The sequence below is a fragment of the Amborella trichopoda genome, chromosome 9, assembly GCF_054954075.1.
Source record: "Amborella trichopoda isolate Santa Cruz 75 chromosome 9, AtrichopodaSantaCruz75HAP2 v2.0, whole genome shotgun sequence".
Lineage (NCBI taxonomy): Eukaryota > Viridiplantae > Streptophyta > Magnoliopsida > Amborellales > Amborellaceae > Amborella > Amborella trichopoda.
In genome coordinates this window covers 48406189-48550367 of record NC_142344.1, presented here as the reverse complement: position 1 = coordinate 48550367, position 144179 = coordinate 48406189, and the positions used below count along the sequence as shown (strand labels likewise).

Genomic DNA, 144179 nt, shown 5'->3' with positions numbered 1-144179 from the left:
ATAGCATGTAGCTCTACCTGACCAAGGGAAGCATCATAGATGACCAAAATTTCTTCCACAATGGTGCGTCAGTTCTATGCATTCTAGTCCCCTCTTGAGGAACAACTGCATACGTCGTGTTAAAAATGAAATGAATAGAAGCTTTAGAAACAAAGGCACTAGAAGTGAAAGAGGCGATCGTCTTGCCTTGAACCTCTAGAATTGTTGAAGAATCCTTCAAGGGACCCATTCCCCGTAACTAGGAAAAAAATAATGCAGACCTCCTAAAGCCCCCCATCCAGCTTATCATGTGGTCTTAGAACTACCAACTGTTATGTTTGCAATCCTTTTCCTTATAAACCTTGCTTAGATCTACCTCCTTAATCAATATCTAGCTGAAATTTTGGACTGCCAAATTTCCCCAAATACCGCATGTTTTCCCTCCATGATATCCCTTTCATCTCATTTTGTAATTAGATTGTTGTCTCATGCTATGGAGAACTCCACACCCCCGCCTTCTCTGAAGGAATTTCAAACTGCACGGGCCATCCTTTTTAGTTTCTATTATTGTTGGCACATGTGGCCATGAAGCACAATTATTGGATTAAAACCACATCTAGTCTATTCTTCCTGGCAAAGTCTTCGAGCAACAATTTCCTCTTTGTATTCTCACAATCAAAACCATCTCTATTTTGTTCTAAATGTGCCTATGATGTTTCTCTTGGACATGGAGTCCTAGGTGTCTAAGATGTTCCTCATCAAGTGCATTTCAGGAAATAAGCTAGATGTCCTAACTGCCTTCTTAGCCTTATACTAATGTACTGAAAAGCGCCACCTGGTGCCTAGGTAGTTAGGTGGCCTTCCCGTTAGGCCTCTTAAAGTTTAGGAGGTCAGAGATGTTTTAGGATATTGGAATTGAAAGAAGCTTTGAAGAGGATGAAGATAGAAAAGGCTTTGGGATGAACTTTGAAAGTGCATGGGGGAGATCGGCATTGACTGGCTGATTGAGTTGTTGAACAAGGTGTTGAGAACGAATAAAATGCCAAATGAATGGAGGAAAAGTATTGTAGTACCCATTTACAAGAACAAAAGAGACAAAATTGTACGAACTATCGAGGGATCAAACTTATGAGCCACACTATGAAGTTGTGGGAGAGAGTGATTGAGCAATGACTAAGGCTTAAAATGAGTGTATCAAAAAACCAATTCTTACTTAGGCAACTGACTGAGAAGTTTAGAGCAAAGGGAGAAGACCTCCACATCGTCTTATTGATATAGAGAAAGCTTATGATAGAGTACCTCGAGATTTAATTTGGTGGGTGTTAGAAAAGAAAGGAGTATCCAGATGTTATAACAACTTCGTGAGAGATATGTACGAAGAAGTGCGAACTAGTGTGCAAACAACTAGTAGAGAGACGAGTGAGTTTTCAGTGACAATAAGTCTACATCAGGGGTCAGCGTTGAGCCCATACCTCTCTATCTTAGTTATGGACGACTTAACTAGGGACTAACAAGATGAGGTACTGTGGTGTATGTTGTTCTTGAACAACATGGTTTTGATCAATGAGACCCAAAGCAGTGTCAACACAAAGTTAAACGTTTGGAGGGATGCTTTAAAATCTAAAGGTTTTAAAATTAGCTAGACAAAGACAAAGTATTGAATACAAGTTTAGTAATAATAGGAGAAAAGACGAGGAAGTAGTTAAGATTGACAGTCAAGAAATACCAAAGAGAGCGCACTTGCGATATCTTGGGTTTGATAATCCATAAAAATGGAGAGATTGAGGAAGATGTCGTACATAAGATTAGAGCTAGGTGGGAAGCGGAGGTGTGCAATCAGAGTTTTATGTGATTGCCGCATACCAATAAAGCTGATGGAGAAGTTCTATAGGACAACTATGAGACTAGTGTAGCTGAGATGAGGATGTTGAGATAGATGAGTGGCTAGACAAGAAGGAATAGAACTCGAAATGAATATATTCGGGATAACTTAAGTATAGGTCTAATAGGCAATAAGCTGAGAGAAATTAGACTTAGGTGGACTGGGCATGTGCAGCGCAAACCTAGTACAACACATGTTAGGAGGCGCGAGTTGGTTCAAGTAGAAGACTCAGAAAGGGCAAGAGGTAGCCCCAAAAGGATATGGTTGGAAGTAGTGAAAAAAGATATGGGGACTTATGGCCTCACTAAGGACATAACCCTTGATATAGCAGAATGGAGGATCAGGTTTTATGTAGCCGACCCAAAATAGTTGGGAGAAGGTTATGATTATAATGATGATGATTTTGCGATAAGCCTGACCTCTTAGATTTCCTGGCTTTAAAAAATAAAAAATAAGTTTTTTTAACCTCAGTGATTCAAGATTGAGGCGGAGGCTTGTCTTCGTAGATCATTCCCTTCCCCTATCCCCTAGACTTGCCTACATTTTGTAGTTCAGGATTATTAATTTTTGGTTTCCATGAAATTTTGTTGGCATAAAACATATGACGTAATACATGATATATAATTAGAAAATGTTAATTATACATAATGCTTTATACCAAAATTCTTCACGAAAAAATAATCTCGTTAGGAATTTTGTATCTTATCTGATTTATAAATATATTGTCACCATTTTCAAAAGGTAAGAAAATGTTATTTATATTATATGCACATTATACATAATAATATATATTACACAATGTGAAAAGATTTCATGCTCCCATGGGAGCATATTGTCCATTTGTTTCCTCAGGAAAATCTCATTGGAGTATTTTTAGGACCCCCAAATTTTGCGGATTTATTGTCTTCAACTTAACGAGCAATTTTCCTCAAAAGGGGAAAAAAAAAGATAAAAGAAAAAAATCCAAATCTATTCTGTATGAGCCTGAAAATCGATGCTTTTTTTTTCTTGAAATAATCATATGGTGATTCTGTGTGGATCCCAAATTTTTAGATTTGAAAAATCCTCGTAGGTATCTTTTTCGCCTGTGGGAGTAAGTGGAGGGTATGCTTCCACAGGAGCTTAGTACAAGCACTCGTACACAAATACAGTTATACATGCCTATTATGTGGTTATCTTGTAATATACAATATACAATTAAATATATTGTCAGAGCCTTTCTTTATTTTAAAATTTTTGAGAAAAGTTCATTTTTTTTATTTTTTTTGTAGAAACAGTTAATGACCTTCAATTTGATATTTAAGGCAGGTCATATGAGCCGTAGAGGGATGCCAAGTTGGCTTTCAACACAGGCTCAAATATAAGGAATTAAGGGTATGTGCACCTTTGATTTGGGGTGCCACTGATACAAAATTATCCTCTTTTTATTCACCATGCTAAATGAATGCTCCGAGTTGATACCCCTTTATGTGTGAGTGTATTTTATGTCTATGTTTCACAAGACACAACCTACCTTACTCCGTATCTTTACAGATCAACTTTTTATTTAAATGATGATGAGAGGTACTGCATTCTCCTTTCCTTATGCATGTTCCCTATTAATGTCTAGCAGCTGTCTTCCCCAAGGCTTAAGAAGTGGCATTATGACACGAACAGTGGCTCACTGTTATAATCTTTGTAACTTTTTTTTTTTATATAATTATGTAGCCTATATATTAGGCTGGTAACAGGCCGGGGGAGTAGTAAAGCCCAGGCCATTATATCCAGCCTGCTGGCCTAGCCCATGCCTGAAGTTCCAATCTCAGATTTTTATCAAGCTGGGCAGTCCGTGGCTCAGCCTGGCTACATATACCAGAAAAGCCCCGGCCTGGCCTGCTCCAATCTTGCCAACAGGCCATGCTTCTTGGCTTCAGGGCTGGGCGGGCAATTGCCAGTTCTACCTATGTGACTTGCCCATGCTTATCCATGGTTAATGGCACATGTCAATGTGCCAATCACACGACACATGTCCCATGCTTTGAAACTCCAAAACTTTTGTGTGGCCCTATGTCTCTTAAAGAGTTAGCTAATAAAGCACCTTAAGTTTGCTTAAAACCTCCCGCTTATCCAACCTTCTCTGAGTGACCTATACACATAAAGGGTACACATAAAATCTATAGACATAAGCAAATGATAGACATAAGAAAATCACGAAATCCAAAAATAGACTTTCTATTATAAATTGAAGAATTTATATGAAATTAAAGAGAATTTTAGGTCAAAAATTATTCTGCATGAAAATCTTAATAATTTAAAATCAAGAAATAGATTTTAGGAAACTTTGAAGTGAGATACAATAAATGCATGAAATGAAATGAAAGGCATAAAGGGCATTATGAAATCCAAGAAAACACTTTCTGATAGAAACAAAAGTTTTTAAATGAAAATTAAGAGAATAAATAAATCAGTAAAAAATGCCATTAATTTTTTAAAAAAAATTAAAGATATAAAGGGCATTACAAAATCCAAGAAAAGATGCTCTACTATAAAAAAAAAAATAGAAGTCTTTAAATAAAAATTAAGAGAATAACTAAGTCAATGAAAAATGTCATTATTTTCATACAATTTCAAATAACATATAAAAAAAAAATGTCAACTGAGTTCACACTTTTGAAAGTTAGAAAAGACATTTTGTGTAAAAAAAAATATAATGTACCAAAATATTCAAGGAAAATATTTTAGAGGATCTTTGAAGTAGGATACAATAAATGTATAAAATGATACAAAGGGCATTACGAAATCCAATAAATTTTTTTTATTATAAACTACAGATTTTAAACAAGATCATCATCATCATAGCCTTTTCCCAATTAATTGGGGTCGGCTGTACGGTCCACCATTCTGCTCTATTTAAGGCCATACCCTCGGAGTGAGGTCATAAGTCCCCAAATCTTTTCGAACTACTTCCAACCTCATCCTGTTGGGCCTACCCTTTGCCCTTTTCAATCCTTCCACTTGAACTAACTCGCACCTCCTAACAGGTATTGTACTGGGTAGACGCCACACATGGCCTGCCCACCTAAATCTACTCTCTCTTATCTTATCACTTATTGGTGCCACACCCACACTTTCTCGAATGGATTTATTTCAGATTCTATCCCTTCTTGCCTTGCCACTCATCGATCTCAACATCCTGATTTCCTCTAAACTCATTTTATAGGTATATTGTTTTTGGTCCACGCAACATTCCTCTTCATAAAGCAAAGTTGGTCTCACAGCTGTCCTATAGAACTTATCTTTCAGCTTCAGTGGTATGTAGCGATCACATAAAATTTCAATTGCACATCTCTTCGCCCACCCAACTCTAATTCTATGTGCGACATCTTCCTTAATCTCTCTATTTTCCTGGATTATTGACCCAAAGTATCAAAAGTGTAGCCTTTTTTATTATTCCTGGCCATCAATCTTAACTAGTTCCTGATTTACTCCTATTATTACTAAAATTGCATTGCATATACTTTGTCTTAGTCCGGTTAATTTTAAAATTCTAGAGCATCCCTCAAAAGTTCTAACTTTGTGTTGACGTCGTTTTGGGTCTCATCGGTCAAAACTGTCATTTGTGAATAACATGCACTACGAAATCTCATCCTGTAGGTGCCTAATTAAGTCATCTATAACTAAGACAAAGAGGTATGGACTCAATGCTTACCCTTGATATAGACTTATTGTCATTGAAAACTCACTCGTCTCTCCACTAGTTGTTCGCACACTAGTTAGCACTCCATCGTACTTATCTCTCACCAAGTTGATGTAGTGTCCGGAGACTCCTTTCTTTCTCAACACCCTCCAAATCAAATCTCGAGATATAAGCCTTCTCTAAGTCAATAAAGACCATGTGGAGGTCTTTTCCCTTTGCCTTAAACTTCTCAATCAGTTGTCTAAGTAGGAAAATAGTCTCGATTGTTGACCTTCTTGGCATAAAACCAATATTTTTTTTAGATACTCTCGTTTCATGCCTTAGTCATTGCTCAATCACTCTCTCCAAGAGCTTCATAGTATAACTCATAAGCTTGATTTCTCGATAGTTCGCATAATTCCGTATCAGTGTTTTAAAATGCGGGATGCGGCCAAAAGCAGTGGGGGGGCTGATGCGGCGATGCGGCCCGGATGTGGGTGCAACACGACGATGCGGTCAACAAATATAAAACAATTCTAAAAAAATAGGTTAATGCATAGAAAAAAATATGGAGGTGATATATGTGATAGTAGGTATTTTAGTTTAATGATTACCTTCAAAATTATTAGCTGTCGGAGATTATGTATCCAGTTATCCACTATCCCCTGATAGAAACTAGAAACTTGAAACTAGCTTCATAAAACATTCAACAATCAAAGACCGTAAGCACAAATTTGCACCATAAGCACAAAAGCACAACCATCAATAACCATAAGCACAACCATAAGCACAATCATAAGCACAAAATTAATACAATGATCCATTTTGAGAGTCAATTTTGAAATTTGAAGTCAAATTTTGCCCCCCGATTTCTTATCACAAATTCACCCTAACATCCCCAAATTAACAATCAAAAGCATCGAATCAACATCAAAGTATCAAATAACCGCCAAATCAAAGATTTGAATGAAAAATAAACTTTCGCCAAATTTTTTTTTCCCTTGATTTGATGCAAAACAAGCCACAAAAGTGGCTGGAAATCATTGTTCAGGGGGTTTAATACCCCCTCAAACAGTTTCCCCCATTTTTTGATGGTCAAAAAGACCATTTTGCCCCTCCTTGAGGGGCAAAATCGAAAAAAAATTGGCGACAGGGGATGCAGTGCGATGCGGTACGATGAGGCCTGATGCGGTGCATATGCGGCCACATAGGTCAAAAGCGCATATGCAATCAGTTCTGATGCAGAGCCCACCGCATACCGCATGATGCGGCCGCATTTTGAAACACTGTTCTGTATGTCTCATTTGTTCATGTAAATAGTTACCACAATACTTTTCCTCTATTCATCTGGCATTTTCTTTGTTTTCAGCACCTTCTTGAACAACTTCGTCGACCAGTCAATGCCAATCTCCCCCATGCACTTCCAAACATCTATCGGGATACCATCTGATCCTAAAGCCTTTTCTATTTTCATCATTTTCAAAGCTTCTTTCACTTTTGACATCCTAATCCTACGAATGTACTATGACCTCCGCCCTCATTTATACCAACAGTTCCTTCTATCGCTATGTTCCCATTTTGTTCGTCATTTAATAAGTTTTTAAAATAAACTCTCCATCTTTTGTTGACCTCGTCATCCTTTATTAAGACCTTTTAATCTTCATTCTTAATGCATTTAATATGGTTTAGATCCCTACATTTTTTTCCTCTTATTTTTGCTAATTTGAAGACATCTTTTTCACTTATCTTGTTCCCAGTTTATTTTATAAATTATCATATGCCTTAAGTTTCGCTGTACTTACTATTTGTTTAGTGTTTTTTTTAGCATTTTTACATTCTTCTAAGTTTTGATAAATTATCATATGCCTTAAATTATCATCTTTTTCACCTTCACCAAGTTTTTTTATCGGAATTTCTTTTTCCTCTAATTCTCCTAAAACTTCTTTTGCCACTTTCTCGATACAGTCAGCCATCTCATTCCATATTACATTGACATCATGTTCAGAGCGCTATCCTTCTTCAACTAATTTATTTTGAAATGGTCTAGTTTCCCATTTTTTAAGTTCCACCACCTAGTTCTTGGACACCTACTACTACTTTTACCCCTTCTCTTCCATGTCTTTATGCAGTTGTCTATAACCACGAGCTTATGTTGGGTAATCAAACTCTCGCTTGAGATAACTTTGTAGTCTTTACATAAGGGTTGATCTACTTTCTTAACTAGGAAGAAGTCCATTTGGCTTTTATGTGATTCAATTTTATAGGTTGTTAAATGTTCACCCCTCTTTTTAAAGTAAGTATTTGTTATTGCTAGGTCGTAGGCCGTTGCAAAATCTAGAATAGTCTCACCCATCTCATTTCTTTCCCCAAACCTGTATCCCCTATGTACCTGTTCATATCCTCTACTGTCCTTCCCTACAGATTTTAAACAAAAATTAAGAGAAAAAAACAAATATATGAAATAATTCCATCATTATAATACACTTTAGAATAATATATAACAATAAAAATCATCAATTTAGTGAACAATTTCGAGGACTGGATCGAGATCCTTAGCAGTCAAGGATCTAGATCCCTTTAAGTTAGGAACCGAGTTCCCAATAGGTAGGGTTTGGGATCCCTTGATGGGAGGAAGTGAGTATCATTCGGGCTTTAGCTCTGGGATCACCCGATCGAGATTCCGAGAGGGGATCACCACCCCTTGACCAAGATCCCCGCAACCATGGCAGGATTAGTAGTATGCGTGAAACATAAATAAATTAAACATAGTGCCATAACTTTTAAAGAGTTCAGTAGGAGTTCCAGATTGGCCTTGATTAGGAAAGCTGTAGATTCCCAAAGTTTGATGGTCCCACGCATGTGTATAGTGCTTATAGTTACAAACTGACGCGAATTTCAAAGTATTGAATCACAAAAGTAGCTTGCAGATGTTAAATCTTTTCATTGAGCAATTGGAGGACTCTCTCTAAGGCCCTAGAGATTGACAGATAAGGCTCTAAAGCTAGGATTTTCCTGGCTATATAATACCATGATAGAGGAACTGATTTGCATGCCCTATCTTACTTTATTAGAAGAGTGAAGGATTGACACAGTTTACCTCAACTGACACCTATACAAGTGTCCAAGTTCACTATTTAGGTGTGTCTTGTGATAGAGACGCATATTGCAGCCATTTAAATGAAAAGGGATTACAGATAAGAGTCTAGAGCTAAGATTTTCTCGGCTATAATACCACGTCTGAAGAACTGATTCACATAAACCTCATTTCCCTTATTAGACAAGAGTTTACCCATTGTATGCTAAAAAGAGACATAATATGCTCAAATAGAATCATGTATCAGCTCTTTGTGCTTGAAACATTGAAATGCCACCTTGTCCAATCTATGGGCCACCTGCATATTATAAGTTATGTGTGCACTTAAAATAAACTGTCACACTTGAAAATGTTGGAGAAGTCGCTAGGCGGCACCTCGGCAATGAGGGGCCTAGGTGCCCGCTTAGGCAGGCGCCCAGATTCAAGGGAAGCCCTAGAGTGTGGGGTGGGGGGGTGGGAGAGACAGAGAGAAGAGAGAGAGAAGAGCCATGTAGAAATGAAGAGAGAGAGAAAGCATTGTTCTTATTTGTTCTATTAATTTTAAATTGCCACTTGTATTGTCAATATATTAATAGTTTAATAATTTTGTCTTATAGTTACTTGTATTATATATATTATATTAATATGTTTGTCTGATAGGCGATAAGATGCGAGAAAGTAGATTTAGGTGAGTTGGCCATGTGTAGCGCAGATCCAATACAATAGCTGTTAGGAGGTGCGAGTTATTTCAGGTGGAAGGCTCAAAAAGGGCAAGGGGTAGGTGTAAAAGGATATGGTTGGAAGTAGTGAAAAATGATATTGGGGGGGACTTATGGCCTCGCTAAGGGTATGACCCTTGATAGAGCAGAATGATGGACTAGGATTCGCATAGCGGACCCCAAATAGTTGAGAAAAGGCTATGATGGTGAAACCAATAACTTTTGCTCTCTAGTATTGATAGTCAACAATATTTAATGTATTTGTACTATTGTATCGATATTATATTACTTTTTACTGAGACATGATTCACCCATTTATTAATGGCATGTGACATTGACAACATTTATTAATATATTTGTACTATAATATGAATAGTATATTTTTTTTAAGAAACATCATTAACACATGTTGACATTGACGCATTTATCAATAATATATTAATTTATCGGTATTATGGTTCCATGTCTATATATAATGTTATATAGTAGTATTAGATAAAATTTTGGAGGACCCCCCCATAGTCTTTAAAAAAAGAGAAAAGGGGCAAAAAGAGTGAAAATGCCCCTACCCGACCCCTCTCACTGTCATTTGTCTTGGTGCTTGGGCAGGCACCCCAAGGCAGCGAGCACCTTTGTCAAGTCTAATAGACATAGAGTTTACCCTATATATGCTGAAAAAAAATATAATATGCTCAAATAGAATCGTGTATCTCTTTGGGCTTGAAACATTTAAATGTCACCTTGTCCAAACAATGGGCCCCCGGCATAGTATAAGTTATATGTGCACTTGAAATAGACTGTGTGACACTTGAAATAGATTATACAATTAAATATTATAAGCTTTAATATGAAAGATTCTTTTGGACTTGTGTTTATCTTGCTTGATAGAAAATTCTGAAGCCTTGTATGCTATTGAAAGCTGCTCAGCTTTTTTACATTTGCTAGCATAATTTGAACGACCATTTATAAAAACTTTGCGTCTCACTCTATATGGAAGAAGCGAAACTCAGTTCTTGCTAACCATATGATAACTGCAAGTTACTCATAATGAGTTGGTTCTTTTTCTGCTTTGAGTGGTGTTTACCCTATGATGTTTTAAACAAATCTGAACTGCTTTTACATGAATTCTTTTGATACTTATGGAAAGCTTTTAAAGCGAAACTCAGTTCTTTTTTTTTTTTTTTGGGGTAAGTACCTTTTAAGGAGTTAATGATTTATAGATTGGTGCAGTTGGCATACGGATGCATTCGTAGCTGTAGAGTTAAGGTGCACCTTCAAATTTTATCATGGTATATATTTTGATGTAAAATGTTCTTAGGATTATCTCAAAATCTATTTTTATATCTAATTATAAAATTTTAAATTTAAAAAATGGTTAAAATTAAGTAGATCTATAAACATATGAAAATCTTGAAAATGGACGGTGTAGATAATATATTGTAAAATGCACTATTTCTGAGACTTGAAATCTGTTTATTTTTTATGGTCATACATCTCGATGTCGAGATGATCAATCAAAGGGTTTTTCAATATTAAAACTACATTTTCTGATGGATTTTAGAGGTGCATCCATAGTTCCACATTCTAAGGTTGCATCCTTGTATCAACTTTTTCCTTTATAGATTAATTTGTTGTTACAGGAAACATTGCAACATATCGGATGATGTGATGGTCATAGTCTGTTTGGGTCTTAACCATCCAATGAACTGATGTGTGATGATGGAGAGAGATCAGGACCCACCAGAATATATGACCCATTCTAGTGGTGGGATATACCCTCACTTCCCTGATTGTCCATCATTTCATAGGACAGTGAAGACTCATGTTTAATATGGTTTACATAGTTCATTGGATTATAGTGTAATTTCCCTGAGAACAAATTCCAAAATGATCACTACTTGATTTCTTCTCAGGTTGATGGAGAGGGGATTATTGCCAGAAGAGGTAGCAGAGAAGGTATATGCAAAAAAGCTGAGAGGGAACCAACAAAAATTAAGTTCACCCTTCAAAGCCGTCTCTGTAAAGAAAACATCTCAGCTGACACAAAAGAGCTCGCCCATCAAAGCTGTCTCTGTAAAGAAAACATCTCAGGTCACACAAAAGAGCAGCTCAGTTAAAAAGGACGCTACAAAGACATCAAAGAAACGAAAGATTGAAGAGTCGGACAGTGACGATGATCTGATCTTGCCCAAGAAGATTAGGAAGTTCAATGTCAGTTGACTTGCAACACAAAATCTGTAACTTCGTTGTTTTTTATGGTTTCCCCTTTGAAATTCTGCAAATGGGGGTTTTTTCCAACAATGATTTTCTTCAACTTCTCTTTTTTCCTGAATCTTTTAGGAAAATTTATTCCACTGAAATACAATATATTTGGGACTTCATCCATCAATTTGAAAGTTATGTGAATGTGCACAGTTTGCCTTGATAATCCTCTGGTTCCGTTATATGGAGGGCATATTTGCTTTTGTAAAATCTGAACCATCCAGTGGAAGATAATCTTCTCCATAATGGATAGTGTGGGTGATTGGGATTCTATCTGTTTCAAGGGATATGGACTTTTCGGGTCATAGTTTGAAATGGCCTGTTCAATTTATTAAGGCAGGTGGGGAAGGGGCTATTTAGTCTTTGTGAAGGTCCCCATTTACTCCATCCCTCTTCATTATATAGAAACTCAAAAGCGAGAGAGGGATTTTATTGGGTTTTTTCCAACAGGAACAGAAAATCACTTCATATCTACATGAAATTGAAAGAATGTTGAAATTTTTTCTATGCTATGAGTTATTTACTAGTGTTTGCATGTTTACATTCAGTATGCTGCATGTACTCTTTTAGTAGGGAAGAGAAGGCTTTAAAAATAGGTTGTAGTTTATATAAGGTGTCAACTTTAAACAATCCAATTAAGGCACACCTCCAAAAATTTATCAAAAGATGTAATTTTGTTGTCGGAAATTTTAATGATGATTTCAAGGATTACTTCAAATCTAATTATGAAATTTAAAACTTTAAAAATGGTATGGATTGAGTATGTCTATAATACATGACAATCTTGAGAATGAAATGTTTAGATAATGTATTACATGATGTACTATTTTTAATACTTTAAAATCTTTTTTTTTTTTTTTAATGACATCTGTACATCTTGAGGCCAAGATGACTAAATGGATGGTTTTTCACCGATAAAACCAAACCTTTTTCGATGGATTTTTGAGGCGTGCCTTTTTCCTACATATGTATAGATTTTTCCTTAAAAATATGAAGCGAGTGGACCAAACTCCTGCTTTTCCTAACAAAATTCAAAGGCAAGATGTATTTGAAACGGTTGTCTAAACTGCAGTCATAAAGATTAAATCGGACTTCAATTTAAATGCGAGTCATGCCTTGGCCGGAACATATTACGTAGACGCTCACTCACCAAAGACGGCCCCACATATTTTATTTTCGAACCGGAACCCATACCACATTAACTGTTGGACCGAGGCATCATAGTGCCAGACTGACAAAACTGCTGGACCGCATTTACAAGTGCTGGACGGAGGTTCATAACTGCTAGACTACAGCAACAATATGTTGAATCACATTTAAAAGTGCCGGACTGACGAACCGGAACTCATACCACATTAACTGTTGGATCGAGGCATCATAGTGCCAGACTGACGAAACTGTTGGACCACATTTACAGGTGCTGGACGGAGGTTCATAACTGCTAGACTGCAGCAACAATATGCCGAATCACATTTAAAAGGCCGGGCCGACGGCATTCAATGACCAAGGGAAAGGCATTTTGGTAAAAAGAACTGTGACTTTTTAACTTAGGTGAATATTTGCTATAAAAGTTAGTTTTGAACGATAAAAAAAATTGGTTGAGAGAGGTTATAAAGAAAGTTAAGTCAATAGAGATTTTTGTAATTTTCCATTTTTGTAGATTTGACCGAGTTTTTGACATACTCAAACTCGGCCAGTGCTTAGTGCTGTAACAATTTCTAATTTTCACCAAAAAGGTTAGGAAGGCCATCATTAGTTGATTTAGAAATACCAAATGTGCCATTTCCTTTTTAATGTTTCCCCTTTGAAGTTTCACGAATGCAGTTTAGATACAACATTTCTATTGGCCTTTTCTCTTCTTCTTCTTCTCTCTCTTTTTTTTTTTTTGTCCTGAATCTTGTAGAAAACTGATGCCACTATATACAACAGGATGTGGTTTGTTTAATGTTTCTACATTAAACAATCCAATTAAAGCGCCTCCAAATTTTATGATAACATGTAATTTTGGTGTAAATAATTATTAAGATTATCTGAAAATCTATTTTCATATCTAATTATAAAATTTTAAACTCAAAAAATAATTAAAATCAACTAGATATATAAACATATGAAAATCTTGAAAATAGACAGTCTAGATAATGCGTTGCAATATGCATTATTTTTTAGACTCATAATTTTTTTTATTTTTTTATTTTTTCCATTCATATATCTTAATGTCGAGATGATCAATTAGAGGGTTATTCAACATTAAAATAACATTTTCCAATGGATTTTTGAGGTGCATCTTTAATTCTAAATTTTAAGGTTGCAACCTTATATAAACTTTTTCCGATTGCATTGAAAAACATTGTTTTTGTTAGTTTCATTTTTTTTCCCCTTGGAAAACCGAACTATGGACTTAAAACAAGTTAAGGCATGCTCTTTTATTGATGAGTTTCTAAGTAATAATTCGTTATGTCTCTAATATGAATGCGTTTTAGCCCGAAATAATCAAGTGATTTAAAAGTCCTCAATCCAAATCTGGATCACCAATTTGGATAGGAATTGTTAAGTACTTGGAAATCAGCTTGGTTTAGTGTGATTCATCCGGTAGTTCAAATGTTGGCACATATGACTATGAGGCTTTACGTGTCTTAGCCTACATTTGTGGGAATTCAATATATCCAACGGTCATATGGTCCAACGTCCATACGAACGTAATCCCTCGTTTTTCTCAGAGACCCGTTGGAGATTAGGGAACCCATTCGTTTTTTCAAAGACTCGCTGGAAAAATACAACGGTTACCTCTTCATCTCCCTATAAAATGGGAAGCCAGAGAGATGATGTGAACAGCAAGAAAAATGTGTACTCTCTCTCTAAAAAGTGAATAGATAAAAAATCCGAGCTATGCGATCACCAGTTTCATGGCACCCCTTTTCTGATATCGGGTGTAGTCTCTTCCACGCTTCATCAAGCTTTATTATCATTTGTATCAGAGCACGGTTGCTATAATGATCTTGGTGTTGTTGTAATTTTCATGATCTCAAATCTGTGCCTTTTTTTTGCTGTCCCGTGTGCCTAAGCCCACTCTCTGTATATTATTGACCATATAATAAATAATTCTGGTGGCCTGTTTAGCTTTTTAAGAATTTAGAAAGTATTAGGTTGTTCACACATAACTTAGCAAATTGCCAATATAATTCTAATGGCTGAACTTTTTAGAGTTGAAAAATTGAAGGGAAACAATTTTGGCATGTGAAAGAGAAAGATGGAATATGTCCTCATCAAAGATAGAATAATATATGTACTAAGAGAAGATCCACCAGTGGTTGGTGATAAACCAACTAAAGAATAAAAGAAAAAGTTAGAAAATTTTTTAGAAGATGACTTTATAGCAAAAACTTCTATGTTAACTTTTATGCAAGATGACTTTATTACTGTTTTCGAGCATCATGAAACATCAAAGAGCATGCTGGTGGCAATAAAAACTAAATATGACTCAACCTCTAAAACACACCCCCAATTGCTATTAGAGCAATATAATTCATTTAAGATGAAGAAGGGTAATAAGAGAGTAGAACATGTAAACAAAATGCTTGTTATGGTTAAGGACTTAGCCATTGCTTGGAATGAAATCCCTGAGTATAGGCAAGTTTTCACAATCTTAAATAGCCTTCCAGCTTCATAGAGGATGATAACAATTGCACTTAGGTTGAATGCAAAATCTTTTACTTTAGAAGACTTACCTACGCAACTAGCCTTAGAGCAAGAGCACATGAACAAAGATAAAAGGAGTGAGCTCATGCTTGCTCAAGGACCTTCCATTTTTAGTCAATTCATGCCTAACAACAAAAAATTTCAAGGGAAGTTTAATAAAAGAAACAATAAGTTCAAAAACAGAGGAACTAAGCCCTATAACCAATAATCTAAACTAGGACCACCAAAATGCTTCTTATGTGGTTAGCCAGGTCACTTCATGAACCGCTGCTGAAGCAGTTTGGGATGAGATTAGACATCTTCTGAATTAAGAAGAACCAAAAAAGGTTGAAAATAAGCCTTGTTTTATTGAAGTATCTTCTCCAAGTTTTAGTCGGACTGGTGATCCAGGTTGGAACTATGGTATAACCCGAATCCAAGTGATAAAAATCGTCTTTCTACTATCTCTTGATAACCCTTGTTTGGTTACTTGTCTATGAAAACCGGAAAAAACTCGGGGTAGAGCTCACGCAAAGCGAGATTGAAAGGGGAGAGAGATTGTGAAGTTAAAAAATAAAAAAGAGATTGAGGGGAGTTTTGCATTTCTCAATTTTCTAGAGAAATGAGTTGCACAACGGTTTTTTATAAAAATGGGGAAAAACATGAAAATACAGAAAAATGCGGGGACTCTGCATTTCCAAGCGCTGTTCCCCATTCCCAAACAAGAGAAAATGAGGTTTTCTCATGTGGTAATTGACAAAAAAATTTAGACATATTCAATGTTGTTTTCTCATGTTTTAGACATATTCAATATCCAGGAATTCTTAGCAAGCACCCTAAGAAATCCTTTGCTGCCAAATCCAAAAACAATGCGTCAAAAAATGTCAAAATAAGTAAATACTATCGGTATATACTTTTCCATAAGTAAATACTATTGCTACTAGGAAAAGCCAGGGCTTAATTAGTTTGCGCTTGATGATTAGGGGCCTTTTCCCCACTGGCTCACCTCAACAAAAAAAAAAAAAAAACTATTGCTCCTCTTCTTTAATTAGACATTCATCATTTCTTTGGACGGTGATAACACTAGGGATTAAGGTATTTTCCCCTTGTTATTGGAGTTATACCTTGAGAGCTTACTGCAAATTCGGGATCCAATCACAATTCACACTTAAAATATCCATCTCTTTTTTTTTCTTTTTTCTTTTTCCGAATCATTAACGGTTTTTCTCATTAAAATCAGCTTCCAAAGTACATTAAGATGCATGTATAGAACCCCTCCTTTACGTGGAGGGCTACTACAGAAGGGAAAAAAACAAAAACTTGGCCAAAATTCAATACACCCAATCAAAAAAAAAAAAAAAAATGTAAATGGCCTAAATACACATTTTGAAAGCTATTGGCAATTCTCCTTGCTCCACTAAAACGTAATTCCCCTCCTTGTGTCCATGAGGTATTCTGTCTTAAATAAAATTTCTATTATCTTCCATGGATCCAATCTACCTTGGTGTATTGGTGGGGATTTTAATATGATTCGTTGGCCTCATGAATCATCTTCTATTACTAGATTTAATTAATATCCATAAACATGAATTAATTGATATTCTTTTAATGGGTGCACAATACTTGGTTGAATCAAATGTCAAGAATTGATATATTCCTCATTTCAACTTCAGGGGAAAATTCCTTCCCCATAATTGTCTTGAAAGCTTTGGTCAAATTAGCATCTAATCATTCACCTATTTTAAAGGAGTGATATATGGCCCTATCACTTTTAGGTTGGAGATGATATGGATCTCTAATAAGGTTTTTTATGGATCTTGTTATAAATTTCTGGTCTGCCACTTAGGTTCTGAATGGAAGAGAAAAAATAAAAACACTAAATCTCCTTCAAAGAGAAATTGAAGAGTTGGAAGAGAGATAATTAGGGTAATCTGTGATCCAAAATTGGGGAACTTACTAGACAAATTCAAGTTTTGGATTCCATAGAAATGGAGTCACAAAACCACAAAAACATGACAGGGTCTCAGTTCAATCCTCTCTTCATGATTTCCTGAGTTTGGTAGCAATCTATTGCCATCAGAGATTTAACTATGAATACTAAATTTTTTTATTTTATTACTAACTCTAGGAGAAGGGGAAATAATATTCAAAATATTAATGTGCAATGTGGATAACAATAATCAATGCACTTATTGCACAACAAAGACTCAATTTCTCATTAAATAATGTCCCTTTTATGAGATTACCTGAGGATAAAGCCATTTGGATAAAAAGGCACTTTGAGATGGATGAAATTATAGAAGTTGTTTCTGGCTTAGGGGGTGATAGGGGACTTATGGTTTTCCAATTATTTTCTTCCAAAGATTTTGGGATCTTTTGAAAGACCTTTTTGGCTTGTTTGAAGAGTTTTAGTGGACAAGCAAGGTAAATTCAGCTATGAATATTAGTTTCATAGGGGAAAAAAAAAAACTATAGAAAGCCTCTCAAACATTAGGCCCACCAGCCTTTTGGGTAGTCTCTATAAATTTATAACAAAGGTTTCTGCTGTCTTATAAAAGTCCTGGACTTGGTGACTGTGGGCCCTCAATCGGCTTTTGTTAAAAACAAAAAGATTATGGATAGCATCCTTGTAGCATATGAATGCATTCACTCAAGGATTTTGCCACAAAAAAAAGGAAATATTTTGTAAAATGGATCTTGAGAAGGCCTGTGAAAAAGTTGATAAGGGGTTTCATCATGATATACTAGGTTTAATGGGCTTCTAAAGAGGGCATGAATTCTTGGATGTTTATTTAGTGCACATTTTTCAGTTTAGGCCAAAGGGAAGGCCATTGGTTTATTCAAGGCCTCTCAAGGTATTCGACAAGGAGATTCTCTCTCGCCTTTATTGTATACTATTGTGGCTGAATCCTTTATTATAATTCTTTCATTAGTGGTCATTAGAGGATTTATTTCTAGTTGTAATGCTAGAGAGGATTACAACTAAATATTTACAGGGAAGCACATCAATTCCAAGTTTCATAAATCTGCTCGATCTACACTATTTTTGAAGCTTTAAATTTTATAATTTGAGATGAAAATATATTTTAAGGCTATCACAAAGATTTCTAATATTGAAACCAGATTTCTCGACACTATTTGAAAGTGGGTTGTACTGTGATTGTTTAGAGCCTCGGCTCTATACAAACCGCACCCTTTTATGTAATGCTAATGAGAGGAAGATAAAATACCTATGGCTTTTTCTAAAGGGAAAAGTTTATAGAGAGCCGAGGCTCTAAACAATCAAATTTGAGCTTACTTCAAAAATTTCACTTAGAAGATGTCGTTTTGATGCCTAAATATCTTCAAATTGATCATCTCGACATCAACATGCATGAACATGAGAAAAAATTGGATTTCAAGTTCTGGAAATAGTGTAATTTGTAACGCATTTTTGGACTGTCAATTTTCAAGTTTTCATAGACCTGTCTATCTATACTATTTTTAAAGCTTTAAACTTTACAAATAAATATGAATATATGTTTTAAGGCTATCACAAAGATTTCCAATAGTGAAACCACATTTCTCGACACTATTTTGAAGGTAGGCTCTAATTTGATTGTTTAGAGCCTAGGCTCTATACAAACCGCACCTTTTTCTAAAAGGCTTCGAATGTATAACTGGATTGAGGGTGAATATCGGAAAGACTTAATTGGTGCAGGATGCCAAGAAAGTCGTGGTTGTATCAGTTGACATATTGGGTGTGGAATTGATGTGCTTCCCTGTAAATATTTAGGTCACCGATTATTACCAAATCATCTTCCAAGATCTATTTCGAATCATGTAGTGAAAATATTTTAAAAGAATTTAGATATGTGGAAATCTAGATATCTTTCTTAGAGAGGATGAATAAGATTAAGCAAGTCAGCTCTTGAATCTCTATGCTTACGTTATGTCTTCGTTTCATATGCCTCGCCGAGTCACTAAAATGTTGTAACCTATGCTGAAAAATTTTCTGTGGGGCAATAATAACAAGGTAAAGAAGATTAACTTGGTAAACTAGGAAAAGGTGCGTGCTCTGAAAATAGGAAGAGGTTTAGGGATAAGGAAATTAAAGCTTAGATGTAAATGTTTTGTACTTTAGATAATCAGATCTGATGTGAGGTGTTGAAGGGAATATATGAGGTGGATGCAAGAACTACTTTGGTTAAGAGCCCAAGATCTCTTACCTTCATTTGGAGGAATATACATTAATGCCAAAGTTTGTATACAAGGTATAGCAGGAAGGTTATTGGTAGAGAGAATAAAACTAGTTGTTGGTTTGATATGTGGACTGCTAACTACTCCTTGAATCCTATGTTCCCTTTAGTTTATTTTGAAGTCATGAATATTTGAGAGAAGAGTGTCTGATAGATTGATTGGCAGTTTAGTATTCTGTGCAAGTCTTCTTTAAGGTACATTTTGTGCTCCATCGAAGTATGATAAGAAAATTTGCGATCTGACCTTTACAAGTGTTTTTTTCGTTACTTCCCTTTATAGATTGTTATTCACTGATAGAAAGAGGGTATTTAATCCTACATTACAAAAGGTATGGATTTTACCTATGCCTCATATGGTCCAAGCTTTTGTGTGGGTTATTTAAGGGCTAGCAAATGTGGAAAATTTGAGGAAAGGTTTTATTTTACAAATGTCGTTTAATATGCAAAGGAGATAGATAATCTTGTAATCACTTGGTGATCAATTGTCCAGTTACTGAGGAGTTGTGGGCAAGGGCTAGACAGAGGTTAGACCTGCATATTCACATACCACAGTCAATTTCTCATCTTATTGAGCAGTGGCTATCTCATAGCTTATCTAAGGTCAAATTAATTTTTATGGGGGTCAATCATAGTAGGGATATTTGGAGAAATAGAAATCAAAGGCACTTTGAATGTGGGGGGATGAACATTTTAGAACTTAAAAAAATACTATAGCAACTATTGCTAAAACGACAATAAATCATAAGCATTGTTTAGGACTGGCTACACGGCAAAAAACTAACTTCAGGAACTTGCCCAGATTCATGTCGTGAACAAAAACAAAATGGTCTTCTGGGTGCCATCACCTCAAGGTTGCATTAAACCGAATTCCAATGGAAGTCGCAGAGGTAATCCAGGAGTTGCAGGTATTATAGGCCTTGTAAGCGATCATAGCAGGAAGGCGTTACTCACAAATTCGGGGCTAGGTGGTGAAGTAACAGGTAATGAAGCGTTATTACAAGGCCTTAGATTTTTATCTTCATTGCTTAGCCCCAAGATAGTTAATGGAGATTCCTTAAATGCTATATACTAATACAACAATAGTCTTGGAGCTCTGTGGAGGTTTCTTATGTACATGAATTGATATTTGTAGGGGGGAATTCAGATATTGCATTGTTTTCGGGGGTAAATGTGTTAGCAAAGAATAGTGCTTCACAAAATTCTATGGTGGTTAGTCACTTTAATAATGTGATTTTTAATCTTTTTTGTGTATGCTTTATTAATGAATAGGAACATGTGAATATTCACTAAAAAAAAAAAAAAAAACTATACACTTTATAAGGACTTATAGCCCTTGGACAAAAAATATTCAAAACAATGGATTAAAATCTATCTACTAACACATTATCTAGACCATCTATTTTCTAAGTGTTCATAATCAACTAGACTTGCAACATATTTGGAGCTTTAAGTTTCGTAACTAGAGAGGAAAACAGATTTCGATATCACCATGAGGGCTTTTGACGTTGAAATTGCATTTCTTTGACTGGATTGTGCATGTGGCTCTGTTTTTTATGTGAACCCAAGCAGAGCGTTAATCGCACCATATTAATTGGAAAATTTGTTGCTAATATCCCCTATAATTTGTCATATTTTACAAATGTGCCACATGTTATTTTACGTTCATGTCCTTTCATTTCATATTTTTTATTTCCCCTGCAATACCCTCTATTCAAAACTCCAAGTTCCAAACCGCTTTTTTTTTTTTTTTTGGAATAATAGATTGCAATTCCAAACCAATGTTTTTGTAAACAAACTGATTCTGAAGTGGTTTTCACTCCGGAAACATACAAGTCTGTTGGTTAGGAACACCAAGTTCTAAACCAGCCAACTTGTCTTTTTCTTTTTCATTTTTTATTTTTTTTAATGAGCAACGCCACACCTTAACTCTAAAAAAGTATACAAGTGAGCCTGGACGGAACTTGAACTTCTAAACTAACTTATTTGTCTATTATTTTATAAATGGATAGTTCGGAACTTGAGCAATTTTAAGTCCCAAACAAGCTCATTTGCATAATAAAATAAAATAAAATAAATGTTGGTTTAGAAATTGAACTGCACAACTGGGAGAGTTCTGAATTGGAGGAATTTTGGAAAAATAAACAACAAAAGAAAAAACATAACTATAAAATATAAAATTAGATACATTCTTGAATACCGCTAATCATAAGTGATATTAGCAAAAATTTCCCTAAATAAATTTTCCTTTTTTATGTAAGTCTTCCAAAGTTGCAAGGGTAGGTGCCAAAGTCATCCTTCATGAATAGTGACCAGGTAGATGAGACATCAACAACTACTTTACTTCCCTATCAAAAAAAATCATACACAACCCTCCTCTACTCCTTTTAAATTATTTTTTGGAATAAAAGCCAAATTTAAAGAGAGATTGATTGAGACAAAAGTCCAAAGAGGGGGAAAGATAACAGTCTGTCTACTGCTACTCCAATATACGCGTGGTCGTCGATCAAATTTTGTTTTAAAACAGGGAAAGGAAACAACATGGACACTACTTAGCAATCATGGTTGCCACTAAAAGAGACTAATAAAAAACAACCTTACTTTTGATTCTAATGACAGTCCTATCCTTATTACCCTTTCTATCCAAATGGCGAAAGCGATTGTATATTACGATACTATTTCTCTTTATTATAAGAAGGTCATAATTACTTTAAGCCATTAGATATCAAATTGGATGGTTTGGGTTTTGGAATATCAATGAACCCGTCCAGATCCAGGACCCGACGAGTAGACCCGACCTCGGGTCTGGATTTGGCTCCAATAGGAGCCGACCCCTACCGGTAGTCATAATGTATATGATGGCAATAATGTATCTTTAGGCGCACTTTAGGTATTTATATTGTCACAATATTGGTAACATTCACAGTATTATTGGCAAAAAAAAAAAAAAAAACTCATAGTCATATGGTATATGATGGTAAAATTAAAAAGTAAAAAAAAAAACTCATAGTTATAGGGTGGCAATGGATCCAACTAGACCTGAGACCCCAAGGGTCTGATATGGGTCCAAATTTTGAACCCGAATACTATTCAGATCTGGGTCCGGGTTAACCCGTTGCCACCCCTACTTGGGTGTATCACAGAGTTATAGAATTTTTATTTATTTATTTTTAACTTTTGGGTCTAGATACATTCAAAAACATATGATTTGAAATTTGATAGAGAAGAGTAGTTATGACCTCATTATATTAAAAATAAGTGGTCTCTTTTGTATGCGTGCTACTCGCAGTTCGCTAGCGACCGAAACGTCCCACAGTTACCGAACGTATTATGGCCGCAAGATCAAAAGTTACGCTAGAAAGATGAGACTAGAAATATCAACGGAGTGTGTTCCTCAGGAGCATACTATATATCTACTCTTTCAGGTAACAATTCTCTCAATCTGAACTTTGGAATCTAGTTTGAAATTGGATTTTAAGTTCCTAAACACTGTGATTTGATCATCTATTAATTAGTGGATTTTTTTATCAATTTTAAGGTTTAATCATTTTAGGTATATGCAGTGAATGTCTTTTTCTTTTTTTTGTGACATTGATTTATTTTTTATTTTTGCCGAGATTAATTTCTATATTTGGGGCATTATATCCCCGTATGTAGTGCATGAAACTCATCAAATGCCCGGTTCTACCCCAGGGAATGACTCTAGGATATATAATCTATTGACTTCGCACTTTGATCTTGCCATATGTAGATGATATTTCACAATTTCTATGGCGGAACAACCTTTACAAGTTTATTGGAATTTTTGCCTTAAATAAAACAACAAAAACAAAACATATAAAAGGCCTAATTTTTTAAAATAAAATCTTAAAATAATAAAAATGAATAAAGCCAATATTTTTTATAAAAAATCTCAAAATGGTGCAAATTATTCTTCAAAGACAAACATGTTCTCAGCTTCTCAAATGTCCCTCAATCTATAGCTGGCTGATTTTAAAACATTAATAACTATTGAAAATTTTTATATAAGCTGCCAACTTATGCTACTATAGGAATTGAGCTTCGGCTTGAGTGGTTTGCAATTAATATTCGGGAGCAATGCATCTCAATCCTGATTCCTATTGCTGTGTTACGAAAAAGAACAGAACATCAAAAAAAATTTAAGTATTTATAGATATGCTCGATCTGCATCATTTTTTTAAATTTAAGGCTCATAATTACAGGGTGCAATTGGCATACGAATGCATCCGTAGCTGTAGAGGTAAGGTGCACCTTCAAATTTTATCATGGTAAATAATTTTGATGTAAAATGTTCTTAGGATTATCTCAAAATCCATTTTTATATCTAATTATAAAATTTTAAATTTAAAAAAGGGTACGGTGTATATAGAGCCTAGGCTCTAAACAATTAAATTACCTTCAAATAGTGTCGAGAAATATGGTTTCAATACTGGAAAGTTTTGTGATAGCCTTAAGAAATATTTTCATATTTATTTATAAAATTGAAATATTAAAAAATAGTATAGATCGAGAGATTTATGAAAACTTGAAAATCTTGAAAATTAACGATTAAAAAATAAGTTGTAAAATATACTATTTCCAAAGCTTGAAATCCAATTTTTTTTTCTCATGTCCCTGTATCATATGATCAATTTGAGGATATTTGGTCCTCAAAACAACCTCTTGTATTGAATTTTTGAGGTAGGCTCTGATTTGATTGTTTAGAGCCTCGGCTCTATATAAATGTTTTCCTTAAAAAATGGTTAAAATCAAGTAGATCTATAAACATATCGAAATCTTGAAAATGGATTGTATAAATAATATATTGTAAAATACACTATTTTTTAGATTTAAAATCTTTTTATTTTTCACGATCGTACATCTAGATGTTGAAATGATCATTCAAATGGTTTTTCAACATTAAAATCACCTTTTTTTCTTATGGATTTTTTTTCGGTGCATCCGTAGTATGCATCCTTTTATAAACTTTTCCATAATTACAAGTAGTATTGGATTTCATATTCTGCGGGACGGTAGAGTAGGATTGATGGTGAGTGGAGGCTGGAAGGGGCATTTTCGTCAATCATAAAGGTAAGTTCTGAAAGAAAAGCAAGTAGAGAAGCACGCGACGCATGTGTATGTGTGTTTAATAAGGAAGGAAGGAAGGAAGGAAGGAAGGGTCAGTCTTTGGTGACTAGGTCAACGCGTACATCGCAACATACGCTTGCCTCCTCATTTCCCTCTAACCAACCAACCACATGAAATTGACACCCTTTTAGAGAGAGAAAGAGAGGATATTCGAAATCCTTTACTTTCTTTCTCCAACTTTTTCTATTAATCCTTGTCTATTTTTACTCTCTTTATTTTTATTCTCTTGCTCTTTTCTTTGAATCTCTATCTCCAATTTTGCATTTTCCTTTGATTATTTCTCAGTGTTTATTTTTTTTTATTCTTGGTCTCTTGCTTTTTTTTCTGAATCTCTATCTCCAATTTTGCATTTTCTTTTGATTATTTCTCAATGTTTATTTTTATTTATTTTTTTGGATTCTCTCTTTTATGCAAAGAGAGAATAAAACCAGAAAATTAACCATAAAAAAAAAAAAAAAAGTTGAGAGAAAAATACCCTCTCAAAAGTATGAGAGGGAATCCACCCCCAAAACAATCTTTTTCAAGAGACTAATTTTTTAAATAAACTAAAATAATCTCTCATGTTACTAAAATAATCTCTCATATTCATGGGCTTCTAGCTTCTAGATAACCACGTTTCACTCTTATGTTTTATCAAAAATAAAATAAAAAAACCTCCTAAGTTGGTTATTGTTGATAAAGATAAACTCTCTTCTAAATTTACTCTTATCTTAATTATATCCCTCAAACTAATTAATCTAATTGATATAACATAAGCACAATCTAAATTTATGTCCTCCTCCTAATTATCCCTGTGTACTCTCTATTCTTATCAAAAGAACAAAGATTAAAATAATCTTCTTAAAAATCTCCAAAATATAACCCTAAATTAAAATAAGAATAAAAATTAAAATAATCCTTAATAATCTTTTTAAAAATCTCTAAAATATAATTCTGAATTAAAGTATATAAAAAAATCCAAATTAGGTCATTATATGACTGTATCAATCTTCTCTGGTTGGAAAAAACTCGAGGTCTGGTTAGAAAAAACTCGTAAGAGAAAACTCGTATTCAAGTTTTGAAGAAGATTAAGATGAGATCTACATCAAACTCGTATCTTTCTTTTGCCTGGTTGTGATAGTTCACATAATAAATCAAAATATGAAGAAAAAGGGATTAATGCAAATATTTCGAACTCAACCATCATTTCATCATTTATGGGCTTATGATTGATATTGTTATCATTTATAGGCTTGTGATTGACATTGTCCTCAGCATCCCATGTTTTTTTTGAGATAGGATTTTCCACATGATCCAACGCATTCTCTTCTTCAAGATAGGATTTTCTACATGATTTTTGACTCATGGACATGAAACTTGATCTCAAGAATATCATTTTTGATAGGAAAAAATGATCTCAGAAATATCGTTGTTGATAGAAACAAGATGAAAGTCACATCTTTCACCTTCATTGCCTTGATTTTCAACATTACTCTCCAAATTCCATTTACACTGAAGCTGAGCAAACTTCTACGTGAACTCTTCTACTCTATTAGCTAAAAGCATGAGTTTTTCTACTTTATCCACTAGAACTTTCTGAGTCAACAACTACAACTCTAATCTTTCTTTCAAAGGATCTTTCGAGAGTCAACAACTACAACTCTAATCTTTCTTTCGAGGGATCTTTCGAGAGATGCTTCTATGGTAACTTATTGATATAGGGAGAGAATAAAACCAAAAAATTGACAATAAAAAAAAAAAAGTTGAGAAGGTTGAGATAGAAATACCCTATCTCAAAGATGTAAAAGTAGGTTGAGAATGTTGATCTGGAAGGGAATCCACCTCCCAAAACACCCCATCTCAAAGATGTGAAGGTAGGACCTCCCAAAACACCCCATCTCAAAGATGTGAAGGTAAGTTGAGAAGGTTTAGAGAAAAATACTCTCTCTTAAATATCTGTAAGGGAATCCACCCCCAAAACAATATCTTTCAATAGACCAATTTTTATTCAATTCATAGATTGAGTTACGGTGAAAGGAGATGTCCTTTAAAATAAACTAAAATAAAATAACTAATAAAAAACTTATCGCTACCTTATCCCTAAATCTTTTTAAAAATCCCCAAAAATATATCCCTCAATTAAAAAACGTATATCCCTCAATTAAAATAAGTGAAACGTAAAAAATGTAAATTAGGTGATTCCATGGATGAATCAGATTTCCTTTTGTTTCATTGTGTTTTTCAGTTATTACTTTTTGCTTTCTTCTTGTTTTTACACATGCTACCCTAACAAAGACGAGTTCAAGAGGAAAAAAAGAAAATCTCGTACTCCCCAAACTCGATACTTTGACTATCTTCTTCTTAGATTCATTTTTCCTTCACATTATTTTTAATTTTCTAATATCTGTGCTTCACCACTACTTCCAACCCCTTTCTGCTGAACTTCCTTCCCCCCCCCCCCCCACAAAACCCACTTTTTATTGAAGGCCTTCCCCCTCTGTATCCTCGTCCCATTCTTCATCAGCAAAAACCTATATATTGCTTATTGGGTTTCCTCCTAATTTAGTAAATTTTCGTTTGATCCCACTCCCAAGAAAACCCACCTTTTGTTTATGGTATTTGGGATTCTATTTTGATCCCACCTCAAAGAAACCCATCATTTTTTTTATGGTTTCCCTGCAAATTTAGCAGGGAATTGGCAGCACCATGGGAGCTTGTCTTTGTTCCAGTAAGGTGAGTGGCGCTTCAAGCAACAACAACAACAGAGAAAGCAAGCATAATAATCAAAATCAACAAACCCGACATCAAAATCAAAATCAAAGTCATCAACAACTGCCACAACCAAAGGACAAAGGTCCTTCCAAGAGGCCATCATGCTTGATACCTTGTGGGAAAAGAACCAATTTTGGCTATGAGAGAGATTTTGATAAGAAGTATACAATTGGCAAACTGTTGGGTCATGGGCAATTTGGGTACACATTTGTTGCTACTAATAAGGCAAATGGTGATCGGGTCGCTGTTAAGAGGATCGAGAAGAACAAGGTATTTCCTGGCTTCCAGTTCTGCAATTTTTTTATCATTGATTTTGTTCTTTTTATTTGTGGAGATTAAATTGATGGATTTTGGTTGTTTGATACATCAAGGGAAAAAAAAGGAAATGTTTTCATTGCGTCTTTCTGGGTGGAATTAATTGATACTTTTTGGGATATTCATTGGTTTTGATTTGGTTCAGTTTTGGGATCGTCAACTCATCAAGTGGTTTGGGATCTCTTTTCTCTTCTTCTATTGTTCTGGATAATTGCAGTTTTATGGTTGATTGGTGGGTTGGGGGCATTTAGTTGCCGATTTCTGCACATTGATTTGATTGGATCTAAATTGCATCCAACCAATCTTGATTCCAATTGGAATTATTTAACCATAGTGTTTCCAATTTTGAATTGCCACTTTGTTTTTTGTGCATATGCTATGTGAATGCGGCTTATGCTTTTTGGGTTATTTTGCTCTCGAGATAATTTTGTGGTCTAATTCAAGTCTTGGAATAGGTTGACTGTATTGAACAGAAAATGAGTACAGAATGTGAGAGGAGAGGAGGGCAGGATACCCACAAATGGGTTCCACCCAAAAAATAAGCAACCTACAAATGGGCACTCTGTACAAAACCAATACAAAAACATACAAAAAACCAAGGTGTATCAAAAAAGCTTTACAATCCGTGATAGGGAGTCGAGCAAAGGTTCCCTAAGGGTTGCTCAAGAGGTAGCAGCTGTCTTTGCTATGGAATCAGCCTCACCATTTGCTTCTCTCCAAACTCTCCAAACGTGATTCGACAAGATTTAGATTCCTTGTGAGTTGACAGATTTCTTCGAATATGTTGTCAAGCCTATGATGTCAAGCCTCCTAGGGCAGGAGGGCAGAGGCCTCCCTCCGCAATTGTTGAATCAGAGACACCAATGGGAATAAGAAAGTAGCAAAGGGTAATGCTGTTGTGGTCACCGTAGAATGAGCCACCTATGCCTACATGGCCTGGGTTTCCGAGAGAACACGCATCAAAGTTAAGCTTGATGTGGCCTTCTACGGGTGGTCTCTCAGTCTAGATTGTCCAAAAGTTCATGACTTCGTGTTAATCTCATACCATTTTTAGCTTTTTTATTGTCCTGGTCGTAGGAATCAGGAGTTTTGGTAATATGATGAACCGTTCAAAAGTTCATGACTTCGTGCTAATCTCAGACCATTTTTAGCTTTTTTATTGTCCTGGTCTTAGGAATCAGGAGTTTAGGTGCTACTGTCATCAGTATAGATCGTTACACATACTAATAGATTGAATAGGCAGAGATAGATAGATAGATAGATAGATATACCTGCCAATTTTTCAGTGATATCACTGGGTGTTTTTGGGTGCCATGCCTACAATTAAATTAGCAAAAAGAATTAAATGAATTGAGAAAAGTGACATTGCTCTAAAAAACGTGGAGTAGATTTATACTTAATAAGAAACTGTTGGGGAATGAGTTTCAAGTCCAATGAGATAAGTGACATTGCTCTAGAAAACATGGAGTAGATTTATACATAATAACAAACTATTGGGGAATGAGTTTCAAGTCCAACTAATAAAATATTTGGAGAAATATCACAGTATGATCGTTGGCAACTTGTAATAGTTGGAAAGGTTTGAATGTTCGAGTTTGATTTGTGAAAAGGTTTTGTGGGTTGCTCTTGATCCTAGCTTGGAAGCAATGTGGGCCCCTTTGTTGTTTTATTTGAAGTATTGGTAAGGAGGTCCTCAAGAATTGTCATATGGGACCCATAAGTGAAAACACAGTCAATGTAGGTGTCCTTTTACTTGTGGATGGGGATGTTTTAGAGTAGAGAAGGATGATTGATTAATGCTGATACTGGTGGTTGGATCATTGGTTTTGAGGGTGCCAAGCTAAGATGTCCATATGTGAATACTGGCATTGAGAGTGACGATATGACTTGGCATTTCCTAAAATTCCAGGCATGGATACTGATAGGAGTATCCTATCTGGCACATTGTTACATATATCCAGTAGCTTGTATAATACATATGTATTTTCATCCTGCAAATTTGTATTTGTTAATGAATAATACATTGCTCATATGTATACATGATATCTTATGCACAATTTTGCATTATTGATATTAATATCAATATGTATATTTTACAAATATCCTAGGAGTACCTGTTGTATTATATTGACACCAAAACGTTAAGAGTAGACAAGTATCCATGCAGCATAGTTTCCAAGGTCCAGATTGCACATCTTTGATGGATCCATAACTCTAATTTAGGAGTACAATTCTAGTTTCCTAAAGAGGGGTTTTCGCTCCGGTGGCTGAATGTTGCATTTGAGATTAGGTGGGCAAATGGGTTTTGATTTTTTAATAGGAAGCTGTGAGGGTTGAGAATACGAGAACAGATGACAAGACCACTGGGTACTGAAGAAAGTTTTATGTTTTAAAAATTATCAAAATTTTGCAGATGAGGGTTGCATGTGGGTGGCCAAGAGATGACACGCAGTTCCTTTTTTTATTTTTTATTTTTTATTTTTTTCATCTTTTATGTTCTTAAGAACACCAAGAGAAATTTGGGAACAACGGGCTTTAGAAGAGTATAAGGGGAAAGTTCCACTTGAGAGATGGTAGAAGGCCTTTTGTGACCTATATAACAATGAATTATACCTTAATATTCAAAGTGGAGAAAGGCTGCTATTGTGTTATAGGTATAATTATATTGGGGTTTGAATTCATTATTTTCATATTTACCATTGAATTTTGTGGATGGATGGCATATGCATTCTTTATCAATTGGGCATGCAAAACCTTCTTAAATTTTTATGATTCTGTTGCTATGATTGTCAATGCAGCCTAAAGTCTGTATTCCTACTAAAGAAGACACTGCCTTCTGTTGCAGATGATCCTTCCTATTGCAGTTGAAGATGTCAAGCGGGAGGTCAAGATACTACAAGCTTTAACTGGCCATGAAAATGTTGTTCAATTCTACAATGCGTTTGAGGATGACTCTTATGTTTATATAGTAATGGAGTAAGTTTGCAATTGAAGACATATATATGAATATCTCATTTCCAAGGTTTCTTTTTTGCAGTTTCTTTTCCTTTGACCACCTAGCTTATTCTGCTGTTGGGTTGCAACTCTTTTTTCAGTGGGCTACTTTGGACTATTTTCACTGTAAAATTGTTTGGATAGCACGCGTGTTCCATTTGGTGACTTACATCTATGTCTTAAAGAGTCTGGAAATAATGATAATTTTGAAAAGGAGACGGCGTACGATGCTTTTTTTTGTTTTTTTTGGTGCTTTTTCGAATGAAAATTCATAAATATTTCTATTGGTGCTTTCCCAAATGAAACCTTATATTACCAGTGCATCATTTGCGATGGCATTAGCCAGACTTTGAGTGAAATTCTAGAAGCACTAGGTTGTGTTGATATGGTGAAAACGTTTAGTTGGATATCAAATTGTTTTGCAACTGACTTTAAGAGGGTTCACATTTAACTGTAACCTTGAGTTCAATGAATAGCTTTAGTCATTTCGTTGTGAATACTAAATAGTGTGTTTGCATAATTTGCTATTTAGCTCACTAAGTTGAGTTTAGTGATTTGTTACTTTTGATTACTAATGTTGGTTTTTGTCATATGCATTGCAGGTTATGTGAGGGTGGTGAACTACTTGATCGGATATTGTCCAAGTAAGATCATAGCACTAATTATTGACCTCTTTTATGCTGTATGATTTAGTCATACTCGGATGTTGACAGAATTGGCTTAAATTATTACAGATTGACAGCCTCAAAATGCAATAGGGATTTTAAATGTTTTGAAGTGAATTTTAAATAAAAATTTCGGTCGGATTACACTTAGCCCACTTGTTACACTTCTTATCTCTGGCCTTCAAAATTTCCAACGTTCTTTTTATGAACATGTTCTTGTTGATCAAATTGTGATTTGGAATTTTTTTGTTCTTGTTTATGAAATTTATGTTTGATACTGGAATCTTTGTTTACAACTCTCTGGTTTCTACTGTTATAAAATCTTGATATTATTTTCGTCATTTTGGTTTATCCTCTTCTAGGAAGGATAGCCGTTACACTGAAAAAGATGCGGCAATTGTTGTGCGACAAATGCTGAAAGTTGCGGCAGAATGCCATTTACATGGTTTGGTTCATCGAGATATGAAACCAGAGGTATGTTGAGGTCTCACCTTTATATTTTTGGGAGCATATGCCATAATTAAAATAGAATGGAAATAATCATACTTTAGTGGGGTCATCATTGCTCAATAGAATGATGGGCATTGATGGAGCAAGAGTGGGACTAACCAGAACAGGTCATGATACCAATGGTGGATCTCTTGTGCGCCAGTGTTATATGGATAGCGACGCATGTGTCAATATTTAGTACGTATTAGATTGTCTAGTACCCAAGGCCAAAATGCTAGTACTTCCCGTCTGTACATCCAATACTTTGAATAATATAAGCTGATATATAAATGTCCTACATAACTGTTACATCTAGTGCTTATCGTCTTTGTGGTAGCATGGGTACTTTGCTGGAATAGGGTCTCATGGGAGGTCACGTGATCAAACCTCACTGTCCTCCTTGTTGACTTCTTAATTAATATAGTATATAATCTTGTGTTATATATAAAATAGTGTTTACCTAGTGCAAAAACATCCAAGCGACTTTGTGGTACCGTGTGATCCAATGCACAAGCCATCCCTAGTTCAAACTGCAGAGTGGTGATAGTTTTTTATTTTGATAATATAAAAAGCTCAAAAACACAAAAAAAAAACTTCATTGACAGGAATCAAACTTGCAAGCACACAAGTCTCAATTGTTGCTCTATCAAAATGTGTTTAGAAAAGACTTCTATAAAATGCATTAATACGTTCTCAGAAAATGATGACATCATTAGCCACATACGGTGAATTGTCAATGGCATGTCTACAACTGTCGACACATGTCGATACATGATACCTGATATTTTTGAAGTGTCCAAGTAACACTGGATAAATAAAATAAAATCATCTTCCATTCCTCATATGCAACCGTTGTTCATTCATCATAAAATGATGAAGTCTGAAGACTGGCCATAGTGTGCTTTGCACCTTTTCCTATGTGTGCTGACATTGGTGGGTGAATTATAGCGAAGCATGTATGCAGGTTCTTTCTTCTCTTATTATTGGGAATGCATATGTATGTTTAATCCATTTTCAATTTTTTCCTTACAGAATTTTTTGTTCAAATCAACGAAAGAAGATTCACCCCTGAAAGCAACAGATTTTGGGTTATCAGATTTCATTAAGCCAGGTCAGAATTACGCTGTTCTCATAAAAATTTGGTGTGGTACTTATAGACATTCCCGATTCCTTGATTTGTTGAAGCCTTAATTTAGATTTTCTTTTTTTTTTGTTTTTCTTTTTTTTTTCCTCCTATCTTGGGAACATCTTGTTCTTTGCTTTTTGTTCATATAAACTGAACTTGAATTGGGGAAGTGCAGGGAAGAGATTCCAAGACATCGTTGGAAGTGCCTATTATGTTGCACCAGAGGTCCTAAAACGCAAGTCTGGGCCTGAATCCGATGTTTGGAGTATTGGAGTCATTACATACATTTTGCTTTGTGGAAGACGCCCCTTCTGGGATAAGACAGAGGATGGAATATTCAAAGAGGTAGCCATTCCTATGTCCTTTCCTTGGTTTGTGCCACATTTTTCTTAATTAATGGCCAAAAACTGACAATGACCAAAATTTCATGACATTAGTTAATATAATAAAAAAATGAATGGCAATTTTTCATTAATCAGTGTAGTAAATTATGATTGAAATAAGCATGAAGTTCTCTGTTAAAGCAGTTCTCCGTAGGCTGATTATATTGAGCTAAAGAGATGATGGATCTTCTATGTTATGAACATTTGAGATGCCTTTTATGTGTAATTCTTTTATCTCATATCCTCAAATACCACTGTCACTGATTGTCATAAACAGGTGTTACGAAACAAGCCTGACTTTCGCCGGAAGCCATGGCCAAGCATAAGTACCAGTGCTAAAGATTTTGTTAAGAAGTTATTAGTCAAAGATCCTCGTGCAAGACTCACTGCTGCCCAAGCCCTCTGTATGTATGGTTGAATGTTTTTCTCTTATATATATATATATATATATATATATATATATATATATATATATATATATATGTATATATATATATATGGAAAACACTACGCAACGCCTATAGGCGAAATTGAACAGTGATTTTGCCTACTCCCATTACCGTCCAAAATTCATCGCGCGGTCACGATTGTTCGGTAGTGTTTTATTTTTCATTTTTTTTTTATAAATTGGAATGATATGAAATTTGGAGCATGTATTCATCAAAAATAGGGGGATCTACGAAAAATAAAAAAAAAATATTTTACATGAAAAAATTTGACCAAAATACCGCCGAAACGTTTTAGGGTATTTTGGTCGATTTTTTTTCCTGGATAAATTTTTTATATTTTTATTAGATGCGCCTCAGTAAGATGTACATACCCTTCAAATTTCAGGTCATTCCGATTTATAGAAAAAAAAATGAAAAATAAAACACTACCGGACAATCATGACCGCCAATGAAACTTGGACGGTGATGAGGGTAGGCGAAATCACTATTCATTTTCGCCTATAGGCATTAGGAAGACTTTTTCGAGGATTAGCCCACTAGCTCATATGAACATATGAGCCCAATGTCCCAAATTGATTCTGGGGGATCTGACGATCACAGATGTCCGGTAGTGCGTGAATTTTAGCTTTTTTTTCTACAAATCGAAATCACTTGAAATTTTAGGCGTGTGTTCATCAAAAATAGGTGAATCTTCGAAAAATATCAAAAAACTATTTTACATGAAATAAATTGACCAAAATTCCCCCCGATGTTTTTGGGGGTATTTTGGTCATTTTGTTTTTTTCGAATAATTTTTTTTATGTTTTTTTTAGGTGCGTCTTGATGAGAAGAACACACAAATTTGGATATGTAGAAAAAAAAAAAAATTCAAGCACTATCGGACATCCGTGATCGTCAGATTGGCCCAGATTCAATTTGGGCCATTGGGCTCATATGTTCATATGAGCTAGTGGGCTAATCCCATCTTTTCCCATATATATATATATATATATATATATATATATATATATATATATATATATATATATATATATATATATATATATATATATATATATATCTATGGGAAAGGCTGAGGTTAGCCCACTAACTAATGCTACAGTGTTAGCCTAATGGCCCAGATTGAATCTGGGTCGATCCAATGGTCATGATTGCATTTCATATTTGAATTTTAATTTTTTTTACTTCATAAACAATTTAAATTTTTTTTCTACAAATCCAAATCATTTGAAATTTTGAGCATACATTATTTTAAAATAGGAGAATCTAATAAAAATAATTCTTATAAAATAAATTGATCAAAATGCCTTCAAAACTTTTTAGGGGTATTTTGATATATTTATATTTTGCGAATTATTTTTTAATATTTTTATTAGGTGCGCTTTAATGAGAAGAATGGACGCCTAAAATTTCATGTGATTTGGATTTGTAGAAAAAATATTAAAATTATATTACGAAATGAGGTCATGACCATCAGATTAGCCCAGATTCAATTTAGGCCGTCGGACTAACATTGTAGCTTAGTGAGCTAACTTCAGCTTTTTCCTATATATATCTATATACATGAGTAATGATCCTATGAGACCATCCCACACCCATGTGTGTATGACCCCAAAAGATCACCATTACATTTGGCACAGATATCTAGAAAAGTTATCACATGTGTGTGAGACTTTATTTTTTTAGAGATCTGTGTCAAATTTAATGGTGTGATTATTTGGGGTCCTATACACATGGGTGTGGGAGGGTCTCATAGGATCATTACTCTATATATATATATATATATATTATCAAGGGGATTTTGTTAATTGTTGTGATCTAACTCTTGCTTCATTCAATCTATGTCCAAAAAACCAAAGTCAAGTCATAAGTCAGATACAGCAAAGTTTGAAACCAGCAACTCAAATTGATTAAACTTTTCATCTTTTCTTATATATTTTGTAGAATCCCAAAATCTCTGAAATACTAATAGAAGGATTTTGAAATCGATTTCCTGGTCTTTTATATTGGGGAATAACTTCTATTATTGAATAGGCTTATAGCTAAAGTATAACCAAGCTCCGAAACACATAATTAGAGGGTTTCTTTGGGCTGAAATTTTGCACACTTTTGATTTAACAGTTTCAAAAAGATAATTTGAGTTCTTGAAGGTTTATATCCATCATCCAACCAATGGATGGCCTCTGTTTCTCAGAAATGGACTCATTTTCCCCCTTTTTTGTGCAAATTCGTTTTTTTCCTGAATCACCAAGATGAGATCTACATGCATACAAAATTTGGATCCAAGGGTCCTCTACTTTTCAAAGTGGCTTCTGCAACAGTGTAAGCCTATTAGCTTATATGATCTTTTAAACGATATGAAAGCATAGTTGAAGGACTGCAGTAGCAAAAAACTAATAATAATAAAAAAGTCGTGCCCCTGCCGTCAAGTTCCTACCTCTTCATCTGTGTCAAAGTAGGGCAACTCGAATTTGAGTTTTTAAAAAAGAAAAATCAAAATTGTTCATGCAATCATGTCTGCTTTTATTTGCTAGTTCATTTTTTGTTCTTTAAAAAATCTGTTTTGAATTCTTTTTTATTTCATTTTTCTATGGAAAAAGTTTATATAAGTGGGAGGCTCTAAACAATCAAATTAGGGCGCACCTCAAAAATTTCACTAAAACAGATTGTTTTGATGCCCAAATATCCTCAAATTGATCATCTCAACCTCAAGATGCATGGACATGAGAAAAAAATGGATTTCAAGTTTTGGAAATAGTGCATCTTGTAATACATTTTTGGACTGTCAATTTTCAAGATTTTCAAGTTTTCTTAGATCGGCTCGATTTGCACTATTTTTGAAGCTTTAAATTTTATAATTAGATGTGAAAATATATTTTAAAGCTATCACAAAGATTTCCAGTATTGAAACCACATTTCGCGGCATTATTTGAAGATTGTTTAGATCCTCAGCTTTATACAAACCGCACCCTTTTTCTATTGACCCTCTATTTATGCATTCTAAGATGCAAATTCCTTTCAAAACAAGGAAACAGTCAACTTCTAAGTGGTCTCATGAGTAATTCTTCTATATATTGCAGCACATCCATGGGTTAGGGAAGGGGGAGATGCATCAGAAATCCCTGTGGATATATCAGTTCTTAACAATATGCGCCAGTTTGTGAGATACAGCCGTTTAAAGCAGTTTGCCCTTAGGGTATGCTTCAATTCTTCCGAAGTACCTACCTGAAAAGAGATTATTTGAGGGAAGTGTATTAATATTATCAAGGTTTAGGAATGGAGTGGTGGTCTGGATTTTCCATCTGGAAAACTGGTCCTGTTTGGCAGATTGGCGGCCCTGATTGGCGAACTGGCCAAGTGAACTGGCCAATAAAAAATTAGAGAAATTAATGAACAAAAAAATTGAAAAAAATGAAAAATAAGATGGGGCCGGTTCTGGCTGGATCCTAGAGGTAACTGGCGGTTCCTGATATTTTGGTGTAACCAGGCTACCTCTCCAGTTCCCAATCCAGATCAGCTGGTTCCGATCCAGATGGTCATTTTTTTAAACCATGACTGTCATCAATTGAACTATCGTAAACCATAAGCGGATGTGGTCACAACTGTCAAACAAAATGATAAAAATGGAGAGAGAGTTGGACTCTCCAGAACTGGACATGACCCCATTGATTTTCTCGGTCTATTTCACTGACAGTGATGACCCTATTGTACTATAGTTTTCCATTGTCCATGGGATTATAGTATACTTTTCCTTCATCTATGTAACTTGTTCTTTCAAGAAACCTGTGTTCCCCATAAACCTAAAGAGGAAGATCTTCATTCTTTTTGGGAACTACATGATGATCACTAGGTTGCACTATGGCTTTTTTCGCAGTGATTATCTTCCATTCGATTAATTTGGAAGTTGAAGATTAAACTGGTGAAGACAATGTATGTGGTCTATTGCATTGTCTGGTCTAACCATATGGATGAGCTCTCTATGTCTAATCTTCCCGGTCCAAAATTGGTTGACTGGAGGATGTTTGGTTGCTCACTAGGGAGCATTCTACAATATGCGAGGACTAGTGATTGCTGAATCAACAGCTCACTCCCATTCATTTTTTATATTAATAAATTATTAAGACCATGAATCTGAATTTTTTGTATTGGCCTGCAGGCCTTGGCAAGTACGCTTAATGAAAATGAACTGGCTGATATTCGTGATCAGTTTGACGCAATTGACATGGATAGAAATGGTTCTATTAGCCTTGAGGAAATGAGACAGGTATGAGTGATTGAAATTTCTAGTTGATATCACTCTTCTGCTTTCTTAATAATCATGGAATTGGAAACTTGCATATTTGGCATGCTTGAACTCCACAGTGAAATTTCTAGTTGATATCATTTATTTACTGGGAGTTTTGTGTCATCTTTTCTTTTGTTTTTTAGTACTATGGCAAGTTGTGGCTATTAATGTACATTCATTTATTAATTTTTTATTTTATTTGCAGGCCCTTGCTAAAGATCTTCCTTTTAGATCAAGAGAACCACGCGTCCTGGATATACTTCAAGCAGTAAGCTGTTTACATTTGAAGTTCCCCTCAGTTGAACTTTGTCTCCTTGGATTTTATTCTTCAGCTTTTCTTTTTTGTTGGAAATGTGACTCAGAAGGTTTTCGCTTTAGGTTTCTGACGACTAGGTTTTAGTGATAACTTCTACAATGTCTGAATATAAATACTTATTGAACTTAAAGGGTAAACTGGATTAATATTAAATTGATTTTTAACTAGAAAACTGTGGAAATTACTGAAGTACTGGTCCCATCTCTTATAAAGTTAGCATCATTCATTACATGTAACTTTCTTTACATTAATAGAATAGAACAGTAAACAGCTTCAAAAACAAAAAAATAAAAATAAAGGTCTACCATCAATTATTCATTTTATTTCATCGTAAGGATGTATCCTCTTGACTAAATTTCTGGTTTGGTAGCACATTGTGTGCTAGACAAAATCCACTAGCTATATTTATTTTATTGGACTTTTTCATTGAAAATTGAATGTTGCCTTTATTTGTCTTCTTCTCTACAAAATCCCACAAGGCAAGATTGCCTAAAGAATAAACACAGGCAGATTTTCTACCACTTCTTTTTCACGATGTTCTTATTTGGAATTTTGGATTAGACATGGTAAGAATTTCCATCTGTTAATTTTTTTTTCTTCTGATGAGTGAAAAGTAGACAGTTTAAATTGGTAGAGAAATAAGTTTTCAGAAAAAGCTTTGACATAAGTATTTACCGGTTACAAATGAGAATAGCTCTATATACAATATTTTCCCTGCATACTTTGGGTAATCATGCTCAAAGTCATGCATCTTGAGTTGTATTAAACCTTCCCAGACATAGTGTTACCTGCCTAATCTCAATTTATAACTTTCAGTCTACCTTTCCTTTTTGACTAAGAACAAACGTTGTACTTGCATTAGAACGTTTGAGAAAAGTGACCCAAATGAGAGGAAAACCATAATTTAACTCCCTTTAGATTGTTAGATTCGCTGGCAACGTATCTTGTCCTTTCCTATCTTGCTTAATGCAATGTTGATCAAAATTGAGTTTAGGCATGAAACCATTTGAAAGAAGGCATTTGATCTTTAGCCATGGATTTGTTCTCATAAGGTTTCGCCTTCTTTCCTTTATGTGATACAGATAGACAGCAACACTGATGGGCTTGTTGACTTCTCTGAATTTGTGGCGGCCACATTACATGTGCGTCAATTAGAGGAACACGACTCGGAGAAGTGGCAACAGCGATCTCAAGCTGCTTTCGAGAAATTTGATGTGGATAAAGATGGATATATCACACCTGAAGAACTACAAATGGTTTCCTTTTAAACCTTAGCTATCTATATATAAAAATAATAATAATCCAAACTAATCATGGGGAAGTATAATTATGTCCATTGGACAATTTAGAAAGGAAAAAAAAATGCTCAATTGAGTATGAAAACCCATAGACCATTGGGGTCGTCACCATTCAATCATTCGATAGATAGCAAAGAAGAGAGGGTGGGACCAGCATTTGGGTGATGCCCTTTTCTTGACCATCCATCACTCATCGGCTGGTTCTGACCCTTATAGACTATGGTTTTCATGAACTTCTGTTTTCCATAGTTTATTGGGTTATAGTTACTTTCCCATTTTTCTTTATTGTGGATGGGTGTATTCATTTATTTGCTTAAAAGAATGGGTAAATATATCTGTCATTTTTATATGGTAGCGGTTTGTATAGAGCCTAGGCTCTAAACAATCAAATTAGAGCCTACCTTCAAATAGTGTCTAGAAATGTGGTTCCAATATTGGAAATCTTTGTGAGAGCTTTAAAATATATTTTTATATTTATTTATAAAGTTTAAAACTTCAAAAATAGTGTAGATCGACAGATCTATGAAAACTTGAAATTTTTTAAAATTGACAGTCCTAAAATGCATTACAAAATACACTATTTCCAAAACTTAAAATCCATTTTTTTCTCATGCCCATGCATGATGTTGAGATGATCAATTTGAGGATATTTGGGCATCAAAACAACCTCTTCTAGTGAAAGTTTTGAGGTAGGCTCTAATTTGATTGCTTGGAGCCTCGGCTCTATATAAATTTTTCCCTTTTTATATTGCATGAAATGAGATTCATATGTTTTTACATGAACTTGTTTAAAAATGCAGCACTCTGGGTTGAGGGGCTCCATCAACCCATTCCTTGAAGAGGCAGACATCGACAAGGATGGGAAGATAAGCTTAGCAGAGTTCCGCAGGCTGTTGAGAACAGCAAGCATGAGTTCACGCAATGTCCCAAGCCCTTCTGGTCATAGAAACCCACGAAAGATTTAGTTTCCTCAACATGGGAATGGAAATGTGTTGCTCTTCTTATTTGAAGATCACACAAGTGCTTCAAGACGCATTTGAACTCCATTTACGATTGGAACTTTGACAAGATTTTCAAGTGTGCAATCTTCAGCCGCATCAAGACTGCCCTAGTTCGACGTATTATAAAGAAAGCTCCAACATGGATTAGTGAGCCTTATATGTATGGGATCTGAAAGGCAGAATGGATGGAGTCTTTTTATGCTCCTATTCATCCTTCATTTGACGCTTGCCATCATCAGTGAAATTGTAATGTATGCATGCGTTCAAATGATACAGGAATATATATATATATATATGCAGGTGTACGTATGGGATGGGGTGTGTCAAGGCTCTTGATGTTTGATGTAGCCGTTCTTTTTTCAAGCTTCATGTTGGGGCACAAGAAGAACCATAGTTGTGGGACTTGGGCAGTCTTTGGGTGGGTGCCATGGGGTTTTGGTTTGAGCTGCTTTGTTGATCCACAAGTTTCAAGCATACTAGTAAAATTGGGTGCAAACATTATTTCCATTCTTGCTATGTAATGCATGTCTATATGCACACAGATCTCTCTCTCTCTCTCTCTCTCTCTCTCTCTCAGGGTCAGTGCTGAAATTCTGCTGGCAATTTCCGCTGTTGCTTTCCTCACCGTGGCAACTCATTGCACCAAAACTGAGAGATTGCCCAGAAGACAAAATGCAATGTACCAGGTGGAGTCTGCTGCGACTAGCCTGCTACTCCGTTGGGCTCGGCTCCCTGCCTAGCCCATAACCTGCTCCTCCTTCCACAGATGATACCCCGCTGCCTGCCCTCCAAACTCATGTGGTATATAGCAAGATATAGTACTGGAGTGAGTTACTGTGGCAACTGCCCTATACCAGGCGAGTTTTCCATGTACTCGGTGGGATGGACGGCAGGAATTTCATTCTGTTTGTCTTCTCTAATAAAGAGCATACTCATCTAAGGCCCTGAATTTTGTTCATAGAATCCATTTTCCGTGATCTACTCACTATATAGATCCAGATCTAAGCAAGCATAATCAAATTTGAGAGACTTGTGTGGATGAACAAAATCAAAATTTCCAAAAATGCTGTCTCGTAATAATTTTATTTTTGAGAATATTCACATATATTTCAGTAAAATGGAGCTTATAAAATTTTGGCACCTACAATTGGTGATCTTTACAAAAACCCCGAACGGCGAGGAAAATGCTTTACAGCTCAAGTGTTTAAACCAGAGAAAAGTTTATGGGTAGCTTAGTGCTTAGGGGTCTGGGTTGGATTGGGCGCCATCCTTTGCGAGGTCTGCTGCAGAGTTAGCTTCCCTGAAAATGTGTTTACAGGATACTCTCAGAGTCCCCTACTAAGATGAAAAATCTCTTTGAAGATGTCAAAGAGGCGTTGTAGGCGGGAGCTGACTTTGGACGCCCAGGCTATAGTGTTTTTAGAATCCCCTTCCACCAAGAGGTGAAGACTCCAGCTCGAGTTGAAATTGTGAAGACCCTCCAACAAGCAAGGGTCTCAAAAAGAGTTAGAGTCTGCCAGCCTGATAGGTCGAGAGAAGACTAGCATGCCGCCATCATATGGCCCAGGGTTGCCTAGCGTGCAACCATCAAAATTAACCTTGACATGACTAGGGTCAGGAGGTCTCCAAGACCGTGAGATTCTAGGTGGGGCAAGGGACAAGAGGAGCTTATCATCTTAGTAATAATTGATTGATCTTAGATGAAGTTTGCTTCCTAATCCTATTCCTGGGTTCTTACTGACCCTACTATTGGGTTCTTCATCAAGTTTTTCATAAAAGATATCCTAAGAATACCCATTTTGAAGATGCCTTTCTCACATGTTTAAAAAACACTTGACATGTGAAACAACATAACTATTGCATCTATAGATAATCATGTAAAAACATAACCATTGCATTTATAGATAATCATGTGTGCATACGCATATATAAACTTTCCAAATAGAAGCTAAAGATTTTCACAAATATAACAGCTTTAGGGAAAAACATATTATTCAATCTTTCTGTTCACCCACCTTCTTTGGGTTACAAAGAAGTGACAAAGCGATATGACTTAGAAGCAACAAACCCCAGAAAACCAGCAAGCAGTGAGCCTCCTGAAAGGAGTTTTTAAGTAGCTGTCCTCAATTGGGGGTAAAAATTAAATGTATATATATAATCCAGTGGAACATGGAAAACTATCGTCCCTAGGGTCAATACCGTCCATTGAATGTAAGGTGATGGAGAGTGAGAATTACCATCGTTAACCAATGGACTAAGGTTTCCCCATGGTTAATTGGATTATTCATTAAACTTAACAGTTAACCAGTAGAGTCTAAACATGAAATTGGTCACATGCCATCCACTTCAGAAAAGAAACAAGAACACGCAGCAGAAAGTGTAATACAACTTAGAATTTTACGACAGATCAAAGCTTCCGAAGGACAATCAGATTATTTTCTTGACTTATTGGGGTGAAGGTCCACAAGTAAGTTCTGATTCTTTTCATCTCTTTTACATGGGATGTCAAAAATGGATAACTTAACTAAGACAATTTGCTATTAAACAGTCACTCATGAACTACACATCTCATTGACACAGGATGACCTCTGGATATATATTTTCTCAAGGTGTTGGGTGGGTGTGGACCTCCTAGTGATTGCTTCAAGCTACCACCTTCTTTGAAGTCACTGAATTGACAATGACTGCAAATTCTGGACCCTACAAGGCAATGGAAACAAAGAATAAATGAAAACATGAACTTCAGTACAGTATAGAAAAGAACTAATGGAGATCAAATTTAAACTTAAATTGTGATTTCTTTTTATCTTGTATGGATTGCCTTCTTATTTCTTTACAAAAGGAAGGGAAATAACTAAAAGATTAAAAACTACTTATTTCTTACAAAAGGTAGTGAAATAACTAAAAGATTAAAAACTACTCCTAAAATGGCAATACGGCATGTATTACTTTCAAAGAAGCACCACCAACAAGAAAGCCATCAATATCCTCTTGCTTAGCAAGCTCAGCGCAGTTGCTCCCATTCACCGAACCTGCCCAAAAACATGGAGTCAGTATTTGAGGACCAATGGAAAATGCAATACATTTAGGGAAGGGACATATTACACTGGACAAGATTGCTAGTTAGGCATTCAAATTTTAAAAATATATCAATATACCCTAAACCTCATAAAAAAAAATACTGGTACAAAATAGAATTCATAAAATTTGCAGACCTCCATAGATAATGCGTGTTTTGGAAGCAACTTCGGCTGAGACATTTTTCTTAAGCCAATCACGAACAGCCATATGGACATCCTGAGCTTGTTGAGGAGTTGCTACTTTACCAGTGCCAATTGCCCAAACAGGCTCATATGCAATGACCACATCGTCCCAGCTGGGAATATTATCTGCACCCCAAAATTTGATGTCAAACATTATATATCTTTAACAGTCCAAAATACATACAAAAACCTCCAAAGTCGATTAAAAAAATATATATGCATGACAGACAATTGGAATCATATTTGCCTGTCCACATATGAACCCTACCTGCAAAAGCCTTCATCTGTTGGAAACAAACATCAAATGTTTTCCCAGCTTCTCTTTCTTCTAGCTTCTCTCCGATGCATGCAATTACCTTGAGGTTCTCGCTTAAGGCATAAGCAGCTTTCTTCCCAATAAACTGAAAAATTGGAAGCTTTCAGAGTATTTGTGAGCATCAAAGAATGAATAACTCATCATGCCCCTATTATATCCAAGAAATTTATAAATTAAGAAAAATGAACTGCAACTTTAACCTGGTCATCTTCACCAATAACATGTCTCCGTTCAGAATGGCCAAGAATAACCCACTTGCAGCCAATATCTTTTAGTTGCTCCACACTGGAAAAAAAAAACATAAAAGAAGTTTTAATATGACTTCACAATAAGGAATACAACTAGGGAAAATTATCAAACCACATCCAAGCGATCCATTTTTTAACACTTCACCCACTTCTTTTGTCCTACTTCCAAAAGAAAACCAAGGTACAATAAGGACTTAAAAATTCATGGGCGAGGCAATTTCAAATTTTTCCCTCCAGAATGAAAGTGGTTTTTAGAAAAACCATCTATTTGAGATATTGGTATTTCAGGAACACCAATATCCCTCTCCCATGTATTTAGAAAAAACTCCTAGGGTTTCGTCGAAGGGAGTAAAAATGTATGCTTTGCTCCAGCGGAATCATACACTCTTTACAAAAATTACTACGGTTTTGACGGAGGGGACAGATAGGAAGTTGCCCCTCTAACAAAATTCTAACCCATTACTGACCACACAAGTCGCTTGAAGTTGAAGGCTTTTCGAAATACAAAAGAAGGGGTAATGTTAAATGGTACATCTCTTGGGGATGGTCTGACAGATTTCCCTCAAATTATATGTTGAATTTCAAAAGTAGATTCTTTTAATAGCCAGACATAACAAATAAATTGCGTGAGTTATCTGAACACAAAATTCTTAAGAATAATGTCTTCATGACAAATTATGAATTTCAACTTAAGTTACAATTCATGGCTTGCACCACACGTGAGAACATGTAATCATTAAGTCACAGAAAAGAAAGAACAGGTCTAGACTTCTTCCTACAAACTCTAGGTACTATGACATGAAGGTCTATGTGGTGCTCATAAAACTAGAGATTCACTGAATAAATTGTATAGCACGTTAACAAGGGAGGCATAATCACTCCTAAATAAAGTAATAAACCTTTTAGAATGCACGTGTGCAACAAAGTAGTAAAGAGGAAAACAGAAGGGTTATATACCTTACCTCAATCTCTTTAGAATAAATTCATCGGTTATGAAAAGTTTAGACATCGTTTCATGGACTATATAATTGTCATGCATTGACTGCAGAAATAGTTTACGTATTTAGTAGAAATGAGCAGTTGAGGACAATGCAATGAGGTAAAGGCACAAAATAGTCCAAAATCTACTAAGAGATGTTGCAACTTGGTATGGCTTCCATCTTAAGCCGCAGTGCCTCAACAACTCCAGTTGAGCTCTATTCTAGTGAAAAATACAAAATATTAATGATAAGGATAATCCAATGAAAGAAATGAAATTAATATTTCTGAACTTAAAAATAGCAACTTGCTTCTGAAGGAGATTCTTTCCAATTAGGAGCCAACCCATCCCCAAAACAGGAAGCAACCAGATCGCAGTAGAATAAGCCCCTGTTTCGATGGACAACTAAATGGGAATTGTATTAATTGTGTGAGAAAATTTCTACCAGTTTTTCTCCATTCAATTTTGAACCCTGCTTGAGTTTAAAACTTTAAATGCTGCCAGCCCAATGATAATGGATAAATGATCATAGCCATCGAAAAGAAAAAATGCTTGTTTTTACTGTATTCTAGAATTGTACTAGAATGAATATCCCAAGGGCAGCCATCCAAAGTGGCACAAAAAGTTTCATTTTCAGTAAAAAACACAAATATTCCTTGCAGTCATCAGATATCATGTTTCCCAACCTCCCCCGCCCACAAAAAAAGATAAAAAATAAAAAATAAAAGAAATGCTAAATGCAAAGTTTCCGTGGTGCAATTATTCTTTGGAGTTTTTAAACTCTTGGAATACATGCAGCAACCAATGTTCAAAAAGGCGTAGGCGCCTGCCTAGGTGTTTTGGGGGCCTGGCAACCTAAGAGGCCGGGCAGCTGCTGGAACAAGGACAGGTGGAGTATTAATTAAGTTGAAAGTTGTATTACAATTATTATTTATTAATTAATATCCATAAGATTTGGTTTTGGATATCAAATATTAACAAAATATCAATTTCATCCAAAGTTTATGACTATTCACAAAAGCCCAATGTCATCGTCCAAAGGAGGAAAAATTCAATCTTTCAACTCAAACATGTAAATATATCATAAAAGAAAAAACAAATGATTCATAACATAATACGTTATAGTAAAATCAAATCAAAACCCTAATTCAAATATGATAATGCTTTAAAAATATCAAAATTAAAACGATGTCAGTGCAAACCTTGTCTATAGATCGCCAAAAGTCCTCAAAATTGACTACTAGAAGCTCCAAAAACATCCATGAACTATTATTGCCTTTGTTTTGGGAAGAAATCGAAAATTTATTGATCTTGCGATAAATCACAAAAGAGAGGTTTTTGGGGAGTTTTTCTCTATCTAAAATGCACGGTTTTGGTTTTGGGGTTTAGAATATCCCCCAAAATAAAAAATAGCAAATTTGGCCCTCACCAAGGGTTTTTCCACTGTTTGACAAATTGTCACAAGGCGATGCCTAGGCAGCCACCTAGACTGTAGCGCCCAGAGGGCACCTTGCCTGCTTAGGCGGCCGCCTAGACAAAGGACGCCTAATAGTCCCGCATAACTAGCGCCTAGGCATTTTTACAATTTTTCCGCCTAAGCGGCTGGGAAGGCAAATTTTCAAACATTGGCAGCAACTATGTTTTAGTTCTAATCACAAATGAGAATATCAAATGCATCGGATGTAATAGAACGATTCATCCCATACGCAGCATAGACAATGTTTATGGATCACTTAAAACCCTAGGCTCCATGCAGGAAAAAAGACATGCATAGCATATGAATGACATATGAAGTATTTAGTTTAATGGATGCCAAATCTCTGAAGGGCATTACCTAATTTCACCCGTGAAAGCTCCACCCTTACCAACCCAAGAGTTCTGAGCAGATACCTCAATGCGATCAGTCAATGAGGTTTTTACCTGATCGATATATACAAATGGAGGTGCAACAACAACATCTGCAAAATCAACAAGCACTTAAGAGACTTCTAAAACAAAACCTTCAAAAGCATAAGGGGCAAAAAACTACTAATATATAACAACGAAAAGGAAACAGGTTGAAAAAAAACTATTACATAAGAGAGAAGGATGCATAAGTACATTTGAGATAATATTTAAATGACAGTTATTCAAATTCGCAAGCAAGAGAGCATCCATCAATTAAACTTGAAGCACATAGAGAAACTTCAACGAGTTTGCATTTGGAAGGACCCTACCATGGGGCATAAATTTCAACTGGTAAAAATGGGAGAAGAGCATTTATCTAAGCAGTTAGAGAATAGGGGGGGTTCATACGAAGGCCAGTTGTAGTGAACAAAGCTCCTTTGGATAAGTATTATGGGAGATTTGGGATGAAGATACAAGGACTTCTAGAGAAGACTTGTCAGGGACAAAAAACAACATCACCATTTTTACGTAGCTTTTACACAATAGAAATGTCAATATCCAATAGGCAATTCTGTTTGCATCTTTGGGTAGGAACTAGGTTTAGAGATGGAAGAGTCCAGTTCCATTTTTAGTAATTGCACCCAAGGTCAGGTTTCCAGGCTTAGTCCCTAATCGGGGTCCCATACAAAAGAGCTAGGGACTGTTTCGAGAGTTGAGGAAGAATATGTTGTGGTATTTACACTTTAAGTGGAAAACTAGGGATAAGACTGTTGATTGGCCTTATTTTGAGGAGGTTTGTTTCATCCCTGAGGTAGAGTTAGTGAAGGTAGCAAAACATTACATTCAAAAGGAACCCCTAAATTATCTAGAACATCAAGCAAGAGGAGAAGAATATTGGAATGACATTCTAAAGAAGTAAGAAGTGATACTGATACTTCCAGAAAAAATCTGAAGTCTGCAACTCGAGTAGCAGTTCAAAATCAAGAATGCAATTTGGTTCAAGCTAAGTACCACATGCAAAGACAAACAAAATTGAGAAGAGAATTACCAACATCTTGCTCAAGTTCTGCATTGTTTAAGTCAGAAACAAGCTTGCTAATACTCTCTTTTGTCCCATTCTGCAGCAACGAAGTTGAAACGTATAATGTTTAAAAGCACCAAAAGCATTAAAGTGAAAATCTCCACTGAAGGCAAATGTAGCTTGAAATACATGAACAACAAAGAAAAAAGGCAATATATAATAAACGAAAAAAACCAGCATATCCTTTTTTCAATCAAGCAATGACAAAAGTAGTAGTGAAGAAAATTATCAACGGCCACCGCATCCTACAGGCTGTACCTACAGGAACTATTACTCTTTTTATTGAATGCATGAAACTGTATTGGAACTTCTAAAGCAAAAATACATTGCGTTGCTTTGAAAACAAAAGACTCCTTGAAATTTGAGGCTATATACGATTTGTATAAAATGGCTGTAAGAACTAGGGAGGGTCGAGAATTATCAGGAATAACAACTGCCATATATGTTGATATTTAAGCTGACTTTTTGAAAGCTCTGCTTTTGGTATTTAATGGAATAATAGACTGTGTGCTCATCCCTCAGGACAAAGACCCACTTAGGAGGGTTTTCTTCATTAGAAATTTCCACTTTAGAATCACCAGATGCGTATTTAAATAAATAAATAAAACATAGGATTTTGAGTTCCTGAACACCTATATTTGACTGCCAAAAATTGGACGGCCTCTTGTCAACCAGGACTAAAATTTTCCCTGGCAAACCCAAGGTGCATTTTTATTTTATTTTCTTTTAGTTTATTTTATTTTTTATTTTTTTTATTGTAACTTAAGTTGGTCAGTGGGTTGAGAAGTTACATCCCTAGAATTTGGCATCCCAAATATGCTCCTTGATGGGATTTTGCCCAAGTAAAAAGGAATGAGAGAAACAAGCAATTCAGTAATTTAAATGGAAAGCAACTTCCAATTCATAACTTGAATGACTAACAATATTGAAATGAGATAGCAGCCACTTACTTATAGTCAATTGTTAAACTTAAGATGTCAAATTGTACAAGTGAGGAAGCTCACACTGTTAACAGCAAAATCGCTATGATGAAGATTGGCTTCTGACAACTATGAAAAGATTGTTCAGTACATAAATTCCTTAACTCAGACTCCTTGATATTCTCCAACTTCAGCAAACAATTTGTCCAGCAATATTAATGAGCAGTTTTAACTCATCACTACTAATGGCAATTTATTTTCAAGTAGTTCACCATTAAAAATCCAAAAGTGGAACTTAAAACTCAAAACTGAACCTATTTTCCTTGCCAGGTAATAGGAAGTAAACATTGTTTAGGAAAAAAGAAAATAAAAGCTGCAACAAAAGAAGCAGAATCAAAAAGTCTAAGCAGCAGAAAAGCCAAAGTTATGGTAAGAGCACGTACACACTTCCAATTGCCTCCAACAAAGAACTGCATCCACAACACGAAGCAAATGATTATGGACCAATCAATGATGTAAATAAAGTAACTTAAATGTTACTTTGTCTAACTTATAAAGAATGGCTAGACACTAGAAGATGTCTCAGTTACAAAAAAATATATGTACTTAGAAACACTATAAACAACTGCGAATATAACGATAAAAAGACAAGGAAACCCAATATCCAATGTACATGTTGAAGCATTGATGCAAGATATGGAAAGGATGTCTGCCAATACTGCATCAAACTATTGACAAACATGCAAATATTGCTAATAAAATACAGGAATGGCTATTTTATACATGACCATAATAAAAACTGTGGAAATGCCTTAAAGGAAAAACTATGAAATTCCTGAAATCATGAATAAGTGAACAACACATTCCCTATGAAAGCAAAATTTGGAAGCATGAAAAAAATAGACATAGAGGATGCAATAGAACATTAAGAAAAAATAGGTCAAAACCATATGATCAAAAGCTCCAGCGAAATAAGTAGAGCTGCAATCCCCTATCAAAACCTAATCTACAATCAAATACCTTCAGTCTCTCAGTGGGAAATATCAAAGTTCTAGTATATTAGTTAGAAATTGATCACATTTCCCGATAGAAATTGTTTACAAAACTAAATATTCAACTTGAACGATGCACAAGCATAGACTAGTACGGCATTTGTCCGATTGGTTGAAAAGGCACTCCCGAAATGGCTATGGGGGTGCAACACATTCAACCACACACTTCAAAGCCCTTAGAGGTATTGTAAGATTCTAAATCAATCAAAATATTCAGCTGCATCAAATCTCCATAAAATTCTATGCTTGGAGTTATTATGATCATAGTTCATTGCATCAATTTTTAATTTGTGAAAATTGTCCATTATAAAAGGATAGAATCAATGCATCTCTCTTTCATCTCTAAAAGCTTATACAGGATCCCAACTAATGGCAATCCTCATAATTATAAAGAAGCAAAAATCGAGAGGAAAAGCAAAACAGAAGAAGAGTGACAGAAATCATCACAAAATCAACCCTACCTAATCAGAAACTTCCAGTTTCAATACAAACCAAACCCAAAAGGAATAAATACTTTTCCCTAGAAAGAAACCAAAAGAGAGCCATTGACCATTTTAATGGAGAGACAGAGAGAGATAGAGAGAGAGCAATTGTTGAGAAAGAGAGCATAATTGTAACTTCAATCGCATTAATCCAAATGCCCAGAAACTAAAACAAACCCAAAAAAACCACATAGCAGCAAAAAAAAAAACAACGCCAAATAAAATGATTAGAGAGAGATAGATCTTAAGAGAACAAAGTTAGAGAAAGAGAGAGAGAGAGAGAGATGAAATACCTTTCCTGAACCAGCCATGGCCACGACTCCTCTGCAACCTTGACCAGAGACCTGGAGGTTTCGGGCGATGCGATCAAAGAGTAAGGAAGAAGAGTGAGAAGAAGAAGGCTGGAGATTCAATAAGGGCTTCTTCAGAGATGAGGATCGGACGGCCACAGATCGCCCACCAGACAGTTGGGAAGATACAAAGGATGTGGATACCGCGGCCATTGCGGAACCAACCAAGCCTTTTGTGACCCAGAAAAATCAAAGCCCTCACTCTCTTATCACACTCCCTTCTCTCTCTCTCTCTCTACACACTCTCTCTACACCAACCCACCCTCTCTCTCTCTCTCCTCTCTTTTGCCGTCAAAGTCTTTTTCATTTCGTGAATCTTTCACTTTTGGCACCTAACCTTCAGCTCTCTCTTTCTCTCTCCTCTCTCTTTCTCTCTCTTGAATAGGGATAAAACGAGAGAGAAGCTGACAAGCGGAGTCCTCTTTCCCGACACAATTTTTGTCGTAAATTAAAGTTGAAAAATAGATTATTTTTTAGTTTTTGACTGATGATAAGCTAAGGAAGAGGGCCAAAGATTATTCTAAATGTTTGTGTTATCGAAGAATCTGTGGATCACTAGGTTGTTGAGGGTTATTTTGCAAGAATGATGGGTTAGAAACGTTATGTAAATGGACATAGAGACTCATGGTCAAGCTGCTGAGTTGCTCATGGAGAGTTTTCATTGCAATTTTAATGGGGTTGGGAAGTATGGAAAGATAGGATTTATAGAATCTTTGAATAAGGTGTCGAGTATTGAGGTAGGTAATTCAAGGAAGATTATTGCTCAGCATGGTTGAATGGTTGCAGAAGAAAGGATTTTTGGGGATTTAATGTACAGAATTGATGAAGTTTTAAATGTACGTTGTAGAAAAAAAATATGAGGGTGGGTAATTGGGTTGTCCTCGTAAAGAGGTCTTAAAGCTTAATTTTTTATGGAAGCTTACTGGTTATTCATAAAGTAGGCAGTATACAAGGGGTTTTAAAGAATTAAAGCTTATAAGCATCACAAGACATTAAAGCCTAATTTTGATGAAAGCTCATTGGGTATTGGTATAGGAGGGATTATAAGGGATAGTAAAAAGAATGCTTTAAGAAAATATTATAAATGCTTAATTTAATTCGTTGTTATAAGACTTTGAAGCTGATAAGAGGAATAAGGAGTAAAATTATTATTGAGGATCATTCTTTAAATATTACAAATTGGTATGATGAAAAATGTTCCCTGGAGGTTGGTGCATTTATTCAGGGAAGTAATAGAACTGTGCCAAGGCAAAGAGGTAGTTTTTAACATATCTACAAGAAAAGAATATATCCTGTTCGATGGTTTGGCAAGATGTAGTGCGGAAGTTCAAGATTTATGTGTGGAATAAAGGATGTATTTTAAAGTTTTTTATTTTTTTTATTGATTCTTGTTTTGCATTGCTGGTGCTAAAAGGCTTTTGAATATTGGGTATGTTAAGGTACTCATAAATATGAGTATTTCATTAATGTGGTCAATATTTTTGAACACTCGATACTTTTATCCTATCATGTAGTAATCTTTTTGTTTAGAGGTATTTAAGGTAATTATTCAAAGATAAAGAGAATTTATTACAAAAAGAAGATTATTTATTAATTATAGTGGAGGATGACATCATCTACATAAAATGTAATATCACCTGCATGAAATATTAAATGTCATTTTTTTTAATAAAAATATATATTCTACCTTTTCAATAACAAAAAAAATATCTTTATTAGAAACTATTGTATTACAAAACAAGTATTTAAAATTTGTTGAGTATAATTATAAAATACTTTTTAATGTGAGTACCCTAACATAACCCTACAGTAATTGTTCTTTTGGATTAATAAAAGGAAAAAGTGATTCTCTTTAAAATAAAATAAAATAAAAATAAAACTAATAATAATAATAATAAAAAAAAAAAAAAAATGAGACCATGAGGTAAGAGTGGAGGCCAAATTGTAGAGGGAGAGAGAATAAGCAAAACATAAAGTTGGTTGGGAGGTAAAGAGGGCATGTCAAACTTTAGATTGTGGAGAGAGAAAAAGAGAGTCATCCACACAAATGTTGTGATTAGGTGAGACGATGTGAGGGTAAGAAAGGTGTGAAGGATGTTTCAAGTTGCTGCCGGTTGTTAGATGCAATCCAAAAACTCATGAATACGAGGGTCCCCATCCCCATCACCCAACAAAAAGTGGAGCCTTTCATGGTGGTAATCGTTCCATGAAAGATATAATCTAGACAGAGGACATTCACAATAACCTAGATGAGGATGAGGCCCTGTTGCTTTCAAGATATTAAGGTTCTCTATCTTATTCTCCAAACAAGGAAAAGGTCCTAAATCTTCGTTTACGACGGAGATTTAGAGCACAACCGGACCAAATTAGTTGTCCGATCTGTCGGACTCCCGACGGGTATCTTGGCCTCTGTGGTTTAAGATTAAACATTAGGTTTGATAAAACATTGGTCAAAATTAATGTTTGATCGATTTTTGTTTGTTGAATTAGCCAATTTTAACCCGTTCAACTCGTTAAGGGCCATTTTGGATGTCAAATAAAAAAAACGTTCATGTTGAAAAAATTCGTAAGTTTCTTTATTCTTAATTACCATCTTTTTTCTTTTTTTTTTTTAATGGTAGACTGTTTGGATGACGTTAACATATTAAAAGCAAAGCCAATCTAAAAGATTTTCCTATATCTCTCGCAACAGTAAACAATTTACTTCCATACCACAAGCAAACAAGCAACCCGAGCTTCTCCTTATTCCTGAAGAAAAAGGTTTCCCATGGGTGTGGTATGAGAGAAAAAACTTGTCTTTTGTAGAAAGAGAAAAGGCATTGACTTTACAAAACTACCGCCTAGGGCTTCCATAGGGCTTGAGCTTCTCTGGTTTTTTGCTACTCAAGCTTTTCATTATTCATGAATAAAAGGGCTTCCCATGGGTATGGTATGAGAGAAAAGATTTGCCTTTTGTATAGAGAGAGAAATACCTTTTATAGAGTAAGAAGGGTATTGACTTTACAAAGACGTCGCTTAGGACTGCCATGGATAGGGTTTGAGTTTCTTTGGGGCATTGGCTTTACAAAAACCCCACGTAGGGCCCCATATATGGCGCTTGAGCTTGTCTGTTTTTTTGCAACCCGAGCTTCTCCTTGTTCATAAACAGAAGGGGCTTCCCATGGGTGTGGTATGAGAGAAAAGGTTTCGCATTTTATAGTATGAGAGAAAAGGCTCACATTTTGTAGAGAGAGAAAGGGTTTTGGCTTTACAAAGACCCCGTCTAGGGCTGGCATGGATGGGGGCTTAAGCTTCTATGGTTTTTTTAGAGAGAGAAAATGAAAATGCTATGGTTTCACGGAGTTGTTGGGTAGAGTAGATTTGGGGTTTTTGAGGTTTTACGAAGTTGTTGGGTTATGGGTTGAGGTTTACACGGGGTGAGAGAGCTACACTTTCATTAAAAAATTTCAAGTCTGATTTGAATTTTTTTTTACGGTAACTTTTGTCTTAACATTGCAGTATTTTTTATTTTAATCTAAAATTCTAACAAATTCCTAAGGTTGTCCAAGCTGTTCAAATTTGTTTCACAAGATTATGAATTGCAATCCAAAAATATTACAATTTTGGGTACATCCAAACGGACACTAAATGAAATTGGACAAATTTTTTAATATAATTTTATATTTTCAAATATATTATGTCAATTTTTCTTTCTATTTTTTTTTTTTTTTTGTCTAAAATCTAGTTCAATCAATTCAACCAATGGCATTGATTTGTACTCGAGCTCATCATAACAAAGAGTTATTGAGTATTTCTTCACCGGCCAAAGCATTTATTTCTTGATATTAGAAGAATTCTTTCTCCCTTACTTCCACAAACAACTAAAATGCTCCTGGTCTTGCTTAGGGACCAACTAAAGTGTCATTGATCTTCTAAGCCATTCCGAAAGACGGATTTCCACATTTTCATGCACTATATTTACCGTTAAATGGTAAGGCTCTCCATTAAGTGGCCCTCATGATCGTGACAAAATACTGGGATTAACACTGTGTGTACGTGCATGCGCACTGTGTATGTGTGTATGAGAGAGAGATTGTCCAAAGCATAAACACGGTGAGGGGGTTTACCATGTCATATTGGTTAAAAAGTAATTGATTTCTAGAAATAAAAATCAAAGGTCCAAAATTTGATCCCAACTCACAAACGCCATCAAAGAGAACATTGATTACATTACATATAAAATGGTACAAGGACCTGATATTCTACCTATTGTTCCAAGGAAATGAAAATTTATTAGAGTAAAAAATAAAAGGGAAAGAATTCTTTATCAAAATAACCAAAAGCCAACACTTCCACAAGTGGGATAAGTATATTAAGGACTCAATTGGCTCTTGACCTGTCACCACCACTCCATCCACGCATTGCCCTTTCATTCTTCTTCTCTTCTTTCATCTTCTGCACAATCTCTAGAATCTTTGAATCAGTGAAGCGAGCTCGCACGTATTTCATCTCCTCTGCTTGGATCTCTTTTACGGCACTTGGGTAGGGGTTTGGTGGTGGTTTCTTCCCTTGAAGGCGTGCTATTTGCTTCAGCCTTTTGTATGCTTCTTTCTTTGCTTTCTTTTCAGCCTTGTATTCCATCTGCAAAAAGGAAATGGAGAACACACCTTACAAAGTAGTCAATTCTAGAGCATTCATTCCCCTGAAGATGCCAAGTTCATATTAAATTCATGGAACCAATCAGGAAAACAAGAAGGCTTTAACATATTTCTCATCGATCCCATATACTGAACTAAATATTATGTTGCTATAAACTCTTAACAAAATGCATTTCGTTCGACTCTGCCCTTCGAATATCTAGAGTAGCACGAGAATTTTGTTACAGGTTCCTCAATTAAATATTGTGTTGCTACAAACTCATAGAAAATGAATTTCATTTTGACAGTGAACTTCGAGATCACGGCTAATGCATGAGAATTTTACAAAAATATCAGAACACGGCCACGATTCTGATCAAAAGCCCCAAGAATTGAAATCATCCACATAAAACAAAGCGAACTAGAAATAAACTCCAATTCCGCTTCATAAATGAGTAATGCAGAAGGTGATCCCACTTCTAAATCCTTTATCCTCAAGAACTTGAAGGATGAACACCAGATTCATCAAAATGCACCTACGAGATGAAATATTAAACATTTTAACTATTTCTTTTGGTTTAATTTCAAAAAGCCCATCAAAATACAATAGATGAAAATAGGTAAAATGTTAAATAGTTGATAGGTGTATTTATCAAAATTTCCATAGCAACTATCCCGTACCTACCCAATTTGCCACTACATTTCTCAAAACCTGCCCAAAATATGTTCACCAAACAAATCTCTCTTTTTGTTTGAAAATACAGAGAAGTTGAGCCCGACATCCCCAAAAAGATCATTTTTAAGTTTTAACTGGACACAGGTCAGCAAGTAGCAAGAATATGGCCTACACTGACTCAACCCAACATCAAACATTGCATCAAAACTTTGAGTCTCCTAGATTACCCAAAACTAAACCTAATGCATCTTCTAAATTCCACATGCATTACCATCAAAATTGGACATCTACAAGTGTAACAATACTAAAACGGAGAGACCTTGAATTTGAGGAAGGTGATCGGGTCTTCCTAAAGGTGTTGCCAATAAAGGGCATCATGAGATTCGGGAAGAAAGGAAAGTTGAGCCCCCGTTACATCGGACCCTTTGAAATCCTGGAGAGAGTCGGAGGCGTCGCATATAGACTTGCCTTACCGCCTGAATTAGCCAACATCCATAATGTCTTCCATGTATCCTCATTACGAAAATATCAGCCCGACTCATCCCATGTCCTGAAATATGAACTTTTATCGATCTGCTACCTTTCTGCAATTTTTATCCAAATTGTTTGATTGGTTACTTACAAATATTTCAATGAAAGTAATTGTTTAAATTGCTTCAAGTGAATTCCTGTTAATGATTTCAATGATACTTTGAATATACGATGTTGATGCTTTTTGATGTTAAAGAGTTTCTAAGATAATTTAAGTATGTGTGGACCTATCCAAGACGTCGATAGGGACTATTTGGACTCATCCAGTATGCCGGTGAAGTACGTTTGGACTTACAGGGATTGTTTGGACCTATCCGGTTATACCGCTAGGTACCCATAAATTAGCTTACCATCAAAAGAGGTCAATAATTGATTGCTTCAGCTAAACATATAAACACATAGCACAAGAAGATGGCATTCATTTGTATATCTAATATCCATGTGGAAATAGGAAGCTCTTCAAGCTCAACATATTTTTCCTTCTTACTAATCTATTATTGACACGTGGGAATACCAAGATCTCAAGCTCAACAAATGATTCCTTCTAAGTTTGGGAGGAAGCCATCATACACAAAGCAAACAAAAGGGATATCTCATTTTTAATAAGGCAGCGCATAACGTCGTTCAGGATATAACTGCACTGTTAGGCCCTCTCTAGAATGTTGGGCAGTTACAATAGCCAGCACTTCACTTAACAAGACGCTCTCTGATGTCACCTCAACGAGGCAACAAGCAAGGAGGATTCCATGGGAAAAATATGACAATTCTAGATACAAGACAAGAAGTTGGTTGAATGAATATGTATGAGAGAAACTTATAGACTTAAGTACAAATACTTTCAAGATTAAAGGATGAAAAGCAGTACTAGAGTCCAGTGAATTATGTAGATCATCTCCAACTTTTGGCTAAAAACCAAAGAAAAATATTCAATCTGTAGCACAGTTACCACAAGTACAAAATAAAATTGATTCATCAAGCATAGCCGTTCATTAAACAAATTAGGAAATATACAGATAGACTTATACAATGGAGAGCATATAAATAATTGATTAAAACATATGGCCTAATACACACTATGTTACACTAGTTAGGAAATCCTTACGTACAAGCATTACAAAATGCTGTCTTTTATGAAATACTAAAATTCAGACAAATTAATAGGTCCAATATCGTGCTACATGGAAAAGGCATCATACAGAAAACACGGAATCCAAAATCCCAGAGTAGTAAAAAAACACATTTATATGCCACTATGTGAGTACTTGGTATCATCAATGTGTTGCATATTATTATTGTCATACTTGCAACATCTGTGATCCTTGTAAACGTAATGCAATTTTGGTCAGAAAGGTCTTGCTTTCTACTACCCTCTTATGTTGTACCAGATAATAGAGTCAGCTTAGTTCATTCAGTAACAGTATCTCTCAGACCATAGTAGATATATTCATTGTCTCTAAAGTTTTCAATTTTGCTACAAGCGTACACTATATATTCCCAGGCAGTTTTGGAATAGATCATTCCTAGTTGAGTCACTCACATGAATCAACTCAGTTTGGCACACGAACAAGTTCTACTATGCCAAAATCCAGTTTAAGCTGAGTTTTTCAGTTCTAAAATTAGATATACAGGAATACATACATAAAAGACAAAATGCGAGATACAGGAATATATAAAAAAAAGACTTGTACCTTTTGTGGTAGAATGAGTTTCCCTCTTTGTATAAGCCTTATTTTGTAATCTTATTGTTGGCAAAAAGCCTACTTTTTGCAAAATAGAAAAGCTTACAGAGTTTTTCACCAAAAAGCTCATGAAGTTTTGTTTTTTGAAATTGAAACCCAGGAGAGGTCACTTGGTTTTGGCTCCATCTGAGTCGGGGACCAAGTTCAAGATTTTTAAAAAAATTCAAAGATCCTTAGAGATGGATGCTGCTATCTTTGCAAGCATGGTAACCTTGGGTGCTTATTATCTTTCCACCAAAACCATCTCTCTCCCATAATAGCTCCTACCAAAAGTGTCTCTTTTCTCAAACCAAAGGAACGAAGGTAGAAAATAAAAGACGCAGGTTAAGGAGTATATTCATGCACAGAAAAACACAACTGCTCCGTAATTTCAGTACCACTGTTCCACTTAAGGCCAATGATGTCTTACAATACACCAACATGAAGTCAAGAAACTACTTTTCCTTCAGTTTCATAGAGCTAACTAGAAAGGGAAGTAGAGGCTCTGAGCTTCATGAAAAAAGTAGAGCTTGATAATCTGTTGGATCTATCCATAAAAGAATCACAGTCATTCAATGAAAAAGGGAAAACTTCCTTTTCTAAAAAAATTGAATTCCTAATCTGAAGACGCTAGAAATAGACCACACCATGATGGGCCTTTTAACATTTAGCAGTTATCTTCCATGGACATTCCCTTTGAGGCAACCAAAGAACATCTGTGATGCATTGAAGTTCATATAAAAATTAAGAAATAAACTGTGTACAGACTCCACATGTGTGGGGTGTCCTTAGGTGGAATTTTGTGCTAACAATTTTTCGAAGCCATTTTTACTCAAATAAAAAAAAAATCTAAAAATTCATAAAAATTATCACAAATCATTTCTAATTATGTTCCATCAAAATAACTTGGTTTGGCATCCAGGAAAAATCCAGATAGGGAAATTAGGATCCTTAATTGGGTTGTATATACTCTCCACTGGGCTAGCTTTGGAACCCTAGGCCATTTCTCATGTTTACTCAACAAACCAATGTCCCACAGTCTTAGGAAGAAACACATGCTTGATTTATCAAAGTTGACTGAATAGATGGCCTGGTTTTTGGATGTTCAATAGATTACAAGTACACCCCTAAGGACATGCAATCTTGTGGATGAGGGGGTCCCTCTTTCTGCACATATGCATAGCTCTGATTAAGAGGATCTACTTTATCAAAGCGGCTTCCTACTAGCGACTATCCTATGCACATGTTGTGAGCAAACTGAATTGTTAGGATTTTAGGCGCATATCAACTCAAAGCCAAGTCAACTCATATAGAGCTGCTTCTCTCATGTTTGCGCAATCAAATCGGATTCTCTGATCCTATCTCTTATGCCCTGGCTCACACACTCACGAGGCATTCTTATACCTACCCTGAATAAATCCTCAAACCTCTCGGTTCTAGATAAAGCCCTCTAGACTTGCCTCATGACTCAAGGTATTTCGATTTTCGGCTCCTAGTTTGCTAGAATCTTGTAAGTGCAACATTCCGGTTCACTCCCACTGCAACCAATAACTATCATTGAATGGCGGAGTCAAGGGCTTGTAAGGCCACAACTCCAAAATGCAGCACGTCCCCCCAAAAGTCCATGCCATGTCATAATGGAGGAAGAGGTGTTCATTGGTTTCTTATGCTGATTTGCATATGGAGCGTCTATTGGAGGCCGTCAAGCACCAATTTTGTAGCTGGTCTACAGTGACGCCCTTTAGGATATGGCATCCAGCTGAAGACATGGATCTTGGGAGGAATGGAAGTGAGCCAAGTTCTGCTAGAAAGGGAATGGGGGGAGAGGTGAAAGAATAGAGGCTGTTGAAGCTTCTGGTGGAATGATGACACCATAAATTCACCTGAGATGGCTGGCATCCAAATTAGCTTATTGTCTCCTGTAGCGAGTAGAAAGGTAGTTTGCAAGAGGAAGGAAAGAGACATGAATTTCAGACAGTTCACAATCTGAAAGGGGCCATCTGAAATTTGGGTTCCAAAATCCTCACATTGTCCAAGACTTCAAATTGGTCAGCTACAACAGCTTGTCGTTCCAGGGCCAAGATGAAAAAGTTATGGTACCAATCTTGTAGGTTGGATTTCCTTATCCAAAGGTCAGTCCAGAATCTTACTCTATTGCCTTCCCTTGCCCTGAACGGAATGTTATCACTAAAAGGGTGGTAGCTCGTCAGAAGGCTAAACCTCTAGGTAGAGGACCGCCAATTGGCAGTACCTCTAGGTAGTCAGGCTGATTCCTTAAGATATTTGTGATTGATGACCTCTTGCCCCAGTTGGTTTTCTTGGGTAGCAAAGTGTGACCACCACTTACCAAAGAGGGCCAAATTACATCTTCTTAGGCTATGTGGAGCCTGGCTAATGAAAAAGCCACATTAGGCAGACTGGGAAATTTGAGAGAGTTGCCTTAATAAGGGTGAGTCTACCCACAATTGAGAGGAAACTACTTTTCCAAACCACAAGTTTGTGGTCAAAGTTTTCAATAATGGGGTCCCATTGCCGTATTTTTTGTTTCCTGATGCAAAGGGGCAAGCCCAGGTGTTTGGAGGGTAGCTGTTTAACTCCGCACCCCAAACGACTAGCAAGGTCAAGGGCTACCTGGGCCTTAGCTGGAACTCCCATCATTCTCAATTACCCAAAAAATTGAGAGAGAGGGAGAGGGAGAGGGAGAGGGAGAGATAATGTCGACTAGCTACTAATTTTATTCTCATGACCTGTTTCCATCTCCATCAAATACGGGACAGGTTGATCAATGGCATTAATTTGTCTTTCATACAACACAGACAAATAGATAGCATATTTATACACTTAGTCATCCCCCAAAGCAACATAATTGCACTGCAAAAAGTCAATCATATGAACTGATGCTCCATGTTCCCGTATATATTGAGATTCAAGCAGACCGTGGTCAAGTGCATTTTTCTAATTGCTCATGACTGTCTTTATATGTTATGCTTGAAGGGTGTTCAAATAATCTGTTCATATACTGTTAACAGTGTTTCTCTATATTGAAGCTCCATGACTCAAACATCCTATTGCTTCTCACCCCAAGACTGATCATCATGTACATCATCAAGTTCAGTGTATAGCAAAATACAAGCTCAAACTAGCAATGATATAAAGATTTCAAGCAAATGATTGTCAACAAAAATATTTGTTTTTGTCTTTCATACCTCTAGCCATCGAGAAACCCTAAATACTCTTTTAATAGGAAACAAAATCATCATCATCATCTGAGCCTTATCCCAACTACTTGGGGTTTGCTAGACGAATCTTGTTCCGCCATTTTGCTCTATCCAGGGGGTCATACCTTCAATTAGACCATAAGTCACTATCTCTCTTTTCAATACTTCCATGCATGTCCTTTTGGGCTTTCCCTTGCCCTTTTAGAGCATTCTACTTGAACCAAATCGCCCCTCCTAACCGGTGATGTACTAAGTCTACAATGCACATGACCCGCCCACCTAAGTTAGAGCCACCCCTAAGTTCCCTCGTATGTATTCATTCGGAAATCTATCCTTTAAAGTCTTGCTACTCGTTCATCTCAACATCCTCATCTAAGCTACACTCATCATATGGCTATATTGTTTCTTGACCGCTCAACATTATGTCCCATAAAGCATCTTTGGTCTTACAGTCGTCCTATAAAACTCCTTTAGTTTCATTGGTATGCGTCACATAAAACTTTGGAAGTACATCTCCACTTTGCCCACTTAACTCTTTACACAACATCTTCCTTAATCTCTCCATTCACTTGGATTATCGGATTATCGACTAAAGAACTAATATACTCTTAAATAGAAAACAAGAATGGTGATGAGTTTAATCAATATAAAGGAATAAAATGAGGAGCCCTTCTGCCTTAAGCTCTAAACTCTAAAGCTCCTAAAGAAAAATTAGGTCTAATAAAAAATGGACTAGCCTTGGAATTCAAGCCTGAATTCCCTCTAGAGGGGGCGGGGGGGTGGGGAGTGTGTGTGAGGGGGAAGCAAGAAAGGGAATATAGAGAGGGGCTGATAGTAGACAGAAGGGAGAGAGTTGAAGGTGAAGTAGATTGGGGGTGGGCAAGAGAAGAGGATGGACTAGGCGAAAAGAAGGGAGAGAAAAGGGATACAGGAGATACGAAAACTAGAAAAGGGATCAGATGAAAAGGAGGGAGAGAAAGAGGAGAGTGGAGAGACGAAACCAGAGAAGAGAGGAGAGAGAGAGAGGGAGATAGAGAGATAGAGAGACTTTTTGGGTATTTAACTCGTTACTCAAGAATGTAGCATCAAAATTATCCAATTGGACAATAAAGATTTTGTTATCAGATCAGTGAGCCATGTGAAACAACCTGGTCTTCGGTTGTCCAAGTAACTTGGTATGAAGACTTGGTTGTCTGCCCTGCAGCATATTTCAATCTAAGCTGTTGGCTTGAACTGTCGAGGCATTCAGGCAATCAATTGATTGACTCATCTCTATGTCGGTGCCAAAAGCTACATCCTTGACTTTGATTGCCGTGTTGGTGATGAGGAGCTCACAAGACATGGGATTACAAGTGGGATGCCTGGAACCATCAACTATGGCCAGCTGTATCAAATCAGTGATGCCTGCATTAGGGATGTTAATAAGAAGGCTGGTGGTAGCGAATGATATATGGTTGTCGATTGGAAGGAGGTCTGAATGACCTTAAGTCGTTGATTGTCTCCAGCTGTAGTCCCACCTATGGAATCCAGAGCCAGCTGGCCTCAAGATGGCAAATGTGCAGCCTTGGACAGATTTAGGTTGCAGGGGCCATGGCTGGGATCAAGTCTATGCATGACAACTATTGGATGACTTACCATCTAGAGATCTTATGTGCCATCTGGATCATCCATGTGGTGATACTGATCATCCACAAGCTCAGCCACTTTTAGGCAATATTTTGTTCAGTGACATCTAAGATTGATTTAAACCATTCACTTGGATTCCTCCTGAGGAAAATGGTGGGAAATTTTGAAAGTAAAACTTAAAATACCAGCAGAGTTTGATTGTCCTGCACATTTAGATATGAACATGGAGAGGTTGATCAATGGCTAAGGATTGGTGAGGCCGCAAATGGGGGCAAAAATGGGTCAATGACAGCACTGGTAGTACAATTGTAGTTGTTGAGTTTACAGGGAGTGCATATGGTGGTAGATATGGTGGCGAATCATTTTGGGACGGAAACACATAACTGGACCAGGCTAGAATTTGTAGCATCAAGGGGGAGAGGTTTTTGATGTCGATGTACCTCCACCATCCTATGAGAGATTTATGAGATGGATGGCAGACAGTTTGCTTTGCCATTTGCCAACGAGCACCAATTGTCTACAATGCCATAGGAGTCCGTACCTTGGGTGGTTGAAGTTGCCATTTCAACGGTCTATAGGGATTTGCTGCGATGGGCGGTGGTCAATTCCCCGTGATGTTGTGTAAGGAGAAGTTGATTAAGGACATTTGTAAAAGTTGATGACGAGGGATTGAGGTGGGGAGGTAAGCACAACCTCCAGAAGTGGGAGGTTCAGAAAAGTTGATGATGAGGGAGAGAGGTGGGGAGATAAGCACAACCTCCAAAAGTGGGAGGTTCAGACAGTGAACAATGGACAATGGTGATTTGGAGGAAGATGGGCTCCCACTAGTAGACAAATTCGATTCAAATTTGAAGTTTAATTGATAAGAGATGCTGGCTCCATTGAATTTGAATTTTGGACTTGCAAGGGAATAAACCTATGGTGGGGATAACTGGGATGAATTGCAGCATTCGGGGCCGATATTTTCCTGCAGAGATGGACAAGAGGTTCCATGTGGCAAGTTTTTATAGGATTGGGATTCAGTGGAGACCACCTGTTACACATCCATCATTAATCTTTCGACCAGAACAACTAAGGTCAAATTTTTGTTTCCTGAAATTTAATCATCAATTGCATCTGGGAACTACAGTTTCCCAACTGTCCTTTCACCGTGCAATATCTCTTTCGAGAAGTTTGGTCCCTAACTGTGTGCGCCCAACTTTCATGCCCCGTCCTATGGTGACTCTATTCCACGTTCCATCCAAAGGGCTCCCTCCCTCTCTGGAATTCATGGTTAATGTGCAGCAAATAGGACTTTTGGACCACTGGAATAATCATTGTTTCTGGGATGAGTTCTGGTCTACCTATATCAATGAGCTCTAGTAGCATTTCTGGGAAAGGAATTCCGGCTAATCTTAGAAAAACCTGCAGAGATTTCCAATCTGTCAAAAACTTTCTAGATGCCAAGCATGTACTCGTATTCCTTTGACCTTAATGCAAATTTTCCTCCTCTTTAAGGCATCTAGCACAGACCTCCAAGGGGAAGGATATTTTTAGAACCTTTGAAGTTGAAATCTGAGCTACTGGCTAGCCATTCAGTTGGGAAGGAGAATAAAATACCAACCACTGGCACTGGTCAGCAGTATAGTTCAAGGGAATTCACTTTAGTTGACCCCACTTTGTAATGCCTTTGAATGCAGAGGGGGCAGGTTGGAGGGAGCAGGGTTGGAGCGGGGCAGGGGTTGTCTCGTGGTGGTTTATTACAGTGGGGGATGAGTAAGAAGATGGCAGGTGGGATGGAGGGAGGGCAGGGGATGTTCTCGTGGTGGTTTATTATGGTGGGGGATGAGTAAGAAGATGGTGGTGGTTTGACCAATTGTATGAGATTCAGACTTATTGGTATAACTTGTAGGATGCAGGGATCATTTGGTGTTGTGGTGTATGATGATTTCCTCGCACAAGTAGGTCCACAAGAGTTAAAAACCAAAATATTGTTTGATGTGATATCCAGAGGTCTGGGATCTGTGGTACTGGGAATGGGATGGGGAATGCTGGAATAAGAACTTGAGTCAACATTCCTTGGGGTTTTGTTTAGTCTAATAGGTGACTCTAGTTCTCATATAGCTGGGTTAGGAGTTGGACAAGGTATTCTTTGAAAACTCTGAGATATGTTTTCAGAGAGGCTCCAGAATGGGTTCTCCATTTCCACCGACATTTAAGTGATAGCTATGAAGTATGGTTGGCTATCATAGGGACGGGCAAGAATCAAGCAGGTGTCATGGGGTTCCAGTGGAGAGGTCATGGGGCTGCTTTGGGGGGAAGCAAGCATCTCAGAGCTACACCTTATGATCGTAGTAATATTCCTTTAAATTTGTGGTTCTTCATAGATTGGACCGATGTGTTCTCAATCCTAACCTTTTATTTCTTTTGAGGGGGTAAATGACTCTTAATTCCAACCTACTAAGCGGTGTGTTATATGCTCGTCTAATGATATTAACTTGGTAATATCATAGCTCTGCATGATATTCTACTGGAATCGAAAAGCATGAATATGAACAGGATTATTGTCATATCATTTGTATAATTCATGCAACCATTGTTTGGAGTGTGGTGTTTCATTGCCAAGTAGTTCTTTATCACCCATTCAACTTAAGAGCTCTACGAAGGCAGCATCTCAAGTCTGTGTATTAGGCACTAAATGTTAACAGCATCACATCTCTGAAGCCTAAAGGGAACATCTCAAACTGCAATTCAAACGGTTCAAAGGCTATAACTTGTCAGGTCAGAAGCAGAAAAGTTAACTAGTTCACAATCCATTATTCAATGAAGAAAGATGACTCCTTGTTACAGAAAGCATAGCAAACATGTGATCAACATCACCCAGTAAGTAGATGTCATAAGGACAACACAAATGCAAGAATATAAGCAGTTAAAACATCAAGATATGGGTTAGTGATTAGGGTATAAGGGCCACAGCACAGTGGCATTGGGTTTAAATCCCAGCTTGATGCAGATAAAATGGCCCATTTTTTAACCAATCAAGAAAACAAAAGAAGGTATCGGTTTAGGAGATGTAATGCATACACTAGCCATAGCCGTGGCTTCATCCTCACCGACTCCCTGTTGTTTCAACTCAAGCACACGCCAACCAAACACTCGAGCTGGAGGGGGATCAAATCCACTAAATCTGTAGAGGATTGAGAACACAGTCAATGCTTTCCTCAAAGTAAGCATATTTAAATGTCAAAGTAGAACTAATATGCAATCATCTCAGTCAAATTTGTGATATCCATTAAAGTAATACCAAGTTGGCATATATAAACATGAGAAACTCTCAGACTCAATTGGTATAAAATTCTCTTTAAGCATGTGCGTGTCAATGTACACCTTGTGTTAATACTCAAGACTAAATTAAGATCATAAATGATAACCAAACTATTATAAATATGAAACTGATCTACAAATAGAGGAAAAGGAGTACCTAATAGCTTCTTCATGTAGAGCTTCAGGGTACATCTGATTGAATTTCTTCACGTAAACATCCTCAGGGAGAGTAATTTTCTCATATTTATCATTGGTACGAGGAAACATCACAGGTGGAGCCCTACGTGGTGCAATCAAGTGTGAACACACCAAGCCAATTTAACCCAAAAAAAAAAACACACAAATAGAATCACCACAATTAAGTAGCAAATGGGTAACATTTATTTGTTTATCTACTTTACATGCACCATTGGCGCCCAAGAATAAATGCACTAACAAAATACGTACTGACACATGTTGCATTAACATCAAACAATAAACTCAACAATCTTTATACCCCCCCTTTCCAGCAAATGCCAAGGCGGCAACAACACTAGTAGGAAATTCATGAAATATAGAAGAACATATGAGAAATAAGGAATTGATGATGGAATTGATCAAATATTTGAACACTCGGATATGATAGATGACACTCAATGACTAATTATGCAATGTATTAGCAAACTAAGACAAGGGCACTATCCTTAACTTTTATTGTACGAACGTAGTGAGGCCTACTATCAAAAGATTTGAGAGAATCATTAGTTTCTTCTTGTCAATCTCTCAAACAGGTATTGGGAAAACTTGGGTAGAGAGCTTGTGCAAGGGCACCAGACTAAAACAGGACCCTGTTAGGACTTACAAGGATTTTATCCAACTGGAATAATTTATGGAGGCTTAAAACCCACAGTAAGTTGTGTGTTTGATTCTTCTCCAACTCAATAACTCCCATAAAAAAATTCATATAGTCTTTCTATTTTTCAAGAGAACAGAAACATGAAGTGAAGAAATATAGGGCAATTGGTAATGCTTGACCTTCAAGAAATGGAAAATTCATTACTATCCAAGTCAATTCTATGCTTCGAATTTGAAGAAAGGAAACTAAATCGATTGGAAATCAAGTTTTACATTTTTTTTAAGGATAATTTCGTTAGAAAATGGAGAGAGAGAGAGAGAGAGAGAGAGAGAGAGAGAGAGAAAGAGCTGACTCTTCCATGGCTTTGAGCCAGAGAGGTTTGGCCATGGCAAGGCCCTTCACAAGCTTCCTGGTTTTGGTGAAGAGGTCGCCGCTCATGAACGACATTTTCCCCATTGGACTGCTGTTTTGAAACAGCAATTTGTTTCGGGCTAAACGCCCCGATTTTATACGTGATTTCGGAAGCTGTTTAACCGTCCTATTCGGTGAACCGGCCAACTCAACCATCGGAGCGGTTTACCCGTCCTAATCGGTGAACCGGCCAACTCAACCATTCTAAGAGGAAATCCGGATAAAAAAGTGTTGAAAAATAAAAATAAAATCTACTAAAATATAAAAAATGATTAAAACAATACACATTCAAATGAAATTAAAAATTAATAAAAAATAGATTTTTGAATTAAAGTGATGATTAATGACCAAAACAATTTTTAATTTTTACCTTAATATAAAGAATATTAAAATATATTATAAACCAAATTTTTTATTTTTGAGAATTTATATTTATTTTTTTGAATTTTTTTTTTAAATACCGATTGATCACCAAAACTACACAAAACCGAAACCCGCCACTGACCTGTTCCGATCTAACCGGGCGGTTAGATCCGCTAGTTTTTACCAATAGTAAACATGAAAATCTTGAAAAAGGATGATCTAGATAATTTGTTGCAAGATGTATTATTTTTCAGAAAAGTAATGATACTATGAGACCCTCTCACACCTATGTGAGTAAGACTCCAAAAGATCACTATTAAATTTTGATGCAGATCACCATTAAATTTTGATGCAGATCTCTAAAAAACTCATTCACCCAAGTCCCACATCCATGTGATAACTTTTTTGGAGACCTGTATCTAAATTTAATAAATGATCCTTTGGGTTCTACTCACATAGGTGTGGGAGGGTCTTATAATGTCATATCTCTTTTGGAGAATCATAATATTTATTTTCTTACATATTTATCGTACATCTCGATGTCGAGATGATCAATTAGAGAGCTTTCCAACATCAAGCGAACATTTTCCAATGAATTTAGATGATCAATTAGAGGATTTTTTAACATTAAAATAACATTTTCCAATGGATTTTCAATTGCACCTTAATTCTACATTTTAATATTGGGACCTTATATAAATTTTTTTATATTTAAAGTACCTCAAGACAAAAAAGTTGCTACACAGATTTTTTAGAGTGCTCATATGTATAAAGTGTTTTCTAAATATACTCAACATTCATTGTACGCTCATTATTTTTTTTTGTAAAATAATATTTTTCAATCAAAGGTGTTGTTGATCATTAAGAGAGATAAAATAGATATTTCTACAAAACACAATGACATTCTATTAGTTGTTAAAAAAGCAATTAATGTTAATGTCACACGTTATACTTATAATATCATTATCCATTATAATTAATACATGTTTTTCTTTCTAGTAAAAAATTATATTATGCCACTGATTAATTATATACAATACTCATAAAAAAATTTACTAAATTATGGATAAGCATCCACAAAATTAGATATATTAAAAAAATACCCTAATATAATATCTATTTAATTTATTTGTCAACCTTATCTTATTTTATTTATTTTTAGAATATATGTTTAGGTTATCATTCAAATCGAATCAAACCGAATCCAGATCGACGATCCAACATTTCCTATCCACTCCATGAATCCAAGTTTTGAAATACACATACACCCATCTCAAGTTCCTCTTTAACGGGGTCCGGGTGGTGTGAAACCGGTTGGTTGCATTTGTTTAGACCAGGGTTTTAAAAAACGCCAAGTTAACCCGGACCCGGTTCGACTCGGGAATAGGCAAAGGACGTATCGGTTTCGGCATAATACACGAAATCGCCCGATTCCAGTGAAAACGGGGCGATTCTGTACAGTGACTCGTCGATTCACTATACAGAATCGGCGAGTCCCGTGAAGAACACGAGCTGCACAGTGTTCTTAGCGGGTTTCTTCAAATTTTGTCTTTTTTTTTTTATCATTTTTCTTCTTTTTTTTGCCATGTGATCGAATATTCAGGCTTTATGCAACTTTTTTTCAGCCTTTTCAAGGATTAAATGGTGGAGAAATTTCATGTTTTTGGGTCATGAAAGTTGCGGATTTTAGGGTTTCCGCTTTTCCTTTTGTTTCATGCCAAATAGAGCAAGAATCTGTGAAACTTTTGAGGCATATTTATCGTAAATGTGTTCATCGAAAAATTCTGTTACGAATTTGGGATAATCTTTGAGAAAAACAGAATAATTTAGAGATTGAAGCCACAGGTTCACAAAACCAGGTAAGAACTCTGCAATTTTTTTTTTTTCTGCCATTTGATCAATTTCAGTCCATATTTTGAAAATAATCAGTTAAATTTATAGGGTTTTAAATCTTTATCGTGTCTTTTATCATTAACCATATTCAATTTCATTTAATTTACTCAATTACAGCCTGATTTTTTAGAAGAACACAGTGATGTCTGTGAAAAAACATTTCTGCTATTTTTAATTTTTATTGTTAAAGTTTTTGTTGAAAAAATTGTATGTTGATAGATTATTTATGCAAAACAATGCATGTTATTATATTTTTAATGCAAACCTATACTTTTTTAATTTGTTGTTAATGCATTTTTGAGTTGGAATGACTGATGTTAGGTGGCTATGTGAAGAATTGTTTTTATTTGTTTTTCTTTTTAGTACATGATCAATTTTATTTGAAAAATCGTGATTTTTCGAAAAGATGTAAAAATAGTGACCAGGTTTTGATTATCATGAGGTATTAAACCATATTTTTACTTTTTATGTTAATGTTTTTGTTGAAAAAATTGCATGTTGATAGAATATTTATGCAAAAAACATACATGTTATTATATTTCTAATGCAAAACTGTATTTTTTTAATTTGTTGTTAATGCATTTTTGAGCTGGAATGACTGATGTTAGGTGGTTCTATGAAGAATTGTTTTTATTTGTTTTTTTTTTTTAGGACATGATCAATTTTTTTAAAAAAATCCTGATTTTCCTAAAAGATGTGAAAATAGTGACCAGGTTTTGATTATCATGAGGTATTAAACCATATTTTTAATTTTTATTGTTAAAGTTTTTGTTGAAAAAATTCCATGTTGATAGAATATTTATGCAAAAACATACAACTTATTATATGTCTAATGCAAAACTGTATTATACTTTTAATGTAGTTTTGCATTAAAAATGTATTTTCAATTTTTTAAATATTGAATGCAAAAAATACATGTTGTTAAATTGTATTATCATGAGAAATTAAAGTGAATATCATTGTAAAAAAATCGTGGCATATATGACAATTATATTATCTTGCATTTTGTTAATTTTATTATTAATTTTTTAATGCAAAAAATGTATGTTCTTGATAATTGAGCTGTAGCCATGTTTGGAGCTTGCATTTTGTATTATATTATCCTGTATGTTTGTAATTGATATGTACGAAAATATTATTGTCAATAGAAATATTTTGCAATAACAAATAACAACAAATATAACTACATGAACTACCCCAACATATTATCACTACACATGGTGATTATTTTTCTTGTTGAACTGTCAGGTTAATTTTTAACTTTTTACATATTAAAACAATTGAATCATGTCAAGTTCTGCAGAAGACCCTGCATGGCAACATGGGGTCAGACTTGATCCCAACAAAAAAGACAAAATTATTTGTAATTACTGCTAAAGAGTAATAAATAGTGGGGTACATAGGTTCAAGCAAAACTTGGCAGAGGTTAAGGGAGATGTTTCTGCATGCAGTAGTGTCCCTAGTAATGTAAAAAAACATATGGCGGCATTTTTTAAGGCTAACAAAGGTAAAAAAATTGTCAAACATAGGATGAATGAGGAGATAGCTAGTTTATATATGCCATCAAGCAGGAATGATCCAGAAGAGCAATATAATAATGACCTAGAAGAGCAATATAATAATAACCTAGAGATGGCCACAAGAGTGAGTTTACATGAACAATATCAGAGGGAACGTGGGTTTAGAATGCCCGGTGGTTATGATATAGGCATGCATGGTGGGTCTAGCTCAGACATGCATGGTGGGTCTAGCTCAGACATGTATGGCAGGCCCAGCTTAGACATGCATGGCGGGCCCACGTCGAGCATGTATGGGGGGGTCAGCTCAAATATGTATGGAGGGGTTGGTTGCAGTATGTGTCAACAATAATCAAACGTTGAAGAAATAGTTCCTAGCTTATCTAAGAGTACCAGTGTTGTAGGTCATGGTCGTATAGACTCATTTCTCTCAAAGCCTAAGTCACAACAGATGACTTTAAAAGGCATAGTTAAAGGTACAAGAAATATGTTGGGGAGATATGTTGGTAAATGGTTCTACGATAAAGGGATTCCCTTTGATGCAGCTAATAACCCATATTTTCCACCTATGGTCAGTGCAATCCAGAGAACTGGGCCGGGGGTAAAACACCTGATGACATATGAGCTCAATGGGCCAATATTAGATGAAGAGGTGGAGGAAGTTACAAAGTGGATTAAAGAATATAAACAGAGTTGGCCAAAGACAGGCATTACTCTCATGAGTGATGGTTGGTTGAATAAAGTTAGCAAAAATGAGTTTTTAAACTTCTTGGCCTATTCTGCAAAATGTACAGCTTTTTTGCCTAGCAAAGACGTATCAAGGACGAAGAAGGAGGTAACCTTCTATGTACAACTATATGATCAGATAGTGGAGGAGGTGGAAGATAAGCACATAGTCCCGTTTATTACGGACAATGAGTGTGCATGTGTTTATGCGGGCAGTAAGTTGATGGATAAGATGAAGCATCTAGTACGGACCCCGTGTGCTGCACACAGCATCAAACTTATGTTAGAGGAGATCGGTGAGATCAAAATTGTGAAGGAGACTCTAGAGGAAGTAAGGTTGGTGTCGAGATTTATATACAACCACTCTAAAATTTTATTTATGTTTAGAGAACACTCTAAGAAAAAAGAGAGAATCAGGCCTGTCATAACCCGCTTTGCGACCGATTACTTAGCTGTGGACTCCATTCGGAAATCTGAAGGTGCATTAAAGAGATTGTTTACCTGTGAAGAGTGGTTAAATGATCGCTTCTCGAAGTTTAGTACCGATATAAAAGTGGATGGCAGAGTCTCAAATAGGAGGTTCTGGTCTGGATGTTCCAGTGTCGTAGAGGCCACTGCCCCTTTGGTCACGGTATTAAGAATGATGGATGCTGACAATAAAGCTACCATGGGCATCTTTTATGAAGGTATCGAGAGGGCAAAATCAGCTATTGGAGAGAAGTGTAGTTTTGCTAGCAAAATGATCGAGATTATGAAAAGGATATGGAACACCAAATTTGGACGTCCAATTCATTATGCTGGTAATTCATTATGCTGGTAAATATATATTTATATCATTAAAATGTTTCATTTTAAATCATTTTTTTTTGAAATTGTAAATGAAATTTTTCTATCTATATATTTTCTAGATTACTACTTCAACCCAAAATTTTTCTATTTGACACCTGAACATCCCTACAAGGGATCAGATACATTATTGCAAGGTTGGAGAGAAGCATCGAAATCAAGTAGCAGCAATACTGATTTAATGTTTGGGTAAGAACTTCACTGAGCTGTTATATTTGTGAGGAATAATACACTAAAACAAAATATATTTGTTTTAGCTTGCTATGTATAGGGATGCTATAGGATCTTCGGAATTAGACTTGCCAAGAATTCTCGAACTAAGATGGATCCAGGTTATCCCCTAGCTAATATTTTGTTCATTCATATATTTAATCTTATGAATTGTTATTGCCCTTACAATGCTTTTTACATTTTAATCCAGCTGAATGGTGGGAGATATATAGTACTAATGCAATTCACTTAAAGAGGATAGCAATCAAGGTGCTCTCCTAGACATGTTTTGCTACTGGCTGTGAGTGCAACTAGAGTACGTTCCAATGGTTGTACACTATTAGGAGGAATCGTCTTGCTTCGAAGAAGCTTCATAAACTAGTCTACGTTCATTACAACTTAAACCTCCGAGAGTGACAAATAAGAAGGAAGTTTGAAGACTATGGGCCGATAGACTTAGACACAATATTTGTCACAGACACAGCAGACCAATGGGTAATAGAAGAGGAGGAGCCAGTGTTGCACAAGAGAGCGTTCCTTGAGGCTATCGGTGAGGAAGATCTTGAAGAAGGTGATGAGCAGCCTGAAAGAGGAAGCAGTCAACCAACGTATCCACAATTCGACGGAGATGTCGATGATATTGCACCTAACAAGGGAGAGTGGGAAGGGGGTCTAAGGGAAAATGAGAGAGATGATGATTCTGAGACCACCCTATCCCAGCCATATTATTCACATATCGAGTCCCAACAGCAACAGGGTAGAGATGAGCATGACAGTGTAGGTGAGCATGAAGGATGGATAAGCTGTGGGGATTTTGGATTGGAAACACAATAGAATACTAACACTTAGGGATTTGGGTATTGTCAGACGCCTGTTAATATCGATGATTCATTTTTAGATCGAATCAATGAATTGTCAAATGAATTCAATCAATGGTACCAGCGTGATCAAGAAGAAGAACGACGTCATCTGTCATTTTATTTTTAGATCGTATGTTACTAATTGTATGCTTTATTGTAGTCCATGTATGTTGATATACATATTCTATGATAATTCTATGTTTATCCTTTTGTGTGATGTAAATTAAATGGTAAATAGTAGTTCATGTAGGGAAAGAACATATCAATATTCGCATATTCATGCAAAGAAATGAAAATTCTTAATGGAGTACCCTCATTTCTTATGGAATTCCTAAAAAACAATATTTATAATGAATTTTAATAATTTTTTCTGATTTTTTTTAAGCTTTAATCTGACCGATTCAGCCAATTCCCGATCTAAATCGTCGATTCACCGATCCGGATCGATTTTTGAGGTGCCCGATCCGGACCACTAATCCGCTTTTTAAACCATTGGTTTAGACGCTGTGAATCCGGTTCGATCAACGCTTCACCCGGTTCTCTCATGACTTGCAGCTCAATAGACGGCCAGGACTCTAAATTATCTGCACCAATGATTTAAAAAGCGGATCGGTGACCCGGATCGGGCACCTAAAAAACCGATCCAGATCAGCGAATCGGCGATTCGGATCCGGAATCGGCTGAATCGGTCGGATTAAAGCTTCAGAAAAATCCGAAAAAATTATTAAACTTCATTATGAATGTTGTTTTTTAAGAATCCAATAAGAAATGCGGGTACTACATTATTAACTTTCAGGTTTTTCATCAATTTGTGAATATTGAGATGCTTTTTCCCAGTATAAACTTAAGTATTAAATTTGTATCACTTTAAAAAAAAAATCATAGCATTATCATGGATAAAATATATAATTATACATGGACTATAATAAAGAATAGACTAAATCAATGAAAGAATGACCATTAAAATCTCGTTTTGGCGAAAACCCTAATCCGCTAAAAAAACCCAAATTATTACAACTTAACTAACTATAATCCAAAATTATTACAACCTAACTAATTATAATATTATATAATGAAATTATAATTATTAATTTACATTTTATAATTGTTTATTTAGATAAATAATAACAGATTAAAAATATTTTATAATATTATCTAATTTAAAATGTATTATTGACAACTGTAAGAAAAATAATACATTACATGATTTATAATGTAAAAATTAACAAATAAAATAAAAGATTTGGTTATCAATGTAAAAATTAATAAAATGCGTACAAATTTTGGAAATAACATTTCAATTTTTCAAAAATATTTTTTTTTAGGTTTCTATAATAAATTTAGTAAAAGAGATTGTTAGTAGAAAGATGGAGATTTCAAATAGAATAAAATTTTTATTTTTTATTTTTTTATGCCTTTCATATTATTTAGAAAAATAATTATACCACTATATACAACAAAAATTAACTGCTATACAAAAAATTAACTTTTTTATTTTTCATTTTTTTATGCCTTTTATATTATTTAAAAAAATATTTATACAATATACACAACAAAAACTACTATACAACACAAAAATGCAAATGCAACACCCAAGGGGGGATTCGACCTTGGGACATGAAGTGAAGAAGCAAGAGACATAACCACCATGCCACCTCACCACATATGGTTGTAATTTGCTGATTAATAGAATATATTTACATTTCCTTTTCATTTAATAATGTTTGGGAATTATCCCACATCAAAATATGGGTATTCAACTTTGGTATATAAATACCTATGTAATATGAATAAAGCATACGCGTGAAAACATTGGGGCAACCTCACACGTGCGTGTGCGCACGTGTACATGCACACGTGTGTGTGCGCACGTGTACATACACACGTGTGCGTGTCCGTACGTGTGGCACGTGTGGGAGTGTATACGGCTCGTATCGCACGTACACACGTGTGTGAGTAGTGTGTGTGGCACGTGATGCGTACACACGTGTGAAGGCTAGAACCGGTTAGAACCGAGAGAGAACCGGGAGGGAACCAGCGGTTCTACTCTGGAACACCTAAGGAACAACCAGAGGTTATCCAATTGAGTGGGATTTGACTCGTAGAAGGTCTGGGTGTCACCAACATAGAGGAGGTGAGAGATTATTGGACCAGAGGGGGATGTTTGGAAACCACGGAGGATACGCCTATCGTAAAGTCTACAGAGAGATTTGGAGAAACGCTCCCCAATAATGTTAAAAAGAAAAGGGGAGAGTGGGTCTCCCTGCCTTAGACCTCTAGAGGCAGGGAAGAGGACTATAGGGGAACCATTGATAATGATGGAAAAATGAGGGTTGGAGATGCAAGCCATGATCCAAGATCTCCACCTAACCCTGATGCCCATGCGTGAATGTAATTCATCAAGTAGGTTCCAATCGACTCTATTGTAAACCATTTCCCAATCAACTTTGATGATGAGTCCCTGAACCCCCGAGATGAAGGCCCCATCTAGAATTTGCCTATTAGCAACAAAAGTAGATTGAGAGGGGGAAATGATAGAATGGAGGACAGCTTGAAGACGGGTGGCTAGGACTTTGGCAATAATTTTGTAGGAAGAGTTGAGGAGGCTGATGGGGCGGAAATCTCTTAACTTTTCTGCCTCTTTTATCTTGAGTATTAAAGCAATGAAACTACAATTGCGAGCTGTATTGAGGCAACTCCTACGAAAAATTACATTAAAAAAGGCTAGCAGGTCTAGTGCTAAGGTATCCCAGAATTCTTGAAATATGGCAATGGGGAACCGCTAGGACCAAGAGATTTATCCCTACCTAGGTAGGACAGCCTTGTGAATTTCTTCTAATGAAAAAGTCTTTCCAACCAGGCCGCATTGTTAGGGGATAGGGAGGAAAAAGTGAGATGATCCAAGGAGGTCTAGGTGTAGAGGGAATCGAGAAGAGTCTTTTAAAAATCTAACAATGATCTTATTAACCTGTTCTAGGTGAGAAAAAGAATAGTCCCCCCACAATGATTTGGGTGATAGCATTGCCTCTTCTTCTAGCATTTGTAGTTTTCTGAAAGAAAGTGGTATTTTTATCTCCCGCCTTCAACCATTTGATTTTAGGCCTTTGATACCCAAAGGCTTCTTCTTTTTTTTAGGTATTGCAGAAGGTTAAATTTAGCAGAGGATTGGTCCAATAATTCTTAACTCAAAAGATGTTTGAATTACTCCAAGGCGTCCAGGGAGTGGATAAGATTTTTGCAAAATCTTGGATTTATTCCCTGAAGTTACCCGGGATATTACGACTCCAAAGTTTGATGGAACCCTTCATTAGTTGAAGTTTTTTGGATAGTCTGAAACCAGCCCATCCATCAACCACGAAGAACAACCAACTACTTTTAAAGAATAGAGGGAAAGAAGGTTCATCCAACTAAAACAGTTCAAATCTAAAGGGCATGTTCACCTGCGAAATGGGGTTGGTTTCTAGGAGGATGGGTTTGTGATTAGAGGTTAATTTGGGGAGGACAAAGGAACGAGTACCAAGAAACTGGAATCCCAAGAGCTTGAGACTAGGAACCTGTTAGATGTTGCATGATTTGACCAAGTAAAGGAACCTCCTAAAAGAGAGATATCTAGAAGGGGCACACTATCAATGAAGTCGAAACAGGCTCTCATCAATGTGGTGATGTGGCCAGCTGAACTTTTCTCATGAATCCATCTGACCATATTAAAGTTGCCCCCAAGAAGCCAAGGGACTTCAACAGAGGGTTTTTTAGACAAGAGCTCTGGCTAAAGCGACTGGCGAGCAGAAGGACAATTGGGGCTGTAGATCAAGGATACTTTGAAGGTAAAGTTATCCGAGATTCTACAAAAAAAGACATTGATGGAGAAGTCTCTTACAGAAAAAGAGACAGCCGATAGAATGGTAGGGTTCCACATGACCTAGATACCACGCGAGGTCCCCAGGGAGTCTTTAGAGACCCAGCCACAGTGCCTCCTACCCTAAGTGTCCCAAATAAGGGTAAAGTCTGGGGAAGAAAGTTTAGTTTCAAAAAGAGCTAAAATATCAGGAAAATGAGAGGAAACAAGGGAACATACCCTACCAAGACCCCTGATGTTTCAACAAAGAATATTCATTTGGGAGAATTGGGGTATAGGGAAACCTTCCTCCTAGACCTACTTCTTTTTGGGGTTAAGGTCAAGGAAGCGAGGAGAGGGGTCACTCTAGAGGATGATGCAAAAGAATTGTAATTGACATTAGAATGCACATTTGCTAATTCCCTAAAGCTTTTGGAAGGTTTTGGAGTGGCATTGACCTGGGCTGCACGTGCTTCTTGTTTGAGTGAGTTAGCTATATCTGTGATGTTGCCATTAAAGAGCATACCCATGGATATTCGGGAGGGATCATTAGCAATGTGGTAGGGTTAGAGGTTGGGAGAGAGTGGAATGACGTTGAGGGCCGGAGACTAGAAGAGGGGTGAAAAAGTAGTTGTAGGCGGGGGGGGGGAGGAGAGGGGAGGGGATGATGAAAGGGGGAAACTAGCCTTTAGAAGAATGGGCAGCATTAATTGCCAGTCTCATTTCCAGTGGCATGGGGACAAGGCTATCTAGGTTGGAATATTGAAAACCGGAGCCTGTAGGATTCGGAAGCGGAATATCAAAAGAATTCAAGGGTATGGTAATAGTGGGAAGGTCTCAGAGAAGACAAAAAGAGGGAGAGGGATGTGAAGCTGACGGAGAAGAAGGGAATGAGGGAAAATGCAGGTAGCAGGCGGAGTGCACCGGTTGAACCATGGGGGTATAAGGGAGGGGGTGAAGGGGGAAGAGTTGCCTCTAGGTTTCCACCATCTATCAGGGAGCACGGGGTGTTGTTTCTGGCATCTGGGCATTTCGGGGGGATGGGGTGACAGAGGAAGGGGGTACAGATAAAGGCAGGATTAGGGGTAGCCGAGAAGAGGAGTGGTAAACGTTGCAAGAGATTGAAGAATTGAATGGTAAGGACTACACTCAAAATAATTGAAAAGTATAGACCGTAGATCTGTTGGGTGTCTTATTGCTGATTCTTGAATTTTATTTATGTCCTATGAATTGATTGCAGGTGTCCTATTGCTGGTTCTTTGAGTTTATGATCTGAATGATTGGTTTGTTCAATTAGGGTTTAGTTTGTATATAGACACCATTACCATATGCGATGGAAATCGCAATTTTTCAAAAGCAAAAAAGAAAAAGGACGGAAGGACTGTTGCATCGGATTTGGAAACTGGGATGTAGTTTAGTATACACTAATGGATCAGTATTGTAATGACCGGCATTTGACATTGTAACCGATGATGAAGCAAGTGTTTGGATGTCCAATCTAGAATTATCCTAGCAAGTGAAAAGAATGAATACATTCTTTGCTCCCAATGTATATCAATTTATTGGACCTTTTCCTGTACTAGAAGGGTTGACTTTTTGCTGAAAGTAATTACTGCTTATTGTCGGAATGTTGTCATAGGCCTATCGATTACTTATCAAAAGAACAAAAAGCAATTCCCTCCTTCTGATGTTAACCCCTTTCTTCTCTCCCCTCTCTAAGCAAGACTCAATCATTTGGGCCCCCAATTCCTCAGGGAGTTTCAGTGTCTCCTCCTTGTACTCCTTGCCTTCCCTCTACTAAATAAGCTTTGGTCCATAGCTGCCCCCTTAAGGTCCAAACCATTGCTTGGATCCTCCTTCAAGGTAAGGCCCTAACTCTGGACCGGCTTTAGAAGCATGGACTCTCCTTTCCCAATCGGTGCATTTTGTGCCTTCAAGAAGAGGAAACTATCCCCCACCTTTTCCTCCACTGGGAGATGTCTTCCTCTCTTTGGTCTCCTGTCCTAGCCCATATTTTTCCAACTCAATTTTTTCCTCAATTGACATGTCACCACCCCAATTCTTTAGTCAATCAAACAATTCTATGGCATCACCACATGGGGTGTTTAAGCGGATCTAAAGGAGCATTTGATGATGATGCCATGCCATTATCATAAGAGTCATCGCCCTCCTCAACATATTGAGTGTCATCCCTCGTTTCCTCTGAATCTACTTCTTCTTCTTTATCATCCTCTCTTGATGTCATCACCCTCTTCTTCTTCTTCGCCATTGCCTTCCCATGATGGGCCTTCTCCTTCGCCTTCCTTTGGCTTTGAGATTGAGCCCGAGTGGTACGCACAAGGGGCATTGCTGTCCCAACAGTCTCATGAACTTGGCCCCAGTTCAAGCCCTCTCCAGGGAATACCTCATCATCATCGGCATCAATGAGCCACTCGCATGTGTCATGAATATCAACAGCTTCAATAGCCTCTCTTTCATTGCGCTCCAGCTTTCGATGGCGCTCTTGCAACTTTTGGTTTGACTGAACAAAGACTAGGTTATTCAGTCTTTTTGCTTTAGTCTGTTCATCTTCTTTGTATGCACCTAGTAGAAAAAACTTATTTAGTTACTAGCTTACTAAGTACTAAGTATGTATGAAATTAACTATGAAATATTAAGTAAATAATCAAATAATATTGCCATTTCAAAGGTGTTGAAGTTGCGCTCACATCCAGAAGTGTTGGAAGTCAGATTTAGTATTTTCATGGCCATGTGCCTGAAATGAGGGGTGCTTACCCCATGGCCCATCCACCATGCACTTATTTCATGTAAATGTAGTAATTTAGTAAATTAGGTATTTGGGTCATTGAAATTAAATACTCAAATCATAAAATTAAATTGAGGAAGTTCTAAACTTACTTGGAGGGATCTTAGACCTTTACCTGATTGCCACCTCCTTACCTAGAGATCCAATAGCGAGCCTAGACAAATCTATGTACCTCAGGATTTGTGTAAAAATGACAGCGTTGAAGGTAGTACCCTACTAAATGTAGGCGCCTCTCAAGCTGGTAGTTCCATTTTTATTCAATAATCTTCAAAATATCCTCATACTTCTTTTCGTCATGCCCTAAAAATCTCTTGGTTTCTTCCTCTGCATCCTCCATGGCTTTATAGATATATGCCTCATAGCAGGTTGCTTCTCAGCATCAACCATCTTGAGAACCTTTACCAAAGGGTGAAAGCAATATGGGACCTTGTTCCAAAATCTTGATTTCATGATAATATCCATAACAACTTTTCCATCAGCTTTCTTGGACCACTTGGACTTAGTCCAATCCCCGCAGATACAAAGATTGCAAGGACAAGTAGGAGATGGCAAATTTAGCCACCCCAGGCCTCACCATGTCTCTGTTTTCAGTAAACTTCCTCATCATGGCTTCGACCTGACAACATAGAATATCCTAAGTTAAGTAAATTATTATCAATGAATCAATGCATTCAAAATACTCAGAATAAGTATCAAATAACTAAAGAAGCATAATACCATAAACATAGTATATTACTATAGTGTATACCTGAGTGTGATTGTATAAATAAATTGTGACTTTCCTTGCCTTTCGGATGGTTGCCTCGAATGTCTTCTTCTTACCAATGGCCTTAAGCATTAGGTCTATGTAGTGTGCTACACAAGGAGGCCATAAAATATGCGGCCTCTTGTCCATCGATAACCCAGCCGCCATATTAGCTGAATACATATTGATCACAACTTGGACCACATTATCCTCCTCTATTTCCTTTATACACTGGTCAACCAAATTAAAAATGAATTCTGCATCATGGGACTTATCAGAAGCATCAATAAACCTCAAGAATATTATCCCTAATGAACAATTTACCATCAAATTCGTGATGCTTTTGTGCTTTTTATCATTCCAACCATCTGTCATGATTGTGCAACCATATACATACCACACATCCCTGTGGGTCGTCAAATAGTTATTGGTTAGTTCCACGTCTTTTCTATGTATTGGCCCTTTAAGCTCATAAACAAATGGAACCTTCAACCCTGTCCCAAACTGACCCATTTGCTTTCAAGAAGATAGTTTGGAAGCTGCTCAAGTTAGCGGCATTAAAAGATATTCCTGCTTGGAATTTGATATGCCGATGATCTACTCAAATAGGGTCAACTACAGCTTTAAGGGCCACTATAGAAGCTTGAAGTGGGCTTCAACAACTGCACTCTTGATTCATCAAACTACAACCCCTACAACTAAAACTTTCAGTGAACAACTCAATTCATTGGCTTTTGCTTCTTTATGACACCCAGTGAACTACAAAAAGTAAAAGTTGCCTGGGCAACGAAAGGCAAGGCATTCAGTGAACAACTCAGTCTGGTTTTTCAAACTTCCGACATAGCCACTATAGAAGTGAGTAGTGGGCCCGTTCAAGTACCAAAGGCCTCTTTGATTGAAAGGTTACTGACGATCTAAATGCTTTCTGACCTCTCTAAATAGACACATCCCATTGCACTAATCGAGGGGTGTTCGTAGTCGCTATGGGAGTCGAAGACCAAGAAATGAGTAATAGTTATTTATAGTATACTTATACATAATGTTTAAAAAAACAGATCAGTGAGCCGTATCGGTCACACCCGTACCCGTGTCGGATGGGTGGATCGATTCGGAGAATCGGCCGAATTGGCAATTTTGATCCCAAAGGTTTTTCAAAAAATCACTATGATTCTCTACAAAAAGCGTGTTTTTAGTTTCTAAAAGAAATTAGAAGTGGTGCATTATGTACTTTTATTATTTTGTAAAAATAGGTGAAAACTAAAATGATGTTTTTCTGTCTAGATATCTGTATAATTAATTATAATATAGTATTATAATTTTGCATCAAAATAATAAAAAAATATTAAAAAACACTTCCATATAATTAAAAAATATTTTTTAATGTATATAAAATAATTATATTGACATAAATTTAACATAATAAGTTATTAACATAAATAGATAACAATTTCATATAATTATGTTGATTTTTGTAAATTATTATATGTACTTTTTTATAGTTATATGTAATTAAAACTTTAGTTTTGTATATTATAGAAAAGAAATAAATATAATTAATCCCAAAAAAACTAAAAAATATTTGTGTTATAGACCATTTCATTTTATAGATGTCCTTGTGCAAGAGAGCGAGATACAAAGAGATCTGTTTATAGAGCATTTAATTTGTACGTCATTGTATATATGTGAGAGAGAGTCACTATTTATAGACCATTTAATTTATAAATCATTGTATATATATGAGAGAGAGAGAGCGCATGTTATAGACCATTTAATTATATGAGAGAGGGGGGGGAGAGAGAGAGAGAGCGTGCTATTTATGACGGACCGTTTTTAAAAGAGCGGATCATTGATGGTCATTGCATATGAGAGAGAGAGAGAGGGAGGGTTGAAAGAAAAATGGTGGGAGCAAATTACCATATAAAAGGAACCCCCTCCTCTCACATGGCACGTAGTCATGCATGAGGTGACCACATGGCTTAACACATGTGATTGATGTTGTGGGGACCATGAGTGAATAAAAAGCCTGTTGAGCCATTTTATCTTTTTTAATTGGAAAATGGTAAAAAAATTAGGAAAAAAAAGAGAGAATTTCAAAAAAACGTTCAAATCCCTTTTTTTCGTTGGAACTGGGATGGGTTCGACGATACTCGATCCGGATCGGGGCACCAAATTTTATAACACTGCCTATACCAAGCATTCTTCTCTATTTTTAGGTAGATCCAATCTCCTGGTCCATGTGAAAGGAAAAATAATTTAAAGTTCTTTCGGGAAGGGAAGATTAGGAAAATCTTATTGATTGCTGCTTTCTCCATACCTCCGAAAAAGCATGAAAAAAAAAAAAGGTTCGAATGGTACGATTCTTCTATCACCCTAATATGAAAACAACCACCTCCCCACAGGGTAAAGGTCTTCTTCCTCTCTTAAAACTCCTAAAATGGCTTCACTACTTATACATTCATCATGTCTTATTTTCACCTCTTGCTTTTTGTTTTTCACCCCCTCCGTGTGCTTTATCATCTCCATCCTGACCTCAGCAGACACTAGAGTGCATGCCGCCGCATCGCCTCTAATGCCTGCAAAATGCTTCTTCATCCTGTTGATGCCAGAATTATAAGATTTTTTACAATACTGGCACTCTACCCTATCCTTGTCAAGGGGATTTGGACAAGATCTATACTTCAAACCTGCATCACTCCACCTACTTTTTTTTTATAGAAGTTAACTTAAACATTAAATAAAACAATATACATGAGTTTTGTCGATACTGTGAGGCCACCAGGCATGTCCTCAACAGCATCATGGTCCTTGAGAGGAGGACCTGCAGAGACTTACACTACAAAGACTTACACTACAGCAGGGGGGACTTACAACAGGCGGGGCTTATATATATGCCTAATTACAAAAGCGGACAAAATGATAGTTTAGAGTTTTGCCCTATTTGCGCACTATAACAAAAGTAGAGAAAAGAGGACAGCAGAAAAAAGGTTAGGGCTTATAATGATGCCCTTTTACACATATTATAATGATGCCCTTTTACACAAATATCCAAAGATATGTTGCCGAGCCGCTTCTTTAGCGTCTGCGGTTGCGTTTGCGGTTCTTTGAGTGTGCTTCCAAGTGACTTCCAAGTCCCTGCATAAGTGATCGATCTCATCAAATATATGGCCCAAATACCAAGGTGGGTCTCTTTTACCAGAACCCCACCTTATGATGTTTTTGGCGTCTCCTTCAATCTGTAAGATTCTACCCCAAGAATGGTTAAAGAGCTTGATTTCAGTTAGCAAGGTCAAGGCTTCTGCTGTTTGCTAGTCTTTAGTTCCTATGTATTCTGAGTAGGTGAGAAGGAGTTTTAGCCAAATTGCTAGTCTTTAGTTCCCTAGGCACCTTCCCTAAGTTCCACCTAGTGGAGTTTTAGCAATTTGGCTGCCTAAGCGGCTGGGCGGCTGCTTTTTCAAACATTAGTGCTTATAGGCCTATATCTATAGGTTTAGCTCCATTCTATAACAAGAGAAATTTATTTACCCGAAAAAAAAAAAAAGATAGAAATTTCCTAGATATTCTTTGATGAAATGCTATTGCATAGATTGAGACAGAACAACAAACTTTGAAACTTATCATTTCAGGGCCCCATACGTTAGGAGGGTGGTCCAAGCTTGCTTCTGGCTAGAACACCTTGTAAATGATTTTCATGTCCATGTAATCTGCATTTCTGATGGATTTGAACGTTTTCTTTCTTATGTTTAACTAAAACTCCAAGGCTTCAATCTCTTCCTTGGGCATCTCTTGTGTGTCCAGAAGCTAGAAGCTTCTGTCAGTATTAAATGGCCTTTTTGTCAACTCGTGATTTCAAATATCAGGTATGGGGAAGAGGTAGTCTCTAGTATCCACAGTTTTACCTTTGCTTGATTTTCCATGTGTTGTTTGGGGCACATGTTTCAAAATGTGTTCTATATATGCAGTCGTTAGCTGATTGCTCTCTGTTCCTTAGGCACATCCCTTTTTCAACTTGCTGCTTGCATGTGTTTATTGAATTATTCTCCCCTGTTTTCTCTCCTAGCAATAGCCAAATTTCCCACTTTCATGGGAATATTTGACTAATAAAGTATTCTGAAATTCAAATTTGGACTTGCCCATTGAAGTAGGTGGTTTGACATTGTCCAACTTGAAATTTTGATAACCTGGTTGACTAGGAGAGTTACACTAAGTTTGTGTGTAATATCAGCGTCTAACTTCTCCACTCATGGTGTCAGAAGTGTGTTTCTACTTTCAAATAGTGTTTAAAACTAAAAACCCAAACTTTGATTGGGACCCTCTTGGGTCCTGTGCCCAAGTCAGCCAGTTGGACTCAGTGGAATCTATAGATAAACAATGCAATGAAGGCCCAATAATGTAGGACTCTGAGATTCCCAAGTAGGCTGAGATAGTTGTTTCTTGAATTGTTCAAACCTGCTCTCTGTCCTAGCACCTATCGAAACTTTCACTCTCATAGGAGTATTTGACTAATACAAGATTCAAATTTTCAAATTTGCAGTTGCTTGACGAGGAATCAATTCTTGCGAACAAACACCTATTGGGCTAGGTTATTCAGCATTATCCAACCTAAATTGTTTCAAAAAATTTCATCAATCACACGGTTGATGTGGGGAGTCACAGTGACTTTGAATGTAAGTTCAGCTTAGGCAATGGCAAGTAGTTTAGATTTTGGAGCAAATAAAGACACTCTAGATGGTGGAAACATCTGAAAGAGATATACATATGTGAAGAACGTCTATGGCTTTCTTGACTGGTTTGTTCTTATTTCTTTTTTCTTCTATTATTGATGGAAAGGTGGATATGCAAGTGTTAAATGTTACACTGTGTGGCAAGAATGTAAGTGTGTATGGATGCGCAAGATAAACTGATAAACCCTGATAAAGTTGTCTAGAGCATTTATAAGTTGTTTGGTGGCTGCCTACAGAGGTCTATCAACTTATTTCTTCCCAAACGGAATTTTATCTTTGCACTGGCTAATGGCGCTCTAACTTTTCACTTCTCTCGTTCCTTCAACTAACCACCGAAAAAAAGACCTTCTCTCTCTCTCTCTCTCGTTATCTTCATCTCAAATTTTCTGCTACCATTGGCCACGTTTAGCATCAAAGCTGCAGAGGTCATCATTTCCTCCTTGAAAGCATACTTTGCAGAGACGTCTTCAGCTAGAGCCTTTAGGGCATCTAAGACACTGCACAAACCCTCATCTATTTGAGCTTCTGATATCAGAACCTCTGAGAAGTATTTGACAAAAACAATCAGGTGATATTTATTCTTCTTCAAAACAGCTGAACCAGAGCAGCGATGGTTCCCATCAAAGCTCACTGTCTCAGGCTATAGCGGCAAGAAAATTCCAGATGAACATAGTTGTGTCGAAAGCTCTTGGGACCTCAAGGCCACATCTTAGCATAGGCAGAAGCTATCAGTTCTGATTTTCTTCAATGTAATGCTTTGAGTTTCTGCTTTTCTTTGTGTTTTCTCCCAAGTGCTGTGTCCATTAATGGAGAAGTTTGTGCTTTTGTTTTCTCTGCATGTTATGCTTTTTGTTGTGATTTTGGATGATTAATAGTGAACCTTTGAATTTTGGTTTTCTTTTGCTTTTTGCTCTGATTTTGTACCAGTTGCTTGTTTGTCTTTTCTCTGTTCTTTTGCCCTAATCTAGTGGTGGTTTCTTTTGCCATGTTTGCTAATGTCTATCATCTACAATATCTTTCATGGATATTTCTTTGGGGAGTACATCAAAATACTCATAAACTATGAACTATTTAACATTTTAACTATATCATTTGACTTTATTTGAAAATACCCATGAAAAGATACATGATCATGAGTTGGAATAGTTACAAATGTTAAAAATACTCAACAGCCTATCTTTAATGGCTATTTTGATCAGTTTCCCATTTCTTTTTGTAGTGATTCGTGGTGGAACTGCGAATTTTGGTTCTTTTTTTGCCCTTTCTTTCTTTTTTTGATCCTATATTCTAAGTTTGGGATGTTCTTACTTTGCAAATAGTTATCATGAGGAGTGGCAGTTTCTACTACAAGGATCGGTTAGGTCGCACTAGAGGACCATGTGAGCTAATTCAGCGCAAACTTCTTGGCTTGGGCTGCTGGGATAATTGAAAGAAACACTTTCATATGGGGGGAAGACATGGATAAGTGGGCACCAATTGGCATGGTTTATGGCTTGCAACCTGCAATTGCCACATGCGAAGGTTTGGTGACCATTATTTTGTTTTATGATTTTTTTTTTTCAAAAGTTCTGCAGTTGTGACCACTGACAAATGGATTTGTTTGGAAATTGAGTTGATCTTCTATTTTTATGTTTGCATGGGTTGCTTACCATACATGAAGTTTCTTAAATGGTGGAACCCTCTTCTTTTAAAGAGTTCCATACCTGCAATACATTCACAAATCGTAAAGGAAAGTATGTTACCATTCACTGGCCCATGGCATACTTATTGTCCATTGCGTCATCACCATCCAATAAAATGATGCACTGACATGGACAGAAAGAGGGACCCAGCAGAACTGGACATAATCCCAATGGTGGTCTCACTCTTCCATTCCTATTCATCTATCACTTCATTGGACAATGATGTCTCCAGTGTACTATGTTTTGTCGAGTCCATTGGGTTATAGGTGTGCCCATGAAAAAGGAATTTTATACTAGAAATTTGGGTCGAGTTCTTCACTGAGACTGGTTGACTGTATGATATGCTAATCATGCTGTTCTACTTTAAATACTTTTGAATTTCTCTCTGCAGTAAGGCTAGGGGCTGCTGCAACAGCTGCCCTTCATAAAATGGGGAAAGGTATACTTCCCTGGGTTCCCCTTAAGGGATTCGAGAAGAAGTCCTACAAGCAGCTTCAAGATGAAGCCATTGAGATCAAGAGGCGCGATCTTGCTGTTCTTGAAGCCAATGGAGGGGTATGGCCTGGTGAAAGAATTCCCAGTCATGCCATGTTTCTTTGGGCCAGTGGATCTGAGCTCACCACTATATTGGAAGAAGACCATATGCCAAACAAATTTATCCCAAAAGATCTCAGGTATGCTTCTTTTGTATTGGGCCTTTGTTTGGTTGTACTAAATCTATGTTGGAATGAGAAAGAGGATTTTTTTCCTTTTTGAGAAATAAAGGAAAAGAGTTTCCATAGTATGCTGCATTTACTCTGATTGACATGGACTGCTCAATGCCCAAGTATTATTCATAACACTTTAATATTGCAACATTTGTATCCTGAATGATTCCCTCCAGACAGGAGCATGTCGACCTTATACTTCCATTTTTTTTTATAATTAACTGTATTTTATTGATTGGAAGAATTTTGATTTACAAATTGCTATTTAACAATACAAAAAAAAGTAATTCTTGTGGAAAATGGAAAAAATAGTTATGGACAAAGAGCACAAAGCAGAAAGGGGTAGGGCTCATCTAGTTACAGAAGTGACTATAGCCTATTTAAACACTCCTTGTCTAGCTAGAGAATCTGCCAATTGTTTGCTAGTTTTGGAAAGAGATGCTCAAGTCTGAAATAGTTTCTATTATCTCCACAAAGATATCATGAAACTGCGTAAGGCAGTGAGAAAGGCCTTTGTTGGATCTGATAAGTGATAATGTTATCAAACTAAACTTAGACTTTCGCACCCAAATTCATCAAACCATCTGGGTGAAGGAGGCAGATCACTTCATTATCTTAGTCTTTGTCATTTTTTGACAATGCCCTAAACCAAGATTCCTCCTGAGGTTATTTTAATGTCCATTAAAAAGCATGATTTCTGAAGGATCAGTCTTGGCGTCATTCTAACGGATGCAGGTTATGGCTGTACAAATGATGGCAGCTTTTATTCCTGCTTTTTCACCATCAAGCAGATCTACCAAGGAATCATCCTTTTTACTGCAATTCATTTTTTCAACTGGTTTACATTTTGTCAACCATAGTTATCAATATTTACAATGATTTCACATGCCAAAGAAGATCGTTTTCATTTTCCATTAGTTAATGCAATGAATAATTTATAGAAGAAATCAAATGACTGAATTTTTGATAAAAAATAACGGTGAAAGCTTAGAAAGCAAGGTTTTTAGCTCTATGATTTAACCTAGAATCTTAAAACAAGTAATATTCAACTCTGCTTCTAAAATTATATGCCAGCCCCTCTTTATAGTAACACCTTAACCCCCAAGAATCCTTATCCATATAATTAGAACTTCTAATTTAAAAGAAGTTCGTAATGACACTTTTACTGCTAACAAAATAAATAATTGCATAAGGATTAGTTTCTTTTTTCCCAGAATTTCGCTGAAATCCTAGAAACTAAAAAAGCCTAAAATCAAAATCCCTAAAAAACTTAACAACCCTACAAATAAACTCCAAAAAGATCCCAAACTACATCTGTAAAATTTAATAGAAAAATTAAAAATATGAGGCAACTTGTCCTGCATCAGTTTCCCTTGGTTGGAGAAAACTCATCCTCAAGTTTTGAAATAGCCTAAAATGAATCATGCTTCAAAACCACTTTTTTTCATTCTTCTTCTTTATTAGTTCAAAGATTATTTATGGTAGGAAAAAATCCTTTATAAACCCATCGTGATATGTGTATTAAGAGTACTTGCATTGAAAATCCCATTGGAAGCTTTAAAACTCTATTTGTGGACTTTTAGAGGCTTTTTCTTGACAAATGTGGCTGGCAAAACTGGTGTAGATGGTTAGACCTTATTTAGCTGAGTCCCAAATCCATTAAGTACCAATGATAGCGATTCTGAGCCACGAGCGAAAAGTTATACTCTATTGAAGGTACAATGATCAAAATCAGCTCATATACTGCCTGAATCTTCGCAACTTCAATAATTAGGTTTCTTGTAGTTCTCCACATTTTCCTTCTTGTCTTCACCATCCTCAATAGCTACTTCCGTTCTCTCTGAATCTAGGGCCATGATTATTGGGTTGGATCCACTACATTTCGTCTAAGCCACTCCTATTCCGATGCCTCCCCCTTTTTTCTCTTCTCGTATCTTTTTTCTATCTATATCTCCTTTAGCTCTCTAAGCATACCCTTTCTTTAAATCCTCTCTATCTAACTATTCCTTCATCTGTCTAACTCCTCTCATTCTTGCTACGCCCTCTATCTAACTCCTTTCTCTCTCTAACTCTCTCTTAGTATGCCCTTTGTCTCTCTTGTAGTGCCCTTTCACTCCCTTTATCCTTTATCAAACCTATGCCCCTCTCTCTCTCTACTTCCCTTCTTTCTATAACCATGCCCTTTCCTTCTCACGCTCCTCTCTCTGATACTTCCCTTTCTCTCTCTAAGTCCTTTCTCTATCTAAGTGTGTCCTCTCTCTTTATATCCTCTCTAATTGTTGCCGTTTTTTCTAACTGCATTCTCTCTCTAAATGTGCCATTTCTTTCTCTAACCACGTCCTCTCTCTTTAAGTCCTCTCTTTGTAATCGTGCCCTTTGTCTCTCTAACTTTGTTCTCTTTCTAAATGTGGCAGTAGTCCCTCTAACCTTGCCTCTCTCTCTCTCTCTCTCTCTCTCTCGCTCTCTCTCTCTTTGAAGCCATGAATGTGAAGATTTGTTAGATCCTGTGAAGCTTGATCTCTGTATTTGAGAACTTCAAGACAATTTATCAAACAAGTATTTCAGACTTTCCAGATATCAACCAGCTTCTAGGAAACTAGGAGTTCCACATTCCAGGGAAACCCCAACTTCCAGTTATGAAATGTGCTGTAAGGTTTCCTGTTTCTAACTCCATCACCATGCCATCATCTTCTTCACCAATGGTTTTCTCATTCACCTCGCTATTCAAGGTCTCTTCATCGTTTTCAGATTCTAATATATCCTCACCATGTCCAACATAAAGGGTCCCAATTTCCTCAACCTCTTTGCAAAGGCTCATTTAAAATCGGATCACCCACAAGAGCTTGTTTTTCAACATAGATTGAATGCAACTACATGATTAAAGAAGGCGACTTGAACTAAAAATTGGAGGACATACCTGCTATCAAAGTTTCCTTATGTGGCTCTGAATCGAAGATGCAATCTTCTTGTTCTTCCTCATTAAGATGGGTTTGAATAGGCACTTGTCATGAGTAAGATCTTCGTGTCCCTTGGTTGGGAAGCTAAGCTTCGTCCTTTCCATAGTTTACAGAAAGAATTCTCACCCACAGACTAAATTGTAGGATTCATATCCGATTTTGTCTTGAATGACTAAATGTTGATAAGAATGGGTTGGATGCACCTTGTGCATTAAAGCTTCGAAACCTTCTTCACTTTGAATGTTTGTGACGTATTTAACATGCCATTTCCTCGATTTCTCCTTTTTATATCATTGAACTCCTTTCATCTAACTTTTGTGCCACCACGGTCACGAATTCAACCTCCTCTAGCAGCTGTCACACGAACTTGTAGTGGATCCTCGGTGATGTGCCTACTCTGATACTAACTAAGGCAGTGGAGAATTCACAAAAAGAAATTGAAGATCTGAAAATTCGATTTAAAATAATGGTGGAAGCTTAGAGGCCAGGCTTCTTAGCTCTCTTGTTCACTCTCAAAACAAATAATTTTAACTCTGCTTCTAAAGTCTTATACCATCCCCTATTAATGTACCCTATTTATGGACCTCAACAACCTAGTTGTAATACAATAGAACTTTTAATTAAGACAAAAATTCTATGACACTTTTACCCTTGATAAAATAAATAATTGCATGACTCTAGTTACTTTCCAAATTGCCTCTATCATACTAAAAGCTAAAAAACTGAAATCCCTAAAAAATTTAAAAGCCCTAATATTAAAACCTAAAGAAATCCCAAAATACTTCACTAAAATTTAATAGAAGTAAATTAAAGAATACGAGGCATCATGTTTGACATCACGCAAGAGTGTACACTCTGCTTATGAAACAAAAGGAGCACTCTTATTGCTTTTCCAATTTTTTGGTTATTTTAGGGTTGACATGGTTGATCTATGTATTTGTCAGTGGTTGGTTCCTATAGTTTCAGTTTTCTTGTTGATTAACTTAGTTTTAGAGCTTGATATTTCAGATTAATGGTCAAAACATTTGTGTTCCTCATATATATGGAAAACACTTTCCAACACCTATAGGCGAAGTGAATAGTGTTTTCGCCCCCGCAACGGACACAATTGGTCCATTGCCGTTATACGTGAAAAATCGACCGCCACGGTCCTACTATGTCTGTGGTAGTACCGTAACAGACAATATATGTCCGTGGTAGTACCGTAACAGACAATGTATGTCCGTGGTAGTACCGTAACAGACAATGTATGTCCGCGTGGCGGTCGATTTTTCCCCACTGTCCCAAACAATAGGACAGTGACGATCCTATAGGCGAAAATACTGTTCATTTTCACCTATAGGTGTTCTGTAGGGCTTTCCCCTATATATATATATATATATATATGAGTAAACCTTCCAATAACTGGGCAGCTATAATGAGTAGTAATAATATAGGTGGAATCCCAGCCGTCAGATCTTTATATTGTGCACCATATAAAAATATAAAAAAATTATTTTCTATAATTTAAAATGACCAAATTACCCCCATCATTTTTCAAGGGTATGTCGGTCATTTTATATTTTGAGAAATGTTTTTTATATATTTTTTAATTTTGTGCTCTATTTTTTAGTACACACGTCTAAAATTTCATTATGATCTAATTTCTGAAAAACATATTAAAATTCATATAGTGATATGTATTTTGAACTACATGATGAAAATTTGATGGCTGAGATTCCACCTATATTACTATTCATTATAGCTGCGCAGCTATTGTTAGCTTTTTCCTATATATATATATATATATATATATATATATATATTGGATTGCAATAACTATTTGGTAATAGATATAGTAATTAAAAAATAAATACACTCGTAAGATTAGGATATCAGAAGTAAAAGAAGCCTTGAAGATGATGAAGATAGGAAAGGATTTAGGACCAGATGGTATTGCGATAGAAGTTTGGAAGTGCATGGGAGAGATTGGCATTTACTGGCTGATCATTTTGTTCAATAAGGTGTTGAAAACAAAGAAACTACTAGACAAATGGAGGAAAAACATTGTGGTACCTATTTTCAAGAGCAAATGAGGCATATAGAATTATGTGAACTATCGAGAGATCAAACTTATGCGCCATACGATGAAGCTGTGGGATAGAATGATGGAGCGACAATAAGGCATGAAACGAATGTATCAGAAAACCAATTCGGTTTTATGTCAGGGAGGTCAACTATTGAGGCTATTTTCCTACTTAGGCAACTTATTGAGAAGTTTAGGGCGAAGGACAAAGACCTCCACATAATCTTTATTGATTTAGAAAAATCTTACATTATAGTATCTCGAGATTTAATTTGGTGGGTGTTGGAAAAGAAAGGAGTCTCTTGAACTATATCGACTTGGTGAGAGATATGAACGAGGGAGCACTAACTAGTGTGTGGATAACTAGTGGAGGAAAGTGAGTTTTCAATGACAATAGGTTTACCTCAGGGGTCAGCATTGAGCCCATACCTCTTTGTCTTAGATATGGACGACTTAACTAGGCACCTGCAAGATGAGGTACTGTGGTGTATGTTGTGCGACTTGGTTTTGATCGATGAGACCTGAAGCAGCATCAACACAAAGTTAGAACTTTGGAGGGATGCTCTAGAATTTAAAGGCTACAAGATGAGGTACTGTGATGTATGTTTTTCGATATGGTTTTGATCAATGAGACTTGAAGCGGCGTCAACACAAAGTTAGAACTTTGGAGGGATGCTTTAGAATTTAAAAGTTTAAAATTTAGTCGGACTAAGACAAAGTATGTGGAATGGAAGTTTAATAATAACAGGAGCATAGACGAGGAAGTAGTTAAGATTGATGGTCGAGAAATACCAAAAAGAGCGCACTTTCAATATCTCGGGGTTATAATCCAGGAAAATAGGGGGATTGAGGAAGATGTCGTATGTAGAATTAGAATTGGGTGGGCAAAGTGGAAATGTGCACTCAGAGTGTTATGTGATTGCCACATATCAATGAAGCTGAAGGGGAAGTTCTATAGGAGAGCTGTGAGACCACCTTTGCTTTATAGGGCGGAATGTTGGGCTGTCAAGTAACAACATATCCATAGGATGAGTGTAGTTGAGATGGATGAGTGGCAATACAATAAGGGATAGAGTTCGAAATGAATACATTAGGGAGAACTTAGGTGTTGCTCAAATAGGCAATAAGATGAGAGAAAGTAGATTTAGTTAGGTTGGTCGTGTGCAGTTCATACCCATTACAACACCTATTAGGAGGTGTGAATGTTGTTTGCGAAAGCTTTACACCAGATGGGTTGATTTTTGGCAAATAAAATACGAGAAAAATAGAACTAGCAACAAGTAAGCAACAAGCAAGAAAATAAAGCAAGAACAAAATAATAGGAAAAAAAAAACACCATAATTTATGTGGTTTGTCACAGATGTGACTACACCACTGGCGAAAATGATCAATGTTTTTTCACTAATTCAAAGAAAAAAAAATTACAAGGTACTTACTTTAGTGAATCAGAGACACAAAACTCAAATCTCCCACCAAGTCTTTTTCTCTCTACAATTTTCTCTCTCTAAACACCCAAAAGTTTTCCTCTATCTATTTGGCACTTTTTTTCTCTACAAAGCACTCAAAATAAAGTGAAAAATGAACCCAAAGGGACACCTACATGGTGATCCCGTATTTTTTTCTTTTGTTTTTCTATTTAGAATACAACTTAAATATAGAATAGAGAAACACCCAAAAAATATATACGTGAAGGTCCATACTTTTCCTAACTTTATGGAAAATTAGCTTTATCCTTATCATTTATGGATCCAAAAGCTTATCCGAACCTAAATAGGACTCACCCAAACTCCTGTAATTCGGTTAATAACAATCCCAAATTATAGGAATCCCAAAAATAAAGGAAACAATATATTACACAAGATTTTTCTAACGTCAGGGTAGGTCTAGATCCAAATCCAGACCAGGAAAAGGTAATATTCGTTGTTATTGATACAAGAAAAAAGGGCATATCAAGAAGGATTGTCAGAAACACAATTCACCCAACTTTCGATCTCTGTGTGCTCCAAGCCCAAAATTTTCTTTGCTGAACATAAATCTTTGATCTCAAATTATCTAGCAAGCTGAGTCTTCAATTTAGTGATTTCATCTCAAATTCTCTGACAATCCTTCTTGATATGCCCATTTTTCTTGTAGTAATAACAATGAATATTACATTTTCTTGATCTGGATTTGGATCTGGACTTGTCCTGACATTAGATAATTTTGTATAATATTTGGTTTTCTTTATTTTTGAGATTCCTATTAATATGAGATTGTTATTAACTGAATTATAGGAGTTGATTTGGGTGAGTCCTATTTAGGTTAGGATAGGCTTTTAGGTCCATAGTTGATAAGATAAACTTTTCCATAAAGTTAGGAAAAGTATGGATCATCACTATCTACTTTTTGGGGGTTTCTCTATTCTATGTTTAAGTAGTACTCTAAAGAGAGAAACATAAGAAAAAGTAGGGGGCCATCACGTGGGTATTTTTTTGGGTTTATTTTTCTCTTTATTTTGGTTGTTTTGTAGATAGAAAAAGTGCCAGAAAGATAGAGGAACACTTTTGGGTGTTTAGAGAGAGAAGAGTACTTGGTGGGAGATTGAGTTTTGTGTCGCCGGTTCTTTCAAGTAAGTGTCTTGTAATTATTTTTTTTTGAATTAGTGGAAAAATATCGACTATCTTTGCCCATAGATGTAGTCACGTCTGTGTCGAAGTACGTAAAAATTTGTTTTTTTTTTTTCTTGTTATTTCCTTTTTATTTGGTACCAGATCTATTTTTATCGTACTTTATTTGCTAAAAATCAACCCGTCGGGTTTAGAGCTTTCGCATACAAAAAGAAGTTGGTTCAAGTGGAAGGCTCAAAAAGGGCAAAAGGTAAACCAAAAAGGACGTGATTAGAAGTAGTGAGAAAATATATGGAGACTTATTTGGGTCATGATTGGAAGTAGTGAGAAAAGATATGAGGACTTATGACCTTACTGAAGATATAATTTTTGATAGAGCAGAATGGCGGACCATGATTCATATAGCCGACCCCAAATAATTGGGAAAAGGCTTTGAAAATGATGATGATATCCATTTGGTGATGTATGCTTTTCTCACTTTCACAGCTTAATTTTTCAGATAAATGGGTTGTGATGGCATTTATTGTTCCTCATATTTTTGGATTCCTATATCCATTTGCAGATATTCACTTTCACAGATTTCTCATTGAAGGCTTCTTTACAGTCTTCAGCCTTGAACAGATTACACACCGTTAAAATATATTATCATTGGAAGTTTGCATGCTTTGTGTCAGTTACTTTCGAAAATTTTAATCACCATGCAAAATGTCATTACTGACTGATTGTTTGTCTCAGGAAACGTTTGCAAGAGATAATCCCTGGATTGAGGTCTGGGAGGTTCTTAGTATAGAGCAAGCTATGGACCAGATCACTTATGATGGAGGGTGGTATCGCGAGCCATTAGGTTCCTACACTACAGGTCCTCCATACATTAGGCATTGGAACAGAGACGTGAAGGTAACACTATTCTTTCCTTCTCATCACATGACTTTCTATTAACCATGAGGTTCTATCCTATATATTCTTAACTAAAATTTTGTTATTGAGTATTCTTTTACTCATTATACATAGAAGAAATCATCGACTCGTGCACTTGAGATTTCAGAAAGGCAATGGTATGAATTATGAGCTCTCTTGATGAGAATGATTTATGGTGATTTTGATTTGTTTATGCAGAGAATGTTTAGGCTTTTGCACAACCTCACCAATATAGTTTACCAAAAGCTTGATCGTGTAATCCCTGGATTCAAAGTGATCATGGATAGGGTTCAGCAAGATGTGAATGAAAAGGACAAAAGGCGTGAGGAAAGGCAATCTCAGAAGAAACCGGGATTTGAGGAAATTATCGAGAAAGGTATATCAGACGATCCAATTTCATAACGGTCTTTTATTTTTCACATTTTTGTAAAGAGGACTTGTGGTGTTCACGCTTGAATTCTTGCTGTTCACTTTATCCTCTGTTTTTCATGGTCGAGCCGTTTGTATATTATGCAAGTTAACCTTCCTGCTTATTTCTGTTGAATAGTGGAAAAAAGTGAAATTACCGGATTCCTCACAATACATGGCTCCTGTTATCCCAAATAGATGTAGTCAAATTCCTAAAATGGATTCAAGTTAACATATGGCTATGATTTTCTACAATTAAAAGCTGATTTGGACCCAATATACTACTGAGTTTGTGAAAAGTTGGACCCAATATACTACTGAGTTTGTTAAAAGTTATCCATGGCTAATCAGAGTTTGGACCCCTTGTCTGTGAGATTACGTGTGGGTTCCCTCACAAGTTTAAGGATGAACATTGTCGAGCATGCGCTCCTTCGGACTGAGCTCTAACAAATTGGTATTTTCCGAGGTTTAATAACAGTTTTTGACAAACAATACTAGAGCTTCATACAGTCTCTCCTCGGTTGAAACCATTGTTCGCAAAATCACTAGATTTAATCACTAATTGCTCGGTTAGATCGGAACTGGCCAGGCGGGCTCCGGATTTGGACGGTTAGGGTGATCAATCGGTATTTTAAAAAAAAAATTTCAAAAAAATATATATAAATTCTCAAAATAAGGAATTTGATTTGGAATACATTTTTAAATATTCTTTATATTATGGTAAAGATTAAAAATTGTTTTTGTCATTAATACTCATCCTTATATTTTCTCTTCTTTTTTAGAAAATTTAAAAAATAGCCAAGGGAAAATATAAAATGGGTAAATTTTTTTTTTTTCATTAATTTTCAACTTCATTTGAATGTGCTTTATTTTAATCATTCTTTATATGCTTTTTATATTTTAATATTTTTTTATTTGTATCCTTTTTTTTTTTTTTCCAACACTTTTTTGACCGCCCGGGACTTGCCCGGTTAGAGCGGTTGAATCGACCGGTTTATTGGTTAAGCCGGTTGAATTGCTTCCAAGCTCATGTCCGTTTAACCGTTCTGGTTCGATTTTACGAACACGGGTTGAAATCGTGTGTGTAGAGTCTAAAGGGACTATCTTCGTAGAGAAAATTTGGAGCATATGTAGTAGGAAATATCTTCCATAGTAACTCTTTTCATTTCCTTGAATTGTTATACAAGGATTCTTTACAAAGAGACCATTTACCTTTAGAAAAAGTTTAGAAAAAGTTTATATAAGGTTGTAACCTTAAAATGTAGAATTATAGATGCACTTCAAAAATCTATCGGAAAGGGTTGTTTTAATGTTGAAAAACCCTCCAATTAATCATCTCAACATCGGGATGAAAAAAAAAATTTGCGTCTAAGAAAATTTTCAAAACTTTTGTATGTTTTATAGATCTACTTGATTTTAACCATTTTTAGAGTTTAAAATTTTATAATTAGATATGAAAATACATTTTCAGATAATCATAAAAAATAATGCCAAAATTAAATGTTATGATAAAATTTAGAGGTACGCTTTAATAGGATTATTTAAAATTGTAATTTTATATAAACTACACTTTTTACCTTTTGTACAAGGAAGTCACAATTATTTTCACTCATTAAATGTCAAATCGAATGGTTTTGGGTGAGTCACGAAATCCGAAAAATATTTTTGAAAACATTATATATAATCAATGACACTCTTACAACTACCTATTTTGAAATCTAATGAATTGATGATTGTGAACCCTAAACTCCAATTATTAGCCTCGACATTTGAAAGATTTCAAGAGTGTGAGATAGTAATTATGATATTTTAATTGGATCATAACAGGCATCGATTCTGAAGTACTTACAGAGCATAAGATTAGAAAAACAAAAAAAAACTAAAAAAATAGAGAATAGCGTTTTAGAGCTTTCTTTGGGGTACGAAACCATCGTAGGATTATATGCCCATATATTCTTTAGCTAATCACCATAGCAACATCACACAATGCATCCGCAAAGGCCAGACCCACTGAGTCCTTCCATGTAGCATCTTGATTATCTTCTAAGCCTTTTTTTTCCGGAGAATGTCACTAATTTCTCATTAGATTCCTAAGTACAACAGAAGGATCAATAAAATGAGAAATTAAATCTATGATTGTGTTCCTGGTATATGTCCTCCTCTTCATTTGCCACCACCTTATATGCAGGCCCACATGAAACATGCATTCTACCCTATAGGTCCGTTTGGTTCACATGAAATAGTTTGACGGAAAAATGTTTATTGAAAAATATTTACATATACAAAGAGTCTAGAGGGAATTAATTACTTAAGCCTGGTTTTTACAATGTTTGGTAAACATACTTGAAAACAGGCAAAGAGACAAAACACAAGGACAAACAAACAAGCATCTATAAAAAGGTTGCAAGGATGCTTAGGAATTTTGAGATAGTTTATACAAGATAGTTTTTTTATATAAAAAATTTGAGATAGTTTATCCTTATAAAAACTTTGGAATGGGATTCTCTTTCTAGAAATTTTGAGATGTTTCTCTCTCTAAGACTTAAAATTTGATATAATTTTTATCTAAATATTTCAAAGTGCCTTTTCTATCTAAAATTTGAAATTTGAGATAGTTTCTCTCTTTAAAATTTTGATATAATTTATTTTCCTAAAACTTAAGATAGTTTCTCTCTCTAAAACTTAAATTTGAGAAAGTTTCTCTCTAAAAATTTTCAGATAGCTTCTCTCTCTTAAAATTTTAAATTTGAGATATCCACTCTCTCTAAAAACTTTGAGGTAGTTTCTCTCTCTAAAAAATTTAAGATAATTTCTCTTTAAATTTTTTGAAATAGTTTCTCTCTCTAAAATTTTAAAGATAGTTTCTATCTCTAAAACTTGGAATTTGATAAAATTTCTCTTTCTAAAATTTTTGATAAATTCTCTCTCTAAAACTTAAAATTTGAGATAAAATTTTGAGCTAGTTCCTCTTTTTAAAACTTAAATTTTAGAATAGTTTAATGTAGGTCTAATAGAAGAAGAACCATACATGTGTATCCTCTATTTTCATATGAAAAAAAATTCCAGGGATTATTTTACGACCCTGAATATCTTAGATATGAAACTAATAAAACCTTTACTTCCAAGACTATGCTCATTTTTGGTAATTTATAGCACATTTGGTTCGCATGAAAATATTTTTCAAAAAATATTTTACATGAAAAAATTCTTTCTTGTGGTTAAGTGTGGGAATATTTTTACATCAATTAGTTGCTAATTGGTGTGAAAAGATGCACTAATTGGTATGAAAATATTATCACACTTAATCACATGAGATAATTTTTTATGTAAAAATGTTTTATAGAAAATATTTTCATACAAACCAAACTTGCAGAGAATAACCGTCAACAATAACCTATGACCTCAAATGCTCAGCTTTCCTCGGATCTAATCCTCCTTGGCTATAATTAAACCACATGGACCCGAGAAGGTTTTGTATGCGGAATCTCTAAACTCAATGGGTTGATTTTGACAAATAAAGTATGAGAAAAAATAATTAAAAAAAAAAAAAAACAAGCAACAAAAATAAAGCAGGAAATAAATAACAAAAAAAGAACATCAGGATTTATGTGGTTTATCACGGATGTGACTGCATCCACAGGTATGGTAAACTGAAATCCACTATACCAATAAAAATTAAATCAAAGATTTTGGAATAAACCTCTACAAAAACTCAAATCGAGCAAACCCTTTTTTAAACCACTCTCCATTCCTCTCTTTACTTCTAGTAACCATCATCAACAACACTAGATAGAGATGCGAGAGCAACGAAAAATTGCTTTTTTTCTCTAACTAAAAGGAGAAATAACCCAAAATCTTTATGAGAACCATTTCTCTATAAAAAACCAACTTCTTACTGTGCAGGAGTCTTCAGGAGATACCATCAATGTTTCTCTTCATAGGAAGCTCTTTTCTCTAAGAGGAAATTGCATCTTATGTACAGGAGGTCTTGCCCCCCTCTCTCTCTGGAGGAACCACCATTCCTTTATGGTGACCCAAATAGGGTAGACAAATTCTTTGCACTTTCATCTCATGTATATAGGATTATGAGTCTATATTAAATAGAAAACTTTTTATAGATTTTACTTATATCTCAAAAGACCAAGAGATATATCCAAGAATCTTAATCCTTTTTTAATTTATATTTCTTTTAGGAAACTAATCAATATTATTCTCAATCCTACATAATATGGGAATATCTCAATCTCATATAATATGGATCAATCTCAATCAATCCCATAAAATTTGAGATTTCTTTATGTAGGTGATTTTGGATAGCATCAAATCCGACAATCTCCACCTTGATATCAAAATAAGATGCTCACTTTGCTAACATCCATCGGATAGCTTCACAAATTATTTTTCTTTTACTAAATAAATTTCTTCATCATTCTTGCTAAAAAATAGTGTTTCCATCAAATTTCTCCACTTCGAACCTTGCATTCGAAACCTTTATTGTATTACCAAAAACCTTAAACCATGGCTCTGATACCACTTATAGTGCTTTGATACCACTTGTTATATGCGGAAGCTCTAAACCCGATGGGTTGATTTTTTTGGCAAATAAAGTACGAGAGAAAAAGATCGACAAAAAAAAAAAAAAAAGCAACAAGCAACAAAAATAAAGCATGAAATAAATAACACAAAAAGAGCACTAAGATTTACGTAGTTCGTCACATATGTAACTACATCCACGGGTCCGGCAAACTAAAATCCACTATACCAATGAAAGTTTTATCAAAAATTTTGAAACAAACCTCGACAAAAACCCAAGTAGAGCAAAAACCACTATCCCTTCTTTCTCTTTACTTCTAGTAACCATTATCGACAACACCAATGAGAAATTAATTTTTTCTCTAACTAAAAGAGGAAACAATCCAAAATTTTTATGAGAACCAATTCTCTACAAAAAACCAACATCTCCCTCTGCAGGAATCTTCAGAAGACACCATCAATGTTTCTCTTCATAGGAATATCTCTTCTCTAAGAGGAAATTGTAACTTATGCACAGGAGGCTTTGCCCTCTTCTCTCTAGATGAACCATCATTCCCATATGATGACCCAAATAAGACACACAAACTCTCTGTACTTTTATCATATATATATGTATATATATATATATATTAAAATTCCATCCTAAATAAAAATAGATCTCAAAAAACCACTACATTCATTTCTCATAGTCAACCAATTCATTGTGATGTCCATTCTCCCCATTTGCTTACAAAGAAAACACACATTTACTACGATATGTTTCCTCTTTTTAAGAGAATATGCAGTAAGTTCTTATATAAGTTCAAAAGTCACAAAAGTGCCTGCACTTTATGTGGAACGGGTTCATTTTCAAATTTTAACAACTTCCGTCGTACACCATCTATCTATCACGTAGATAAATTTTTTTTTCGAAAACTCACCATCTGATTGAGCTTCCAAGATTGTTTTGTTGTCCCAATTAGACTGAAATAAAAGTTTTATATTACTTGCATCAACTTGGCAAATTGGGAGAGCACTATGCCTGGGAGCCTATTGTATCTACAATATGAATCCCATGATATATTTAGCTCACATCCGGATATTATATAACTAATATTCAGGTATTGATTTTCTAATCTTAAAAATAAATAGAAAAACTGAACTTATAGATTCAGTCAACAATTTATAATGCCCAAACAGACTTTTATCTCCTCTTCCAACTAGGATCCTTACATATCTTTCCAAGAAAGGTTAGCAGTGATGTGCTATACCATGTTGGCCTTCGTACTTGCCAACAAGTCAGAATTGTGGCCCCTCTCAAACCTTGATTCCTCAAAATATTTTCCTTAGAAACAATTGCTGGGAAAACAAATTTATAGTTATTAATATATTTCAGACATATGATGGTAGAAAAGCAATCCAACACAAATTTATAGTTGTTAATATGTTTCAGACAAATGATGGTAGAAAAGCACTAACCTGAATGTTTGCGTGAAAATATTTTTTGAAAAACAATTTCATATGAAAAAATTCTCTCATGCAGTAAAGTGTGGGATTATTTTTACATCAATTAGTTGCCAATTGGTGTGAAAAGATGCACTAAGATTAATTGGTATGAAAATACTCTCACACTTAACTGCATGAGAGAATTTTTATGTGCAAATGTTTTCTAGAAAATATTTTCACCTAAACCAAATGTGCCAAGACCTGTGTTTAAAAGCATTTGTTAAGAACAAAACATAGGCGTAAATTCATTCTTTCATACACCAAATATAAGAAATGGAGTTGTATGCGATACCAACTCTTTTTTTTTGGTACAAGGAAGTCATAGTCATTTCTTGCAGTCATATATCGAATTGGTCGGTTAAAAGTGAGCAAAAAAATACAAGAAATTCATTTAAACTTACACCGATAAATAGCCTAATTTTACATTTAATTACTAAAGATGTTTGTAATCTTCTTGCCCAAGTAGTAACCTTTTTCATTAGAAAATAAACTTTAAAAGTAAAAGAGAAAGAAGGTATCTAATGCTTCAACCAAATTGGGCACAAGTTAAAATGATTATGATAAAAAGCAAGAACCTGTACACGACAAAACCCCAAGAGTAGGTGCCTCTCTCAATATATAAAATAAAGTGGCAAGCTGGCTAGACGGTTGAGATTCTCCCACTTATGTTGTTTTTTTCTAAAACTATTTCCCACTCAAATATAATAGTTATAATAATGGAAGAAAGGAGCCCACGTGGGCCTTGCTACTCATCCAAGAGACATTTTCTGGTCGAATGTGTTCCTTAGGTACAACCTCTACAAAGAGTAATGGAGGAAGGTACCCTCGCTCTCTCATACTTTTAAAGAAATTTCGAGTCCCACCACCTCAAGTCCCCTGTAAATTGCACACATGCTCTCCTCTTCATTGACTAATCTCAACTCTCTCTCTCATATGGCTCGCTTTGTACCCATCTTGGCTATGTCTCTCCTTGCTCTTCTGCTCCTTTTTGAGTTCGGGTCAGGACTAGAACCGCAAGCGGTATCCATCTACAACCATCAAAACCCAACTCTGGGGTTGGAAATGGGCCGGGTGGCCCGACCCTATCGGCTTGGCCCTAAAAAACTAGGGCTTGGACCATGAAAGAAAAGCTGAAGCTGGGCTAGGGCCAGGCAACCATGGCATGAGAGCAGGACCGGCCGGCCAGGCCTGGTCCCCTCCCAATAGGCAAGGGGTGGGGTCAAGGCCTTTTTGGCCTTATCAAGGGCCCGGCCAGGCCTGGGCCTGCCCTATGGGGACTAAAGCCCAGAGCGGCCCTATGGGGACTAGAGCCCAAGGCGGCCCTGCCCAGGCCCAGGCCTAGGCCCGGCCTGTTACAATCCCTACCCAATTCTTCTTTGTGCCTTCTAAACATGGAGGTTTCCTCCTCCTATCAAATCTATCATCATCACATATCAAATGGCTTATAATAGAAAGAGATTTATCAAAACTTGAGGATCTAAAGTCTGATGGTCCTATGTTTTTATATGTTTTGTAGGTGACCGAAGGCGCCCTCCCCAAAGGCACCATGGGTAATAATGCTACTATTTCTTGATGAACTAATAACTAAACCACTATTTCCTAATTTATTTCAATGTTTCTAAGCAGTTTTGTGTCTCTTCTTTTGTAGATTGTGGAAAAGCATGCACCGGCAGGTGCAGATTATCGTCGAGGCCACACCTGTGCAAGAGGGCTTGTGGGACATGTTGTGCAAGGTGTAGCTGTGTGCCTTCGGGGACCGATGGAAATGCAAAAATGTGCCCATGTTACTATAACATGAAGACTCATGGCAACAAACCCAAGTGCTCTTAAGCCTTAACAGAGTGCTTCTAGTTGCCACTAAACATGGGCTTCCCTTTCTTGTCTCTTCATTCACTAGACAGGCCAGTCTATCTATGTACTTGTGAGTTGATTTAGAAGGTTCATACTGTAGAAATAAGAGTTCTCCTCCCTCTAGCTTTAGAGGGAGATGTTTCCATGTAGCATCGTTCAATACAGAATGTTGTTTGCAACTAATTCTCAAAGAATCGGGGAAATTCATTTCCACTAGAAAGGGGGATAAAAACATTCCTTGAGAAACAGTGGACTAATTTAATTGAGAGAGAGAGATTTAGTTGACTTTAATTGAGAGAGTTAGTGAGGGAAATAAAAACAAATTATAATTGGGGGAGAGAGAGAGTCACGTAAGGGAATACAAATAAATTACAATTTCTCTCTACACCCTTTTTAATATAAGTGGTGCCTCACTTTCAAGGGGTCATATTTATCTAATAGTCAATGACTCTCAAGATATTTTGAATTTTTTGTGGTTATCCAAATATTTATCTTATTCTTATATCTCTTTATCTCATTAATAAAAAGCCATAAGATTTTCAAAATACCGTCTCACCCATTAAATGGTGGAACCAACTAAAAATCAACATCTTCTGCTCGTCCCTCAATAAATGGGAACAGGTGAACTTCTCCCATACGCTCTATGGGGAAATGAACCGTGAGTTCTTAAGAAGCGACTACATCTCTGCAGAGAGAACCATATTAAAATTTTCATCAAAAATTAAAATATAAAATGGAATTGGTAGCCTTGATTTTAAAATTTATTACCGAATTTTAGAATTCATTATGATTTTTTTTTTTTTTTTTGACGAATATCATAAACTTTGTTAATGAAAACACTTAGAGCATGATAATTACATTGTCAGTAACATAAAGAGAAAATAAAGATACCCCAAGACATGCATAAGAATCTACCTCTGAGTTAGCCTACTAATAAACATGTTGAAAAGATAAGGATAAAGATTTTGATAAGTACAAGATCTGAAACAACATCGTTCTAAAATCCCAAAGAATCCTCAACTCTTTATTGCACCACCTGATCACATTCAGCGAATCCCCTTCTAACACGCAGTTAACTCTTAACCCCTTATGTGCAGAAAGCTTTAAACCTATCAATAGAGATAGAATCTCAACGTGGTTAGCAGTGGCCCTGCCAGCAGGACCTACATACTAGAAAATCCTATTACCATGCAAATCTCTAACTACTCTGCCAATACTTGCAAGACCCGGGTTTCCAATTGAACTCCCGTCAAAATTTAATTTAAAGCATCCATACGAGGGATTCACCCAAACGCTTCTTGGCCTACAACTTACCACCCCCAATTTAAAGAGATTGGAGAGATTTAATAAAATATCCGGAGCTGAGATCCCCCTACCTTCTTTAGTAATTGCCATCCAACACCAGATAGTGTGCTGAATGGTGCTCAAAACTCTATCAAGAGGACAGGCCTCCCCATCAAAGATTCTGCAGTTTCTTTCTTTCCACACTTCCCATAAAATTGCCCCTCTTGCAATCATCGACAAAGCATAACCCACTTTAAGTAGATCTTAGAATGCAAGCTGGGAGATAATCTCCAAAATCGTCTCTGGCATGGCAATATGTATTCCTAACTAGGCAAGAGACCAAGACTAAATCCTAGTCACAAAAGGGCAATGAATCAAAAGATGAAACACATACTCTCCATTTGACTTGCCATTTGACTTGCACATTAAGCAAATGGTAGGCAAGATCCTACCCATTTTAATCAAATTATCAACTATCAAAATCTCATTTTGGGTTGCAAGCCAAATAAAAATCTGAACCTTAAAAGGGATCGCCATTTCCACACTTGTACAACTCTTGGAAGAGTCCATCTCGTATGCTTATGAAATAGCAACTGATACATGGATTTGACAGTGAAATGCCCATTCTTCTCCACCTCAGAAACTATCTCATCCTCAACAACTGGTGGCAAAGATATCTGATTCAGCTCTAGCCGGAGCTGGGAAATCCTAGTAATAACTGCATCCCCAACCCTATTATAAGGAAATGTAATATTCCAGAAGATTTGTTCTTCATTTCTTTCCACCATTTCAGCGACTTTTGCATAAGGAAGTTGGACTTCTAAAAAAATATATGGATAAGAGTCTTTTAAAGCCTTATCCCCACACCACTTATGTTCCCAAAACGCGACATTATCCCCAATACCCATGCACCATCTAACATTATTCTCTACCATCGATGTACAGAGATAAATGGCCTTCCAACAATTTGACCCATTAAGATTTCTTATACCACAACCAATCCACAACCCATGTTTATCTTGACCATATTTCGAGGCCAGTACTTGACACCATAATTGGGTCTTAAAGTGTAAGCTTATCCACCACCATTTGCACAGTAAAGCTTTATTAACCAAAGAAATTTTCCCAATACCCATTCCTCATTTACTTTTAGGTGTATAAAGTCTATCCCATCTCAGAAGATAATATTTCCTAGCCTCATCCCCAGAGCCCCATAAGAAGTTTCTCATCACGGTTTCAATCCTTTTAACAACCGATCTAGGCATTTGAAACAAGACATCTGATAAACAGGTAAGTTATCCATACATGATTGTATTAGTGTTAGTTTTTCCCCAATAGATAAAAACTTAGGCTTCCACAAGTCTAATTTAAATTGAGCACTCTATACTACGTTGTCCCAAGATGAAACTGACAGCCTCTTATTAGAAAAGGAAAGCTCTAAATAGGTGATTGGGAAAAAATCCAATTTACAACCTAAAGCACTAGCTAACTCTCTTGATAATGGTTTCCCACAATTATCTCTTAGCAGCAAGGTTTTACTTAGATTAACCTTAATACCTATTACCACCTCGCAGCATTAGAGAAATCATCCAATATGACAGACATGTGACAGATGTTTCGCAAAACAACAATGTATCATCGGTGTATTAAAAATGAGAAATAGGACGACTTTGTGATCCCACTTTGAAGCCAGTGAAATTGTCCCTCCTTTCAACATTCGAGATCATAAAACTAAAACATTCAGCATAAATGGTGAAAATAAATGGGGATAGGGGGTCCCTTTGGCGAAGCCCTCTAGAGGCTCTGAAAACGCCGTTAGGGCTTCCCTTAATACAGATAGTAAAGTGAGCAGAAGAAAAGCATCTATAGATCCAGTTTCTCCATCTATCTCCAAAACCTATTCTCTTCCATCAAAATAGACCATTCTACTATATCGTATGCTTTTTCTATATCCAACTTAAGCACTACTCCAAGTTCTTGATTAGCAATACGAGAGTGAATACATCTTGGAGTTACCAAGACACTATTTGTAATCAACCTATTTTGAATAAAAGCAGATTGTGATCCAGTGATAATGGACGGTAGCACCAGTTTCAGCCTTTCTGCAAGTACTTTAGGCACAATTTTGTACAAACTTGTCAGTAAACTAATAGGCCTGATATCAGATAATTCCACAATGACCGATTTATTAGGAATTAAGGCAATGTAAGTGGAATTAACCCCTTTAAAAATTTCGCCCCTCCAGAAAAATTCCCTCACCATCAGAAGAAGCTCCTCACAAATAACATTCCAAAATCCATCAAAAAGGACCAACGAAAAACCGTCAGGCCCTGGGGTTTTATCACCCAACAATGAAAACACCGCCTTTTTTAACTCTTCCATGGAAATCTCAGCTTCTAATCCAGAAATAGAGTTTGGAAAAAATATTTTAAAAGGAATTTCAGTAATTCTAGGGGCAAACTTAACTTCAGAAGAGAAAACCCTCCTAAAATGGTCAATGACACTATCCTCCAAACCGTTTACATCATCCTCTGCTATTCTCGAAATAGAAAGACCATAAATATCATTTTGACGCATGTGCGTACTAGCTATGAAATGAAAAAATTAGTATTATGATCACTTTCTTTCAACCATTTATTTCTGGATCTCCGTTTCCAATAGATTTCATCTAGTCTAAGAAACTCCTTAAAGGTTTTAAGTTTCTAATTCCTCTCAATGATCAACTCCTCTGTTAAGAACCAGTGTTAAGCATATGCTGGTCTAACAGCTGAATTTCCATCAACACCTCATCTATCTTGCCTTTCAATTGATACTTATAGTCTGACTTCCATTGAACCAATCTATGCTTGACATTCAACAATTTATTATGTAATGGGAAGTCCATCGATCCAAAGGTAACAAAATTTTCCCAAGTACTCTTAATAAGATCCACTACACCCTGCTCCTCCAACAAAGCAATTTCCATTCTAAAGAGTCTCACCCCTCCAATGTGATCCACGGTGCTTAAAATAATGGGAATGTGGTCCGAAGAGAGTCTAGGAAGGGCTTTAATAGAGGTTAAAGGGAACCTGTCCAGCCACTCATTCTGTACCAAAAATCTATCAAGTTTTGAGAAGGACAAATTAATCACACTACTATTAGACCACTGAAAGCTGCATCCAAAATTGGAAGGTCCTCCAAACCAAACCTCATAATGAAGGGTATTAAACCTTCTCATAGAGGAAGTAATAACAAACCCCCCCTCCCCAAAGGACTCCTCTGGCTATCTGACCAAATTAATGTATCCCTTCAAACAAATATGATAAACAGAACCCAAAACAAACTCTAAGAGTTCAGCAATAAAATGCTTTTTTAAAGGCATAATAGAAGGACCATATGTATTTACAAGCCCCCACGAAAACCCCAAAATAAACCATTAAAGAAAATAACAAAAAATTTATCTTTTTTTACTACATCAAACTTTTGTAGGACCAAAGTGTCCCATAAAATCCATAAACCGCCTGAAGCACCAATGGAGTCACAATCAAAATTAACTGCCCCAGAACCCCAAATTTCTTTCACCGCAGCTACAGTTGGTCTAGGAAATTTGGTTTCTTAAAGGATTAAAATCACATGCTTATACTTTCTAACTAAAAACAAAACATCGTTTTTTGCGTCTGGGGTCCCCCAAACCCCTTATATTCCAACTAAGAATAGACATTAAAATTTAGAGGACGATGCACCTGGTTCATCCAGGCCCTAACAGAAGTACAACTGCTCCAACATCAAAGCTTCGTCCAGAGCAGTCGAACCCAAGGAAGACGATGGAGTCGGAGAGGCACTACTAATCTCCAGCACTTCTGCATCATTAATCACCACCCCTCTGGCAGCTATACCTTTAGCTGGGCCTCCCTGAGCAATGAGCGTCTCAAAGCTACGATGAGGCACATATAAGGGCTTTTCAAAACTCCTCTTAGAAACACTCTTAGCGGGTGTTTTCATTGACTCTACCCCAGCAATGTTACCCTCTTGAGCCTTTTTATCAGCCCTCCTTTTTTGAATGATTTCCTGCAACACAACTCTAATGGGGAAATTGAAATATGACCCCATATCATCTAACATCTTGCCATCTAGAATTGCCTCCGCCTTCTCCTCCTTCAAAAGCATCAGGTCAGGCACTCCAACCATCGGGTTCAAAGCAAACTCCTGAACACGCTGCTGATTAGTACCATAACCCTCAACCGATACATTGCCAATCGGGTCAATCTCTTCAACCACCTAGTTCAGAACAACATTCTGAGCACCTTGCTTATTAATACCAGAAACCACAACGGATACAATTCCAATAGGGTCAATCTCAGGTGAGACAACAGCTTTACTGACTTGCTCTGGATTGTGAGCAATGACCCCATCAACCTGATCGTCAATCAATTGGGGGTCGTTAGTGAGAACCTCCAAAGGGAACCCCGAGTCTGCCACAACCAAGGCTATATGAGGATCAAAGTCTGCTACAACAAAGAGGATCGGGTGCTCCATAATAGCCTCACCATCCACCGCACCAGCCTCTACAACAAACTCATCATCTGGATCCAGCATCACCATAGGATCAAAAGCTAGAGCTCTCGAAGCCAATCCCTTCACCGCCTTTCTAGCTGAGAGAAACCTCATTCTTCTCAGAGAAAACATAACACAAACCAAAGCTAAGGCAAAGAGATCACCAATGGATAATACACTAGCAACACAAGGCTTGAAGAAAGAAGATGAAGAGATCTTACCAAAACGGCTAATCTCCTTTCGAAAGATCCCATCCCCCAAAAGAGATACACATGTACTCCAAGTGTCAACCATGTCAATATAAAAAATTGAGTCTCTCAGTCCCCCAGTCTCAATCACCTTATCAAATAAAGCCTCCTCCGAAGGTAGACCTGTGGGACTACAGGAACCCTCAATAGCAGAAAGGAAGTGCACCGCAAGACCACCGGGATTCACAAAGGAAGATGGACCAGAAGAGTCTACCAAATAAGACAGTACTTTATTCTTCCCAGAAGAATTATCACGTTCTAGAAATATCTTTGTCCTCTCTTATAGGGAAAGAAAATAAGAACTCCCCGCTTTGGACTCCTCCTTATGCTTCAAAATCAACCACGAATACCCCTCCGTCAAATCTGGAAATGGTTAAGTGCAATCCACTTCTTTTCAAATTTACAGTAACGAGGCTTTCACCCTCTAGGAGGCTGCCAAAATTTTTGAAAATTCCGGCTAGGATGCCTGTGATCCTGAACACCAGAACTAATAATCTGGTCACCTTGAGCTTGAGAATTAGCCCTAGAGTTATCCACGAGTACCATATTTCCTTTGACTAACTGCACGATCCGAAATCAAAGAATGAAGGTCCTCTTCTGACGAGACTGTAATGTTAAAAGATGGACCGTTAACAAGAAGACAAACCTTTTCAAGAACATCGTAGTCAGCCAACTTCCATATCTTAACTCTAACAAAAGAGCAGTCCGACCCCTTTAAATGATTCCAATCAAAATCACAATATCCCCCATAGGAATTTGCCAAAGATTGAAAAATGGGAAGACTCTAACCTAGACACAAACTTTTTGAATATGAGAATCATGAACAGAATGACTCCAAGGAGCTAAAGAAAGTAGCTTACCCCTAACCCGAGGGAATATATTGCGAAGAGCCGATAGGACCTCCTCCTTTAGCTGAAGGAATAATACTTTTTTATTGCCACCAAAAGATTTAACCTCTGATACATAAGAAAGACCCTAGCCTCTACGAGCCCAATCACTGAGCCCAAAAACATCATCAGAATGAGGTAAAAAAAGACCCTCCTACTAAAATTTTGGTTTTGCCAAGAGGGGGTAGCCCCAATACCAAGATCCACCACCACCCTAAGAACCACACCGCCTACTATTGTTGATGCCTAAGCCATTCTTCATCGTTGTCTCTAGACCATTTTTTATTTTCCAATTCATTATGAAATTAGTAGCCTTGATTTTTAACATAAAACTTCATTGAACTAAATAAAACATTCATAGCATTTTCTCTTCATGATTATATAGGAGCAATTGACAGATCTTACATCCCATCATGGGTTGAGAGCCACATGCATAGATGGTTTTGCAATAGGAAGGGTGTGTTATCTCAAAATGTGAAGGTTGTAGTAGGGTTTAATATGCAATTCCGATATACACTAATTGGATGGGAAGGATATGCATCGGAGTCTAAAGTCTCATACGATGCTTTCGAAAGGGAGACCGATCAGTTAACGATAAATGAAGGAAACTTTCAAAAAAGAAAATCATGCTTGAAGGTAGCTCAATTTTATAGTCCTTTTGTATAGCAGGATGGTGAGTAGTTCAAGAATTGACCATGTTAGTCCAACTTGGTGCGGGAATATATTATATTGTGGACGGAGGGGGGAATCCCACTATATAGGGTTTCATGACTCCATACAACTTTGTTTGTTGTCATATGGGTAATTACAGGGTAGGCAATGGGGAATCGCAGAACGCCAAATAATTATTTAATAAAATTTATGCATCACTGACGAACACCATGGAGCGAACTTTTGGGTTGTAGAAAGCACACTTTCCAATTCTCAAGTGTATCGATATGAATATCCTTTGAGCACAAGAGACAATAGTAATTGCAACAGTTGTTTGCACAATAATAATGATTTGAGGAGCGAGTGGGGTGCACGAGTTGCAATTTCAAGAAAGAATTTAGAGAACAATGCTAATGGGGTAGATGACAATGATCAGGTGGCCACTTAAAGTAATGAGGAGCATGTTGAAGAAGTACAACTGTGAGATGAAGTTGCATCCCAACTGTGGCACCACCATAAAAAAGTTTATTATTATTATTATTTTTTTTCATATTTAAATTTTTTAATTTCAAAATTTTAAATTTTTAAATTTTTAAATTTTTAATTTTTAAATTTTTAATTTTTAAATTTTTAAATTTTAAATTTAAATTTTTAAATTTTAAATTTTAAATTTTAAATTTTAAAATTTTAATTTTTAAATTTTTAAATTTTAAATTTTAAATTTTAAAATTTTAATTTTAAAATATTTTTAATTTTTAATTTTATTTCTTTGAAATTACATTCTAATTGTGGTACAATCATGAAAAAAAAAGTTTATGTTTATTTTAAAGCATAACCAAAGAAAATCGTCTCCTTATTTTTGTTGTATTAAGAGAATTGTATATTAATAATTATTATTTGACTCTCATATATGGACTCTACTTCCTTATATGTTGAGTCTAAACAAATCCAACTTGACATGTCTGACATTAACTTACAAATCCAATTGACGCTAAAAAAATGCGTTTTCTATTTAAGGAGCTTCTATAGAAGAGGTTTTTTTTATAGAATTAATTTCGGAATAGAATTAATTATAAAAAATGATGATCAAATTGCCATAAAATGGTTGGGCTGCTTATTGCAGTTTTTTTATTTTCGGGGCTTTATACCATTATTCTTTATGGACTAAACTGGTTAGTTACCCTGTCTCCAGGTATAATAAATTCCATGTGGTACGAAACAAGTTTCTATGCTCCCTCTAAATTCCGGACAAGTTACCAACCATAAATTTTCCGTACAAGGAGCTAAAAAATCCAGCTTCACAGGAAGAAAGAACTTCCCAATTCTTGATAACAACATGCCAAGAAGCTAGAACTTCCAAATTCTTGATAACAACATGCCAAGAAGCTAGGGACAACAACAAAATTGGCAGACGAAGTGCTACATAAGGTTGATATATTGCTCCACACGTGCGTGATGTGGCATCTAGTTGAGAATTGTAAACATCACTCCGAGATTATTTGAATGTGATGGTTAGGGTTTCAAGGTTTTGAAATTTAAAAATGTTGCAATTTTGAATCTCAATTTATTATGAGTTTTTTGAGATTCATTTCAATAATCATACATGTCAAACACCAATAAAGAATTGGAGCCACTTAGGGTAATAAGAGAGAGAAATTTGTGGTATTATTCAGGCGTGAAAGGCATGGCCTGAGTGGAGGAGGCATCACAGTCAAAAGTGGGCATGTTGGCTAGTAGGCCCACATTGGAAGGTGCTTGAGCAGTTGCAGCTAGTGAGAAAGTGTGACGTTGTGGCTGAAAAGGAGGACATTGTTGACATCCACCTCATTGCTGCTGCCTGTTGTTACCTCTACATTTTGGAAAACCATGGAGTAACTAGTAGTTTTAGATAAGGTGATTATCACGCCCACAATGAGTGTAGCCTTGTTTTTTCTATTGCTGTTGTATTGAAGAAGGTTGAGGGGCAGGACTGCTCTTGCGAGTAGAGCCATGGCAGAGCTCTCAACCAATGTTTTTGATTGAACGTGCAAAGTGTGCTACTTTTCCTCTTGCAGCAGTAGATTATAAGCTTTGTTTACTGCCAGCAAAGGATCCATGAGAAGTATCTGGCTACGAATCGAGCTGTATGAATCATTGAGACCCATAAGAAATTGCATCAACCGTTGTTGGTGTTCATAAGAAGTCGTCGATTTAGAGGCGCCACAGGAACATGGTGGAATAGCAGAGATAGAAGAAAGCCCATCGCAGTAGGATTTGAGCTTACTAAATTATGTGAGAATAGAAGAAGTGTCATGCTGTAGAGTGGCAATGCAGCGAGTCAATTCAAAAATTCTCGATGTTTGGCTTTGAGAAAATCGTTCTCGCAGTTCAAACCAATCATCATGTGCTGAAACACCATTGTTGATGCTGTCAAAAATGTCTGCAGAGACAACATTAAGTAACCAAGACGTGACCATATCATTGGCCCTATCCCATTGGTTAAACATAGAAGAATATGTAGTAGGTCGAGGGAGAGAACCATCTATGAAACCCAATTTTTTTTGGCATTCAAGGTCATAAGCATAGCACACGACATGTTGTAATAGTTGTCGCCAGTATGAACTTTTGAGATAAGAACAATCCCAAGACTATCCCAATGGTGAATATAATATGGGGAAGGAGAATAAGCATCCGCAAAGATTCCAGAAAGAATATTGGAAAGGCCTGTCTTAGAAGATGGGGTGGTGGGGATTCATGAGAAGAACCCAATGCGAGAGTGGGTTCGGTCATGGCAGTTGAAGAAGAAGGAGAGCAAAGAAGGAAAGCGAAGAAGAGGTGCTTGTTAGGGTTGCAAGACAACTAGATCAAAGGTCTCGGTCATTCACGCTGTGACTTAATTTATGGGATATACAAAACTCTTCGTTGCACCCAAGAAACATGCACTCTCGCTTCTAATGAGAAGATGAACAGAGGGGTTCCTAATGAGAAGATACTCCACAATAGAATTAATTTGCAAAGGAAAAGAAATGACATGAGCATGACATGAGAGGTTTTAAAAAGAAGAGAGAGAGAGAGATTAGCACACTGCCGCATTGAGAAGCAGAAGTTGTGAATTCCTATTGATTTCATGCCATAATTTTCTTGTGCTGCCGCTCTGCTTTCTACAAAAAATGGTCAACGCTCCTTGCATGAGGTTACCCAGTACAAAAAGAAAAAGGGACGAGAGCAGCTGCCCAAGGCAAGAGAAACATGCAGTTGGAAACTTCAGAAAGAGAACAACGCTTCTGTCTAGAGAGAGAAACTAGATCTAATATTATAAAATTGTTGTCTAGAGAGAAACTAAATACAAAATAAAGTAGGACTTTTAGACAGAGAGAGCATAACCTACTCTAATACCATGACAAGATGTGATTTTCAAATGTATTTTCTATGTATCAATAGAAGGGAAATACATAAATATATACAAAGAAGTTACATGATTTTCTCCATGAATTTGGGAGATAAATCTGGAGAGATAAAATACACAATTTTCTTCATGAATTTGGGAGGTAAATCTGGAGATATAAAATTGACTTTTGAATAAGTCTAATACATTGTTTCTGCAATTTATGAAGTCTACCATTTTTGTGAAGCTCCAAGCTTTGTTTTCGTTGCGGAAGCCTTTGGTCCAAAGATTAAAGTTAATTTTATGTCCTTTTGGTTATGAATTTTACACTTTAAAGTTTCCACTTTTGAAATTTAGTGCAGTTGATCATTTTTAGCAATATCAGGTAGATCTTCATTTTCTAAAGAGCAAATTGTAGTAAACTAATTAGTTTATTATCTTTCTGTTTTGAGGAATTTCTGATAATTATAGCATTGATTTGATTTCTTTTATTTGAGGGATTTCAGAAAATTTATGAATTGTGAAATTTGAAATTTTGATGAATTTTGATGCGAAGGAAGAGAATTTAAAATTCTCTCAATATTTGAAGTCTGAGAATTTGATGAGTTTTAAATGCTCTCCTTTTCTGATGAAATTTAATTATTACGTTAAATTTCACTCCAATAGAAAAAATATTGGACTTGCATTTCTCATTAAGTTTACACTCTTCCCTGTTATTTGTCATTGATTGCTTAGACATTATCTATGTCATGAGCAATGTTCAAAAAATTGACCCAAGCCAAGATACTCGAACCTGGCTGAGGCGAGTCACTCGGCGGAGTCCGAATACCTCGAGAAGTTCATATTGTATTAAAAAAAAGGGAATAATGAACGTAAATAAGGTTTATATATAATAAAATACCTAAACTTAATAATAGTATGCAAGTAGTGTACCAGTAAATTGCAATGGCGCTTTTTAAGAAGAGCTTGAGGCCTCAAATCCTGCCCCCACTTGAGTCTAATGCTTTTTTTAATAAAATAAAAGACGTCGATTTTTTTAATAAGAAAAAAAGAGATTGTGCTCGGGAGTCTTTGAACCACAACCATGAGGTAGCATCAATGTTTGCAGTGGCCAAATAGCCACTTGGGCGCAACAAGAAAAAGATTGTGAATAATAATAATATATAAACAAAATCGGTACATGGTAATAGGCCTCACTTGCCTCGGCCGAGTAACTATGTTGAGTCCGAGTCACTTTGGCCTAAATCCAAAAACGCTAATCTTTTTGTCACATTGATTAGGCATCTAATGACAGCTGTTAGATATATATTTTGACATTATGGCCACGTTTGCCAGCAAGAACTTTAGACGCAAAGCCTCATGAATTTCAACTTATGGCCTTAGTTCCAAGTTTGATTAATCTTTTTTTAAGACGTACGTCATTCTCCAACTTATGCCCTTAGTTCCAAGTTTGATTAAATCTTTTTTTAAGAGGTACATCATTCTCAAAAATTAGGATCACAGCCCTCCACCCCACCCCATGGAGAGCTATGCTTGTGAAGCATAAATCACACGCCATGGGAACCCCACCCCATGGAGAGCTTTGCTTCGGAAGCACAAATCACACACCTCGGGAACCCCATCCATGGAGAGCTATACTTCGAAAGCGCAAATCACACGCCGTGGGAAGACAATTTTGTCCCGTCACTTTGTCCGCGGGAAGACAATTTTGTCCCCCATGAAGAGCTATGCTTCATAAGGGCTAATCACACGCCACGGGAATCCCACCCCATGGAGTGCTATGCTTCAGAAGCGCTGCGAGAATCCCACCCCATGGAGTTCAAAAGCGTCGCGGGAATTCCACCCCATGGAGTGCAGTCAATCACACGCCGTGGGAATCCCACCCCATGGAGTGCTATCAAATCACACGCCGTGGGAACCGCAAATCACACGCCTCGGGAAGGCAATTTTGTTTCGTCACTTTATTTTTCCTTTTTTCTGTCTCAACCAGTGCCGCATGAAGACAATTTTGTCTTGTCACTTTGAGCACGGCCTTAACCGTCATTTTACTTTATTTTTCCTCTCTTCAGTCTCAACCAGTGCCGTAGGAAGACAATTTTGTCTCGTCACTTTGCGCGCGGCCTTAACCATCTTTTTACTTTATTTTTCCTCTCTTCTGTCTCAACCAGTGATTTAAAACGCCGCGATCGCCCGGTTCGGTTCTCTTCTCTAGAACCAGACTTTATTAGTGATTTCAGTTCTCTTCTCTAGATCCAGACTTTATTAGTGATTTAAAATGCTGTGATCGCCCGGTTCCACGATCGAAACTAGTTCAATGAGGGTGCACTGCAATAGTGTGTGTCCTACCCGTTTTGGGTAATTTGGCCATAACTTGGTCTAAAGACGTTCGATCAAGCCGAAACTTGATCTCTAGGGGTTTTCAAACGTTACGGATCCATTGAAAGTTGTCTCATAGTAGTTTGACACTCCAGTGATAGAGCTATACTTATAAGGTCTATTTTCCAGTTGCATCTGCACTGCCTTAAACATGCTTCTCCAACATCATCCATATCGAGGGGAGTAAGAGAAGAGAAAGGATTCTCATTATTGGAATATCGAGGGGAGTAAGAGGGGAGAAAGGATTCTCATCATTGGAAGGGGAGTCTTCAATCACTTTCTTTTCTTTGCCCCTGAGCTGGGCCTGGGCCGTGTTTGGGGGTTCGGTTGGTTCGGTTCTCTTCTCTGGAACGGTTCGTTCGGTTCTCTTCTCTAGAACCAGACTTTATTAGTGATTTAAAATGCCACGATCGCCCGGTTCGGTTCGTTCGGTTCTCTTCTCTAAGGGGACTCTATCCTTACGAGTTGATGTCACCACACTGACCATCGCGAGACCCATGCCCCATTCAAATGTTATTAATGTGTTGGTCCTCATATATTTTATACACGTTAATTTTCGTTCAAATTTTCGATGTGGGACAATTCCCATTGTAATAGTTTGAGAAGATAATATAGCCTTTTATTATGAAACTTAATACATAAAGTAGTGTTGTGATGTAGTGGTTTTCAAGTATCATTTACATGCTAGAGGTCTCTAGTTTGAACCTACACAACATTATTTTTTTTAAAAGTAAAACGTATCCCAAAAACAAATTCTTTTTGTCCAAAAATAAAATAAAATAAAAGGTACCAATAAATAAAATAAACTATTAAAAGGTACCAATAAATAAAATAAAGGGCAAACTTGTTTTAAAAAATGAAACATACCATCTTCTTATTTTTCTTGTCAAAAACAAATTCTTTTTGTCAAAAAATAAAATAAAATAAATGGTACAAATAAAATAAAAAATGTATCATCTTCTTATTTTTCTTGTAAAAAAAATACTTTTGTCAAAAAATAAAAAAAAATAAAATGAAAGGTACAAATAAATAAAATAAAGGACACATAAAGGGAAAGTTTTTTTTAAAAAATAAAACTGTATCATCTTCTTATTTTTCTTGTCAAAAACAAATTATTTTTATCAAAAAATGAAATAAAACAAAAGGTACCAATAAAATAAAAAACGTATCGTCTTCTTATTTTTCTTGTCAAAAATAAATTATTTTTGTCAAAAAATAAAATAAAATAAAAAGTACTAATAAATAAAATAATGGGCAAGCGTTTTTTAAAAAATAAAACTTATCATCGTCTTATTTTTCTCGTCAAAAACAATAAAACCTTCCATCTTCTTATTTTTCTTGTCAAAAACAAATTTTTTTTGTCATAAAATAAAAAGTACCAATAAAATAAAGGGCAAGCTTTCTAGGCGTACCCTACAGCATAAAACTTATATACTTCCCTTTATCCAACCGTCCATTCTGAATGGAGGGCTAAGATTACTGCAATCACAATGTCATGTATCCATTGTTTTATTTTTAATTCTTTTTCTATAAACTATTTTGATATCAAATTTTGAATATCCATTCATCTATTAAACTCGCACTTGAGAAAAATATTAAAAAAATATTTTCAATAAAATAAAATAACCAAAATACCCCTGAAAGTTTCAAAGGGTATTTTGGTCATTATATTTTATCGAAAATTTATTTTTAATATTTTTTGTAGGTGTGCCCCAATGAGAAGAAGGCACGTACCAAATTTCATATTCATACAATTTGTATAAAAAAACTAAAAATAGAATATTTTGAAATGTCGTATTTAAGATCAGACGGTGAGTGACTCTCTTGATAAAAATTTGATGGCTGGATGGTAGGGGGAACTTCTACGCTGTAGGGGAAGTATAGAAACCTTTCCCTAAAATAAAACGTACCATCTTATTATTTTTCTTATCAAAATAAATTCTTTTATCAAAAAATAAAATAATATAAAATAAAAGGTACGATCTTTTTATTTTTCTTGTCAAATTTTTTTTTTTTTACAGTAATAAAATAAAATAAAATAAAAGGTACCATCTTCTTATTTTTCTTGTCAAAAACAAATTATTTTTGTCAAAAACTAATTTTTTGTTAAAAATAAAATAAAACATACCATCTTCTTTTTTTTTTTGTCAAAAACAAATTCTTTTTGTCAAAAAATAAAATAAAATAAAATAAAATAAAATAAAAGATATTATCTTCTTATTTTTATTGTCCAAAACAAATTTTTTTTGTCAAAAAAATGAAATAAAAGGTACCTAGGCAACACCATCTTCTTATTATTATTGTAAAAAACAAAGAACTTGTAATACAACAAGTATTTCTTGCCAAGAAATAAATAAAAACAAGTATTTTTTGACAAAAAATAAATAAAAGGTAATACAACAATTATCATGTTTTTTAAGCATGTATTTTAGCTGCGATTATCGTAAGCTTAAATTACATAGGTAAAGGTAGTACAATATAGGCTTGAAGTATGCTAGTTCTTTAGCTGCGATTGTCGTTAGCTTAAATTAGATATGTAAAGGTAATACAATATAGGCTTGGAGCTTGTTAGCTCTTTATCTTTCTCTTATATATAAATACCTATCGTTAGAATTTTTTTTTTTACTTAGGAATAAGTGGTCTAATTATATTTTTTATTTTTATAACATGGTAGTCTTTAACATAAATTTAAGAATATTAATTTAAAGATAAGGTTCATACAATGAGGCTATTTGAAATCTCTTTCTCTACTACCAATCTCTTCCACTAAATTTATTCTAGAAACCTAAAAAACTAGATTTTTGAAAAAAAATTGCATTATAAGTACTATTGTTTCTTACAGTTGTTAATAATATATTTTAAATTAGATTATATTATAAGATATTTTGGATTTGTTATTATTTGTATAGTAAAATAATTATAAAATGTAAACCAACAATTTTAATTTAACTATATAATATTATAGTTAGTAAGGTTGTAATAATATTGGATTATAGTTAGTTAGGTTGTAATAATTTGGTATTTTTTAGTGGATTAAGGTTTTCGGCCAATTTGAGATTTTGGTGACCATTTTTTCATTGATTTAATACATTCTTCATTGTAGTCTATGTATGATGATATACTTCATCCATGATAATTCTATGCTTATCATTTTGTGTGATGTAAATTTAATGGTCAACCGTAGTTCACGCAAGGAAAGAACATCTTAATATTCGTGTATTGATGCAAAAAAATAAAAGTTCTTAGTGGATAACCCTCATTTCTTATTGGATTCTTAAAAATCAACCATCTCAATATTCGCATATTCTTGCATAAAATGTAAGTTGTTAATGGATTACCTCATTTCTTATTCGGTTCTTAAAATTCAATATTTATAATGAATTTTAATAATTATTTTGAATTATTTTAAGGCTAAATCCGATCAATTTAACTTATTTTCAATCCAAATTGCCGATTCACCAATCCGGATGGGTTATTAGGGTGTTCCATCCAAAAAACAATCTATTTTTTAAACCGGTCTTAACTGTTTACTTTTAAAAAAAGTTAATATAAGGTGTAAGCCACGAGCAAGGTTCACCTAAAAACCACCAGAGAAGGTTGGTCCTATCTTGAAAAAACATCAAATCGAGCTTCTCGACTTTGATATTCATAGACATGAAAGGAAAAGGGGTTTTTAGTCCTATCATAGTTCATCTTCTAACACATCATCTGGTCCATCCATTTTTAAGATCATCAAGTTCATCATCACCGAATTTTAAATTTTATATTTGGGGGCATCAAAATTCATAGTTTTGAGGTGCACCTTAGTATAAGGCCTCACCCTTTTTACTCCCTTCCCTCTCAACTTTACCCTAAACAAGCAAGAGTTTGTTCGCCCCTCCGCCCCTTCCTCGTTGTCTCTGATCTCACACGGTGAGACACATAGTGGGTTGATGATATCGCACTGACAAGCAATGATTGGAGGTCTTAATCTAGAAACTAGTCTTAATCTAGAAACTAGAGAGAGAAAGCGAAGGCATCTGGTTCTTTCCAATCTCTCTAGAGAGGGAGTATTTGGATGTTCAAGAAAGCAGCTGGGATATGGAAGCAAGCTCTAAGCCGTCTTTTTATTGACATTTGGATTTCCAATAAAGCAGCTAGGAATATGGTCTGATCATTTTCAATTCGTTCTCTCCTGATTTATGATTGGGGAATTTTTATTGTGTTTTACATGTTAAAATTTTAGTGGTTTTTTCTTACTTTTTCAAGAATTCCCTAATGAATGAATTAGGCTAAATTTTATGATAATGTAATTGAATTTATGAGAAAGCATGATGTTGCAATTGAGTACATGGCTGCCAATTATTTGGCCTTATTTAATTATACAATTAGTTAAATTTTTAATTTTTGAATTTTGTATCATGGACATAAGCAGTAATACTCATGGAAAACTGTAATATAGAACCTCAAAGGATCACTAGACTGAGGTATGAGGTATTTGACAATGGTGTATAATCCACTAAATTGGAGTAATATATATTGGAAAGTTGGTTACCTTCTTTGATAATTTTAATTTTCTCTTTGCAAGGCTGCCTATACCAATTCATCTGTTAGTTGCTCCTTCAATACTAATTCTTGTGGTTTTAGCAAGATATGTTAACCAGTTCTTCACTTTTTTTCTTTTAATATTGAATTTTTTTTGTTTACTAACAAGGAAATATTGTGTTCCATGGCAATTCCCTCATGTGTCTGAACGTAAACTTGATAAACCAAGACAAAATAATTTTCACACACTGATCCAAGATTTGAGGAATCCATAAATTTGCCCCAACATATGGTGATTGTAATTTTCTTAACATATAGAAGAAGAAGATAAATGCTTGAGAAAACTGCTCATCATGATCCCTGGTCTATTATGGATGATCTAAATAGTAAATTAATACAACTGCCAATACAAATTCTTTATGGATTAAACCGGTTAACTAACCGGTCTCCAAGTTGATAACTTTCGGGTGGTACCAAACACAAGTTTCTTAGCTCCCTCTAAATTCTAGAAAAATTACCAAACACAATATTTTCTACTATAAGGAGAAAGATCATCTAGTTTCTCAAGGAGAAGGAATTTCCGGGTTCTAAATACAGCCAATTTCCAATTGTCAAACGAGCCCTATAGGTGCCATTTTGAATATTGTTAATAGCTTGCACCAAGAGGAAGTATATATTTCATCCAGTATGTTCGAGTTCATCCTTGTTGTTCCTGGGGGAGGTGTTGGGGGCCATCCTATGTAAGTTATTTGGTAATATTTGAAAAGGGATGTTGAACTTAGTTGGCATGTTTCTTGTTAATAATGATGGTTGGCATTTTCTTTAGATGCATGGAACCCTTCTTTTCTTTTCAATGCGTCTGTAGTCACAGCTTACACCTTATATCATGCCCCACCATTATTTAATTTAATAAAGTTAACCAAACTAATGATCTAAACCATCCAATTTTTTAAAACATATTATAATTTGAATGTCTTAAAAAAATCATCTTAATTGGATGGACGTCGACATCAAATAATCTATATTGCAATAGAACGATTAAAAGTTGGTATTAATCCAGATTTTGGGAGATATTTTACCAACTGGTTACCAAACATAAGAAACTAGGAACACAAGTATTCAACACATGTGAACCAAACTTGGGAAAAAATAGGATTGGAAAATTCTTGCACACGGGACTGTTCACATATGAAAACTGTTTTACATATGGAAATTGTTACGCATGAACCAAACGAGCTCTAAATAGGTTACACACAAATTCTAGACATGTGAATCAAATGTGGGACAAAGATAAGATTAAAAAACTCTTTCATAGCAAACTGTTTATATAGGAAAACTGTTTTACATGTGACTATTTTGTACAAACCAATCGAGCCTTTAAAGGCCGTGCATTACAGTTTGTTGTTTGGTCATGCCTTGAAGTTGAGGTGCTGGAAGTGCACACTCCTCATAAATTGGGAGTGGGGCCTTCTATCCCTCCCCAAAAACCTAACCTCTCTTTCTCTCTCTTCCTGCTCTCTCTCTCTCTGTGTGCTCCCTCTTCTCTCATCCTCCTTGAACTTGGCCCTAGTGCTCTCTCTCTCTCTAAACCAATGCAGATCATCTCTAAGTTACATACCCACTCGTCAATCTCTCTGTGAAGCCTTAACTTTCGAATTAGCCATCACAGCTGATCGTAAGGTGCGGCTGATTTGGTTTGAGACCAATGCTTCCTTTTTTGCATGAATTTACATTTTTGTGCTTGTGGTTAATGTAAGTGTTTTTTATTTTTAGCATGTAGATGCTCTTTAATAAGCCAAATATTGGAAGTTTATAAATTTTGAAGCGAAAAGAATAAAATTTTTATCATAAATGGAATGGATGATGATATACACTTATAATGGGTTTCTTTACTGTGAATGTTGAACTATTGTCAATATATTTTACCTTATATATATATTTGACCTTATTTGCAGTCATCTTTACTCTTACAAGTGAAATTGTGTACCGGAATTGCCTTCTTATATACGTTATGATTACACATATTATTCTAATGCTTCAAATTATTTAGTTTACATTGCTGTTTACAGTAAGTAATTGAAAATTTTTTATGTCCAAGAAGTGATTTGTTCACCAGATATTATAGAAAAAGCTATTTGATAAATAGTTTAAATAAAATGATGGTGATACTGTACCCCCTTTGGAGAAGGGATGATGTTTTGTCTTTACTATCTATGTAGACTCTGCCCTGTTCTAATTGTGTCTGTACTCACCTTCTTGTTTGTTTCTGTCTGCTGGTTTCATGAGTTATTTGTTATTCTTTTGCTTTTGTAGTTTCATTTACTTCATTGGGTTAGGTTTCAATTTCTTTTTTATCTATAAAATCCTATATTTGGGGACTATGCCCACTAAATACAAAAATCCATGTAAGAAGAAAAGTTGTTGGATCTCCTTGACAAAGGTTGCATCCATCTTAAAAATCTTGTTCAATCCAAGTTCTTCTACACTTACCACACCAAGCCACAGAAGCAGGAAGGGTGCGATGTTCTTGTTGAATGCATCGTTGTGGGGGTGTCAATTTGATTCTTTGGTCTAAGTAACTAACATACTTCACGTGCATGTTGCTGGACTTTGAGCCAATTATGGTGTCTACATAAGTCATTTCTTGGATAGAATGGCTCATAATAATGTAAGATAGCAACCTGCACTGTAAGGCAAACAAGAGTGGCAATCTTTTTATACATTGATGGGTCTTCCATGGGATCTTCAGTATTTATGCTTCATGCATTTTTTTTTTTCTTTTTTTTTCATTCATGCTTTATAAAAAAGCCTTGACAAATCCCTTTTTTTCCCCCTATACATGCTTAATGCAATTTTTCTGCACAAGATCCCCAAAGAAGGCTGTCACATTCATGGTTGCCTCCTGTATATTAACCTTGCAGTTAATTCTTTAGTATCTTCACTATCTAGGGGCAGATTCACTTTACTAGTTTAGGAGGCTTCATGTGATAGTTTGGTAGCCATGCAGGGGGTGCTCTTGCTTATATATATATATATATATATATATATATATATATATATATATATATAGGAAAACTCAATTTACTCCCTTTCCTCTCAACTTTACCCTAAGCAAGCAAGAGTTTGTTCGCCCCTCGTCCCCTTCCTCGTTGTCTCTGATCTCACACGGTGAAACACGCAATGGGTTGATGATATCGCACTGACAAGCAATGATTTGAGGTCTTAATCTAGAAACTAGAGAGAGAAAGCAAAGGCATCTGGTTCTTTCCAATCTCTCTAGAGAGGGAGTATTTGGATGTTCAAGAAAGCAGCTGGGATATGGAAGCAAGCTCTAAGCCATCTTTTTATTGACGCCTGCTTCTTACCAGTCTCTCTCTTGAGAGATTTCAATTTCCAAGAAACAGCTAGGGATATGGGAGGTTGATGTTTGATCATTTTTAATTCGTTCTCTTCTGATTTATGATTGGGGAATTTTTATTGTGTTTTACATGTAAAATTTTTAGTGGTTTTTTCTCTGTTTTACAAGAATTCCCTGATGAATGAATTAGGCTAAATTTGATGATAATGAAATTGAATTTATGGGAAAGCATGATGTTGCAATTTAGTACAGGGCTGGCAATTATTTTGGCCTTATTCAATTATACAATTAATTAAATTTTTAATTTTTGAATTTTGTATCATAGACACAAGCAGTAATACTCATGGAAAACTGTTATGTAGAACCTCAAAGGATCACTATACTGAGGTATGAGGTATTTGATAATGGAGTATAATCCACTAAATTGGAGTAATATATATTGGAAAGTTGGTTACCTTCTTTGATAATTTTAATTTTCTCTTTGTAAGGCTGCCTATACCAATTCATCTGTTAGTTGCTCCTTCATTACTAATTCTTGTGGTTTTAGCAGGATAAGTTAACCAGTTCTTCCTTTTTTTTCTTTTAATATTGAATTTTTTTTTTTACTAACAAGGAATATTGTGTTCCATGGCAATTACCTCATGTGTCTGAATGTAAACTTGATAAACCAAAAAATAATAATTTTCACACACTGATCCAGGATTTGAGAAATCCATAAATTTGCCCCAACATATGGTGATTGTCATTTTCTTAACATATAGAAGAAGAAGATGAATGCTTGGGAAAATTGTTCAACATGATCCTTGGTCTATTATGGATGATCTAAATAGTAAATTAATACAACTGCCAATACAAATTCTTAATGGATTAAACCGGTTAATTAACCGGTCTCCAAGTTGATAACTTCCAGGTGGTACCAACACAAGTTTCTCAGCTCCCTCTAAATTCTAGAAAAATTACAAAACTCAGTATTTTCTACTATAAGAAGAAAGATCATCTAGTTTCTCAAGGAGAAGGAATTTCCGGGTTCTAAATACAGCCAATTTCCAATTGTCAAACGAGCCCTATAGGTGCCATTTTGAATATTGTTAATAGCTTGCACCAAGAGGAAGTATATATTTCATCCAGTATGTTCGAGTTCATCCTTGTTGTTCCTGGGGGAAGTGCTGGGGGCCATCCTATGAAAGTTATTTTGTAATATTTGAAAAGGGATGTTGAACTTAGTTGGCATGATTCTTGTTAATAATGATGGTTGCCATTTTCTTTAGATGCATGGAACCTTTCTTTTCTTTTCAGTGCATCTGTAGTCACAGCTTACACCTTATATCATCCCCCACCATTATTTAATTTAATAAAGTGAACCAAACTTATGATCTAAACCATCCAATTTTTTAAAACATATTATAATTTGAATGTCTTAAAAAAATCATCTTAATTGGATGGACGTCGATATCAAATAATCTATATTGCAATAGAACGATTAAAAGTTGGTATTAATTCAGATTTTGGGAGATATTTTACCAATGGGTTCCAAACATAAGAAACTGGGTACACAAGTATTCCACACATGTGAACCAAACTTGGGAAAAATAGGATTGGAAAATTCTTGCACACGGGACTGTTCACATATGAGAACTGTTTTTCAGATGAAAACTGTTACGCATGAACCAAACGAGCTCTAAATAGGTTACACACAAATTCTAGACATGTGAATCAAATGTGGGAAAACAATAAGATTAAATAACTCTTTCATAGCAAACTGTTTATATAGGAAAACTGTTTTACATGTGATTATTTTGTACAAACAAATCAAGCCTTTAAAGGCCGTGCGTTACAGTTTGTTGTTTGGTCATGCCTTGAAGTTGAGATGCTGGAAGTGCGCACTCCTCATAAATTTGGAGTGGGGCCTTCTATCCCTTCCAAAAAACCTAACCTCTCTTTCTCTCTCTTCTTCCTCTCTCTCTCTGTGTGCTCACTCTTCTCTCATCCTCCCTGAACTTGGCCCTAGTGCTCTCTCTTTCTCAATACCACTGCAGATCATCTCTAAGTTACAGACCCACACGTCAATCTCTCTGTGAAGCCCTAACTTTCGAATTAGCCATCACAGCTGATCGTAAGGTGCGGCTGATTTGGTTTGAGACCAATGCTTCCTTTTTTGCATGAATTTACATTTTTGTGTTTGTGGTTAATGTAAGTGTTTTTTATTTTTAGCATGTAGATGCTCTTTAATAAGCCAAATATTGGAAGTTTATAAATTTTGAAGCGAAAGGAATAAAATTTTTATCATAAATGGAATGGATGATGATATACACTTATAATGGGTTTCTTTACTGTGAATGTTGAACTATTGTCAATATATTTTACCATACATATATATATATATATATATATATATATATATATATATATATATATATATATATATATATATATATATTGACCATTATTTGCAGTCATCTTACTCTTACAAGTGAAATTGTGCACCGGGATTGCCTTGTTATATACGTTATGAATGCACATATTATTCTAATGCTTCAAATTATTTAGTTTACATTGCTATTTACAGTAAGTAATTGAAAATTTTTTATGTCCAGGAAGTGATTTGTTCACCAGATATTATGGAAAAAGCTATTTGATAATTAGTTTAAATAAAATGATGGTGATACTGTACCCCCTTTGGAGAAAGGATGATATTTTGTCTTTATTGTCTATTTAGACTCTGCCCTGTTCTAATTGTGTCTGTACTCAACTTCTTGTTAGTTTCATTTACTTCATTGGGTTAGGTTTCAATTTCTTTTTCATCTATAAAATCCTATATTTGGGGACTATGCCCACTAGATACAAAAAGCCATGTAAGAAGAAAAGTTGTTGGATCTACTCGACAAAGGTTGCATCCATCTTAAAAATCTTGTTCAATCCAAGTTCTTCTACACTTACCACACCAAGCCACAGAAGCAGGATGGGTGCGTTGTTCTCGTTGAATGCATCTTTGTGGGGGTGTCAATTTAGTTCTTTGGTCTACGTAACTAACATAGTTCATATGCATGTTGCTGGACTTTGAGCCAATTATGGTGTCTACAGAAGTCATTCTTTGGATAGAATGGTTCACAATAATGTAAGATAGGAAGCTGCATTGTAAGGCAAACCAGAGTGGCAATTTTATGCTTTGATGGGTCTTCCATGGGATCTTCGGTATTTATGCTTCATTCACTTTTTTTTTTTTATTCATGCTTTATAAAAAATCCTTGACAAATCCCTTTTTTTTTTTTTTTCCCTATACATGCTTAATGCAATTTTTCTGCACAAGATCCCCAAAGAAGGATGTCACATTCATGATTGCCTCCTGTATATTAACCTTGCAATTAATTCTTTAGTATCTTCACTATGTAGGGTCAGATTCACTTTACTAGTTTAGGAGGCTTCATGTGATAGTTTGGTAGCCATGCAGGGGGTGCTCTTGCTTATATATATATATATATATATATATATATATATATATATATATATATATATATATATATATATATATATATATATATATATAGAGGAAAACTCAATTACAAAGGTTTTTAGGATCTCTTAATTATATTGCGGATTATTACAAAAACTCTGGCGGCAGACTGCATACCCCTTTTTCATCAGCCGCCAGATGTTTTGCGAACTAAATTCCATATCAAACCCTTGAGTTTTAAGGTTTAATGTTAGGACCTTTAAAAGGTTGGGATCAATTAAAGAAACTGAGAAATTGGGATTTTTCAGTTCAAGATTTCTTAGTTTCTTTAACGAATTTTTTCGAAGTCTTTGTAAAAGGGGTTTGCAGTCAGCCGCCAGATTTTTGTAATAATCCACAATATAATTGAGGGATCCAAAAAACCTTTGTAATTGAGTTTTATCTTTGATTTCATCAGGAAATTTGTCAGTAAATTACAAAACTCTGTCGATAAGAGTTATAGTACCTGGGGAAATATTATGTCCTATAAATCAAATATTAGTTTGAAAAAGCTTAATCTTTTTGGCTGAGACTACCAAACCTGCTTGCATAATAATTTTATGGAAAAGATGCAAGTGTTTCCAATGTTGCTCTATAGATTCAGAGAATATCAGTACATCATCGATATAAACTATTGTAAAAATCGTGTATGGATTAAAAATTTCATTTATAATATTTTGAAATTCGAAAGGAGCATTTTTTAGCCGAAAAGGCATTACGTTCCATTCATAATGTCCAAACGGTGCTGTGAATGCAGTTTTATACTTGTCTTTTTTTGCGATCTGGATTTGCCAGTATCCTAATTTCATATCAAATTTGGAGAAAACCGTAGTTTTGAATAATCTGTTCAGTAAATCCCGTTTATTAAGGATTGGATACTGAATCCATCTCAATGCTATGTTTAATGGTTTATAATTGATTACTAACCTTGGAACTCCTCTTTCTAGTTCTGCCGCTTTTTCTACATAAAAGGCTGGGCAGCTCCAAGGAGAGTATGACTTTCTTATAAGATTTTTCTCCAATAAATCTTATATTTCCTTTTTACAGATATCCAAAAGTCTGCTATTTATCTGGATTGGTCTAGATTTTGTCGGAATAAGTCTTTCATCAAAATTTGTTTGGCAATTCTACCATATGTTGTTTTCTATTCCAAAAAGCATTAGGAATATCAGCGCAAACTTCTTTTTCAAACTTATCTTGAAATATTTTAATTTCATTTTGAATATTAGGAGATTTTAGTTTTTTCTCTATTATTTTATAATTTATCTCTTCTTTGAGGGAGAATAAAAACTTTTCTTTATTTTTTAGTTGATTCTGAACCTGATTTATTTCTTTTACTTTTGGTTTGTCAATACATTCGAATTTTACTTTATGACCATCAATTTTAGATTTTATATCGGAATGATCCAATAGCTTTATTGGATATAAGAGGTTAAAAAACGGTGTCCCAAGTATGACCGCTTGGGATAACCCTTTTACCATTATATATGGTAATATAAAGCAGGTTCTATTGTTGCAGACAGCTGCATCTGAATGTTTATAATTGATCATCATTCTTTTGCCATTAGCAGTATTCAATATTTGTGCCGTTTTGTCAAAATATTTAGAAGGTACATGACCTTCATTAATGCAATTCAAATCGGCACTTGAGTCAATTAAGGCGATAGTCTGGAAGTTGAATTCTTTGTTTTGCAACAATTGTAACATAAGTATGCCATTTTTGAGATATAACCTTATCAACTAGATTGACATATGTCACGGTTTTCAGATTTTTTTCAGAAATATGATTATTTTCAGGGATGTTAATCTCTTCAAATTTCATCCATTAATGGGATAACAGGTTCATTCCTCTTGTTTGAGGGGTCTGTTCAATTCTTAATCTAATCTGTTTTATTTCTTGTTTAATATTATTTACTTCATATTTCAATTCTTCTATATGTGTGTATATATATATATATATATATATATATATATACTTAAAAACACCTATAGGTGATTTTGAATAGTGTTTTGCGCCACCACGAACAAGCTATGCCCATGGCAGTTTCTGCATGTTTTTTTACCACCACGAACATGCTATGTCTGTGACGGGGTACCACCACGGACATGCTAGGTCCGTGGCGATCTTAATCCTCGCCGTCCAAAAAAATCGGATAGCGGCGAGTTTATGGGCAAAAACACTGTTGATTTTCGCTCAAAAAATAGTGTAAATCAAGAAAATCCATAAACACTTGAAAATTGACGGTTCTAATAGTGTATTACAAGATGCACTATTTCCAAGATTTGAAGTGCATTTCTTTTTACGTCCATGATCTCAAGGTCGAGATGATCAGATTTAATGGTTTTTCGGCATCGAAACTTCTTCAAGTGAATTTTTGAGGTGCACCTTAATTTGATTGCTTAGGCCCTCAACCTTATATAAACGTTTTCTATATATATATATATGGAAGCCATTACGCAACGCCTATGAGCGAAAATCAACAGTGTTTTTGCCCATAAACTTGCCGCTGTCCGATTTGAGCGAAAATCTAAGCAAAAACACTGTTGATTTCATATTACTGAAATTACATCTTTTGACACTATTTGAACGTGCGCCTCTTTGATTTATTAGGGCCTCAGCGTTATACAATCCACACCCTATATATATATATATATATATATATATATATATATATATATATATATATATATATATATATATATATATATATATATATATATATATATATATATATATATATTACATAAGCTAACTGTCAATGGAGAGCCCTTTTAGAATGTGAGTCGTTGCTTAGATTTAGCTTTTTTTCATTTGGATCAAGATATGGATTGGGATATTTATTAGTAGTAGATGTGTAAATATGCATATTTATCTTGTTTGACTCTATGACATTTTTATTATTGAAGTGATATTACCCTATTAAATACAAATACTTTAAGGTATGAATTAAACTAGCTAATTACCAGGTCTCCAGGTTTGAAACCTTCCAGGTGGTGGCAAACACAAGTATCCAGACTCCCTCAAATTTCCAGATAAGTTATCAAACACATTATTTTTCTAGTACAAGGAGCTAGGTAATCTAGCTTTTGAGGGAGTCCGAACAAGGGGCTAGGTCATCTAGCTTTTGAGGGAGTCCGAACTTCCAGCTTCTAGAGAACTGCCTACTTCTAATTGTCGAACAGGCCGAGAGTGAAATTAGTGAAAAGCCCTACTTAATGAAAATTTCTATGGCCCAAGAACGCTCGAGGATGTGCACTGATTCTCTCAAGCACCATTCTTTCTCCAGGTACTCTGTCCATCTTCTCCGTGGACTGTCTCTCTTTCTTACCTTTGTTTTTAACGTTCTCTCTCTCCATATCCTTTTCCTTTTGGGTTTACAATGCAAAAGTTCATGCTTTTATGAGATTTTTTATGGCCAAGCTACCTGATCGAGTTTCTCTTCAAGTTTTATTATTTATTCACCTTTTAAGATTCCCCATTTACCTTCCCTTATTTCTCTTGCAGATTCATGGAGTATTTTGTGTAATGTCTGATGGATACTTTGGGTGTTATACTGGGTTTACTTTTTATTAGAACCGGAGAAAGGTTTCACTGGCTTTTCTTTGGCAGCAAAACAAGAGGAAATATTTAATGAGTTTTCTTCTAAGAGAGATGATTACTAGCTTGTCTTTCTCTAGCAGCAAAAGGAGAGAAAAATTTAATGGGTTCTCTTTAATTTCGCAATAGAATAGAAGATGAGAGAAGATTCACTGGTATTGTTTTCTTTGAAGCAGAGGAGAGAGAAACGAGAGAATCCCTAGATATAGACTCGGTTTGCTCTTCTATTTTCAGGTGCCATGGACTTCTCAGAGGAATGGAAATCTCAGTTTTCTGTAGGCTCGGTCTTCCCTTGCCCCCGCCTCATCACCGGCGAATCTGCTCACTCCCTTGGCCCCCTCTGCTTTTCACCAATCAACCTTGCAACCCACTTTCTATCGCTAGCAAACACTCCAGTTTGCTATTCTCCTCCACCAACAGCCCAAGACGTCTTTTCCACCGCTGATTGTTTCTATAGACGATCAGATGATGACTTCATTCCTTTCCCTCTTAGCTTCTCCACCACCAAAAGTGCAGTCGGAAAACATTCTTCACGCCATTTTTCTGGTAACCCCCTCCATCTTCTCACTTGTCGCAACGGTGAAAGTCTCATTCTTTTCCCATCTGGAGAGAATTCTGATCCGCTTACTTGTGTAGTAGGCAGGAGAGAGAGAGACAATGGTGGTGGTTTTTCCCTCCTCAAGGATAGTGTTTTCCTTCTTTCTCCAAGTTTCAAGAATCGAATAATTCGGGTCTCTGTGATCTCAACGGCAGGCTGTGCCTCTTCCTCTGAAGTATGCGATCAATTTACAGAGGGTTTTGTTCTACTTTGTTCTCATTATGAGGTTCATCAGCTTAGAGTTGGTGTTAGGAATTCGACACCATTATCACAGAATTTAGCATCAGCCACCTTTAAAAATCAGGTGGCCCATGCTTGTTGGAGTCCATATTTGCTTGAAGAGAGTGCAGTATTGTTGGTTAATGGGGAACTGAGATTATATGACTTAAATTATTGTGTTGGGGTCAAGAATTTGCCTGTGAAATTTAAGGGAGAGTTGGTTTCGAAGAATTTGGGGAGTTTGATTTCAAGAGAGTCTGACAACGATTGGTTTTGTTGTAAATTTGGATGGCATCCTAGGGTTTTGATTGTTACTTCTAAAACCACGGTTTGGATGGTTGATTTTAGGACAAGAAGGTAAAGGTTACAGTTTTAGCAAAGATCGAATTATGCGATTCTGTCAAGCACCATTTCATAGAGAGTGATATATTTCAAGCTTTTTGCAAAGCCAGTTTTGATGGTTTCCTGTTCTCGATGGCTACTAAATACTATCTGTTACTGTTTGACACTAGGAAGCCATTAGATCCTGTATTGCAATGGGATCATCATCTGAATCATGTGCGTTACATTAATATGTATAGATTATCAGATCTAAGACCATCTAATGGAAAACTTAATTGGGCTTCAGATTCAGGTTACGTTATTTTGGTGGGTTCTTTTCGAAATTGTGAATTTAGCCTTTTTTGTTATGGGCCTCATCCTATAGTTGATTTGAAGCCAGGTTGGACCTCTGATAGTGGTTCTTTATATGCTTGGGGTCTTCCATCTGAGATCGCTTTGGTTTCACAGGATTGTTGTTGTGTTGATTGTGAATTGGAAGAAGAATTCAGGACAGATTCATATACGCTGCAAAAGTGTGAGAAGGGTTTGGGTTTTTGTGTACGTAGTGAGCCATGTTCAGAGAGATATGAAGATGATTGTACAAGTGGTTTCTTTATGATTAGGCTGACATGTAATGGGATCTTTGAAACATTGAAATACCAGGCTTTGTGGGATTTCTCTTGTGTAAAGTCCAGTTGTAAACCGGTTCAGGTACAATGCAAGACTACATTTCCTTCACATGTGGAACCAGAAGACATCGATCATCTCAAATTGCTGCACAAAAAGTTTGATTACTTCTTGGGATACTTTAGTGGTGGTCCAACTCTTGCTGAAGTTTTGAATTCGAGACTAGAAGAAACTTCAAGTAGAGGATCAATGCATTGTAACAATGTTGAAAGTACAGAAGCTGCAAAGGAGTTAATATTGGAGGCATGGAAAGCTTCCGGACAGGTGGAGTTTGGCTCACTTCCCTCGATGGACTATGTTCTTGGTGACATAAATACTCCTAGCAGTGCTCATGAAATTATATCTAAGAGAATGTGGACTGGTCTAAATTTGTGTTATGTGGAGTTGGCATTTGTGAGGAATTCAGATTTGAATCACACAGGTCTTGACTTCTTGGCCATTCCTAGCTCCTCTTCCACTCAACTGCCACCGTTTCCATTTCGTGTACCGTCGAAAATTTATGGGAGATCACACTCCAAGGCCACTAAGAAGTGTGATCAAGTTGGTCCTCCCACCGAGAAGGGTGATGTAATTGATCTAGTGCCTCCCCATCTAGTTGGGCCAGTGCTCCCCCTTCCCCTTTTGCTAGCTTTTCAGATCATTGATAAAGGAAGAGCATCTTTTGTTCCTGAGATTAATTGATTGTCTGCAGATGCGAAAATAGGTAATCAATGTCAAGAACTCATCAGTTTAGCCAAGAGTTCGAAACTGCCGAAATCTCGTCCTAGACCTGAAGTGCCTTATGCTGTCTCTCTCTGATGATTATGATGTATGGACTGAGTCCCAAGACCCCGAAGAAGAGGCAGGCACTTATTTCTGCATGAGACCCAGGCAAATAATTTGGATCCTGAGAAGTCACCCCTTGAAAACCTTTCTTTTGGGAAATCAGAATTGTTAATTACAAAGACAACATATTTGATATTTTTATTACTGCATTGCATAAGAAAAATTGTGATCCTAGAGGTGAAGAGAAACTAGATGCATCAGAACTCTTTGACGAGCTAAGCCCTGTGAAGCTGAATTTTGGTGGATATAGAGTCAAAGTTGAATCAAAAGAGATGGAAATATTTAAATGCTTGAAGAAAAGATATAGAGTCAAAGGAAGGTTTCAAGCCATACCAATATTATTTGTTACCGAAGATGGAGAAAGGCGGAGAGTAAAAGATGGAGAAAGAAGATGGATGGTGACCATTTCGTAGTATGTATCTCAACTTTGAATTGGCTTTTTTCATCTGGTTTGGATTTGGTTGTTTTCTCTTTGGACTTTATTTCTTGATGTGACACTGACATTAGGTCTTAATGAGGGTGTGATATGGGCGTTTCATGTGTCAAATGCACTTTGAATTCCCTTTTTGGTGAATGGGTCCCCTCCCTATGTTGTCCCCCTCTATTCGTTTTGAATAACTGGTTTATACATAGAATTTCCTTTTCGACACAAGTGACCTTCGGTTTTGTGCTCTCCTTTCTTATGCAACATTATTCTCATGTCTTGTGATGAATTCTTCCTTTGATGTATGATGTGTGGATCCTATTTATTGATATTAGAAAATAGTTTGTGTTCTTCTTAGATTAAGGCAAAGAATAAAACGAACAAGGAACTGTATTTATTTTTTAAAGAATATATTATATTATTAATTGGAATACCTTTTTTTTTTTGGGTGCTTTGTGGTAGATAATCTGGGATCTTAATCCAAGGCCACAACGACCCATATTATTTCATCAACATCATTAGAGCCATTGACCAACTATTTACGGTTGGCTAAAAATTTCACTGTGACCCCTGTTACTTGTGATTAGTAAATATTTCACTCCTATGAGTTTGCATAGAAATAGCTTAAACACAGGTCTTATAAAAGGAGTGGAATTGCAATGAAGATTCTTTGAATTGGAAGTACAATTTTGCTATGTGGATTTTTGATTGACGAGTTCCCAAAGTCTATTTATTATGAGAGTAAGTAATGACATTTAGGAGTGGCTCAGTAACAGAACTAGAGTGCAAGTAACTTGGAATTCCAAGTTGCAACTGACAATAAATTAATGAAAGTTTTATGCAAAGTCTGGGGGTCTGTTCATTTGTTTTATGTTCTTTCTTTGTCATTATATCGTTTTCCTTTCATTTTAATTAGGCTCTGAAACATTTTATTTGCTCGAGTAAAATTCATCTTGTGACTATAAATTCAAGAATTGAAGACTCTAGAGAATTAAATGTAATTAAAACTTTTATTTTTTGAAACTCTATTTACGTGTGTATCTTTGGGAGTACAAATTTTCTGAGTCTTGAGGTTGCAATTATGAGGCTAGGATTGTGGGTCATTGAGCAAAACTGTCCATTTTGGCACCTCTGAGGTTTCTTAACTTCCATTTTTCTTGGGATGTTGCTTAATTTTTTTTGTTTTTCCACGTTGGTTCATTAACTAAACACTGTTAAATGCAGGAATCGTTTGATTTCATTGTAATTAGAGGCTATGGTGGTGGGTCTATGAGCGTAATTGTCGATTTTGGCACCTCTAAGGTTCTTAACTTCCATTTTTCTGTGATATTGCTTACAAAATTTTGTTCTTTTAATGTGGATTCATTAAATAAACTCTATTAAATCCAGGAATTGTTTGATTTTATTGCTTGTGGTTTAAGATTTGTCCAAACTGAAAATGCAGTGTTACATTCTTGATGTGATTAAATTTCATTCATTTTAAAGTTATTGGAAAGAGTAATTTAAAGTGTCAGATTCAGTCTAGATGGTTTCATCATCATCGTCTGAGCTTTATTTGGGGTTGGCTACATGAATCTTCTTCCGCCATTCTATTTTATCAAGGGTCATACCCTTAATCAAACTGTAAGTCATCATATCTTTTCTCATTACATCCATTCATATTCTTTAGCGCCTTCCCCTTGCTCTCCTATGGGGCGTTTGATAACGGTGAATGTGTGATAAAGTCCCCAACTTTCTCCTATACTATAGCTTTCCCTAGTTTGGGAACAACAAAAAGGTGGAAAGTTGGAACCACCACATTCCCCAAAACACTATTTCACTGGGGAAAGTTGCGGGACATTAGTACCCCGCTTAGCAACTTTCACGAAAAGTTAACGAGCAAAAAGTTGTAACATGGAAAAACTCATCGGGGCTATAAAGTCCAAATATCATTCACGCAGGGGACCCTTGGTTAACTCACCTCTTTGAGAAGAAAAAACTCACCACCCTCTGAGAAGAAAAATTCCTAGCAACTCAACCATCCATCTTTCTAACCCTTTCTCACTCAAAACCCTAGCAACTCAACCATCCATTGCCACTCACCCCAACAAAGCTCAACCCTCAACCAACTCCTGTCCTCCTCGCCGTAGTAGGTCTGTTCCCCTCATCGCCCCCGTTGTTGCAAGCTAAGCGCTTAGAGAAAGCTACAACAAGTCTTTTTTTAATTTTTTTATTATTTAGAGCTCAAAAACGTTAATCCAAGATCTAAATGAGATTTTATTTTTGATTTAGGTTCCTTTTTTTTTTTTATTAAGCTCAAACAAGATTAACCCCAAGTCTATAGAGAGCTTTGTTTCTTTTTTTTTCTTGGTTATGCACAAAGAAGACCCCCATATTCACTGAGTTTATTTATTTATTATTTATGTTTTATTTTTCTAGTTTGTCACATAAATTTTGATGTGCGTTTTCTTTTTATTGAGAATTACATTTTTGGGGCTCGAGAGTTTGATTAATTTGATTTTGTTTATATAATGTAAAATGTTTTGGCCTGTAGGTGTTTGATTAATTGATCATTATTGCTATCGTTGTTGATGTTGTTTTTGTGGTGTCATTGAACTAATTTTCATTTGGTTTTATGAGTTAATAATCTAAGTATTCTTTTATTCTTTTTATTTTATTTATTGCTGAGAGTTTATTTAGGAGGTTGTATTATGCAACAGGATTTGATATCTATAAAACTGGGTTCTATGCTATTGTTATTTGCTTACAGAATTTTTGGGGTTTTCTATTATTTGGTTTTTGTACTCATTGGGCTGAAATTTATGGAGGAATTCCTTTGCAAAATGAGATATTCTTGGGTTTTTCCAGTTACTTTTATCTGAGGTTTAATTTAATTGTGCTCTTGTTGAAATGGCATTATCTCTCATTGGGTAATAGAAAGCCGTGAAATGGTAAATTTTAACTGTGTTTACTTCATGTGACAAGATCATTCAGTGTTTTGAGATTAGTATATTTAGCTATACATTTTATTGATGTCGTCATTGTTTCAAAAAGGAGACTGCCCAGCGCCTAGCGGCCGCCTAAGACTTGTGCCCTACCCAGGGACGGAATTACGGCTCCTTGAGGGTATTTTTGGGTCATTTTTTTAATACTAAAGGGGCAAAATTGTGGATTTTAGGTTCATTTAAAACCTAAAACCCATTGGAGGCTATTTTAGAGAGAGAAAACCCAAAAAAAAAATATTTCTATTGGGCCGCCCAGGTTCTGGGCGCTCGCCTAGGCACTGGGCGGCTTGGACCCCTCTGACCGCCTAGGAGCCTCCTAGTGCTTTTTGAAACATTAGATGTCATTCTTGTAGCAAAATTATTTGTGATACTTATCTGATTTAACCCTTTTGGTTCATATAGTTATTTTCTTTCTTTGTAATATTCATAGGCAATTAGTTCTTTTAGTCTCTATATTCTTTTTTCATGTGTCGTGCTCGTTGATTTCTCATAACATAAAATGCATTAGATAGGCAGTAGCAAGAAAATAAGTACGGTGAATATGTTTCCAACTTTACAAACATTATGTCCATAAAAAGACATGTGTACACATAGGGGTGGCTATGTATAATACAATGCTTTCAATCAAAAAGATAATGCTAAGGAAGCAGTTCTACAATATTGTCCTTCTAGTACATGCCCGACAAACAATAGAATTTTCTTGAGACTATTTTATAGCTTGAATGTTCCTTGTTTGTGATATTTAGACTGGTGGTGCTTGGTTGAGACCATTTTATTGTCCTTCCTTTTGAGTGGAAACAGATGGATGTTCAGATGGATGAATTAAGGTGTTTTGTTGAGGTGATTTGGAGGTGTGATTCTTTCTTTGCAATAAGGTGCATGTTAGCATTGGTGCTGTAAGAAGGGCTCAATTTTTTTTTTATCTCCAGGCCCAATCACAAGGATTTCCATGGGCGGAGAGCAGATAATACTAGAACGAAATGTAATGAATGGGCTTTCAGTGACCAAGACTAGTGTAGTGAGCAAGAAAGAAAAGTAATTAACTAGGTTATTTCTTAATAAAAATTCACATGTTACTCTATTCCTATAAAATGAAAAATAGATCTTTGGGTCATCATATAAATCATATATCATTTTGTTTCCACTTGTGCTTATTTTGGAAAAGTAAGTTATTGCAGGTTGAATTCGGAATGGATATGTAGAACTTTTGCCTTCTCATATGGAGTTTAGATGGTCTGATGTATAAACAATCATGTATATGTGCTATTGTTAAATGTTCTCTCTTATATCTTGAGCTAGTTTCCCAGTTTCTTGATATTCTATGCCATTAGATTTCTACCTTGAAAATGTGCTAATAAAGACATGTTGACTCTGGATTGGCAGTGAAGAATTTAGTTGGTTGTTTGCATCAAGCAATGGAAAGACATAGTCTATATAGGCGTGTCTCAGCCCTGGTAAGTTCCTTAGGGCGTGTTTGTTTGGACAAACATTTGGCTTCAGAAACCAAATGTTCACCCGTTCTATAGCACTTCTGCGTTTGACACGCAAGAGTGCTACAGTTAAAAGAATTTCTATCTTCTTTTTTTTTTTGGCTCATATGAGAAATGTTTTGCTTCTGTTGAAACCTAGGGAAGCAAAACCTTTTACGTTCAAGCAATACAACTGTGAACAGTTTCAGAAAACCTTATGAACTTTTCTCTCTCCTACTCTCCATAAATAGACCTGACGATCCACCATTCTACCTTGGCCGCATCTTCACCCCAGCTTTGTTGTCTACATCCTGTGGCTGCCTCCCATCCCAATCTAAGCAGTTGCAATCAACCAGCTAGATCTCTCTCCTTCTCTACTCACTCTCTCTCCATGATCTCTCTCCCTCCTCCTTGGTTTGCTTGGTGTAGAAGATTCTCCACTCACTCTCTCCATGATCTCTTCTTCTCGTTTTTCTATTTCTCTATCTTGTTTTTCTATTTCTTTTGTTTGCAGGAGTGTCTCATCATTGTATATTCTTCCTTGTAGGCCTTTCTCTCTCCCTCTCTCTCCCTCTATCTCTCTCTCTAATTTGATATCATTCCTTATGGTGTGTTAAAAATATTTGCTTGTGGGTAATTCCCTTTCAGGCGCAAGCAATCTCTCTCTCTCTCATTTTATATATCATTCCTTGGGGTGTGTTGAAATTTTTGCTTGTGGGTAATTCCTTAGGGTGTGTTGAAAATGTTTGCTGGGAGACGCAGCCAAGCGCAGAATGGTGCTTGACTTCTGCACGAAATTTTCCCCAACTCTATTTCTCTATCTTGTTTTTCTTTTTCTTCACCAGCCCCCACGGGTATTTTCTCAGTCACTTCTTTCTACAAAGCTTGCCAACCTACTCCCCCACCCAATCTTCAGGCCTCTTTATATTTAGCTGGCTTTCTTTGAGAGAGCTCTTGTGGTAGACCAACTCCAAAGAAGGGGCCACCAGCTCCCTAACAGATGTTCTATGTGTAGGGAGGAAGAGGAAACTGAAGCACACCTCTTTATTCACTGCCGTGTTGCCTGCTTCCTGTGGGGTCTTTTGCTTCAGCGTTTCGGCTGGGTCTGGGAACCCCTTGCTCCATATGCCCCAACTCATCCAGGCCTTCCTCTCTCCACCTTAGTCCAGCCACTGGCAATTGCCTGTGGCGTGCCGCCATTGCTGCAACACTTTGGATTATTTGGTTGGAGTGTAACAATCAGATCTTTAGAGGTGAAACCACAACTGTTCTGGCCATGCTCCAAAAGGTAACTTCTTTCATCACCTTCTGGGCCAAAGACAACATGCTATTCCAACTTTATTCCTTTTCGGACTTCCACCTTAATTGGAAAAATCTGCTAACCCCTAGACCAGCTAGGGTCTCTTGTTCTTTGCTATGGAGACCACCTGAGCCGGGCCAAGTAAAGCTCATTTTCGATGGCTGCTCCCTCGGAAACCCAGGCCTTGCCGGAATAGGGGGAATTTTCAGTGACTCCGATGGAAATACTCTTCTATCTTATTCCCTCCTCGTTGGATACACAAACTCTGCTATGGCCTAAGCTTTAGCCTTTCTCATGGGCATCCACAAATTTGTTCCATAGTGGAGCACCACCCTTTTCATTGAGGGCGATTCAAACGTCATAGCTTGGGCATCCAGATCATCTCCCTGCCCTTGGAGATTGGTTCATGTCTTTCACGAGATTTTTGACTTTTTCAGAGATATGTGCGCTGTCTATCAGCATATATTTAGAGGTAGGCAAACACCACAGCTGACTCCCTTGCAAAAATGGAGCCCCAGTGTAGAGCACCTCGGACCCCTTTCAGCAGCTTTTTGAGCTCTAATCCCCCTCCGTAATACTTTATGTTAGAGCAATTTTTGCGGCTCGAAGGGTTATTTGTATACGAACACCTGGGTGCTTCATTTTTTGTACATCCTTTTATAGCAATGCAACAGTGATCATTTTCAAAAAATAAAAAAGTTCACTTGTAGGCCCAAGCAATCTCTCTCGCTCTCTCCCTCATTTTATAATTCATCCCTTACTGTGTGTTGAAAATGTTTGCTTGTGGGTGATTCCCTTTCAGGCCCAAGCAATTTCTTTCTCTTACTTTTTTTTGCAAAATCTATGGTTCTACAAAGAAGAATTGCTCTATATATATATATATATATATATATATATATATATATATATATATATATATATATATATATATATATTGGTCTTTGCAAAATCTATGGTTCTACTAGGAAAATGAAATGCAGGGAGAGAATTCTGTTTTATAGGGGGTTTATCACACCTCAATTTATTGGGTTTGTTCTCCTATTTGAGGTGTTCTGAACTGCTTTGTATCAAAGCAAATCAAAGGGGGTTCTTG

The 144179-nt window shown here is 36.0% G+C and overlaps 6 protein-coding genes, 2 long non-coding RNA genes and 1 pseudogene across 11 annotated transcripts in view; 5 read left to right on the top strand and 4 right to left on the bottom strand.

Annotated features, from left to right (window-relative positions):
• Positions 1-11736, top strand: part of LOC18441768 (uncharacterized) — a 16446-nt gene extending 4710 nt beyond the window's left edge. For both annotated transcript variants that reach the window (XR_002282173.2, XM_006851994.4), the window contains one exon: positions 11222-11736. Coding sequence is in view for 1 of the 2 variants with exons in the window: in XM_006851994.4 (XP_006852056.1) it covers positions 11222-11528 (307 nt within the window). In the remaining variant the exon portion in view is untranslated. The remainder of the gene's footprint in view (positions 1-11221) is intronic.
• A 15043-nt stretch (positions 11737-26779) lies between these two features.
• LOC18441769 (calcium-dependent protein kinase 28) lies at positions 26780-41207 on the top strand. Of its 2 annotated transcripts, XM_006851995.4 has the most exons (12): positions 26780-27649; positions 30540-30670; positions 31291-31332; positions 31716-31827; positions 32875-32953; positions 33144-33313; positions 33629-33755; positions 36881-36996; positions 37957-38064; positions 38291-38353; positions 39484-39657; positions 40500-41207. In XM_006851995.4, exons 1-12 carry the CDS (start codon positions 27314-27316, stop codon positions 40662-40664), a joined length of 1623 nt encoding a protein of 540 aa, XP_006852057.1. In that variant the 5' UTR covers positions 26780-27313; the 3' UTR covers positions 40665-41207. The 2 variants fall into 2 exon arrangements, with proteins under 2 accessions (XP_006852057.1, XP_020527467.1); XM_020671808.2 differs by lacking the exon at positions 39484-39657 and having other exon boundaries at positions 26817-27649.
• Positions 41208-43114: 1907 nt separating this feature from the next.
• TIM (triosephosphate isomerase) lies at positions 43115-51557 on the bottom strand. The gene is made up of 9 exons (XM_011627795.3): positions 51222-51557; positions 49838-49864; positions 48442-48511; positions 47341-47464; positions 44480-44564; positions 44232-44364; positions 43916-44089; positions 43650-43732; positions 43115-43400 (listed from the first exon to the last, which is right to left on the bottom strand). The coding sequence occupies exons 1-9, from the start codon at positions 51429-51431 to the stop codon at positions 43344-43346; spliced, it is 963 nt and encodes a 320-aa protein (XP_011626097.1). The 5' UTR covers positions 51432-51557; the 3' UTR covers positions 43115-43343.
• A 3836-nt stretch (positions 51558-55393) lies between these two features.
• On the bottom strand, positions 55394-68279 carry LOC18441771 (uncharacterized). The gene is made up of 4 exons (XM_006851997.4): positions 68154-68279; positions 67124-67246; positions 66727-66829; positions 55394-55898 (listed from the first exon to the last, which is right to left on the bottom strand). The coding sequence occupies exons 1-4, from the start codon at positions 68255-68257 to the stop codon at positions 55638-55640; spliced, it is 591 nt and encodes a 196-aa protein (XP_006852059.2). The 5' UTR covers positions 68258-68279; the 3' UTR covers positions 55394-55637.
• A 13488-nt stretch (positions 68280-81767) lies between these two features.
• On the bottom strand, positions 81768-82526 carry LOC148780586 (uncharacterized). Its single transcript, XM_088847825.1, has 2 exons — positions 82017-82526; positions 81768-81884 (listed from the first exon to the last, which is right to left on the bottom strand). Exons 1-2 carry the CDS (start codon positions 82524-82526, stop codon positions 81768-81770), a joined length of 627 nt encoding a protein of 208 aa, XP_088703951.1.
• A 2348-nt stretch (positions 82527-84874) lies between these two features.
• LOC148780585 (uncharacterized) lies at positions 84875-92611 on the bottom strand. Its single transcript, XR_016040190.1, has 2 exons — positions 92041-92611; positions 84875-85145 (listed from the first exon to the last, which is right to left on the bottom strand). It is a non-coding gene; the product is annotated as an uncharacterized LOC148780585 (long non-coding RNA).
• On the top strand, positions 85735-98249 carry LOC18441775 (protein TIC 56, chloroplastic-like; annotated as a pseudogene). The gene is made up of 5 exons (XR_016040189.1): positions 85735-85870; positions 88054-88255; positions 88808-89090; positions 97487-97648; positions 97868-98249. The product of XR_016040189.1 is annotated as a protein TIC 56, chloroplastic-like (transcript).
• Positions 98250-134498: 36249 nt separating this feature from the next.
• On the top strand, positions 134499-138791 carry LOC18428136 (uncharacterized). Its single transcript, XM_020663550.2, has 7 exons — positions 134499-135433; positions 135589-136683; positions 136776-136787; positions 137013-137149; positions 138314-138330; positions 138558-138635; positions 138723-138791. Exons 1-7 carry the CDS (start codon positions 134499-134501, stop codon positions 138789-138791), a joined length of 2343 nt encoding a protein of 780 aa, XP_020519209.1.
• A 2879-nt stretch (positions 138792-141670) lies between these two features.
• LOC148780584 (uncharacterized) lies at positions 141671-143736 on the top strand. Its single transcript, XR_016040188.1, has 2 exons — positions 141671-141771; positions 141947-143736. It is a non-coding gene; the product is annotated as an uncharacterized LOC148780584 (long non-coding RNA).
• Positions 143737-144179: the final 443 nt, after the last annotated feature.

Coding starts and splice junctions, on each gene's coding strand:
- TIM (XM_011627795.3), bottom strand. CDS start 51,431: ATGGCCGCGGTATCCACATCCTTTGTATCTTCCCAACTGTCTGGTGGG. Junction 48,512..49,837: donor TTGGAGGCAATTGGAAGTGT/GTACGTGCTCTT, acceptor TCGTTGCTGCAG/AATGGGACAAAAGAGAGTAT. Junction 44,365..44,479: donor TTATTGGTGAAGATGACCAG/GTTAAAGTTGCA, acceptor CCAATTTTTCAG/TTTATTGGGAAGAAAGCTGC.
- LOC148780586 (XM_088847825.1), bottom strand. CDS start 82,526: ATGGGTCAGTTTGGGACAGGGTTGAAGGTTCCATTTGTTTATGAGCTT. Junction 81,885..82,016: donor ATTTATACAATCACACTCAG/GTATACACTATA, acceptor CTATGTTGTCAG/GTCGAAGCCATGATGAGGAA.
- LOC18441771 (XM_006851997.4), bottom strand. CDS start 68,257: ATGGGGAAAATGTCGTTCATGAGCGGCGACCTCTTCACCAAAACCAGG. Junction 67,247..68,153: donor TGGCTCAAAGCCATGGAAGA/GTCAGCTCTTTC, acceptor TGCACCACGTAG/GGCTCCACCTGTGATGTTTC. Junction 55,899..66,726: donor AAGCCACGGCTATGGCTAGT/GTATGCATTACA, acceptor TCCTTTTTGCAG/ATGGAATACAAGGCTGAAAA.
- LOC18441769 (XM_006851995.4), top strand. CDS start 27,314: ATGGGAGCTTGTCTTTGTTCCAGTAAGGTGAGTGGCGCTTCAAGCAAC. Junction 33,756..36,880: donor CACTGCTGCCCAAGCCCTCT/GTATGTATGGTT, acceptor TATATATTGCAG/CACATCCATGGGTTAGGGAA. Junction 38,354..39,483: donor TCCTGGATATACTTCAAGCA/GTAAGCTGTTTA, acceptor TATGTGATACAG/ATAGACAGCAACACTGATGG.
- LOC18428136 (XM_020663550.2), top strand. CDS start 134,499: ATGGACTTCTCAGAGGAATGGAAATCTCAGTTTTCTGTAGGCTCGGTC. Junction 135,434..135,588: donor GTTGATTTTAGGACAAGAAG/GTAAAGGTTACA, acceptor GTTTGACACTAG/GAAGCCATTAGATCCTGTAT. Junction 138,636..138,722: donor TCGATTTTGGCACCTCTAAG/GTTCTTAACTTC, acceptor TATTAAATCCAG/GAATTGTTTGATTTTATTGC.